The sequence below is a fragment of the Oncorhynchus clarkii genome, chromosome 6 (genome assembly GCF_045791955.1).
Source record: "Oncorhynchus clarkii lewisi isolate Uvic-CL-2024 chromosome 6, UVic_Ocla_1.0, whole genome shotgun sequence".
NCBI classification, from domain to species: Eukaryota; Metazoa; Chordata; class Actinopteri; order Salmoniformes; family Salmonidae; genus Oncorhynchus; species Oncorhynchus clarkii.
The window spans coordinates 39,704,029-39,836,050 of record NC_092152.1 but is presented as its reverse complement, the minus strand read 5'-3'; the positions used below and the strand labels follow the sequence as shown (position 1 = coordinate 39,836,050).

At 43.7% G+C, this 132,022-nt stretch overlaps 3 protein-coding genes across 4 annotated transcripts; 2 read left to right on the top strand and 1 right to left on the bottom strand.

Annotated features, from left to right (window-relative positions):
• The first annotated feature begins 10,583 nt into the window (after positions 1-10,583).
• Positions 10,584-49,460, top strand: LOC139411125 (NADH:ubiquinone oxidoreductase complex assembly factor 2). Its single transcript, XM_071156996.1, has 4 exons — positions 10,584-10,810; positions 45,047-45,136; positions 45,951-45,991; positions 47,809-49,460. Exons 1-4 carry the CDS (start codon positions 10,696-10,698, stop codon positions 48,049-48,051), a joined length of 489 nt encoding a protein of 162 aa, XP_071013097.1. The 5' UTR covers positions 10,584-10,695; the 3' UTR covers positions 48,052-49,460.
• Positions 49,461-49,524: 64 nt separating this feature from the next.
• Positions 49,525-53,550, bottom strand: LOC139411126 (small integral membrane protein 15). Of its 2 annotated transcripts, none has more exons than XM_071156998.1 (2): positions 53,470-53,550; positions 49,525-50,595 (listed from the first exon to the last, which is right to left on the bottom strand). In XM_071156998.1, exon 2 carries the CDS (start codon positions 50,568-50,570, stop codon positions 50,346-50,348), a length of 225 nt encoding a protein of 74 aa, XP_071013099.1. In that variant the 5' UTR covers positions 50,571-50,595; positions 53,470-53,550; the 3' UTR covers positions 49,525-50,345. The 2 variants fall into 2 exon arrangements, with proteins under 2 accessions (XP_071013099.1, XP_071013098.1); XM_071156997.1 differs by having other exon boundaries at positions 53,475-53,550.
• Positions 53,551-57,294: 3,744 nt separating this feature from the next.
• LOC139411124 (zinc finger SWIM domain-containing protein 6-like) lies at positions 57,295-105,888 on the top strand. Its single transcript, XM_071156994.1, has 14 exons — positions 57,295-57,884; positions 88,918-89,274; positions 89,629-89,777; positions 90,806-90,956; positions 92,524-92,703; positions 92,941-93,111; positions 93,355-93,501; positions 94,943-95,089; positions 95,474-95,734; positions 96,745-96,880; positions 101,575-101,732; positions 101,848-102,011; positions 102,091-102,172; positions 102,431-105,888. The coding sequence occupies exons 1-14, from the start codon at positions 57,458-57,460 to the stop codon at positions 103,294-103,296; spliced, it is 3,396 nt and encodes a 1,131-aa protein (XP_071013095.1). The 5' UTR covers positions 57,295-57,457; the 3' UTR covers positions 103,297-105,888.
• Positions 105,889-132,022: the final 26,134 nt, after the last annotated feature.

The window sequence follows — 132,022 nt, the reverse complement described above, 5'->3', positions numbered from 1 at the left end:
GGAGATGGGGGACATGTGGTGGCAGTAGACGTTCCCTTCAAACTGGAACACTTCATTGGGCTACAGACACACAGGAAGGAGAAAGAACTATCAGCTTTAGTTCACCCTGAACATAAACCTGATATCTATGTGCTGTAGAGAGACAACAATACTGTTCAGTCAGTCGGTCAGCATGACAGGAAAGAACACTGCCGTGACTGACACAATGGGACCAGGAGACAGAAATTAAGAATGTGGCTGTGAGAGAGATGGAGGGGAGGAATGGAGGAGAGCAGAGAAGGACATGGCAGTGTGGGAGAACTAAGCACGGCAGTGGACTAAGGAGGAAGGCGGCAAGAGCGACAGTTACAATGCAAATCCATCTGCAAACACAAGTGCTCGCTCTGGTGCCTTGGCTGCCACTGTGTGCCAATACTAGCAAGGGCTGACCCAATGGGGACACACAGAGGGGGCTCTGTGTCAACACACTCAGTCACATACAGTTATCTCTTAACCTTTCATGGGCTCTGAAAATGTCAGTTTAATATAAATGAGATACAATGCTGATGCTTATCCAGGACATAGCTAACCAACCCATACATACTGTAGCTAGCTAGACCTTTTCTATTATACACAGCACTTCTTAGCTGCTTAAGTGTGGTGCAGGTACTGGATACTGATTCCTGGATCTGAATTCCTGTGTGTGCGCATGTTTTACTGTCCTTTAGCTGACCCTTTTAGGTAACCATGGAACCAGTGTAACTCTAGCTTAGCATAGAGCGCACCATATGAGGCAGAGAGAGAGAGTGACTGAGTGAGCTAGAGAGCAAGAGAGAATGAGACCGAAAGAAAGTGAGAGACAAAGGACGTATGTGAGAGAAAAACAACGTAAGAGAGATGAGTGAGAAACAAAGAGTGAAAGAGTATGTACAGTGGGGAGAACAAGTATTTAATACACTGCCGATTTTGCAGGTTTTCCTACTTACAAAGCTTGTAGAGGTCTGTAATTTTTATCATAGGTACACTTCAACTGTGAGAGGCGGAATCTAAAACAAAAATCCAGAAAATCACATTGTATGTGATTAAGTAATTAATGTGCATTTTATTGCATAGTGAAGACAAACTATGAACAGCTTTGCACACTCTTAACTAGCTTAATGAGGAACGCTTTTCTAACAGTTGTGAGCGGACCAACTAATTGGGCGTCACTCTAAAGCGGGAAGGTGGAATAAACGAGTCAGGAGTAAGTTTTCTTGATTGAACACAGTTCTCTATTGAGGGCATTGGGTCAACACAAACACTCCAACATAATCAATGAAAATCTTCCAAGGAAAAACATACATCTTCTTCTCCAGATGAAACAAGAACATAATAGGATTATCTTTAAACTACAACAAAAAGTCACGGGATTGTCACCGTCTTAGTGGTTCTTCCTGGATAGCTCCTCTCTCTCGGTGGCCATCTTCCAGAGATAGTTTTCCCCTCTCTCTGCTGGTTCCATTCTCTCTCTTATAGGGGAAGGAGAGTATGTCATTAGTACTGTCAGCTGTGCTTAATTGCCTCTGGTTACCTTGCCTCCCATGCCTTGTTGGGCTACTATCCATGAGCCCAGCCTGCCCTCTGGTGGTCCTTCCACATACCTTCCCCCCCAGAACCGAACCGGAGGGTCGGGCGCCAGACGCACCGTCCTGGTCACGTCGGGACAGCGCGTCTGCATTCCCGTTCCTCGATCCGGCCCTGTGGATGACATGGAAAGAGAACGGTTGTAAAGACAAAAACCATCTGGCTATTCTGTTGTTATTGTTTCTCTTACCAGCCATCCACGTGAGGGGCGCATGGTCGGTAACTAACGCAAACCTCCGACCCAGTAGGTAGTACCGGAGATAATCGAGGGCCCACTTGATGGCTAAGGCCTCTTTCTCTACGGTCGCATACCTCTGTTCCCGATCGCTGAGCTTCCTACTAATGAAGAGAATCGGCTTCTCTTCTTCACCTTTACCCTGAGCTAGTACGGCCCCGAGCCCTGTATCCGAGGCGTCGACCTGCACAATGAACTCTTGTGAGAAGTCCGGAGCCTGTAGAACGGGATCAGAACACAGGCCATCTTTTAGCAATTGAAAGGCCTCTTCCGTCTCGTCTTTCCACTCTACCTGGTTTGGCAGGTTTTTCCTGATGAGGTTTGTGAGGGGGTTGGCAATGGTTGCATATCCCGGGATAAAACGGCGATAATATCCTGTTATCCCTAAGAAGGCCCGAACATCTCGCTTGGTCCGGGGTCGAGGCCAGTCACGAATTGCCCTTGTCTTCTCTGCCTGTGGGCGTATTTTCCCATTCCCCACGGTGTACCCCAGGTATTCCGCTTCGGACAGGCCCAGGCAGCATTTATTTGGATTGGCGGTCAACCCTGTGGCTTCCAAACTCACGAGCACCGCCCGTAATCGCAGGAGGTGACTATCCCAGTCCTCGCTGTGGATGACCACATCGTCTATGTACGCCGCTGCATACTCTTGATGGGGCCGTAGAATGGCATCCATGAGGCGTTGGAAAGTTGCAGCGGCACCGTGCAGTTCGAAGGGCATCCTCACATACTGGAAAAGCCCCTCTGGGGTGGCGAAGGCAGTCTTTGGGCGATCCTCCGGAGCCACCGGCACTTGCCAATATCCCTTCGTCAAATCCAGGGTAGTGATGAACTTGGCCTTTCCTACGCGCTCCAAGAGTTCATCCACGCGGGGCATGGGATACGCATCGAATGTAGAGATGGCATTCACGCCCCTAAAGTCGTTGCAGAGTCTCATACTACCATCGGATTTGGGGACCAGGACTATGGGACTGGACCACTCACTCGTCGAGGGCTCGATCACGCCCATCCTCAACATTTCCCTCACCTCTTTCTTAGCGATGACTCGGCGAGTCTCAGGAATCCTGTAAGGGCGGATATGCACCTTCTTGCCGGGTTCAGTGTGGATATGGTGGAACAGGACATCTGTTTGTCCTGGGAATGGAGAGAATATTCGACCGAAGTTCATAATCAGCTTGTCTAGCTGTCTTGACTGCTCCGGTAGGAGAGTTTGGCCACGGCGCACCTGTGGTAGAGCCTCCTCTTTTCCTTTGCCCTCCAGGGCCATCAAAGCCACCTCCTCCTCTCGTCCATGGTACGTCTTCAGCAGGTTTATGTGATAGAGTTGGACCTTCTTCCTCCTGTCAGGTTGCTTGATGAGGTAATTGACCGGTGAGACCCTTTTCATTACCTCGTAGGGCCCCCTCCACTGCGCCAGCAAGCGATGTTCGGCCGTGGGCACAAGCACCATCACTTTCTCTCCCACGGTGAACTCACGGGGGGTCGCGGACTTATCATAGGCCCGGCCTTGGGTCCTTTGGGCCTTCTCCATATGCTCCTTGACTATGGGCCACACTGCGGACAGGCGGTCTCTCATCAGGGTAACGTGTTCTATTGTGGATCGAAAGGGGCATGGTTGGGTCTCCCAGGTCTCCTTGGCTAAGTCGAGGATTCCTCGACAGGGTCTGCCATAGAGCAATTCAAACGGAGAGAATCCAGTGGATGCCTGGGGTACTTCTTGCAGGGCAAACATTAAGTGTGGGAGAAGCATGTCCCAGTTTTTCCCGTCTCGGGACACCACTCTTCTCAACATGCTTTTAATCGTTTTGTTCAAGCGTTCACACAACCCGTCTGTTTGAGGGTGGAATATGCTTGTACGTATCTGTTGAACCTGATATAACCGACACAAGTCCTTCATCAACCGGGACATGAACGGGGTTCCTTGATCGGTTAAGATAGTCTTGGGGAGGCCCACACGAGAGAACATCAGGAATAACTCCTTGGCAATTCCCTTTGACGACATGTTCCGCAGGGGTATGGCCTCCGGGAACTTGGTAGCGTAATCTATAACCACTAGGATGTACTCGTGTCCTCTGGCGGATTTTGGGAGGGGTCCTACGAGGTCCATAGCTATGCGTTCAAAGGGAGTCTATGATGGGGAGAGGAATCAAAGGGTTACGTAGGTGTGGCCTTGGGGCTGTACGTTGACATTGATCACACGTCCTACAATGCTTGGCCACATCCCGGGTGACCCGGGGCCAATAGAATCTCTGCATGATTCTGTCAATAGTCTTGTCTCGTGCCAGGTGTCCTCCTAGGACGTGGGAATGGGCTAACTGTAGAACTGTATCCCTGTATGGCCTAGGCACCATTAGTAATTCCTGGTTTTCCCCCCTTCGTCGTACGACCCAGTATAAGAGACCCCGCCTGATTGCATAGTAAGGAAGAGGGGGCTCACCTGATCCGTCGACGTTCCTCCCGTCGATCACCTTCACCTTCCTCATGCCCTCCCTTAGGTCTGGGTCTCTATGCTGCGAGGTGCCGAACTGTCCCTTTAATTCCTGAGGCAGGTCGACCTCGGTAGAGGGATGTGGAGGATGTTCCACATCCCCATCAGGGGTGACCGAGGAGAATCCCTTCCAGGTTCCCTCCTCGGATGGAGCTTCAAATATATCCCTTAGCGCCTGGTTGCTCCTTCCTTCCTGCGTTGTGGATAACCCTTCACATGTGTCTTCATCAGTGGTTTCCTGGAATATCTGTCGTAAACGTTGGGTCGCTATTTCTTCCTCTGCTGCAGAGGACGAGGACGCGGCTACGTCTCCTTGTAGGACTACTACCTCGGGCTTGGATTTTCTCTTCTTTCCTGTCCCCCTTCTTCCCGTACATAACGTCATCTGCCGAAGCTCCTTATATAGGGGACAGTCTCTCCCGATCAATAATGGCACCTTCAGCTGGGGCACTTTCCCTGCCCTGACTGTACACCTTCCTTTTGGAGTGAGAATAGGCAGATTCACAGTGGGGTAATAGTGGGTGTCTCCATGGATACAGGATACGGCTACTTTGTCTGGTAGCAGTGTTGCGGAGGTCACCATCCGCTCCTCTACTAGGAGCCATACTTCCCGAGCCGAGAATAGCTACCACATCTTGTCCTTCGACTCGCACCGGAATCTCTGAGGCTGGGGCTATCTCTGCTAACCAACAGTGTTGATCCTGCCCCCTCAAAACGGGATGTGTGGGGATAGGCAGTGATGACTCCGTGACCATGGGCTCATCCTTGCTAGGACATTGTGGGGCATAATGGTTGGGAGACTGACATTTATAACACAGACCCTGCTGTGTGGTGGCTGACTTCTCCCACCTCTGGGGGGGGTTTGGACGTTTCGGTGGCGGGCGCGCCGGGGTGAGTCGTGGTACGGGATTGGAAGACTCCTTCCGTTCCTCCTTGTCACTTTTTAACAACTCCCCTGTAGACCGACATGTTTCCACCGCCTGGGCTATGTCGTCGGCTGACAACGGGTTGGCTTGCCCCACAACCCTTTTTAAGTCACTGGGTAATTCTCTCAATATCTTGTCCACTACGAGAGTCTCTATCACATGTCCTACTCCCTTTCCAGGTTCTAGCCACTGTTTCGTCAGTCGTATTAATGCGAAGATCTGGGCACGGACGGGTTGATCAGCTGTATAGGTCCATTGATGGAATTTTACAGCCCTATCTCTGGCAGTCAGCTGGTACCGGGACAGGATTTCGGTTTTTAGTCGCCCATAGTCCGCAGCTTCGCGGGAATCCAGGTCAAAATAGGCTTCCTGAGCCACCCCGGTTAAAAGAGGGGCTAATGCGCTCGCCCATTCTGTGGGCGGCCACTCTTCCAAGGTGGCCGTCCTTTCGAAGGTCATGAGGAAGGCCTCAATATCATCCTCCTTGGAGAGACGAGGCAAGATGGCGTGAGCAGCCGCTCTTGACTTAACTCTAGGTTCTTCTCGTCGGCTCAGCTGTTGTTGCAGGAGTTCTATGGTTGTCTGCTGTGCCGTGATCAATTGTTGTAGTAGGGCGTTATCCATCGTTCTTGAATGGTTCCTCCGGGTCTACTGGAAGAATCTTGATTTACTCACTTATCCTTGTGTCACTCGTCCACCTAATACCCGCATTCTCCACCAATGTGAGCGGACCAACTAATTGGGCGTCACTCTAAAGCGGGAAGGTGGAATAAACGAGTCAGGAGTAAGTGTTCTTGATTGAACACAGTTCTCTATTGAGGGCATTGGGTCAACACAAACACTCCAACATAATCAATGAAAATCTTCCAAGGAAAAACATACATCTTCTTCTCCAGATGAAACAAGAACATAATAGGATTATCTTTAAACTACAACAAAAAGTCACGGGATTGTCACCGTCTTAGTGGTTCTTCCTGGATAGCTCCTCTCTCTCGGTGGCCATCTTCCAGAGATAGTTTTCCCCTCTCTCTGCTGGTTCCATTTTCTCTCTTATAGGGGAAGGAGAGTATGTTATTAGTACTGTCAGCTGTGCTTAATTGCCTCTGGTTACCTTGCCTCCCATGCCTTGTTGGGCTACTATCCATGAGCCCAGCCTGCCCTCTGGTGGTCCTTCCACACAGTCTTGAAGGAGTTCCCACATACAGTGGGGCAAAAAAGTATTTTGTCAGCCACCAATTGTGCAAGTTCTCCCACTTAAAAAGATGAGAGGCCTGTAATTTTCATCATAGGTACACTTCAACTATGACAGACAAAATGAGAAAAAAAAAATCCAGAAAATCACATTGTAGGATTTTTTATGAATTTATTTGCAAATTATGGTGGAAAATAAGTATTTGGTCAGCTACAAACAAGCAAAATGTCTGGCTCTCACAGACCTGTAACTTTTCTTTAAGAGGCTCCTCTGTTACCTGTATTAATGGCACCTGTTTGAACTTGTTATCAGTATAAAAGACACCTGTCCACAACCTCAAACAGTCACACTCCAAACTCCACTATGTCCAAGACCAAAGAGCTGTCAAAGGACACCAGAAACAAAATTGTAGACCTGCACCAGGCTGGGAAGACTGAATCTGCAATAGGTAAGCAGCTTGGTTTGAAGAAATCAACTGTGGGAGCAATTATTAGGAAATGGAAGACATACAAGACCACTGATAATCTCCCTCGATCTGGGGCTCCACGCAAGATCTCACCCCGTGGGGTCAAAATGATCACAAGAATGGTGAGCAAAAATCCCAGAACCACACGGGGGGACCTAGTGAATGACCTGCAGAGAGCTGGGACCAAAGTAACAAAGCCTACCATCAGTAACACACTACCCGCCAGGGACTTAAATCCTGCAGTGCCAGACGTGTCCCCCTGCTTAAGCCAGTACATGTCCAGGCCCGTCTGAAGTTTGCTAGAGAGCATGTGGATGATCCAGAAGAAGATTGGGAGAATCTCATCTGGTCAGATGAAACCAAAATAGAGCTTTTTGGTAAAAACTCAACTCGTCGTGTTTGGAGGACAAAGAATGCTGAGTTGCATCCAAAGAACACCATACCTACTGTGAAGCATGGGGGTGGAAACATCATGCTTTGGGGCTGTTTTTCTGCAAAGGGACCAGGACGACTGATCCGTGTAAAGGAAAGAATGAATGGGGCCATGTATCGTGAGATTTTGAGTGAAAACCTCCTTCCATCAGCAAGGGCATTGAAGGTGAAACGTGGCTGGGTCTTTCAGCATGACAATGATCCCAAACACACCGCCCGGGCAACGAAGGAGTGGCTTCGTAAGAAGCATTTCAAGGTGCTGGAGTGGCCTAGCCAGTCTCCAGATCTCAACCACAAAGAAAATCTTTGGAGGGAGTTGAAAGTCTGTGTTGCCCAGCAACAGCCCCAAAGTATTGAGATAAACTTTTGTTATTGACCAAATACTTATTTTCCACTATAATTTGCAAATAAATTCATTCAAAATCCTACAATGTGATTTCCTGGATTTTTTTCAGTCATTTTGTCTGTCATAGTTGAAGTGTACCTATGATGAAAATTACAGGCCTCTCTCATCTTTTTAAGTGGGAGAACTTGCACAATTAGTGGCTGACTAAATACTTTTTTTGCCCCACTGTATGCTGAGCACTTGTTGGCTGCTTTTCCTTCACTCTGTGGTCCAACTCATCCCAAACCATCTCAATTGGGTTGAGGTTGGGTGATTGTGGAGGCCAGGTCATCTGATGCAGCACTCCATCACTCTCCTTCGTCAAATAGCCCTTACACAGCCTGGAGGTGTGCTTTGGGTCATTGTCCTGTTAAAAAACAAATGATAGTTCCACTAAGAACAAACCATATGGGATGGTGTATCGCTGCAGAATACTATGTTAGCCATGCTGGTTAGGTATGCCTTTGAATTCTAAATAAATCACTGACAGTGTCACACAATCACACCTCCTCCTCCATGCTTCATGGTGGGAACCACACATGCGGCGATCATCCATTCACCTACTCTACATCTCACAAAGACACAGTGGTTGGAACCAAAAATCTCAAATTTGGACTCATCAGACCAAAGAACAGATTTCCACCGGTCTAATGTCCATTGCTTGTGTTTCTTGACCCAAGCAAGTCTCTTCTTTTTGGTGTCCTTTGATAGTGGTTTCTTTGCAGCAATTTGACCATTAAGGCCTGATTCACACAGTCTCCTCTGAATAGTTGATTTTGAGATGTCTGTTACTTGAACCATGTGAAGAATTTATTTGGGCTGCAATCTGAGGTACTGAACTTATCATCTGCAGCAGAGGTAACTCTGTGGTGGTCCTGAGGTGGTGGTCATGAGGTCCTGTGGTGGTCATGAGGTCCTGTGGTGGTCATGACGGCCAGATTCATCATAGCGCTTGATGTTTTTTGTGACTGCACTTGAAGAAACTTTCAAAGTTCTTGACATTTTCCGCATTGACTGACCTTCATGTCTTTAAGTAATAATGGACTGTTGTTTCTCTTTGTTTATTTGAGCTGAACTTGTTATTTTAACAAATAGGGCTATCTTCTGTATACCAGCCCTACCATGTCACAACACAACTGATTGGCTCAAACAAATTAACTTTTAACAAGACACACCTGTTAATTGAAATGCATTCCAGGTGACTACCTCATGAAGCTGGTTGAGAGAATTCCAAGAGCGTGCAAAGCTGTCAAGGCAAAGGGTGGCTACTTTGAAGAATCTTAAATATAAAATATATTTTGATTTGTTTGACACTTTTGTAGTTACATGATTCCATATGTGTAATTTCATAGTTTTGATGTCTTCACTATTATTCTACAATGTAGAAAATAGTAAAAAATAAAGAAAAACCCTTGAATGTGTAGGTGTGTCAACTTTTGACTTGTACCCCTCAATCTACACACAATACCCCATAATGACAATACAAAAACAGGTTTTAGAAATTTGTACAAATTGAGAAGTTTGACCGGGTTCAAAATGATGGAGGCCACTGTGTTCTTGGGGACCTTCAATGTTGCATACATTTTCTGGTATCCTTCCCCAGATCTGTGCCTTGACACAATCCTGTCTCAAAGCTCTATGGACAAATCCTTTGACCTCATGGCTTGGTTTTTGCTCTGACATGCACTGTCAAATACACACACTACTGCTTGCACACTCATCATTGGCAGATAAGTGCTTTCGAGGAAGCACAATAGCACATACCCTCTCTCTCACACCACTCCTGTCCACCAATACCTAGTGAAGTACACAGTTATAGTGATGCTGCCATCTAGTGGGTGCCATCAGATATGTGAGCCACACACAACTGTCTGCCGTGCACACTGCTTTACAGGGGTACTGTGGTTTCCTGCTTTTGTTATCCAGGTCAAACACCACAATCACTCCATCTGCCCCTCTAGATAGCATGCTACAGAACAGACAAGAGGAGAGGGTTAGCTTCCAACAGCACCAGGACTCTAAAGATGTGCTACCTAGGCAACACATGTCCATGTTGAGTTGTTGTAGGTTGCTGGCTCATGTATCAAATTATGTTGAATTCAGGTTATGAAGGAAAAATGCATTACGTTATAGGCCTAGGCTATATGGTAATCATAACAAAATAATGTTCTCAATTGTCAGACCTACTACCAATGACAGAGTGAATATTTCATATTTAATGATACAAATAAACTTTGATTTTACTTACTAAATAGGCTACACATCAGGAAACGAGCATATTTTTTTCTTTTTGGGAAACAAGCATCCTTCAAACCTACGTATAAAAGGGAATCCATCAAAGAAACAATGGAATAGTGTTCTGATGGGATGATAATTTGGCCAACTTTCCCCCTCATTGTTGACTCTGCCCGTCTCAGGCAAAGTGTGTCTTCGAGTCCAGCCTGTCTTGCTGTTAGAAACCCCAACAACTTCCCTCAATATATGTATATTTAAATAATTTAGCTAGCTAGCATGACTGTTTGTTATGGTTGTTCTAAAGCTAGCAGAGCATAACTAGCTTGGCTAACCATGTACAAATTCAATATCGTTAGCTACTAAACCAGTTTTGCAAACTTTTTTGTGTACAATAAATCTCTGTGATCTGAATTTTATAAAAGTCAATGAAATCATTTGAATCAGCCAAATTTCACGCTGTCTGTTTTATTTAAACTCATTTAGCAAGCTAGTATAGCTCCAGCCAACAAGGGGTGTGCGCGGCCATGTTGTTACGTCAGGATTTTTGAGACCTCGCTGGCATAACAAGTGCACTGATTGGTTCCTCTGATTCTGCCATCCAATTAAAACATATCTTACTGTTGTCTGTTTTTAGATACGGGAGATTGCATTAACAACAAATCCAATTGAACATGCGTTGATAGGGGAGGTTGTGTGGTGAAAAATACGAGCCCGATAGCTATATCATATTCAATATGAGCAGGATCGGGGGTCTATTACGCCGGAGCTTTGGGGTGATAAAAGAACATGTGGGCACCGACCATTTCGGAAATAAATACTACTGGCAGCCCGAGCAAAAAACTTGGACGGGTAAGTTGCTAACGCTTTAGCTACCTCATCCCTAGAAACTTTGACCTAGACAGCCACCTCTGTAACGTTATTGTTGTCCCAGCTACAAGTAACGTCAGCTATCTTCTGAAACTCTCCAGTTTTATTAGCCATCTACTTTAACTAGAAGCTACACGTTTTAGATGGCTAGCTAACGTTACAGTAAATGGTACAAGCTACAAAGTAAGCAAATGTAACAGTAGCTATGTTAGCTAGCAAATATTCGTTTCAATATGTAAAATGATAGCTAGCTCAAACCGTGACAATCTTCCTACACATTTTAATCGAGATTATTACATTAGTGGTATTGAATTCTGATCTCTTTGCTACATGTTATTGAGATCTTGGCTCTCTTTTTGTTTCATGTAAGATATGACCACTAGATGGAGTACGTGTACCTGTTTTTGATATATCCCAAACAAATCACATCAGTTTCTTCAATAAATTCCATACACTCTTCTTCATTGTATGTTAATTGAAACACATTTGACACGTCAAAGCTCAGTGAAGCCCATCTCTGTTAAAACATCCCATCATCAATGCCCTCAAAATATGGCACTGCAACCCTGTCACATAATTACAATAACTTAATCTGCCTCTACTCTTCAGACACTTTCCATTCAACCATTGTTTGAGGATGTAGAACGAGGTCAGATTTCTCAGCTGAGAAAGATAGTGTGTATGTAGCTTAATATATAAGCCAAGCCTCAGATGTGAGTCAGCAGACAAAGCCGTGGTGACTAGGTACTGTTGTCCCTCAGGTAGCAAGGTTCTTAGTAGGCAAGGTCGAGGACATTCAGGCTATTCTGTAGACTGAAATAGCTTCCTTACCTCGTCTCCTTTCCTTCACCAATGACTTGACAAGGCTTGACATTGTAGCAGAGATACGTCCTTCTTCAATTTATAACGTAAGGAGTGTGTGTTGTCTCGGCATCTAGTTTGAAAAATGCAAAACAATGTGATTGAAATTCACCCAGTCCTTTCACGTGTCAGTACTATCTAGGAGAGAAGAGATTTAGGGTCAGTTTTGCCTTTTAGATCATAATGAATCTGGTTAGTATGGATTGAGGGGACCTGATCTTTGCTGAGAAATCTCAATGTACAAGGGAGTTGAGCGTTGACTAGTGTGGGTGGATTGGAGCTCCGACTACATTGAGACGCTGTCAGTTGATACCTGTAAAATCTTAAACGCGTACAGTGTACGTATGTTTGTCCTATGTATAGTCGGGCCTGTCATTGTTTGCTGAAATCCATACTTTTGAATAAAACTTTTGTCAAATACAACCACCAACCTTTTCTTAGTTTCAATTGCTCTAAAACGTAGATTACCCTACGTGATCTGAGATTCAATTGGGGCATTCGCGCTGAGTTGCCATTTTAGAGCAATAGAAACTAGGAAACTGTCGGTGTGGATTTCAGCAAACAAAGACAGGCCCGATTTTACACAGGACAAACATAGGTACATGGTAAAGGTTTAACATTTTACAGTATCGACTGACAGCGACTCGATGTAGTGAGAGCTCCAGTCCGCCCACACTCGTCCTATTGAAATGGTTTGACTAGGTCTGCATTTTCAATCCGTAAACCCATGTTATCTTAATTAATTTACCAAGATGATCTCCCTCTTCGTGGTGTAGGATTTAGCGAGGAGATATTGGCCTGGTACCCATTCACTCACTAACTGCGTCATTTGTGGGGGACGACATGTTTACTGTTGCCTTGTTGTTGTCGTCGTGTTTGTTTGCTAGACCTCTGCCCACCTCGTCTTATTTATTAATGTGAAGTAATCCGTAAGTTATTTCAAAGCATGTAGGTGGCTGGGTATTCAAACATCGTAGAGGCCTGTGTTCAGCACAGTCTAGGTCTAGGCTACTGCACAGGGAAGACCTCCTTTTGTTATTCAGTCATTAGGCCTACGGTGATTTCCCAATGGGACCTCTTGTGCATGAATAGCCTAGGCCTCAAGTACATGCACACTTATGTCATCACGTATTGGCTGTGTAATGACACGGTCATAATGGTTGATTCTCCACTCACTCTTCCTCACCACAGGGAGGCCAGAGCTTTGCACTGTCTTCAGCTACTACCACACACACACACCATTGGCGTAGCACCCAACCCGTAGCCCCGACAAGCTTTACACCCTCCCACCCATGTCCTCATTGCATGTAGTGCCACAAGAACACTCATGGTCTGTAAAGTTCTCTACTTTTGATCGATTTAAACTAACAATATTGGAATCACCATAGTCTCAACTATAAACTGTCAACTCTGATAGATTAAAATATAATATTATTTTTGGTTCAAATATGTGATATTTAACTAGGTTTTAAAGTCATAAAGCAACTGGGGAAAACTAAATTGCTACTATGTGAATGAACAAGAAGAAAGAAAAAAAAAGATCTATCAAATTTTTGTCTAATGTCAACTCAACTCCGTAAGAGTGGGACAAATCTGACAGAATGGTTGTTTTATTGGGGATATTCAAATGAATCATTTTCCATATTTTGCAAATGTTTGTATTGAACTTTTTATTTTTAAAGACACAAATGTCTGTTTTGAGTATCTGTTGTCAACTCAGTCAGTGGCTTGTCAACTCTGTCACTTATGGCTAACGCCCTTAAACTTTTTTTTTCTCTCAATATTCTGCAAAAATATTTTCATCACTGTTCCGCAACACATGCTTAAGCAATGGAAGCGTTTGCCGTGCAAGACCTAAGAGATAATGTTTGCTTTCAAAGTGTTGTTTTATGTTCTAAATCTAGGAAAACAGGTCATAATGCTAACGAAATTAGAGCATTTAGTAGTGCTAAAAAACAAAACAAAAAGGTTTGGAGATGTGTATTACATATTGCCTTGCTCGGACCTTGCGCGGGGCCCTTGCGAAACTGCGCTACGCCACTGACGCACGCGATCTCTCCTCTTTCTTTTGCTCACTCCAACCTTGTAGAAATATACGTCTTGCTCTTTTTGAAAAAATCTTAAACTGCACAGACAGACTGCAGGCTCTATACAACAGCAACGCAGGTGGAGGAGGAAACTATTTCTCTCTCCCTCCCCCTCTCTTTAGTAAATTCATAGGTAACTCTCTTTCTCTCAACTATCTGCTCAATCTATTCACCTGTCCCTATTCGTCTGTCCTCCTTTCATTTATTTATTTATTTGTACTTTAGTGCTCCTATTGTCTATCCCTCTCAATCTGTTGGGCTGTATGAAACTGGGGCGTAAGTAATATAATGCTGTGTTCGGTTCGGTTGCCCAGGACAGAATTGGAAAAACATTCCAGTGTTATTTTGTTCAAGCTATCTCTATCCTCTCCCTTCCATCTTTTCCCCTCTTATCACTTTATTTTTTCTCTCACTCCCTCCCCCTCTCTCTCTGTACTCCAGCTCTTTTTGATGCCTGTCCAGAGCTGTGTAGAATATCAGAGTGGTTGTGTTATGTGAAAGGCTGGGCCCAGCAACATACTACACTACCCTTGTAAATGTACACCGAGCCTCTTTTAGCCTGGTTGCCAGTCCATTCTAGCTTTAGCTAACTCCTTTTGGCTTAGCAACGCTAAAAGAGAAACAGACTGGCTATCGGTTAAATGGAATGTGTACACAGAACAGACTAGCTATGCCTCTGCCATAGTAATGAAAAGTAGGCCTAACTCCATGTCCCTAGCCTGGGCCACCTGGTGGTTATTGGTTAGCCAGATCTGTTTCCAAACATGACGACAACAAAGGAGTTGGCTGAAGGCAAACTCGGCCTAGATCTGGCTACCAGGCTACGATGCCTATGTCCGTATGAACACAGAGCATAAGCCTATCCCTTTCTGTGCTCCTCTGTCTTTCTGTGTCGCTATACTGTATGTACCCAGACTGGCTCAACCTCACTGCAGGGACGCCCTATCACACTGACTGGAAGAAAGCAAAGCATTCTGGAGATTGGCCCATTTGTCTTAATGGCAGCCGGGCTGCAGCACTGATGCCCATCCCCTCTTATTTAGGGAGAGCGGAGAGGAGAGCTGACATTATCGCCCGCTGCAGGCGGATTGGAAAATAATTGCCTGAATGATTGCTATTTTTTTTCCCCTTGCCTCTTTGAGGAGGTGTAGCCTTTGTCTTGGAATCAGTGGCTGCTCAATAGTGGACAGGGGAAAGGCAGCCCCTTTCATGTGGCAGTGAAAAGGATGTATTTTTAGTGCTATTCACTTAGCTCTGTATGCTATGCAGTTTTAATCTATTGGTCCGTGCGCTGTGTGAGGAGGAATCTGAGGGCTTCAGAGGTGCACCACACTGTGAGAGAAAAGAGGCATTGACTTGTCCTCCTGTTACTATCCTCTCCCTTTGCCTATTATTTAATTCATTCTGAGGCTCTGTTCCATGAAGTGAAAACTGAAAGGCTTTTGGTTGGTTCTGCCTTTTCGGGTTTCTAGTGTGGGAGGGGAGATTGTGTGCGCGTGCACGTTTGCGGACCTTAAAGAGAACGAGCTAGTGAATTCTCAACACTTCATGCCTTCGCACACTTAACACAACAACAGATGGCTGTGTGTCATCAGAGCGTTAATTCAGGCTGCATATATTCCATGGAAGAAGTCACAGCCGAGAGCGACTGGGGTCCAAATGGCTGTTTACTCAGCCACAAGCTGTCCCCAGGGGGAGATGAAGGAAGCTGTAGACCTCTCTTCAACGCCAGCACTGGGTTTGTCATGGAGGCCTATGACCAAAGCTTCATTGAATGGCAGCGTTGCCATGCTTGGGCTTTCAATGAAGGTTGTTTACCCATCATCATGCCAAGTTCATCTAGCAGCTAGCAATGTTGTCCTCTTATGGACACACATTAGCCAGGCCTTAAGTGTTATTTTATTGGAACAGGTTTAGATTTAATAACGTGTCATTCCACCTCAAAAAGCACAAGAAGTTTTCAACACCCACCATCTCTAGTTTGTTCTCCACTGTACGGGAAACTGTTGAGCGTGAAGAACCCAGCAGCTTTGGTGCGCCTAGCAACTACTACCATACCCTGTTCAAAGGCACTTAAATCTTTTGTCTTGCCCAGTCACCCTCTGAATGGCACCCATACATAATAAATGTCTCAAGGCTTACAAATCCTTCTTTAACCTGTCTCCTCACCTTCATCTACACTGATTTTTCTTGAAGTGGGTTTAAAAAGTAACATCAATAAAGGATCATGGCCCGGTTGCATAAAACACCTGAAGTAAATTTTATTTTTCCTTCATTTCCTTTTCCTTCATTTTAAGGTCAATTTCCCCCTTAAATTAAAGGACCTCATGGGCACCCTTAAGTGCTTCATTCAGCATGGATATCAATGTCAACAGCATTTGTGGAGGTGACTGTTCCTTTTAATCTGCACTGGTGACAAAAGGAAAACATCAACCAGCCAGCTACTTAGCTAAACAATGGAAGGTGCACAATCCATGGCTACAAAACTAGCTGGCTATATATACTCTGTAAGATAGCTTGACGTACTAGAAAGAAATATAAACAAGTTGGGAAAAATCACATTTATTGCGGTTAATTTTATCTTCTGAAGCAATTTGGTTAGCCAGTCTTGTTTGTCGCAAAATAGCTTTCATTTTGTGAGCGAGAAATTCTCTCTTTTAAGGAGGTTTAGTTAGTGAATCAGGCCGTCTCCATGGTAACCAGATACTCTTTCTGCCATACATGCCTTCAAACTACCGTAAAACTCCTTTAGGGTTAAGTGTGCCCTTACCTAAGGAAATATTTTAGGGCTCTATGCAACGTTCTTAAACAATTCTCTTGGGCAAGGGGAAATTATTCCTTAAGGTAAGAACCTAAGATGTTTTATGCAACCGGGGGGGGCCTTTCATGCCAAATAATGGCCCCCAGCCCAAAACATTACCCCCTAAATTACATTATTTCCATCCCTGCTATGCAAACAAGGCTGATTTCCATGACAATTTTGCTGTTTAAACAACCTTTGTTTAGCTAATAAGATGACAACATTACTTCAAACTACTTTTGGGTACCATGTTAACATTCCAACATGAAATCCATGTCTTAAACATTGCTACATTTCGGAAATAGCAAAGAACAGGTGTAATCTGCTTGACACAAAGTTACTTACCTTACAGATCAAAGTCAGCTAATTTCTACTCCATATGCAAATCCGTTTGAGTCATACACTGGCTTGTCTGGCTGCCATGTTTTTATTTTAAGCTGACCTTCCTTTATCTACACTGAAATAATATTATTTCATTTGTCCTCTTCTGATTGAATTGTTTTCTCTCTCGCATAGCTCATCAGTACACCTTTTGTGGTTGAATTATATATATATATATATATATATATATATATATTGTAGGTCCTAGGATACAACAATGAATAATGTGGAACTAACAAATACCATCAAGGGATACCGTACAATTTACAACCATGAAAAACACCTTGTGAAACAGCTGTGAAAACATTTACGACATTTACGATTTAAATATGTAAACGTTTTGATTTTTGGTACAGTTGTGTCATTTTAATTCATTTTCACAGATTCTTTGTACACTCACATGGTAATGATAGACTTGTTCTCAACAGGCAGCCAGTCTCGGAAAGGGAGATTTGAACAGGGAGACTGCAAAGTCCAGGCACTGCTGCTCTCTTTGTTCTGGCCGTTTGCAGTGCTAGTGTTTTTAGTTCACCTGTGTGTATCTCACATATTATGTGCCCAGTATGATAGAGCAAAACAACTTTCTTAGCAGATAATGACAACATGACAATAACAGTAGATGTAATGAAAAGTTGGAGGGTGGTTGGTAATGGAGGACATTAGGTGGATCCACGTCTGGGTGTTTGGCAGAACCCCTAGTTCATGATTGGTCTGGTTGGTCCAATCAAAAAAGGAAGAGGGGTAGGAAACACAGTTGAAATCAGAAGTTTACATACACCTTAGCCAAATGTATTTAAACCCGTTTTTAAAAAATTCCTGACATTTAATCCTAGTAAAAATTCCCTGTCTGCGCAGTGGTCTAGGGCACTGCATCGCAGCACTAGCTGTGCCACCAGAGACTCTGGGTTCGCGCCCAGGCTCTGTCGCAGCCGGTTGCGACCGGGAGGTCCGTGGGGCGACGCACATTTGGCCTAGCGTCGTCTGGGTTAGGGAGGGTTTGGCCGGTAGGGATATCCTTGTCTCATCGCGCACCAGCGACTCCTGTGGCGGGCCGGGCGCAGTGTGCACTAACCAAGGTACCCAGGTGCACAGTGTTTCCTCCGACACATTGGTGCGGCTGGCTTCCGGGTTGGAGGCGCGCTGTGTTAAGAAGCAGTGCAGCTTGGTTGGGTTGTGTTTCCAAGGACGCATGGCTTTCGACCTTTGTCTCTCCCGAGCCCGTACGGGAGTTGTAGCAATGAGACAAGATAGTAATTACTAACAATTGGATACCATGAAATTGGGGAGAAAGGGGGGTAAAAATGTAAAAAAAATCCCTGTCTTAGGTCAGTTAGGATCACCACTTTATTTTAAGAATGTGAAATGTCAGAATAATAGTAGAGAATGATTTATTTCAGCTTTTATTTCTTTCATAACATTCCCAGTGGGTCAGAAGTTTACATACACTCAATTAGTATTTGGTAGCATTGCCTTTAAATTGTTTAACTTGGGTTAAATGTTCCGTGTAGCCTTCCACAAGCTTCCCACAATAAGTTGGGTGAATTTTGGCCCATTCCTCCTGACAGAGCTGATGTAACTGAGTCAGGTTTGTAGGCCTCCTTGCTCGCACGTGCTTTTTCAGTTCTGCCCACAATTTATTTTATGGGATTGAGGTTTTGTGATGGCCACTCCAATACTTTGACTTTGTTGTCCTTAAGCCATTTTGTCACGACTTTGGAAGTATGTTTGGGGTCATTGTCCATTTGGAAGACCCATTTGCGACCAAGCTTTAACTTCCTGGCTATTGTCTTGATGTTGCATATATATATTCAAATACTTTTCCTCCCTCATGAAGCTATCTATTCTGTGAAGTGCACCAGTCCCTCCTGCAGCAAAGCACCCCCACAACATGATGCTGCCACCCCGTGCTTCACGGTTGGGATGGTGTTCTTCAGCTTGAAAGCATCCCCCTTTTTCCTCCAAACATAATAATGGTCATTATGGCCAAACTGTTCTATTTTTGTTTCATCAGACCAGAGGGCATTTCTCCAAAAAGTAAGATATTTTTCCCCATGTGCATTTGCAAACCGTAGTCTGGCTTTTTTTATGGCGGTTTTGGAGCAGTGGCGTCTTCCTTGTTGAGCGGCCTTTCAGGTTATGTTGATATAGGACTTGTTTTACTGTGGGTATAGATACTGGAGGAAACAGGTACAAAAGTATCCTCACAAGGTCATTTGCTGTTGTTCTGGGATTGATTTGCACTTTTCGCACCAAAGTACGTTCATCTCTAGGAGACAATGCGTCTCCTTCCTGAGCAGTATGACGGCTATGTGGTCCCACGGTGTTTATACTTCCGTACTATTGTTTGTACAGATGCACGTGGTGCCTTCGGACGTTTGGAAATTGCTCCCAAGGATGAACCAGACTTGTGGAGGTCCACAATTTTTTTTTCTGGGATCTTGGCTGATTTCTTTAGATTTTCCCATGATGTCAAGCAAAGAGGCACTGAGTTTGAAGGTAGGTAACCATTGCTGACAGGTGTAAAAAAAAAATCGAGAACACATCCATGCAATCTCCATAGACAAACATTGACAGTAGAATAGCCTTACTGAAGGGCTCAGTGACATTCAACGTGGCATTGTCATAGGATGCCTCCTTTCCAACAAGTCAGTGTGTCAGATTTCTGCCCTGCTAGAGCTACCCTGGTCAACGTTAAGTGTTATTGTGAAGTGGCAACGTCTAGGAGCAACAACAGCTCAGCCGCAAAGTGGTAGGCCATACTAGCTCACAGAACGGGAACGCCAAGTGCTGAAGCGCGTAAATTTGTCTGTCTTCAGTTGCAACACTCACTACCAAGTTCCAAACTGCCTCTGGAAGCAATGTCAGGACAAGAACTGTTCATTTGGAGCTTCATAAATGGGTTTCCATGGCCGAGCAGATGCACACAAGCCTTAGATCACCATGCGCAATGCCAAGCATCGACTGGAGTGGTGCAAAGCTCTCAACAAGTGTACTCTGGAGCAGTGTTGTCTGGCGTGATGAATCAGGCTTCACCATCTGGCAGGCCAACGGAAGAATTTGGGTTTGGCAGATGCCAGGAAAACGCTACCTGACACAATTTATAGTGCCAACTGTAAAGTTTGGTGGAGGAGGATTAATGGTCTGGGGCTGTTTTTCATGGTTTGGGCTAGGCCCCTTAGATCCAGTAAAGGGACATTTTAACTCTACAGCATACAATGACATTCTAGACGATTCTGTGCTTCCAACTTTGTGGCAACAGTTTGGGGAAGGCCCTTTTCTTCTTTCAGCATGACAATGCCCCTGTGCACAAAGTGAGATCCATACAGAAATGGTTTGTTGATCGATGTGGAAGAACTTGACTGGCCCGCACAGAGCCCTGAACTCCTTTGGGATTAATTGGAATGCAGACTGCGAGCCAGGCCTAATCATCCAATATCAGTGCCGACCTCTTGTGGCTGAATGGAAGTCCCCACAGCAATGTTCCAACATCTGGTGGAAAGCCTTCCTTGAAGAGTGGAGGTTGTTAAAGCAGCAAAGGGGGGACCAACTACATATCAATGTAAATGATTTTGGAATGAGATATTTGATGAGCAGTTGTCCACATACTTTTGGTCATGTAGTGTATGTCTGATCATGTACGACGGAAAAACAAAAACAAAATTGTAAAACATAAGCAAAACAATCCATTGGTGACAGAATATAACCTACAACATCCATACCTTGTTTCAGAGTTCACGACCGTGGTCAGTCAAGATGACCTCAGGAGAACCGTGGGTGTTAAAGATGTCCATCATCGCCGTGGTGGCCTCGCCAGTCTCGTCCTTGATGGGTATCATACTAAATGAAAATCACATTTTGGTTTCAAGCACCCTTTTTAATGGGTTACAGAAGGACATTTTAGACTTAAGCACGTTCCTCTTCCTTTACTGGCCTTAATGGGTATTGCCTCCATCCACTTGGTAAACTGTTCGGTTGCCGTCAGACACCAGCTGTTGCCATTCCTGGATTTCGTGAAGGGTCGGATGAGGTTAACCCATAACATTTTAAAGTGTTAGAGAGAAGATGACTTTATTCCTACCTGTATTTGTGTCGTACAATATGCAGATGTTTGTAAGGATACTGACACATACACATTCTACAATATTGAACTCTGCTGTGAACAAATAAAGCAACGATTACAAAACAACTTATCAGGGCAAAATGTGAATTGTGACACTTACCGTCCATGTGCCATGGTGAAACAACTAATGGGCTTCAACTCCGGCGCCACAGTCTTCACCCTCTCAAACTTCTGGCAGGCTAGACAGGTACTTACCTTCAAGCACAACGTGACAAATTGAAACATTGTGTGCTCTCTGATATGACATTCAATAAAAACATAATAATTTAATGTATAATAGAATGTGATTGATAAACAAAAGGTTATTTCACATGCCCAGCTAACCACATCCTTTACAATCTCACGCCAGAAGAAGTGTAGGTTGATTTTTAGCAACCATGCACTTCACTCTGAAATGGCTAGCATGCATCTCGGTCAGCATAGCCTCCTTCTCTTCCTTAGTGAAAATCACCCTCCTGTGTGGCTCGCCATCCTTCCCCTGTAGGTACATGTGATTGCCTAACAAGTTGGAAGAGAAGAGTTGTTGAAATACTCAAGTCTTAAGTAAATTTGCACTGCTGTCTTCCGCTCTCTTTAATCCTCCATCCCCCCTCCCCCTATCTGTGTCTATTTAAGGGCAGTTGGAATTACCATAGTTGCTTACACCTATCCATTTGATTGGTCAGGTTTAATTTATGGCTAGATACCTCAACATGATAGACATATGTATCGATGGCAACATGTAGATTACCAACTAGCTAGATGGAAAATGGTTGTACATAGCTAAATCCTTCCAGTTATCTATTAGAATCTACACACAAAACCTCATAATGACAATGCGAAAACAGGTTTTTTGAAATGTTTGCAAATGTATTAAAAAATAAACTGCTTATTTACATAGGGATTCAGACCCTTTGCTGTGCGACTCAAAATTGAGCTCAGGTGCATCCTGTTTCCATTGATAATCCTTGATTACAATTTGATTGGTGTCCACCTGTGGTAAATTCATTTGATTGGACATGATTTGGAAAGACACACACCTGTATATATAAGTTTCCACAGCTGACAAGAAAACAGTGGCTTCCATCATTCTTAAATTACTCTTCCTAGAGCTGGCCGTCTGGCCAAACTGAGCTATCGGGGGAGAAGGCCTTGGTCAGGGAGGTGTACAAGAACCCGATGGTCACTCTGACAGAGCTCCAATGTTCCTCTGTGGAGGTGGGAGAACCTTCCAGAAGGACAACCATCTCTGCAGCACTCTACCAATCAGGCCTTTATGGTAGAGTGGCCAGACGAAGCCACTCCTCAGTAAAAGGCACATGACAGCCCGCTTGGAGTTTGCCAAAATATACCTAAAGGACTGTCAGACCATGAGAAACAAGATGCTCTGGTCTGATGAAACTAAGATTGAACTCTTTGACCTGAATGCCAAGCGTCGCGTTTGGAGGAAACCTGGCACCATCCTTACGGTGAAGCATGATCTTCCAGGAAGTCATCAAACGAAGTCTCTCGGACATTCGGTTTCCGTTTGATAAAGTTGTCAAATTTTGGTCATTTTTCCGCTGTCCTGGTAAATCCCACAAGAGGGCGAATGGAATCATATTGCAAATGTACAAAACATCACCAATCACGACGTGGCCTTTTCTCCTAAACGGGAAAGACTTTGAAGACAACTTGGTGAGCATCGGTTTGGCATAATGGGCAGTTGGCCCCGAACAAGATGGCGTCGAGGCCTCAACGGTTTTTGAGTTATGGCCATTTTTCTGGGATTCTGGGTCAAAAATGAAAATAGAGCGCACATTTTTCTGCTTCACGTCAAAGTAAATGAACCTACGGTGTCAATAAAAAAAAGAAGCAGCCATTTATCTATCGTAATTTAAGAGAAATCGTACAATGTACAATTGGTGATGTTTTTTTTTTTAAGTTACAGATCCAGTTGAAGCATGTTCAGACTAATCTTTTTGAAGTGTGTTTCCGAGCTCTGCGAGATTTCTGATTTTTTTTTTTCCCGTGATTTTCTGAAATAACACACACTCATTCAACCCTCTGTAAATAAGTCAGTTCTTAACATAGACTTAAAACTCAATATTCTATAAGTGCCTACCCAAAGGAGGATATGTGTTCCCTTTCAGCTTCCTGTGTAAACCGGAAGTACCTTAAATGGTGTCATAGGTGCTGTTTCGAAGGGTTTAAAAGGTCAGATTTTTTCAAAACTTCATGTGTTATTAGGGGCGGCAGGGTAGCCTAGTGGTTAGAGCATTCGACTAGTAACTGGAAGGTTGCAAGTTCAAACCCCCGAGCTGACAAGGGACAAATCTGTCGTTCTGCCCCTGAACAGGCAGTTAACCCACTGTTCCTAGGCCGTCATTGAAAATAAAAACAAATTCTTAACTGACTTGCCTAGTTAAATAAAGGTAAAATAAATAAATTAGGCAACCCTCATGAACTGTAAATCAGTCATTTCTCCCAAGATGTCGAAAAGAAGAAAAAAAAGCTCTCACATACACACACACACACACACAGCAAGGATGGAGTGACAAAGTGCGGTTCTTAAAGACACTCAGAGCCTGCAATGGCATTACCATAATCTCTAGGCTGTGCCGAGTTCAAAGAGATGCCCCGCTAGACCGTAGCTTGCTCAGTCTGAGCTCATAATGAAGCCTGGCCCTAAATTGCAGGTGCTTTTGGGTGACAGCAGGAGAACAGTTAACCCTAACTGTTCTCCTGCTGTCACCCAAAAGCACCTGCAATTCGACCTCAGGAACATTCCTGAGGTCCTCCCGATCTGTGCAAGCCTGACCTTGACCGTGCATTAACTCTTAACAGTTAAAAGGTGTTTACATCAAACAGTTTTCACTGACTTCTCTCCCCATAGGAATACATTGCCTGCACTCCTAAATTCAACCTGAAGCTTATGTGTGTTATGAATGACTTATGAACCTGTCTTCGATGACAATCCATCAGGCCACTATGTGGTCTACCTGTGTTGATTCTAAGCTTCCTGGAGCAGCCGGAAGTGGTTAAATTCACCCAAAAGGTGTTTTGATGTACATAACCTGCAAATGTGAAAAGGACTGCATTCAACCCTGTGTAGATCGGTCAATTCTTAACATAAACACTTAAAACTCAGGATTCTGTAAAAGCATACCCCAATGAGGATATGTGTTCACTTTTAGCTTCCTGTGCCAACCGGAAGTGCCATAATTTGTGTCATATGGGCTGTTTTGAAGGGTTAAAAAAAGTCAGATCTTTCCAAAACGTAATATGTGCGATCAGGCAACCCTCATGAACTGTAAATCAGTCTTGTCTCCCATAAAATGTCCAAGAAAAACACACACACACACACACACACACACACACAGCTTGGACGGAGGGACACAGTGTGGTGCGTAGAGACAGACAGAGCCTGCAATAGTTACTTTTGTTCGAACTATTAAAGAACCGTCAGACCTAGAGTTCTGAAACTTTTGAAACCTGTTCTAGAGCTCACGTCGATAGTGCGTGGTGAGTTGTGGCTCTAGAACACATATGTCAGAGTCAAGGCCCGCGGGCCACATCCGGCCCGCAAGAAGGTTTTTTACGGCCCCTGGGATGATCTTGATTTATTATTAGAACCGGCCCGCAGCAAGCCGGCAGCCCGCAGATCTTTTACACGCACCAATACTACATTTCCCACAATGCAAAGGTGACGCACCGAGCAGTAGGCTGCTTCATTTCAATATTTATTGGCACAGCAGTCGTCAGCATCACAGTAAAATTAACTTTCAGATACCCATCAAAAATGGCAAAACGGAAGGTGGATACTGAGAACCGGGGGTTTCAAACAAGGTGGGAGTCGGAGTATATGTTCACGAAGGTAGCTGGAAAACCTGTGTGTCTTCTGTGTGGAGAAAGTGTGGCGGTACTGAAAGAGTATAATCTGAGACGACATTATGAAACGAAACACGCGGACAAAAACAAGAATATGGACATGGAACAAAGGCTACAAAAGGCAGAGGAATTAAAACGAGGCCTCAAATCTCGACAGGCTCTGTTCAAAAAAGCCAAATCACAAGGCCAGGCTGCTGTCAAGGCCAGTTTTATTTTGGCAGAAGAGATCGCTAAATCAGCCCGGCCATTTACGGAGGGGGATTTCATCAAAAACTGCATGATTAAAGTTTGTGACGAAGTTTGCCCAGAAAAAAGGCAACTCTTTTTAAATGTGAGTCTGAGCAGAAACACCATTGCCGAGAGAGTAGACCAGTTGTCCATCAATCTAAAAGAGCAGCTTGTGAAAAAGGGAAAAGATTTTATTGCATATTCCTTGGCTGTGGATGAGAGCACCGACATTTCTGACATTGCCCAGTTGTCAATTTTCATCCGCGGAGTGGACTCCAGCCTAAGCGTGACAGAGGAGTTTTTGGCTTTACGTCCTATGCATGGCACAACTACGGGGCATGATTTGTATGAAGAGGTGTCAAGATGTGTAAATGAGATGGAGCTGCCTTGGGAAAAACTCGTGGGTTTGACAACCGACGGAGCACCTGCGATGTGTGGACACAGGAGCGGACTGGTGGCGAAGATACGGGAAAAGATGCAAGAGGAAAACGCGACAGGTGAGCTGACAGCTTATCATTGTATCATACACCAGGAAGCGTTGTGCGGTAAAGCCTTGAAAATGGAGCATGTAATGAGCATCATCACGCGCACAGTTAACTTTATCAGAGCCAAAGGTTTGAATCACCGCCAGTTCAAGGCATTTCTGACGGAGTTAGAAACGGAGCATGGTGATTTGCCTTATCACACAGAGGTGCGATGGCTAAGCCAGGGAAAGGTGCTTCAAAGATGTTTCGAGCTTCGTGAGGAGATTTGTCTATTCTTGGACAGCAAAGGGAAAGACACAACACAACTCCGAGACGAAATGTTTCTGTGTGAAATGGCTTTTCTGTGTGACATTACGAGTCATCTGAATGCAATAAACTTGCAGCTGCAGGGTCGGGATCGTGTCATCTCTGATATGTACAGTACAGTGAAGGCATTTAAAACCAAACTGACTCTGTGGGAGACGCAGATGCGGAAAGAAAATTTGAGCCACTTTCCCAGCTGCCAGACCATGAAAGAGAAGCTCTCTACCAGTGCGTTCCCGAGCACACAGTTGGCTGATAAAATAGGTATGCTTGCCGCTGACTTTCGACGCCGATTTGCTGACTTTGAAGCACAAAAAAGCAGGTTGGAACTGCTCGGTAACCCATTTGCTGTTGACGTGGAAAGCTCACCACCAAACCTCCAAATGGAGTTGATTGACCTCCAATGCAATGATGCACTGAGGGCAAAATATGCGGCAGTGGGTGCTGCGGAGTTCGCCCGTTTCCTCCCCGGCACAATGCCCCAGCTGCGCATCCAGGCTGCTCAAACGTTGTCTATGTTTGGCAGCACATACCTGTGTGAACAACTGTTTTCTTTGATGAACCTGAACAAAACATCACACAGAAGTCGACTTACTGCTGAACACCTCCACTCAATTCTGAGGATTTCTTCAGCTCAGAGCCTTACCCCGAACATTGATGAACTTGTGGAAAAGATGGGACACCACCAAGTATCACCCTCAACCTCAAACAAGTGAACATTACTGTGCAATCACATATTTAGAGTTTTTACTCAGTTCAAGTTTAAAAGTTAAAATTTAATATTTGTTTTCACTGCATGTTACTTCTCCTTAAACAAAGTGTTGTTTTTGATTAATAGATTTTTGCACTTTATTTTTTTGTATTTCAATCCAATTATATTTTAAAAATATTTCAGTTGAGTGGATGATAGAAAATTGCTATTATTGTTTTTTCTTTGAAGTAAATTTAGCCCACTTTTGCTAAAATAGAAAATATAGTCTACTGATGGTGCCTTGAATACCGGTTTCTTTCATTTAATGTTCATGTTATGGGGATATTTATATAAAGGAAATTTGTCTTTTGTGTCTGTTGAAAATTAAAGATTACTGACAGAGCCATAAGAAAATATTGCTTTATTTATCTGATCATATTGTAATATATTTGTTAGGTTTTCAGTAGGTTCAATTAGGTTCACTAGACTATATGCGTCATTTAAAAATTTTTCAATGAACATTCGAACAGTCCGGCCCTCGTCTTGTAGCTGATTTTTTTATTTGGCCCTCCGTCCATTTGACTTTGACACCCCTGCTCTAGAAGGTTCTCGGACCGAGAAACAGCCTCGTACATTTGCAATAACTTCAATTCATTTTGACATCACGAAAATGACAACATTTAGAAATGTCCCAGAGTCGCAAGACTAGGTGCATTGCAACCGCCTCGGCCCATAGAGACGGACCCTAACGTTTCTAGAATGTAACTACGTGTTTTATGTTTTTATTATGGTTTGAACAGAAGGAGCTGTGAATTTTGGGCCAGCTCTGAATATGTGATAGTTGGCTTCTAAACGAGTTGGAAAAAGTGGGTGTGGGGTCAGTTTGTATCAGTTTGGTGTCAGAATTATATCTAATTGACTGATGGACGGTGGGTGACTTGCTGGCTGACTTTTGTCCATTTGCAATATGTTTAAACAATGAGGTACCATCACCAAAATGACATTCTGAAATCAACACCAACGAGCGATGGAGAGGAACCAGAATCACTGCCCAGCCATCCCGAGTTCATCGGGCCAGTCAATTTTGCATTTCCGCAGTATTTTTTAGCATGCCAAATTCGTGATGATAAATGCCCATTGAAACATATTGCTAATGCACAGTGCATTCACAGCCAAGACAATGCATTAGTGGCTTCGGGACTAGTCACTGAATGTTCTTGAGTGGCCCAGCTAGAGCCCAGACTTGAACCCGATCAAACATTTCTGGAGAGACCTGAAAATAGCTGTGCAGCGACGCTCCACATCCAACCTGACAGAGCTTCAGAGGATCTGCAGAGAATGGGAGAAACTCCCCAAATACAGGTGTGCAAAGCTTGTAGCTTACCCAAGAAGACTTGAGGCTGTAATCACTGCCAAAGGTGCTTCAACAAAGTACTGAGTAAAGGATCTGAATACTTAGGTAAATTTGATATTTCAGTTTATTTTTTTATACATTTGCAAAAAATTCTAAAAACCTGGGTTATGGTGTGTAGATTGCTGCGATTTAAAATATATATATATATTATAGTAAGGCTGTAATGTAACGAAGTGGAAAGTCAAGGGGTCTGAATATTTTCTGAATGAACTGTATAAAGACAAATATATGGTAAACAAAGTGTTCTCTTTTCGGTCCTCTGAAGCAGTAGGTAGTCAGCAGGTAGTCGCCATCAAAAACACCGTCCTTGGTGAGGAATTCTGAGGTAATAATGTTGCGCGGACTGAGCGAGTACTTATGAGGTGAAATAGAACCAGTTCTGCCCGAGGCCTCCGTCCTTTGCGACCGCTACGAAGTAAAATGGAGCCAATAAACCAGCATGGCAACGGACGTTTTGGTTAATTACTTAGGCCGGTCAAAATTTTGCAAGTTCTAACAACAACCCTAGCAACAGAAGCTAGAACTCATCGAATCCCATTGTGATGCAGGGGGAGACACTTTTTGGCATGACAGGCCCATAGCTTTCTCCTGCTCAGTCTGTCATGGGAGGAGCAGGTGTTCTTAATGTTTTGTGTACTATTTCCACAATGAGGTTGGAATAATATTGTGTACATTTATTATAATGCCCTTTTACTGTAAGAGCTGTTTGAAAAGACCGCCTGAAATTTCAGCCTGTTTTGGTGGAAGGGAGTTTTGGCCTTCCATGGTGACATCATCATGCGGTAAATTTACTTAAATAGACCCATAAGAAAGAGTTCCAAACCCCTCTGCCAATAACAGCACATTTTCAGTTTTCCCTCCCCACTCAAACCATTCCCAGACAGCCCTAGCAAAGTTATTACTTGAGAAATTGCTTTTTTCTTTAAATTAAAATGGTTTCTTAGCAATCACAGTAAGGTACTTAATTGTTACCGGGAAATGATTTGATATTGAGATAAAAAATGGCTGCATTGGACTTTTAAAAAAAAAAAAAAATTTTTAAGACTTTTTCTTCTAGATGTTTTCTAAGACTACTTTTCCAGGAAACAAAGCCTTTGCTTAGGCCTGTTCCCAAATATGTTGGGTGGGAAAATGGTGGAAAAATGTAGACCCTTCGCTTTCATTTGACACCAAATTTGATGTGCTCCTATGAACTTCTGTGTTAGTGATCATCGGGGGTTTATCCACGGAAATGTCCATAGGCTACAGTATACGATGTAGGCCTAATGGTTATTTCTACACCACAAGGCATAACCTCCTAGGCTACCTCAGGAGTCCATTTTCTGCCGAGGCTTGTTTTTCTCCCCTCTTTCAACAGGAGATCGAAGATGGAGAGACGTTGGGCCTATGTGTGAAGAGAGGAGAAAACAAATAAGGCTATTTTGAGTCTGTTTTCCAGTTGAGCTACTTGCTGCAGGGAGCTGGCTGGCATCAATCTGAGTCAGTTGGGTTCGTTCTGGACTGAGATGGCTTGACACTTCTGTCTGTCAGAAAGCCAACAGGTCAGACGGAAAAGACAGACGGCCTCCTCCGCTCCTCAAATCTGCTCCTCTGCTTATTGAATTCACATTATTCTCATAAAACTAACAGGCTGAGAGATACAGGGAAGGAGGGAGATAGAAACAGTGGGGTATTCTGACCAAGGGGGAAATAAGACCGTAGGGGGAGAGAGGTGGGGGATTACTTACAGAAATGAGGATTTTGGGGGAGAGAGGGAGGGAGAGAGAGAAAGGGAAGGATACTGACAGAAAGAGGGAGACATGAGAAGGTGGAGGGAACAGATGAGTACAGAGGGAGAGAAGGTGGAGGTGTCAGGAAGACAAAGAGAGGGGTTTGTTGAATGGCGTGATGGATGGAGGAGAATAGAAAGGGGTGGACAGCTCTCTTCATGGACGTCATGTGCTGGGCGGGCGAAGCAACATACAGCTCAGAGCGAGAAACAGGTCAGCATCCATACAAAGACTAGCTTCACTACCTGTTTTTTTTATAGCCCATGTTCCACAACGTAACGGTAAGATGCAGTGGTTTGTGAGGTGAATGATTCCGACAGCCCTTTAGAGAGTGTTAATAGGTGGTGGCCAAGCTTGAAATGAACGTCTAGAACAATGACATCACTACAGGCTGCTTCTGAGTGGAGCCCACCACTACAGATTACATGTGAAGGTTGCATAATAGTCTAGTCTACTTATCTGACTGAAGTGTGTGTGTGCGGGGTGGGGGCTCTCTACATTATGAATGTAGCCGCTAGAGAGAGCTGATGTGTGGCGAATTAAGTACACATTAGCTGTTGTAAAGGATGAGGGGAAGGATATTGAGGGGAAGATGTGAGTGGGGTAGGGTGGACTATACTAGCTGGGCGGGTGAGGTGGCTGCACCTGATCACTCTCTTCATAAAACTGTCCATTGCCATGCAGAGGTTTAGGACAGGACTACTCTACAGCCAGCTCACAGCAAAGGCAGGATAAAGGCTCTGTTCAAAGCTTCAGGACTAAATCATCAATCAAAAATTAAACTAATTCAAGATTCGGAGTGCTGGCTGGAGGGATGGATAGATGTAAGGTACTGTCCCAGTTCTGTGTCATGGATGACATTGCAGAGGGTAAAAAAACATGTCAGGTCCTCTTCAGTAGAACTTCTTTGGACTGTGTGTGTCTGTGTGTGCGGAGGCATAGGGGTGTGTTGGGTGTTGAAGCAGATGATGGGAGTTTAACAGGGTCTGTTCAGGTTTCAAAGAGCCCACTCACAGCACATCATCCCTCAGAAACAGAGGAGAAACACACTGATTGGCTGCCGCTCTCACTGCCCAGGCAACCCCTCATCCGTCCGTTTCCCTCCGCTCCTCCCTCAACCTGGTCTCATCGCAGCCTCGCAGATGAATCGCGCTCAGACCGGTGAGATGGCTCATTAATATTCATGAGCAGGGATTTAATCTGATTGTGCGTGGCCTCCTTTGATGCACTGCATTCGTCCTTCATGGTGAGCAACACTGTCCTCCCTCCCATCCTGCAGGTTAATCTGGGCCTGTTTGTTTGTGTGTGCGCACGCACGTGACTGGGGACTATGTGCCCCCCTGGTGAGTGAGGGGGAGGCAAGCCTAAATGATGTAACTGGAACATTCTCAAAAAGGAGATTCAAGGTTTCATTTTAGTATTTATTTAATTCAGGGGTAAGTAGATAAACGCAGGGGCGCAGCTAGGGATTTTGGGCCCCATGAAAAGATATCACATTGGGCCCCAACACCACATGCCACACCAACCCTGTGCAATTGCTGTAACCACACACCTCCAGAACCCAATCGACCCATTCAAAACTTTAAATAACTCTTACCTTTGCAGGCTTGCACTCTCTTGTAGTCCAATATTTACTGACAGTGAGCTGTGAAAATATAACACTGTGCAGACAATGGAATTCACTATTTGATGCAAGACTGATACCCTCTATAAGAAATGTGCTAAAGGCCATCTTTTACAGTCTAAATGTAATTTTAATGGTAAAATTCTTGAATCGAAAATTCTCTTAACATGAATGAATAACTTAAAATAAATACAACTTAAATATACATTAAACTCTTCAATTAAAATAAATGATCATCTATAGAATATAACAAACAGAATAATAAAATCTGCAGTAGATTTTTGAACTAAGTATACATACCAGCTAGAAAATCAGCAGCTGTGAAAGTGGAAATGGAAATGAAAATGCCTGATGGTGGCGCTAGAGGAAAGGTCAATAGGTTTCTTCCACTTGGGGTCTTGATTGTGCACAACAAATTTTATGGCAATCCAGCCATTACTTTGAGATATATCTTGTCCTCAGTCTTGTTCTTCTCAGCTTACGGATGTTAACTTTTTGCCAAAAACAAGAAAAGGAAAAAGAAACCGTTTAGTTTTATTAGTACATTGTAAAATTAATATTATATTAATGATGAAAGGTTAATAATTTAATATTGAAGAAAAAAATGTACCTAATCTTCTAATAATTTTGGGCCCCTTTAGAACCCCCCCCCCCCCCCCCCCCCCCCCACACACACACACATACGGCACCCCTGGATAAACATTTCGGCCTAAGCCTTCCCCTGAGGACGCAAGCCTGTCATAGGGTCAGACTGAGAGAAGGAGCCCTTCACACACTCTCTCCTCACACACACACTTTCCTCACCCCTCCCCCTTCCCCCAGGTCTGGGAGAGGAGACCGAAGGTGAGGGAGTGTGGGGTAAGACAGGGTGGGAGGGTTCAGCTCTAAACTGGGAAGCAGAAAACACCCCCACACTGACTGGCTCAAAACTCCTAATAATCCCTTTTAGACTAGGAGTATGTAGGCTATTCACTGAAGGTAGGCATACTCTGTGTAGCCTGCATATACTGAGAGCTCTGCTCTGAGGTGGTTGTGATGAAACCCACTGACAGAAATACAGTGCGGGATTTCCACCTATTGTCCTGTCTGAGAATGATCCAAATGGTCCATTAAGACTGGCCTAGGTCCATTTGTCATGTGATGATGGTTTCCCTCTAAATCTGGTGAAGCACAGCTAAATTTAACAATGTGTGACTAGCCTATACCTCCTCTGTGGGCCTGTTTTTCTAATATTGAGTTGCACCCCCTTTTTGCCCTCAGAACAGCCTGAATTCTTTGGGGCATGGACTCTACAAGGTGTCAAAAGCATTCCACAGGGATGCTGGCCCATGTTGACTCCAATGCGTCCCACAGTTGTATCAAGTTGGCTAGATGTGCTTTGGGTGATGGACCATTCTTTATATACATGGGAAACTGTTGCGCGTGAAAAACCCAGCAGCGTTGCAGTTGTTGACACTCTCAAACCGGTGCACCTGCTACAATATCCCAGTCAAAGACACTTAAATATTTTGTCTTGCCCATTCACGCTCTGAATGGCACACAATCCCTGTCTCAAGGCTTATAAAGTCTTCTTTAACCGGTCTCCTCCCCTTCATTTACACTGATTTTGAAGTGGATTTAACAGGTGACATCAGTAAGGGATCATAGTTTTCACCTGGTCAGTCTGTCATAAGAAGAGCAGGTGTTCCTAATGTTTTGTACACTCTGTGTACATCATATTATAACCTGTATTGGTATAATATTTTCCTGGCAACAAAGTCAATGTTGAGGTAGCTGACCTTATTCAATCTAACCAAACCACTGTCTCATTACTTCCAACCTAGAAGAAACCTTAGTTGTTGTTGTAGATTTGGTTGTAGTATTTAGGATGATCTGTTTTGATTGTGGGTTCTGTTGCAGCTGTAATTGGACGACGTGTATAATGAAATATTGATATTGCCCTGAAAAAGACAGTAGAGCAGAGAGAGGTTTACCTCGGACAGATGGACAGACAGACAGGCCTCCCTCGTATGTGTGGTTGTGAGTCATTCTCACAAACTTGGTATTACTCTTGGTAAATAAAAAAATAACATCTATTTTGTAATGGATAAAATACCATCTCAAATGGTCTGTTAAATTAATAATCTTAACTGTTCAGACTGAATGATTATTTTGTTTATGTACACGTTTTCCAAGACCTTGCACAGAACAAAAAAATCTCATTACCGTAACACTTGTAAAGTTAGAAAAAACATGGCACGGTGAACATTTTTGCACTTTAATTATTATTTTTTTGCCTAAGATTCAGGAGAGTTATTACAATAATAATATTAGTAAATGAGCAAATGGTACTTCATCAAGAGCAAAACATATAATTCAGAACCACATGTGAAGCATTAAGAACAACATTGATCATTAACTCCCCACCACTACCCAGCTCCACCACATCCCATCCCCCTCCCAGTACCATGTTGTTGTGTTCTTTAGAAGTCAAGTCTGTCACTGAGTCCATTTCTCTTTTGTATTTAGTACCTGTGAAAAATATGGAAAATAATCCAATTACATTTCATTATCAACAGTCCCTCCCAATCCCAACAGTTACAATTCCATTAGTATGCAATTATAATGCAATAACATGGTTACTAGTGAAGGTTGACTACAGTGTTGCAACAAGTGCCTAAAATAATGCTAATCGCTAACTAACTAGCTGGCTTGCTAAATGCCATTTAGCTAAATGCACTAGCTAAGCGAAGCAAACGTTACCTCCAATACAGGTTGCTCCCAGCGGTGGTGTAGATGAGCATGTTTGTGCAACAGCATGTTCTGAATCAAATGTGATTAGGATCACCCTGGGAAACACTTTGGGTCCTACCCTGTCATCACTCCGTCCTGGCTTTTTCATTTGTTGTCATTGTCAAACAACAATTAGATTATAAAATGATTCAATTTCTGATTCCGACAGTTCACCCAAGTGTTTTGATCTATATCGCAAGTCAAATTGCAATCTTTGGTTGAAAAATCATAATTCCATTTTTTTTTTTTGCACATATCGTGCAGCCCTACTAACAACCTGGTAACTTTACCTATGCAAACACAGAAATAAATGAAAAATGGATGTATTCTTCAGGGAGATGCAATGTAGACTAAATCTTAATCAATAACAAACAAACAACTTTTCTACCTCTGAAAAATGTTGATTTAGAGCTCTGGCTACAACACTGGTATAAAAGTAATGAATGTCATGTGCATTGTTACCAAACCTTTTTGTAAGGTCAAGTATGTCATCAATAACACTCTTGTCTACAACTTTACTCTCTATATACAGTGCCTAAGGGAAAGTATTCAGACCCCTTGTCTTTTTCCACATTTTGTAACATTACAGCCTTATTCTAAAATTGATTTAAATCATTTGTTTTCCTCAATCTACACACAATACCGCATAATGACAAGGCGAAAACAGGTTTTTAGAAATGTGTGTAAATTTATAAAAAATCAAATAAAAACAGACCTTATTTACATAAGTATTCAGTGCCTCTGCTTTGAGACTCGAAATTGAGCTCAGGTGCATCCTGTTTCCATTCATCATCATTTCATTATTTCTACAAATTGATTGGAGTCCACCGATGATAAATTCAAATGATTGGACATGATTTGGAAAGGCACACACTGTCTATATAAGGTCCCACAGTTGACAGTGCATGTCATAGAAAAAACCAACCCTTGAGGTTGAAGGAATTGTCTGTAGAGCTTGGAGACAGGATTGTGTCGTGGCACAGATCTGGAGAAGGGTGGCAAAATAATTCTGCAGCATTGAAGATCAACAAGAACACAGTGGCCTCCATCATTCTTAAATGGAAGAAGTTTGGAACCACCAAGACTCTTCCTAAAGCTGGCCGCTCGGCCAAACTGAGCAATCGGGGGAGAAGAGCCTTGGTCAGGGAGGTAACCAAGAACCCGATGGTAACTCTGACAGCGCTCCAGAGTTCCTCTGTGGAGATGGGCGAACCTTCCAGAAGGACAACCATCTCTGCAGCACTCTACCAATCAGGTCTTTATGGTAGAGTGGCCAGATGGATGCCACTCCTCAGTAAAAGGCACATGACAGCCCTCTTGGAGTTTGCCAAAAGGCACCTAAAGGACTCTAATCATGAGAAACAAGATTCTCTGTTCTGATGAAACCAAGATGGAACTCTTTTGCCTGAATGCCAAGCGTCACGTCTGGAGGAAACCTGGCACCATCCCTACGGTGAAGCATGGTGGTGGCAGCATCATGCTGTGGGGATGTTTTTCAGCAGCGGGGACTGGGAGACTAGTCACGACCGAGGGAAAGATGAACAGCACAGTGCAGAGATCCTTGATGAAAACCTGCTCCAGAGCGCTCAGGACCTCCGATTGGGACGAAGGTTCACCTTCCATCAGGACAATGACCCTAAGCCCACAGCCAAGACAACAGAGGAGTGGCTTCGGGAGAAGTCTCTGAATGTCCATGAGTGGCCCAGCCAGAGCCCAGACTTGAACCCGATTGAGCATCTCTGAGACCTGAAAATAGCTGTGCAGCAATTCTCCCCATCCAACCTTGACAGAGCTTGCAGAGAAGAATGGGAGAAACTCCCCAAATACAGGTGTGCCAAGCTTGTAGCGTCATACCCAAGAAGAGTCTAGGCTGTAATCGCGGCCACAAAGTACAGAGTAAAGGGTCTGAATACTTATGTAAATGTGATATGTATTTATTATTTTTTAGATTTGCACAAAAAAAAAACGTTTTGCTTTGTCATTATAGGCTTTTGTGTGTAGATTGAGGAAAAAATAACAATTTAATCAATTTTAGAATAAGGCTGTAATGTAACAAAATGTGGAAAAAGTCAAGAGGTCTGAATACTTTCCGAATGCACTATACCTCTTTCCTTATGTTCTCCTCAAGCAGCTCTGGATTTCTATTACAGTTGCTCTTTATGCTTCTCCACCGTAGCTTTTGATGCAGCCCTCTTTCTTTCTTTAGTAACAAGATGTTTGATTAATCCGATTGTTCTGTTTTGTTAGACTACTACATTATTACAGTACACAACCCCTAAAGGGGCATCACACAAGCAAATGTTAAGTTGTTTTCCTACCTCAAAAGTAGTCTTATGGGGATAGTTCACCCAAATTACATTAGTACATTGGTTTCCTTAACGAATAAGCAGTCGATGAACAATGAATTGCTGTGAGGCAGCAATCCATGCTTTGTTTTTGTTTAGCTTTTATAACACAAAACCATGTCCAAATCATCCCAAAGTGTGACGATTGTACAGCTCAAAGTTACCTTAAGATGATTTGGAAATTAAATGTGAAAAAATGCTAATATCAGGGATATTCACTTACATTGGTTTTGTGCTATTAATGCTAAAAGGTTGGAGACAGTGGCGAAGTAAACACAACCCAAGCATGGATTGCTGTCTTGTCTCATTCATAGACTGCTTACGGGTAAGGAAACCAATATGTGAGTAAAGCTGTAGGCTATAAAAATAAAGAGAATCACACACTATACGTACAGTGCCTTCTGAAAGTATTCATACCCTCTGACTTATTACACATTTTGTTACAGCCTGAATTCAAAATTGATTCAATATTTTTTTCCACCCATCTACACACAATATCCATTAATGACAAAGTGAAAACAGGTTTTCAGAATTTTTGCAAATGTATTGAAAATGAAATACAGAAGTATTCACACCTCTGTTAGAATCACCTTTGGCTTTGATTTACAGTTTGAGTCTTTATGGGTAAGTCTCCAAGAGCTTTGCACACCTGAATTGTTCAATATTTGCAATATTTCAAATTTATTCAAGCTCTCAAGTTGGATGTTGTTTATTGCTAGACAGACATTTCCAAGTCTTACCACAGATTTTCAAGCCAATTTGAGTCAAAACTGTAACTAGGCCACTCAGGAACATTCAATGCTGTTTTGGTTAGCAACTCAAGTGTATATTTGGAGGTGTGTTTTAGATTATTGTCCTGCTGAAAGGTACATTTGTCTCCCAGTGTCTGTTGGAAAGCAGACTGAACCAGGGTTTCCTCCAGGATTTTGCCTGTGCTTAGCTCTGTTTATTTTTATCCTTAAAAAAAACTCCCTAGTCCTTGCCGATGACAAGCATACCCATAACATGATGCAGCCACCACCATGCTTGAAAATATGAAGAGTGGTACTCCGTGATGTGTTGTTGGATATACCCCAAAAATAACACTTTATATTCAGGACATTAAGTTAATTTATTTGCCACATTTTATGCAGTTTTACTTTAGTGCCTTATTGCAAACAAGATGCATGTTTAGATTTTTTTATTTTTTATTTAAGTATGGGCTTCCTTCTTTTCACTCTGTCATTTAGGTTAGTATTGCAGTGTAACTACAATGTTGTTGATCCATCCTGTTTTCTCCTATCGCAGCCATTAAACTCTGTAGCTGTTTTAAAGTCACCATTGGCCCCATGGTGAAAGCGGTTTCCTTCCTGTCCGGCAACTGCGCTAACTGTTTCTTTGTAGTGACTTGGTGTATTGATAAACCATCCAAAGTGTAGTTAATAACTTCACCATGCTTAAATGTAATATCTGCTTCTTTTTTATTTTTTTTACCCATCTTACCAATAGGTGCCCTTTGCGAGGCATTGGAAAACCTCCCTGGTCTTTGGTTGAATCGGTGTTAAAAATTCACTGCTCGACTGAGGGACCTACATGTATGTTTGGGGTACAGATATGAGGTAGTCATTCAAAAATCATGTTCAACATTATTATTGGACATATAGTGAGTCCATGCAATTTATTCTGACTTTTTAAGAACTTTAAAAAAAAATGTATTTAGGCTTGACATAACAAAGAGTAATACTTACTGACCCAATACATTAAAGATTTTAATTTTTAACTGATTTGTAAAAAATATCTAAAATCATAATTTGACTTTGACATTATGGGGTATTGGGTGTAGGCCAGTGGCACAAAATCCCATCTTAAATTCAGGCTGTACAGAATGTGGAAAAAGTCTAGGAGTGTGAATACTTTCTGAAGGCACTGTACGCTCCCAGTAATGTATTGGGTATAAACCACCAATGTTTCGGCATCATCTTGTATTCATCTTTTGAATTTGAAAAAATGTAATAATATTCGGATCCCAGTGTCGTTGAAGAAGCAGATGCTATTATTCCTGGGGTCCACACAGAACATGACAAAATACAGACTCTAATGGACAGGAACAGCAACACAAATGGAAACTAGGAACACTACGACTAAAGAGAACACTATGACGATTTCAAAAGTATTAAGAAGAAAGAGAAAAAGAAAACAAATGTAATACTAAGAATAATGTTTGCGTCTCTTCACAGCCCGCAATGTTCTTTGAGGTTGCCTTATTCGTTTTTTTAAACAGATTTTATTGCTTGCCTGAGTTACCTGAGGCGGAAGAGAATTCCATGTAGTCATTGCTCTATACAGTACTGTGCGTCTCCCAGCCTCTGTGCTGGACAAGGGGACTGTGAAGAGACTCTTGATTGTGTGTCTTGTGGCCATAAGCCGGCTTATGGCTCCCCCCAAAAATGAAAAGACGATTTAAAAATAAATAAATAAACTGCTGCCAGCCAAAATGACAGGGAGAAAAAAATCCCATTGATTTTTATTCATTGATATAAATACATTTGTCACAACTTCCGCCGAAGTCAGTCCCTCTCCTTGTTCGGGCGGCGTTCGGCGGTCGACGTCACCGATCTTCTAGCCATCGCTGATCCACCTGTCATTTTCCATTTGTTTTGTCTTTGTTTTCTACACACCTGGTTTCATTCCCCAATTACATGTTCATGTATTTAACCCTCTGTTTCCCCCATGTTTTTGTGCGTGATTGTTTCTATGTTCATTCGGTACGTTATGGCTGGTTTTCGACGGGTGCTGTTTTCACCCGTGCCTAATTGATTACCGTTTATTGTTGGTCAAGTGTATTGTTACCTTGTGCCTTTTATTTTGAGTAAAGTACGTTGCTCACTCATTCTGCTCTCCTGCGCCTGAGTTCATGCACCAGCTACACCCACCTTCTGACAACATTTGACATCTTGTTTAACGGTCTATAGGTTCATTTGCATCATTTAGTGGAAGTACATTGGCCTGTGTGTATTTTTGTTAGCCGTCATGTATCTTATTTATCCAACACACAGATCACACGCGGACATTTAGAGCGGAATTTCTCATGCTTTCTCATGCTTTTATAAGCCCTTTCATTGCGCAACAATTATAAATGCAATCGCGTGTTAAAAACAGTTTTGGTGCACTATTAAAAATCATTACTATTTTTATTTCTCAACTGGTAATTGTAGCTCACCTCCCATTCACTGTTCAAGTGCAGGCAACAGGCTGTCAACGTGTCACCCACCACTTTACAATGTGAGCATGTGAGCATACTTGTTGAAATCTGACTGTTTTATTTAATATTATTAGGCATGTCTTACCTTGCTTCAAAGTAGCCTATAGGCAAAATTCGACCATGGAAACATGGAGGTCATTATTTTATAAAGACTTCATAGGCGGTGAGTTTCAAGTTTGGGAAAGCTTACAATTTATCCTACCATTTCTATCATTCTGCGTGGCAGTTATAATTTTTTTCATTTCAATAATGTTTTAATTTTTCAATCATTAACCTATGGTTAATCATAAAAATCTGAATTAAAATGTTTCAAATCTAAAAATTAAACGTCAACTAATGTGAGATCACCAGCCTCTGCCAAATGGACACATTGATACACCGTGATCCATTGGTGGTTAAAAGAAAATCCGCGCATGGAACTCCATCTATAGGCCAATAACTTTTTATTTAACTAGGCAAGTCAGTTAAGAACAATCTTATTTGCAATGACTGCCTACACTGGCCAAACCCGGACGACGCTGGACCAATTGTGGCCGCCCTATGGGACTCCCAATCACGGCCGGATATGATACAGCCTGAATTCAAACCAGGGTGTCTGTAATGACGCCTCTAGCACTGAGATGCAGTGCCTTAGACCGCTGCGCCACTCGGGAGCCATTGCTTTTTCACATCGAAGGGGGAGACTGTTGGAATTTTTTTCAAATAGCTTACTGTGATATATTATCATTCGCAATCGATGTAAAAAAAAAAAACACAAAAAAAACAAACATTTTCCTACATTTCTACGCAGCAGCCCAGGTACTTCTATGCGTGCTTAGGTGCGTGCGCTCCCTCAAAATGATCAAGACAGAGAAACCATACACATGCTCATTGCTAACATGGAGCACTCCAAACGAAAGACAATGAAAAAATTGACAATGTCTGAAAATGATGGTTATGAATTTTTTTTAACTTGTTTCTCACAAGTGGGGGGGATCAAAGGGCAAACAATTGACACAATGAATGTGCAAGAACTGTCAGGAGCCATTCTGCAGAGAGACTCGCCTATATCTTCGCTAACACACCCCTCCCCTTCTTGTCTCAACATTTTAAATTATACTCGAGACACATTATCTTCAAACATATTTTAGATGCTTTTCAATGACAGCCGCAACTCAACAATCAGCCAGGCCTTTTGCCACGCACTGCCCAAATTGTGGGCTTTCCAAATAGGCATAGGCCTACAAGCGTGTGATTTGAAACAATTTTTTTAAAGAAGCTAATGATCATCGATTCCTCTGTGGCTAAATCATGCTTTCTGGTGAACTATTTTCAATGTATTTTTATTTTTTATGTATAGACAGGAGTAATTATATAATTTGAGCAATTTTTTTCCATTTACTTCCCTAATTGGCCTCACCGCTATACCATTTCTCCCCTGTTCCATTGGCTATCATTGGCTGTCAACTTTTTTTCATTGTCCAGAAGCCAAGGGCATAATCCTAGTCATATTAGCAACCCATCCTAGTTGTTCCATCTTTAGATTCCACCTCTTTCTAAGTATGGAAGAGTTATCAGGTGCGCTGTTTAGAATGATTTCCCAGGATACCATTTTTTGGGGGTCTGGGAAAAATCTAAGAAAATAGTTTTTGAGTGTAGTTAACCTTTCATTCAAGTGTGCATGCACATAGCACTGTTTGGTTAGCAGTGTATCTGTTGCACACACAGTGTGATGGGAGTTACACTGTACATGAATCATAAACAGTTTTTACCATTACCTTAACTGAACGTCTAATTACCATAACAGACAACCATATGGTAATGAGAAATTGGCATTAATGAGAAGCTCTTAGGAAATTTAGTTAACAATGGCAGAAGCCATTATTGACACAGATTCATGCTCTTTCTAATCTGTTATACTGTAAATTATGAAATCAATTTTGCTCAAACATTACACATTTATGGTAATGATAATCTAAAATGGATAAAGTGGGTAAATTATCATATTTAAACATGAGAAAAGACCAGCTTATCTTGTAGACATCTTTGAGCTTCTCTTCGTAGTAATGAATTATGGGTCGAAAAAACGGAATACAAAAAAAACACTACTTTGTGCAGAAATGCTACGGTAATGAGAACCGTGCTCAGACACCTTTTTTTTGTTGAATTATTTTTTTGAATGACCAGTTTGTAATGTGAATACCCAGAACTGATAACTCTCTTTGAATATGTACCGCTTTAAACCATATTTAATTGGTTTTAATGAAATATGTTATTTTTTACAAATGTAATGTATTTATAAAGTCCTACAAAATTGACCCGGATGCATTACGGTAATGACATTGAGTAAACATTTTCTTTAAAAAACTTAAGCTGGCTCTGCTGTTTAAGCTCAAAACAACTTAACGAGCCAGAAACCAAGCAAAGTGAGCCTTAGTGTGATAGTAAATTATTTTAAAAAATTTGGACGATATATAGCTGAATTCTCCAGACTTGGTTTCATGAGAATTGCCAGTGTGCGCGAAAGCTTGCGTGGGTGTGGTGGGAGGAATGGGCTTGTTTCATAAATATATGTACATATTTTTTATTCAAATCCAAGGATAAAAGCCATGGTAGAAGGATTTAGTCATGCCAGCAATTCAAAAGTGGCAAGACGAGGGAAGCGGAGAGAGAGAGAGAGGGCGTTGGAGAAAGCAAGAGGGGGAGGTAAATGTGTGTGAGAGAAGTGGGGGGGGGGGGGGGGGGGTGATTGCTTCTCTCTATGCTTAAGCGCTAGCTAGGCTATAGTTAAGCAGAACGCTTGTATAATTTGTATAATTTTAACCATTATATTTATCCTCCACCACCCACACCCAATGCAAATGTGGATAACACCTGTTTTATAATTAGCTTATTACCTGTTTTAAATGTATTTGTTGGTATTACCTAGGATGCCAGTCTTTTTGCTTGGATTTGATGTCCTCTGGGTTTTCCTACGAAGCTGCTCTCAGCTGAATGATAAAGGCCTGTATGTGAACAAATAGAACGATATATATGATCTCTTTCCTCATAGTCTGAACCAACTGATAGGCCTAGCTACTGTGCAGTGGGCTTATGTAACTTAGTAAATACTGTAGCATAGCTGCCTGTACACTAGTCATTAGTCTAGAGCATAGCTAAGAACTAAAGAGCAGTAGGCCTGATTTACTATGGGTGTAGCTCAACAGCCTAAAGGGCCTTCCTTTCCTTGTCTCCTTTCCTTCACCTGCATTGATCAAATAAAATGTATTTATATAGCCCTTCGTACATCAGCTGATATCTCAAAGTGCTGTACAGAAACCCAGCCTAAAACCCCAAACAGCAAGCAATGCAGGTGTAGAAGCACGGTGGCTAGGAAGAACTCCCTAGAAAGGCCTAAACCTAGAGAGGAACCAGGCTATGTGGGGTGGCCAGTCCTCTTCTGGCTGTGCCGGGTGGAGATTATAACAGAACATGGCCAAGATGTTCAAATGTTCATAAATGACCAGCATGGTCAAATAATAATAATCACAGGCAGAACAGTTGAAACTGGAGCAGCAGCACGGCCAGGTGGACTGGGGACAGCAAGGAGTCATCATGTCAGGTAGTCCTGAGGCATGGTCCTAGGGCTCAGGTCCTCCAAGAGAGAGAAAGAAAGAGATAATTAGAGAGAGCATACTTAAATTCACACAGGACACCGGATAGGACAGGAGAAGTACTCCAGATATAACAAACTGACCCTAGCCCCCCGACACAAACTACTGCAGCATAAATACTGGAGGCTGAGACAGGAGGGGTCAAGAGACACTGTGGCCCCATCCGATGACACCCCCGGACAGGGCCAAACAGGAAGGATATAACCCCACCCACTTTGCCAAAGCACAGCCACCACACCACTAGAGGGATATCTTCAACCACCAACTTACCATCCTGAGACAAGGCCGAGTATAGCCCACAAAGATCTCCGCCACGGCACAACCCAAGGGGGGGCGCCAACCCAGACAGGAAGATCACATCAGTGACTCAACCCACTCATGTGACGCACCCCTCCTAGGGACGGTATGAAAGAGCCCTAGTAAGCCAGTGACTCAGCCCCTGTAATAGGGTTAGAGGCAGAGTGTGATGTGATGGGGAAATGAAAATGGTGAAGCAGATAGGCCTACCTGGCATATATCTTATTGCTTTCACCTGTCCTCTGTCTTAATAAAGGAGAGGAGGCTACATGTTGGATATGGTCCGTGGTAGACTAGCTTTCCTACTACTCCAGCCTTATCTATCCATCTACATGTCATATCTATCTGTTATCATTGGAACAACAATCAGGCTCATCAATCTGGTGTGTGTTTGGAGATGGTGGTGCCATTTGTCCACTGGTCTTTAGCTCTGTGAAGATTAATGGAGTTGAGTGGAATGGTGATGGAATGTTGACATATTGGTCTGTGTTTGAAAGTTGATGGCATGTTGACAGATTGATCTGTGTGTGGAATGTTGTCCGTCCATTCATCCTTCACAACAGCTGATGTGCAATACATGCACCACGCATCATCTCTCTCTCTAGAGAGCCCCCATCCCCTATCTCTCTCTCTCACTCCCTCTCTCCCTCACACACTCCCACTTCTGGGAATGTGATGTGATATGTCAGTGTGGCAGGAAGGCAGACATCATTCATTAGTGAAAGTTGTGAGAACCTCTACAGCTGCGTCCTAAGGATCATGGCCTAAAATAATTTGCCTCTCTCTTACCCTCTCTCCATCCTTCCATCCCTTCAACCCTCCCTCCACCTAAATGTGACTGGGCCTGCTCGACTTGTTTAATCAGCATCCCCCCCCCCCCCCCCAATTAATTGGTGGTGTTTCTACTAGCGCTGTAGGATACAGAGTGTGAGAGAGTGTTTTTAGTATTCCTCTCAGCTCATCTCTCTTGTGTTGCCTGTGATATCTGACCTCTTTTGTCTCCTATACGGCTTGATGTTGATTTGGAGGGCATTGTTGGATGGAGGGTGTCAGTGGGGGGAGGGGAGGGGAGGGGAGGGGAGGGGGGGGGGTTAGAGAGGTTGATTTACATAAGGCTTAGCCCAGATTTCGACACACTTGGAGAGATCTGAGAAGCAGGCCTGAGGGCCACGAGCTAATCATCCATGTCCTGTCGTGTGCGTGCGATATCTAAAATGTTTGTCTGGTTTTTTTTGTTATAATTTTTTTATGCGCTTGATCATGTGCATTTTCATGCATTAATGTTTTTCAAAAATCTCTATCTCTCATTGTTTACTTAGGGAGGATTGTTCGGGCCAAGCGGATGGTGGTGGCTGTTAACCCTACAGAGTTTGAGTACCTGGAAGGCAACATACCCTCAGAGTGGGATGGTAATGCTGAAACACTGACACTTTAGCTGTTTGTCTGCTAGTCTCCATGATATGGTGTCATGGATACTGTGAATCTGGAGCTCGGGAATACACTGTAGTACAGAATAGTGCTAGGCAACAACAACAACTGTACTAGAACTAACATTAATCGCTTAGGCTATTTATTCAGAAATGTATTCATGAATGTATCAGTCACCCTATCTGCCAATGTCAGAAACTGTTTCCATTTCCCATACAACTAGATACAAAATGTTCTGTCTCTGACTTGCTTTATCCACATTAAACCCTCATCGTCCCGCTCTCATGCATTTTCATCAGGATGCAAATAAGAGGGGGATAAGAAGCCCAGAGTCCCGGCATGCTGAAGGAAAAGCTGGGAAATCTCTCTCTTTCTCCAGAGCCTGCCCTTCCAAAATACACCTAAAAAAGAACAGAGGCAGGAGAGCTAGATAGATGTAGAGAGGTTTCTCTAAGGATCAGAGGGGGAGAAATCTGCAGTCTCTACTCTTATGCTGTACAGTAGTTGAAATGCAGTAGCAGTACTTACAGTCCCCTTTCTGCTTAGACTGGCAAATCAGAGTGACGCCATATTCTGGCTGTTGTCAAGCTGGAATTGTAATGCATGAAAAACAGGCCAAAATCTGTTTGAGATCACTTACTAGTTAGATACTGTTTTAATGTACCTATAGAGTAATTACACAAGTGTGATGCCATGCAACTGGCGTTACATTGGCTGTCCGGTGTAACTGTTCATTTTGCTGGCGTGGTATGTGTGCAGTGTGGGTGCTCTAACTCTGTCTGTTCTCTCATCCAGCTTGGATCCGAGGCAGACGGAAGCAGCCCCCCTCCATTGAGGTGCGTATCCCTGCTGTGTTTTTGGGGAACGCTGTGGGGCGGGGTAACCGGGGGGGGGAGGAAGACGCTCAAGAGAAACACTTTGATTTGCTTTCTCTCAGTTTCCAACAGAGCCAAGGAACTTTGGGGGACAGGTGTTAAAAATAAACTGGAGCTGGCGTGTGAAGGTGCTAGTGAGTGGAGACAGTCACAGCAATATGCCTGACATTTCCACGTCAATCTGACGTCTTCCTCCGAGGAAGCGTCAGTCATCTTTTCGCATCCTGTACAAAGGATTAAAGTGAGAATAAAAAAATAAATCTCTGCCTCTTTTTTTTGTCGGGGGCTCCAACTCCTTTTTACCTCTAATTAGCCCTTTTGGAAATGTTTCTTGGTAAGCCATTCTCGTGATTTTTATCATTGTTGAGCACTCCTTTCCTTTTGTTTGCTGAAGCGCGAAGGCCAACCTGAACTCGGACATCTTAATGTTTCCTTGTTCATAGAGGACGATTGACTTGAAATTATACACTGAGTGTACGAACATGCTCTTTCCGTGACATGGACTGACCAGGGTGAAGCTATGATCCTTTATTGATGTCACTTGTTAATCCACTTCAATCAGTGTAGATGATTATTTTATTTTTTTGCCTCGAGACAATTGAGAAATGGATTGTGTGTGTGTGTGTATGCCATTCAGCGGGTGAATGGCCAACACAAAAGACTTAAGTGCCTTTGAACGGGGTATGGTAGTAGGTGCCAAGCGCACCGGTTTTTGTCAAGAACTGCAACGCTGCTAGGTTTTTCCATGCTCAACCGTTTCCTGTGTGTATCCGGCCAACTTGACACAACTATGGGAAGCGTTAGAGTCAACATGGGCCAGCATCTCTGTGGAACGCTTTCGACACCTTGTAGAGTCCTTGCCCTGACGAATTGAGGCTGTTCTGAGGGCAAAAGGGGGTGCAACTCAATATTAGGAAAGTTCCACAGGAGGTTGGTGGCACCTTAATTGGGGAGGACGGGCTTGTGGGAATGGTTGGAGTGGAATGATATCAATTACATCAAACACGTGGTTTCCAGGTGTCTTGATGCCATTTCATTTGCGCCCTTCTGGCCATTATTATGAGCTGTTCTCCCCTCCGCAGCCTGCACTGGAGGGTTCATAATGTTTGTACACTAGTCTCAATAAGTCATTCAGTTTTTGCTTTGTTGGTATACAAGGTTCATCTAATCGACTATAATAATTATTATTATTATTTGTCCATTGAAATGGAGGCTATGGGAAAGCCTTTAGAAAGCAAATACCCAGGCACCCTCTTCTGTATATTCCATGCCAATGGCCAATGTCATCCCACCTCGGTGTTGCCAGAACATTCTATTCCAATTTTCTGCTTACTGTCAGCCCATTCGCAGTCGTCCACAGCTGGACAGTGGTGTAGCCAAAACCACTCCCCCGGCACTTTGTCCCCTTCTTAACGTTTCCTCTCGTTCCTGTCCAAGTCAACAGAAATGGATTGGATTAAATCCTGTCATTAACAAGCTGGAGAAGCAGCTCAATATGCTCCCCCTGCTCCCCAAAGCAGGGCTGTATTGCCCTGGTCTCCCTTCGCCGTTCCCAGCCCACTAGTTCTGCTGCCAACACACAACATCAACACATCCAGGCTTCCCTCGCTCTCTGACTCTGCCAAGGCAAGACTAACACCACAGACTGGACACTAGTTTATGGATGACTTGAGAGGACTTCACTGTCACCAGTAGCTATCCCTTCAAAGGACTGAGTCTCTGTTGAAAAGCCTTGGTTAATATTGTGTGTGTGTGTGTATGTTCCCTACTCCCCACAGGAGCTGGTGAAAAACCAGCACTACAGGGAGCACATCAAAGGAAAGGCGAGGGAGGTGGATGAGAGAGAGCTGGCTCTGCAGGCTAAGGAGTACGAGGAGGGCCTGGTGGCTCGGCCTGCTCAGACCATAGCCAAGGGCCACGCCGCCGCCACTAGCTTCGGCCAGCCAGAGACCAGTGAGGAGCCTGTCAGTACAGCCAACACATTCCAGCCTGGTTCCTGGATACCCGCAGCCAAGAAATAGCCACACACACACGCTCACTGGGTCATGATACTAGTACTGCGATACTGGATTTTCCATGGTAAAAAAATAAAAACATGAAGCAAACTGAACTCCTGCAGTTGTGTGATTATAGCTTGGAAAATAAACAATTACTCTGGGTAACAACAGAAGGCTGTGTGTTTACAAGATGAGAACTGTTTTTCTGCTTCATGTTTTGTTCCCTTGCCATGGTACTTCTGAGTATCGCGATACTGGTACCTAACACACAATGACACGATGCTACACACAAGAAATACACACAGGCTATATGCAGTGCTATTCATAGTTTGCCCACACACACACACACACACACACACACAACTAAGACATAGACACACACATGCATACTGTGCATATGCACTCTCTTCATACCTACATCCAAAAAACTAGACATCTGTAAACAAGTATAGGCCCTCCCTATGTGAGTATTCACAGGCTTCCTTCCATCATTACCACCATGGATCGGCGACCTGAAAAGACTGAACAATTTAAATCGGCAAGATCGAGATAGGATGCGGGGAAGGAAGCATGATCTGGGCAGCTTCAATGACCTTTTCTCATTTGCGCATAAATTCATCCTCCACTCTCTCTTCTGTCCTCTCCTCTGTGACCCAGAAACCGAAGTGGTTGAGGAGATGCCAATTCGTTAGCAGGTGAACAAAAGTGTCTTCCCCTCCTCGATAGCCACCTTTCATCAGGGAAAGTCATGTCTATCCTACCAGAGATCTTTGCGGAAGAGTTTTGAAATCTTAAACCCCTTTTGAATCAGCTTTTGTTTGTCGAAGGAGAAAAGCATGCACACATTAAAAACAATATGCTACTTATTGTTTTATCTATAAAATGTCTTGCACAACTAACTCATTTGTTTTTATCACTGGACTGGGTTGTATTCATTAGTGCACACCATAAAACGTTTGGCAACGGAAACCGGTCACTATGCTCTTAAATGTGATGTAAGCAGTTTAATGAATATGACCCTGGTTATGATGTAAACTAATAATGGAAGCTCTGCTCTTCATATGCATTGAATCAAGGAGTACTGGACAGTGAATGGCATTCATGGGATGTGGAAGACAATTTTATCTGATCTCCCTGACCCTACTGTAAACTCTTTGTATATAAAGTTCAGTTGTAGGTAGTCAATATATCTTGTTTGATTTGTTGTGGATTATAAATTAAACTGCAAGGCTTGAGAGAACTGGGATGTGATGTAAGTACTGGAAAGTAGGTGGTCCTGTGTTTCTCAATTGGTAGATCATGATGTAGGGTTTGATTATCCACAGTTCGTGCACTCATGTTAAGGTAGCAAGGTATGTATGCACTAGTGTAAGTTGATTTTGATCAATTGTCTGCTAAATGGCATACATATTAAATATTTTTCTGCATGACAAGGTGTAATTTATTTAATGGCTTTGTATTTTATATATACACCCCCAACACATGACAATACAAACCTTTTAAACAATTCTTTATTTTTATTAAATGACGGAAAGAATATCGCACAGCTCACAAAATGGTTGCAGGTCTCAGGAGTAGATGTCCCTTTGCAAGAAGTGTGTGTGTTATATTGTCTAGATGTTAAAAACACTGAATAAAACCCATGTATGAAAATTGCCTGGCTCACTTCTTGGTCGAGTTCCTGCCAGACTACAGTACACTCCTGCCAGATGTCAAAACACTTGGATTGGTGTTTAACTATAAGCAAAACGTGTGATATAGCTATCCATCTATGCCGACTGAACAGTTGACATGGCATGCAACCATTGGTTGATGCACAGGTGTTGCACTGCATCTAGTTGGGCAGGAACTCAAACTTTTCGGTTAAGCATCATTCAGGGAGGGTTATGATTTGCAAGGAGAAAACAGCCATATTTTTTAAATTCAGAACTTCATTAAAAACAAGAAAATAATTCAGATATTTCATTAGTAACTTCAAATGGAGAACTTAGTTTTTTTTACAAGTTAATGAAATCATTGGAGTGAAGATGTTACAAATGGAATGCAAGGTACTGCAACACCACCAAGCTCAGACGGTAGATCTCCACATTGTGATGATAGTCCCATCGAATGAGCCTCCCCGGTCTGTACCGTTCCCTCAGCGCTGTAAGGCCTCCATGTAGGGCCTACATCCCTCCTACACTGGACAAGAGTAATAGGTTGGGGACCTGCGCTGGGCTGGGTTGAAGAGACGAGGGGTGGGGGTGTGGCAAGTAAAGAGAGCGTTGAGCATAGCTGTGTACTGTAGCTACTCTTCTCTCCTGATCCCGCTCTCCGGCTCAGTCTTTCTTGGTCCTCTTGGCTTTGGCGATGTTCTCCTGGCGTTTCTGCTTTTTTTTCTGCTCGCGGTCGCGCGCCTCAATCATTTTGGCCAGTTTCCACGACAACAGGGCGCTTGCGATGAAGAGGGGTGTGAGCGCCAGGATAACCGTCGTCAGAAAGCCGTACGGGTCCTTAGCCGCCCACTCCACCACGTACTCCGCCCACGCCCGCACGTCAATCATCCTGATCGCCAAAAGCAACTCCAATCTGAAATATAGGAATAACGAAAATGTAATTATTAACAAATTAGAAGCTTGGGGAGACAGGTTAAATTAAGATTTTTAAGCCTTGAGACATTTTTTTATTTGACCTTTATTTAACCAGGTAGGCTAGTTGAGAACAAGTTCTCATTTACAACTGCGACCTGGCCAAGATAAAGCAAAGCAGTGTGAACAGACAACACAGAGTTACACATGGAGTAAACAATTAACAAGTCAATAACACAGTAGAAAAAAAAGAGAGTCTATATACATTGTGTGCAAAAGGCTGGATTGTGTATGTGTGCCATTCAGAAGGTGAATTGGCAAGACAAAAGATTTAAGTGCCTTTGAATGGGATATAGTTGTAGGTGACAGGCGCACCGGTTATGTCAAGAACTGCAACACTGCTGGGTTTTTCCCTTGTTTATCAAGAATGGTCCACCACCCAAAGGACATCCAGCTAACTTGACACAACTGTGGGACGCATTGGAGTAAACATGGGCCAGCCTCCCTGTGGAACGCTTTCAACCTTGTAGAGTCCATGACCTGACAAATTGAGGCTAAACTGATTGGCAAAAGGGGGCTGCAACTCAATATTACGACGGTGTTCATTTTTTTGTATACTGAGTATATTTTCCAAAGGCACTATGCCAAAAGGTACCACTGTCCCACACACTGTTGTCCTGCTGAACATTTAACAGCTAACTAACATTTCTACTCACCAACAGGTGCTGCTACTCTAACATAGAAGTAGCCCAGTCTCCATCGATACAGCCACACACAGCTTCAGATTTCAAATCTAACCAATTCGCATTGGATATATTGTATGCGGGACTTCATACCTACCGGTATACAAGAGGAAAATCAAATGTGCACTACAGTCAAGCTGCCCCTGTAATTTTACAGTCTCAACCACAGACACTACATGACCAAAAGTATGTGGACATTTGCTCGTCAAACACCTCATTCCAAAATCATGGGCATTAATATGGAGTTGGTCCCCCCTTTGCTGCTATAACGGTCTCCACTCTTCTGGGAAGGCTTTCCACTAGATGCTGGAACATTCCTGCGGGAACTTGCTTCCATTCAACCGCAGGAGAATTAGTGAGGATGGGCACTGATGTTGGGGGATTAGGCTTAGTTTGCAGTCGGTGATCCAATTAATCCCAAAGGTGTTCGGTAGGGTTGAGGTCAGGGCTCTGTGCAGGCAAGTCAAGATCTTCCACACCGATCTAGACAAACCATTTCTGCATGGACCTCGCTTTGTGCACGGGAATTGTCATGCTGAAACAGGAAAGAGCCTTCCCCAAACTGTTGCCACAAAGTTGGAAGCACAGAATTGTCTATGTCATTGTAGCGTTAAGATTTCCCTTCACTGGAACTAGCCCGAACCGTGAAAAACAGCCCCAGACCATTATTCCTCCTCCACCAAACTTTACAGTTCCACGATGCAGTCGGGCAGGTAGTGTTCTCCTGGCATTCGCCAAACCCATATTTGTCGGTCAGACTGCCAGACTGAAGCACAATTCATCACTCCAGAGAACGCATTTCCACTGCACCAGAGTCCAATGGCGGCGAGCTTTACACAACTCCAGCCGAAGCTTGGCATCGCGCGTGGTGATCTTAGGCTTGTGTGCGGCTGCTCGGCCATGGAAACCCATTTCATGACGCTCCCAACTAACAATTATTGTGGTGACGTTGCTTCCAGAAGCAGTTTGGAACTCGGTAATGAGTGTTGAGATTTTTACGCACTTCAGCACTCGGCAGTCCCATTCTGTGAGCTTGTGTGGCCTAACACTTCGCGGTTGAGCCGTTATTGCTCCTAGATATTTCCACTTAACAATAACAACACTTACAGTTGACCGGGGTAACTCTAACAGGGTAGACATTTGACAAACTGACTTGTTGGAAAGGTGGCATGCTATGACGGTGCCACATTGAAAGTCACTGAGCTCTTCAGTAAGGTCATTCTACTGTCAATGTTTGTCTATATGGAGATTGCATGGCTGTGTGCTCGATTTTATACACCTGTCAGCAACGTGTGGCTGAAATGGTCGAATCCACTAATTTGAAGGGGTGTCCACATATACTTTTGTATATATATTGTGTTACTCCACTAGCTAATTTATGTCACAGTCCAGGTAGCTAGTAGCCAATTCAGACGCTAAATAGGGTTAGGGTTCCCACACGGCCATATTTCCATGTTACTGCGCATGTTTATGGAACACAGATGGATTACAGCATTGACTAACGTTACCTGTGCTGAATAGCGTCTCCGTACACCTGTGTGTAAACGGAAGGCACAGACGTGTTGTCACTGAAAAATACCGTCTGCAACTGTGTTAAACAATACGTGTATATCTTGCATTTGTGAACTTATTTTGATGTGATATGAAAGTAGATAGCTTTATGTTTCTAGAACCGTACCACAATTGAGAATCCATTCCGGTTAAGATTGTGTATTTGACTGTCAGAGCCAATTCGTCTCTTAACATAAAATAAGGTCCTAACGTTAGGCAATAGGTAGCCCAATAATGGATTAAATGCGCCTATTTAGCATATCAAACAGTCAACTATATACTCTAAAAGTTGGTGACGTGTAGTTAGCTAACGCTAGCTAGTATTCTTTACCATGACAATGATGTTTAAAGGGAGTTTTTAGTACTCGAGTAGCAAAAGACAGATTGCCTCTTACAACCAACATTAGCTAATTTAGCAAGCTACATAACACTGTTAGCTTCATTACGTTAGCTTCTGTAAACAATTAAGATAGCTCCTTTATTTACATTGTAAAACCACTTAATTGCCCCAGCAACTTTGATCTAGTTTAGCAGTAAGCACAGAGATAACAGTTCACATCGTATAATTAAGTTAAACATACTCAACTAAGAGAAGTTTTTATTTTTATCCCACGCTGATCTGGCACCAGGAAGTGGGTTCTCACAATTGGTTATGACGTGACACCCTAGCATATAGGGAACTGTAGTTTTATCGTGATAGAACATGTACTTTTTCAGGCACACTAGGGGTGCGTTTGTAAATTCAAGTTGAAGTGCCAGAGTGTACTTTGGGCGTTCGTAAAATCAGAGTGTTTCGCTGTTGGAACGTTCAGAGCGCTCTAGCCGAGGAGTAGGGTTGAGCTGAGCCTTCTAGCTTCACAAGCAGTTAAACACCCAGCTAACGTTGGCTAGCTTGCTAGCTAATTCCAGACTCACACGAGAAAACACCTCACTCTGACCATGTTCCTCGCCCTAGGCTGGTTTAATGTTATCCAGAGCGTTGGTGACTGTAACTGTTCTGATGGCAACAATTTAATAACGTTTTTTTTGCCGACGTTTACTGGCACCAGTCATATTCAACGGGTGTCGCCCATTTGTAAATTACACAGTTATTCTGCTTTACTGTACACTCAAACGAAAGCTCTGAAATCGGAGTAGATAGCCAAAGTGAATTTACGAACGCACCCGTAAACACCGTAATGGGCGTTCTCTGCATTCTAGCGGTGTGTTTGAACTGCGCATGTGCTAGGACCAGCCGAGCGAGATTCTCTTTTTAGTGTGAGTGAAGTGAGTTCGGGAAAATTGATTGGAACGTTTTTTTATAAGTAGTTTTCATATACAAGATTTATGTCCTAACTCAGATTCAAATATGCTTCCCAAAAATAACATGTTCGCTGTGGTAGAACATTTATTTTGACTGGCGATTTTCTGCATTTATCAGGTAGCCTGTTTTCAGATGTGTCCATGTAAACAGCATTATCAGGGAAATCGTTCTTCCTGCAAAGCATGTAAACGTTTTAATCGAACTCTTATTTAATCTGACTATCAACAATAATCGCATTATTGTGTGCATGTAGTGAGTCGAGAGCCATCCATAAAAAAACGGTAAATTCAAGAACATTCTTTGCCAGTGTGACAGGATATGATCTACCCATTTTGGACCATGTTTAACAAAGGACCCTAATACATTGTGAACAGGTAGACATGTATAAAATCACCCCTAGACCTTTTCAGGTGAGCGCTTTGTGGCTTCATTCTGAATGTCTTGTGCTGTGTCACAAGTGTGTTTCTTCGGAGGAAACCATTTTGGGACCATGCTGTTTTGACAATTGTTATGTTCAAAGTGCTCAAAGGGTAGGCCCATGTTACTTCATCTGCATCAATGTTTGTTTATTTGAGTTAAAACTGAAGAAGGCAGTGTTAAATGTCCTTTGATGGTCAAAATAAGCAACCAGTTTTCTGACCCTGAGTGACAAGAAAAACAAGAATAATTTGACAAAGGAGCTGCAGGCTGTTTGAACTTCCTGTGAGGAAGTATTGAAACCAAATCGGGTTTGGTCACATCTGCTCCATTCATATGGCACAGATCACTTTCAGAGCAGTTCAAAGGCCCCTGCACACAGGGGAAGGAGAGGGGTCAGACTGAAACACATGCAGGACATCCAGACAGGCAAATGCACATACCAAGCAGAGGGCTTGCAGTTGGGATTTTGTATGCTCATTTAAACTGGGCAAGGTTTTTCTTTCCTGTCCAGTGAATGAGTCCATGACTTTCCATCTGTTCTTGTTAAGGCAAATATGTTTTTTTTTTAAATCACAGCATTCAACAGACCATATAGGCTTACAGTATACTACAGTATATCAAATTATTATTTGCCTACTTGGAAGGTGCACCTTTCTGGACCTAAACTTAATTTCCATTACAAATGATGTAATGGGCTTGTAATAGGTTTACAGAATATGCCCTATTTTAAACAGTTTTGTTTATTCCATAATTTTGGTGCTTGTAATAGAGCTTTGCTGAAATGGTTGCTATGAACTGAATATACTGGATAAAAAAAGCTAGCAGATTGTAACGGGCTAATGTGATGCTCCATTAACCGTTACAAGTTAGTTATTGTTTGGCGTAGCACAGAATTTTCAACCAACTTTAACTTGGCAATACATCCTCAATTCCCAACTTGGAAGACAACCAATGTCTAAATATCAATGTCTAGTTGCACGGGGGTTTGTTTGAATCTAGAAAATGCTCTGCGGTTAAGTGTTTTTTTTGCTCCATGAATTAATCTAACAATGTGTACGCTGCCATCTTGTCTTTCAAATCTACTCTCATTGATCGAGACAGGTGAGTGTCATCATGACATGCTGCACTTTGGGGTGGACTCTCCATCAATGAGAGAAGATTTGAAATAGACAAGATGGTGGCAAACACATTGTTGGATTACTTAATGGATATTTTTAAATTTTCTTTTAATAATGGAGCATTTTTCTAAATAAAATGAACCCCCTGCAACTTGACATAGATGTTTAGAACACATTGGTTGCCTTCCAAGTCGGATATTGAGAAAGTATTGACAAATTAAAGTTGGTCAAAAATGTGCTGTGCTACGCCAAACAGTGCCTAATAACACCTATCAGCCAGCTGGAACAGATTAATGGTCTGTCTAGGTAATATTTTTAATAGCTATATATAAATATTTATCATTCCATTTCTACATAGTCTAGGCATATAGGCTAGTTATAAAGTAATGTAGGGAACAGCAGGACAGGGAAGTGAACTTGGGTCTCAGGTGTGAAAGGCAAATACCTTACACATCGTGCCAATAGCGTTAACTCAATTAGTAGGAATTGTAATACGGTCCATATAGGAGCTCCGGAGTGGCGCAACAGTGCATCTCAGTGCTAGAGGCGTCACTACAGACCCTGGTTCGAATCCAGGCTGTATCAGCATTGCTTGCTCTTCGGGGTTTTAGACTGGGTTTCTGTATAGCACTTTGTGACATCGGGGGATGTAAAAAGGGCTTTATGAATACATTTGATTGATTGATATTTCAACCGTGATTGGGAGTCCCATAGGGCGGTGCACCATTGGCCGTGTTAGGGTTTGGCTGGGGTAGGCCGTCATTGTAAATAAGAATTTGTTCTTAACTGAATATAAATATAGTGAGGATCGCTACATTGCCCACTCCAAACGGGAAAGCACATCCCCGTGCTTTGACTACTCAGCCCCCTTACATGTCCGGTGGCCACATCCCACTTCTGACACCAACGTAGTGAACGGTGGAGCAGAGAAGCGAACCCTGTTCACATCGCGCCAATAGGGTTAACCCTCTTGGTGGGAACTGTAACTTGGCTCATATAGCGAGGATCATATTCAAACCCTTTAATAAACATGGGCATTCATAAAAAGTGTTGAATTTAAGGCACTTTTTCGAGCATGCAAGTGGACTGTGTGTGTGTGTGTGTAAGCTTGATGAGGTCAAGAGAGAGGCTATTGATAATAGAATAAGACCTGTATTTATAAAATTACTAGAGAATTCACTCATCCATATCCTCAGGTTCCTTTCAAGCCCTCTCCCCTCGCCTACGGCTGAGAGCCCTCTGAATTTAGAAAACAACCCAGTCACTCGTGATGCTATTGAAACGAGAGAGCCTGCGGTTGGTTGAAGTCTTCAATTCGGACCCAGTTTAAAATTCGGTTTTATTTCAACTCTTGTTTAAGACCACACATGGATTAGACCCCGCCTTTAAACTCAAACGCAAACAAACTTCAAAGTCTCTTCGGCTGCAAAGGCCCCGCCCTCTCGCTCCGGAATGGCTTCACAAAGGATTTGCCGACGTTCGGGAATTCCGCCTTCAGTTCCTTTTTTAGCGCCACTCGTGCGCTGGAATCTGTCCAGGATCACACCCATCTCTGTTAATTTGACAACACAAAGGACTTCACTGAACCCGAAGACACCGCCTACTATTCCAAATAAGGGTCGTCTCTCCATGTACGGAAAACAATCGGCTGGAGAGCGTCTTTTTCTCTTCCTTATCCCGTTTATATGATCCGAGAGGAACTGCGCTACAAGTTACAGCGGTGCGATCATGGCGGAGCGAGTCCAGCAGCCCCCGGCCAAGCGGCCCTGCTGCCGGCCCGGCTACAACCCGGCATGCAGGCAGGGGCAGCGGGCTGGAGGAGTACTTTGTGGCGGTCCGGGGTCCGCTCCAGGGGGATTGGGAAAAACACACAACCCCGAATCGCTGCTCGACATCGCGGCTCGGAGAGTCGCAGAGAAGTGGCCATTCCAAAGGGTGGAAGAACGGTTCGAACGGATTCCAGAACCCGTCCAAAGAAGGATCGTGTACTGGTCGTTTCCGAGGAGCGAAAAGGAGATCTGCATGTATTCTTCGTTCAACGCAGGGGGAGATGAGAGTGGAACTAGCGGGGAAAACAATGACGAGACCCAGCTGCCTTTCCTACGGGGTGTCACTCTGCTGGAGGGCGGTTGGGTGGACAACGTACTGCAAGTCGGTGAGTAGCTTTCGCTAGGCTACTGGGAAATATGATGCTGGCCGGGGAGTAGCTAACACAGTTCCAAGATAACCCACATTGATTGGAATTTCAAGGGAACCCTGTTTAGTCAAAAGGCTAGTGTTATTTAAATTCTCACAGACTAAGTCATTTGCCATTTTCTACCCACACTCATCCCATGCGATTCTATATTTTCCAGTAAGGGGGTAGGGTAACCTACAGAAAACAACCCAGCTACCCTACCCCCTTGTTTTTGCCCAGTGCGCATATAAAATTGCTCTGAGCCATTCCCAATTGAAAGCTTAGCACTTTGTTCCTATTTTCGTGATCGTTTGTGTCTTTTCAGCTTGCTGTCCCCCTCCAATGGGTAACCAGACAAAAGCCCCCCTTTTCACCACTGGCTAAATAGAAGATATTTAGAAAGGTTGGGAGGGACGGGGATTTAAAGCCACAGCCCTTCTATTTTGTTTGCTAAACACCATGTAAGCTTTTGCTCTGCTACGTTTTCAGCATTCGTGAGAGAATATTTTTTTTCAAACACGAGAAAGGCTATGATATGGTACGCGTTAATGTATGCCAACAACGCACAATCATGCGCCCTGTTCAATAATGCATTATTATTTGTGGGATATCCAAGTATAAATAAATACAGACATTTAGACTGCTATTGGCTCAACTGCTTCCCTTTGCCAGAGCCATAAGATTTCCCTGCATTCGTCAGTGCAATAAACTCAGCTGTCACTCTTTGCCTCCCCACCCTTGGAAACACTTCAGCATTTTAATCCCATTACCCTCCCCAGTTCATCTGAATTTATAATGCAATCTGCAAACATGATTTTATGCATGATCTTTCCTCAGCCTCCTCCCCTTGTTCTTTCTTTCCCTTCAGAAGGATCTGTGTTACTATTGTGAGCAGCCCCAAAGAGCATCACTCCACCAGCTCCTATCTGTTTACCAGATTCCTCAGCATTAGGGCTTGTTTATGTTCTGCTGTTTGGCTTCTCTGGGAGACATAGATTGTCAGTTCTTGCAAATGAGTGTTAGCTCGGATTTGGTGAGCTGTGTGTGTGTGAGTAGAATAGAATGAAAAAAGGGAGAGTGTGTGTGTGAGAGGAATAGAAAGAGGGGGAGTGTGTGTTGTCGGTCTCATTCTGCATGCTAACAGGAAGAGTGAGGATGACCGGTGAGCCCACAGCAGGAGTGCCTGTTGTGCTGATTGACATTTTCACCCCAGATTTTTTTTTTTTGCTGTGAAAATAAAGCCAAGGCAAGAATATGATAAATAAATGATGCCATCTTCTCCAGGGGACAGGCTGTCACTGGAGGAACGGCTTAAAAGCAGGGTGACGTGGGGTGGAGCGGGCTGTCAACCGCATCACAAACCACAGCATGTAGGGACACATCAAACACAGGGGAATTTGTCCTTAAGTGTGTGTGTGTGTGTGTGTACTGTTGGGTGATGAGGATGAAAGACAGTACAGGAACAGAGAGAGAGAAGGCAGAGGTTATTGTGTGTATAGGGAAAAGCTAATATACTTGAATGAATCTGCGTCTGTACTTCCCTCTTCCCCTCTCCCTGGTGAACAGCTATAAAACTCTCCATATTTACTACCCTAAGGCCAACTAGCAGCCCCCCTGGTCTCCTGTGATTATTTATCTGTTTCTCAAAGACATTAATCACACATTATTTTATATACCCCCCCCCCCCCACATCGATGCTGGGTTTGAGGAATTGAACAGAGGGGGGTGCTGTAGAAGGAGGAGGGGTAGGAGAGATTGTGGAAAAAGATGAAAAGATGCAAAGATGGGGAGAGAGAGAGGCGGGGAAGGATAAACAGTAGATCCAGTATGTAGCATAATGAAATGCTCCCCCTCTCCCTGACATTCCCCACTCTGGGAACACTGATGCTCCAGAGGAATATTCTGCAACATTACATACATGGGCATTATACCGAGGTAATTTCTACAGGAATAACGTATGTAATTAGCGTAATAACAATGTACAGGCTAGAACATCGCCTAGTTAGGGCTATTGCTCTTTGTTAATACTGTTTCCCAAGAAAATACGAAAGCACTAACATAATTGGTAAGGATACTAGTTTCTCAACAGCCCCAGGATTCTAGGGTAGTGATGTATTCTATCATTGTGATGTGTACCTGTGGACTTATTACCAGTCACTGTGTGGTCTGCTTGGTCAATACCTACAGGCTTGACAATGCCAAACGAGCACGCTGAATTCACCTGAACAATTGAACTGAATTCCACACAATGTGCTCATTCTGATCAGTGCCATAGGGAACAACACATGGCACCTTGTGTGGACTATGGCTAGCTATTGTTCTGTGTCTGATTTGAGCTGAGAATGCAGTTTAGGGAGGGCCAACATAGCATGACAAAAGCATGTCGGGACGCTGCTTTTCCATTACTCTCATCCAGGTCATATTTTGCTCTGCCTGAAATATCACTGAGGGAAATATCACGCCTGCATGAGTGTCAATGTCATCCTTTCTTGGTCCGCTTATGATTTTGTGTGTGTGTGTGTGTGAGAGAGAGAGAGAAAAGGGTTAACCTCTTTACGTCCTGGTGAGTCTTGATTAGGGCTATGCACTGGCCCTTCCATTACCTGCTGGCATGTTAGCCAGAAAAAGGTGTTTTGTACTGCTTTATAACTGGGTACACATTATGAGCTATGGAGATGATTGTCATCATGTTGCAATTATCTTGGCATCAAGCTGTTTACTCCATGCTTTCTCTCTGTGTGTGTGTGTCCTAGTAAACCATGTCTTAAGCACTTATATGCCAATGATGAGTGTGCAAGCAGTACTGTCATCATTACATATTTCCTCCTATCTTTTAGGCCTTCATATCGCTCATATCGTCCCCAGGTGGTAAGGGCCCAAGCCAACAATGCATCCTCAAAACAGGGGCCCCACAGGGGTGTGTGCTTAGTCCCCTCCTGTACTCCCTGTTCACCCACGACTGTGTGGCCGCGCACGACTCCAACACCATTAAGTTTGCTGACAACATGGCGGTGGTAGGCCTGTTCACCGACAACGATGAGACCGCCTATAGGGAAGAGGTCAGTGTGACGCCAAGACGACAACCTTTTCCTCAACGTCAGAAAGACAAATGAGCTGATCGTGGCGTAGAGGAAACGGAGGGCCGAGCACGCCCCCATCCATATTGACAGGGCTGTAGTGAAGCGGATCAAGAGCTTCAAGTTCCTTGGTGTCCACATCGCTAAGGACCTATCATAGTTCAAACACAATTTTGAAGAAGGCACAAACATTTCCCCCCGCCCCCTGAAGGCTGAAAAGATTTGGCTTGGGCCCTCAAAAAGCTCTACAGCTGCACCATTGAGAGAATCTTGACTGGCTGCATCACCGCTTGGTATGGCAACTGCTTGGCATCCGACCGCAAAGGGGCTTAGTACGGCCCGGTACATCACTGGGGCCGAGCTCCCTGCCATCCAGGATCTTTATACCAGGCGGTGTCAGAGGAAGCCCCTAAAGATTGTCAAAGACTCCAGCCACTCCAGCTACCGCGTGGCAAGTCTGGACCCCCACCTGCCCCCTTTGCACTAACTCTTGAATCACCTTGGGGTAAATGAGGGAGAGGACTAGCCTCCTTAGCAGGGGATCAAACAACGTGTGTGTGTGCATACTCGCTTGCACTTGAGAGGACAGGTTGGTGTACGTGTTTGTAAGATATTTTAAATGTCTATGACTTAGAGACGGTGTCATTGAGCATGTGTGTATTGAACAAATGCACATCACCCACACACACACCTGTTGTTTACAAAGCATGTGACATAACATTTTATTAGATTTTCTCTGCTTCAGTGCTTCAGCAAAAGCCACTTAAAGAATTTACCAGGGCTATCCGGGGCCTTTTCAGGGGCCTGCTTTGACATTTTAAGCATTTTGTTCACAGAAGTGCAGAATTTAATATCGGGAACTTAAATCTTGCATGAGCATGTTGTCTTTGAGTCTCGCTGTGGCTCCATTTGCGCATTAAGCAACCAGAAAGCTCTAGGCCTCTACTTGCCAGTTATAAAGAAGCCTTTTTTAAAATGTATATTTGTATTTATGCTGAGTTAAATAAAAAAAAATGTAATAAAAAAAAAAAAATGGGGGGGGGGGGGGGTTAGAGGAGCCTTTATTTACTTATAGTTTGCTCCTTTATTTTTACCAGGTTAGTTATCTGAGCACACATATTTTATTTTAAAACAATAGCGACATGGCCAAGGGGTAGTTTACATTTATCTCCTTTTCCAACTCTTAAAGCACACTCAGAAGGCTTTTAGACATTGTTTCTCTAATTTATTTTACTGTGTGAAATAGAAAAGAAACTCAAGCACGTAATCTTTCAGACTTAAGGCCTACTCTGGTGTTATTTTTACCCTAACCCAGTAACCAGGTTAGCTTGTTGTTATTGAATTGGGCCCTGAGACTCCCTTCTCCCCCTTGCCATGTGACTGACCCTGGGATCCTATCGTCATGGAAACATGGCTGGGCCTGGGGTAGTGTAAACAGCTGACTTTCCAAAGGGAACAGTAGCACCATCCAAGGGTAAGGAGTGTTTGGTGGGATATACAGTGTTCCCTCTCCTCTATTCTCTCTTTCTTCATAATTAATTCCTCTTTGCAGCAATGGGCTGCTGCAGAAATAAGCATTAATCTCTCCAAGCCACTGCTGACTGTGGGAGGAAAGTGATTCTGCGTGTGCGCCTCTATACCCTGTGTGTGTACTAACCATGTTATACACGTTATCATTATGACCATGGAACAGTGCTTCTCTGTGGTGTGTGTGTGGTCAACAGCTGTTTGTTCCTTCACACCTTCAGTCGCTAAAGAGCTTTGAATCAGCCCAGAGGCAAAAACTGAAAGGTGCGTGTATGTGTGTCTGAAAGAGTTCTCTGTATTTTCAGCTCCACCACAGCACCTGATGAACAGGCTCCCCGCCCCCATAGCACCTGGATCCCGGTTTGTGTGTACATGTCCTCCCCTGTCCAGGTCCTCAGTCATTTAAGCCTGGAGCAGAGAGGTGGATGGTTAGCCTACCTGCTGTCGTTACTGATTGAGAACAAACATCTCTATCTGCCCAAAACAAACATGGTGAGCGACCAGTCACCACTGGGGGGAATGGGCGGTTTGACTGTTGCTTCCTGTCCCTAACTGAACCAAGACTGGTTTGTGTTGTTTACGGCTCAACGGTTACTGTTGTGTTTGGATAAGGAAATTCTAATCTGAAATACGTTTCTAAAGATAAATTGTAGATACAGTATAGCCTACTCTAGTCATTTGTGTGTGTGTCAACTTGGATATAGTTCAGGCACTGTAATGATAAGAGGGTGGATGGCATTCCCGTCAATCAGCATTCTCACCCTATCTTGTTTCCATTCTCTCATACACACACTTGTCTCATAGCCTTGGGGCGCCAGGCAAGTTTATATATATATATATATATATATATATATATATATATATATATATATATATGTTTTCTTTCTCTCTGGTGCCCACACAATAAGCAATACCAGACGAGGATGAGGGTTTTACCTGGCTATGAGGCAACGCACGCACTCGCACTTCGGGTGAAGGTGTTCACTCAACGGCTCCGCCCTCCTCACTGACAACGAGGTTCAGAATAGTCAGAGAGTCGCATGATTATTTTCCAATAAACACAACTTCACTAGCAGAAAGAGCTTGTATGTGGATATCGAGGAAGCTGTTTCTAACAGTTCGCGTTGGAGAGATGTCAACGCTGTCTGTCACTCACGCTGATTGGAGAGAGAAGGGGCGTGGTCGTCATTTTCCAGATACACATTACACGCATCAGAAGACGTGTTTTTAAATAGTGTAGCAAAACCCTCTACAGGTATCTGTAACGCCCCCAGAGTAACACAAAGCACAATATGACACTGAGTAAAAAAAGCACAAGTTTATATGACACCACTGAGTATGTAGGCAGGTCTACTGTATATCGCAGTAGCATATATGATATAACTGCTGTATGCTTAAACTTGGTATTACGATGATGAATATCTGAATTTGATCCCGTATGAGTGGTTAATTAAGTCTATTGATGGGCCCGTGTGTCAAGCCTAAGTAACATAATTTTAAAAAATCTGCATCAAAATCCACCAGTTTACGCTAGATATTTTTTGTTGTTGTATGGGCTGAGCTTCAATCCACCGCACCTGCCTATGTCTGCCTTCTGCATCTGCGGTGGAAGGTGGCCCGGGCTACAGCGGTGTTTGTCAGATCGTCCCGAAAAAAAATCGGTCTTCTCACATAAATGTATTTTTCGTCCAAACAGTTTGGTCTACAAAACTATTATGACCACTCCGTTTTGCTCTACGACCCCCACAAGTGTCACGGGACTCATATGAAGGTCAACAATACAAACTAATGGAAGTATGGAGGTAGTTTTATGCTAACAAAAATAAGGGGTTTAAATGTGTTTCCAAAAAGGGGGGGAAAAGACACTTTAAAACCTTATTTCTTGTGATTTCATTTTTTTTAAAATATTTTTTTTGACCAATGTATGAATGTTATTCAATGTGTTTTCTATGAGCTAAAGAAGTAAAGGCCAAATTCAATATTTTATCAATTTATTTTTATACCTAATGAGGTCCTAAAATTCCAAACCAAATGGCTAAATGATCCATGGTATGACCATCCTTAAAACAATTCCATATGTTATCTTAGTAACAACCGCTTTTAGAGGTTAAGCTCAACTTGTATCTGGAACCTTTGTGTATGTCCCCAAATGCCACCCTATTCCACTAGGACTCTGGTCAAAAGTGGTGTACTATATGGGAATAGAGTGCCATTTGAGACAGTCTTTGTGTCTGTGTGAGGAGCCTGTGGCTATTCAGAGGCTACTGCTGTAGTTGAGTTGGGTGGTATGTCAGGTATGCATGCACTGCTATGTGGAAGTGGAAGTGAATGGCTCTTCAGGCATGAGGGGGATGAGAGCTGTTTTTAAAGGACCAATGGAATTTAGTTTGGCCCTCAAGTTTCTTTCCATCTTAGATTCTCTTTCACTCTCACCATTTATCTCTCTCTTTGTCTGTTCTCAAGCTCTTCCCTACTATCATATCCTTCTACATTTTTTAAGGTCCAATGCAGCCATTTTTTTTAATCTCAATATCAAATAATTTCTGGGTAACCATTAAGTACCTTACTGTGATTGTTTTCAATTAAATGTGTGAAAAATAAACTGAAATAGCTTCTTAGCAAATACCAATTTCTTAATATTAATGCGTTTTTAGTTTTATCATAATTTCACAGTATTATTCCAATGTGGAAATACACACATTTTTTTTTTTACTGCACTGGGCCTTTAAATTCGTCCCATTTTCAACTAATTGAACACCTGATTTACTTAACAAAAGGTACCTCACAATAGGTGGTCCAGGTATCCTCATGACATGACACAAGTGAGGTGGTGGCCTTTCCTCTCTAGTGCGCCTCTATTGTTTCTCAGTCAAGTAGGAGACCAATGACATAAAGTGGCCTTCAGACCAACTCCCTGAGTACTCCTTGAAGTTTGCAGTTGTCAAAAAAAAAAACTATTTGGCTCAAAACATTGTATTTTTTTACCCTTTAGTGTGTGTGCTTTACTGTATTTATACTCAATAGGAGAAGTAGAAAAAACACTGGAGGACATCCTTTTTAAGCATGGTAATAGAAGCTCATATCTTATTTACACTCGTCCATCTAGATAGGCCCACAGTGTTTCTATACTACTTCCTGTGTCCGTAAGGCTCCCACAGGAAACTCTACTCCCTGCTCTAGTACCATGAGCCAGACATGACCTGAGGCTCTATGCTCTCTGAACCACCCCACTCCTATCCGAAGCAGCATTCAGCGGTGGGGAGTGCGAACACCAGTGGCCATATTTGGTGTACGCTACCATTTGGAATGCTGGCTTAGCAGAATTGATGCAGTGTTCTAGATTTGTGCCTGTGTCTGTCTGACGTGGCCCATTCTGTCCTGCCTGTTTCCCCGGGCAGCCCAACCCACTCAGGCCCTCCCAGCCCAACCCACCGAGGCTCATAGAAATAGAATGGTCAGAAAGTCATTATATTTCTATGCTCAGGCCCTCCTTGCAGTCTCAGCAGGGCCCTTGGAGACATGGGTATTCCAGGGAGAGATGGGTAATGGCCCACTCTCTGACATAGTCAGTCTATTGGACTGGATGGCAGACACACCTATAAAAACAAAATAAAGCAAAGAGAGAGTGGGGGAGAGAGAGGGGGGCGGTCGGATCGATAGAGCAGGGACACGTCTTCTAATAAAGATGTATTCCTTTTTTCCCTCCCTCCATCCGCCAGGAAGGGAAGGAGAGAATGTGATTAGCAGCCTGGTTTTCCCAGGGTGCCCGTGCGTGTGTGTGTGTGTGTGTGTGTACTATGCAGTTCACATGTCTCTGTGTATTATGTGGACCTGTGTGTGCGTGTGCATGCGCGCACATCTCTTTCTTTCTCTCTCAATTCACAGGACTTTATTGGCATGGGAAACATGTTTACATTGAAATAAACACTTTTCCTGAGGCAATCAGAAATTAACAGTAAACATACTCAAAGTTTCAATAGAATAGAGACATTTCAAATGTTATATTATGGCTATGTTCAGTAATGTAGCAATGTGCAAATATAAACTCAACATGTTTCATGAACTGAAATAAAAGATCCCTGAAATGTTCCATATGCACAATGCTTATTTCTCTAAAAATGTTGTTCACAAATTTCTTTACATCCCTGTTAGTTAGCATTTCTCCTTTGCCAAGATAATCCATCCCCCTTACAGATGTGGCATATCAAGAAGATGATTAAACAGCATGATCATTACACAGGTGCACCTTGTGCAGGGGGACAATAAAAGGCCACTCTAAAATGTGCAGTTTGGTGACTCAACACAATGCCACAGATGTCTCAAGGTTTAAGGGAGCGTGCAATTGGCATGCTGATTGCAGGAATGTCCACCAGAGCTGTTACCAGAGAATTGAATGTTAATTTATCTGCCATAAGCTGCGTCCAACGTTGTTTTAGAGAATTTGGCAGTACGTCCAACCAGCCTCACAACTGCAGACCATGTGTAACCACGCCAGTCCATGACTGTGGGTTCGCACAACCGAAGAGTTTCTGCACTAACTGTCAGAAACCGTCTCCGGGCAGCTCATCTGTGTGTCCACCAGGGTCTTGACCTGACCACAGTTCAGCTTCGTAACCGTCTTCAGTGGGCAAGTGCTCGCCTTTGATGTTAGCTGGCATGCTGGACAAGTGTGCTTTTCACAGATGAATCCTGGTTTCAACTGTACTGGGCAGATGGCAGACAGCGTGTATGGCGTTCTGTGAGCGGGAGGTTTACTGATGTCAACGTTGTGAACAGAGTGCCCCATGGCGACAGCGGGGTTATGGTATGGGCAGGCATAAGCTACAGACAACTGAACACAATTGCATTTTATTGACGGCAATTTGAATGCACAGAGATACCTTGATGAGATCCTGAGGCCCATTTGTCGTGCCATTCATTTTCAGCATGATAATACACAGCCCCATTTTTCAAAGATATGTACCCTATTCCTGGAAGCTGACAATCTCCCAGTTCTTCCATGGCCTGCATACTCACCAGATGTCACCCATTGAGCATGTTTGGGATGCTTTGGATCTATGTGTACGACAGCGTGTTCCAGTTCCCACCAGACAGCTCTGTGCATTGAACATGTCAATACTTCGCACAAATACAAGTAGTGATGAAGTCGATCTCTCCTCTATTTTGAGCCAGGAGAGATTGACATGCATATTATTAATGTTAGCTCTCTTTTTGATGCCTTTTTCTGGGCCAATTGTAATTTACGTAAGTCCTTCTTTGTGGCACCAGTGACCACACGACTTGAAAGTAGTCCAGGTGCGTCAACTAAGGCATGTGCCTTGTTGATAGCCTTTTTAAGAAGGCAGAGATACTCTTTGTTATCGACAGACCTCTCCCCATCTTATAGCTACTGTTGCATCAATATATTTTGACCATTAGAATTTGCAATCCAGAGTTATCCCAAGCATTTTAGTCTCCTCAACTTTCTCAATTTCCAAATGTTTCATTACAAGATTTAGAGGTTGAGTGAATGATTTGTCCCAATTACAATGCTTTTAGTTTTAGTCCTAAATATTTCTAATTTATCTCTTCCCACCCATTCTAAAGCTGACATCAGCTCGTTAAAGTGTTGCAGTGATTTCACTTGCTGTAGTAGCACCTGGACTACTTACCAGGAGTGTTGAGCCATTAGCATACATACATAGGCTTTACTCAGAGCCAGGTCATTCGTAAAGATTTTTTTTTTTAAAGTAATGGGCCTGGATAGTTGCCCTGGGGAATGCCTGACTCTACCAGGATTATGTTGTAGAGGCTTCAATTAAAGAACACCCTGTTCTGTTACAGGTAACTCTCGATCCACAATGTAGCAGGGGATGTAAAGCCATTACACAAGTTTGTCCAGCAGCAGATTATGATCGATAATGTCAAAAGATGCACTGAAGTCTAACAAAGCAGCTCCCACATTCTTAAAAAAAAAAATAGTTTCTCTCAGCTATTCGTCAGTCATTTGTGCCGTACATGTTGAATGCCCTTTCCTATAAGCATTCTGAAAATCTGTTTTAATTTGTTTACTGTGAAATAATATTGTATCTAGTCAAACAATTTTTTCTCTCCAAACGTTTACTAAGGGTTGGTAACATCCTGGGCTATTGGAGCCAGTAAAGGGTGCTTTGCTATTCTTGGGTAGCGGAATGATGTTTGCTACCTTCCAGGTCTGAGGGCACACACTCATGTAGGCTTAGATTGAAGAGATGGCGATATCGTCAACGATCATCCTCAGTCATTTTCCATCCAAGTTGACAAGTAGACTGTAATTTTGCTGTTATCTGATAGGGGTGTCAGTGGGATGACTGTGAACGCTCTGAGTACCTCTGGGTTGAGGTCAGTGATAAAGTAATCTGCAGCGCTACTGCCAAGAGATGAGCTGTCCCTTTTTTTAAATATTGTTTCGTTGTAGGGCGCATATTGGGGAGGGAATGCTGTCACCTCTAGGTAGGTGTTTTCCCCCCTTTGTACTGAGAGTGTCAAGTTCTTGTCCAGTTCTGACGTTCAGGTCGCCACAGACTAGTGCATGTCCCTGAGCCTGCAAGTGGTTGATCTCCCTGTCTATGATAGGGAAGCTGTCATCGTTAAAGTATGGGGATTCTCTCTCGCTCTCTCTCTCTCTCGCTCTCCCTCTCTCGCTGTTCCTCTCAAACTCTCATTCCGTCCCGTGACATGGGTCTTCAGCAGGGATGGGTTTTCAGCGCTGTGAGTATTGGGGCGTGTGTTTTGGGTCATGACTACAGGCCATGGGTGATGAATAGCTTGACTGTTGCAGAGCCACAACTGGAAGGGAGGTAGTGAGAGAATACAGCATGGATGGAGAAGAGAGGGGAGGGTTCGATGGATAGAGAGAGAGAGACTCTTCAGTGACTATAGAGGATAAAAGCAGTCTCCATTGTCCTGGAGGCAGGCAGCAGCAGCAGCTGTGTCTCTCCCCTGTGTTTGTGTCAGCTAATATTTAGTTAATCTCTGGTCTGGGACCTACGGGACCGACCGGAGCTCCTGGTCCTCCATCCATCTTCCACTGATCTATATTCCACATTGTATCCCTCTGCCGTTAACCCGCAGAGAGGCGACAGCTAGTCTTACTGGTGTCTGACGCATCACGAAAAATACATTACAGACCAAAGTCCCCCTCTCTGTTCCCCTCAACACTCATTCCGTCCCGTCACATGGGTCTTCAGCAGGGATGCTTTTTCAGCTCTGTGTGAGTATTAGGGTGTGTGATTGGGGTCATGACTACAGGCCATGGGTGATGAATAGCTTGACTGTTGCAGAGCCACAACTGGTAGGGAGGGAGTGAATACAGAAGGGAGGGAGGGTTGGATGGATGGAGAGACGTAGGAGTGGTGAAAGAGGAAGGGAAGAGCTGTTGTAAACCCAGTGAGTCTTTAAACCTCTTTGGGATCGGTGTCCCGCTAGCGTTCCACTACGACAACATCCGGTGAAATTGTAATATTAAACATTCATGAAAATGCAAGTGTCTTACATCGTTTAAAAGCTTAACTTCTTGTTAATCTAACTGTGTTGTCAGATTGCTTTACGACCAAAGCATACCATGCGATTATCTGAGGACAGCGCCCCATATCAAAAGATTTTGTCAAACCAGCACAGGCGTCACAAAATCCCAAATAGCAATAAAATAAATGACTTACCTTTTGAAGATCTTCCTCCTGTTTGCAATCCCAAGGGTCCCAGCTACACAATGAATGGTTGTTTTGTTCGATAAAGTCCCTCGTTATATCCAAAAAGGTCTGTTTAGTTGGCGCCATTGATTTCATTAATCCACCCGTTCAACATGCATACAAACAAATCCAAAAAGTTATCGGTAAAGTTCATCCAAACAAGTCAAACGATGTTTCTCATTCATTCTCAGGTACTCTAATATATAAATAAACTATAAAATGTAAGACTGAGAATAGTATGTTCAATAGGGAAGATGAATAACGAAGACCGCGTACCTCATTCAGCGCGTAACAAGACTACCTTTCTAATTTGGGACACCTTGGAAAAACTACAACTACTTGTTCATTTTTCAAAAAACAAGCCTGAAACCCTTTCTAAAGACTGTTCACATCTAGTGGAATCCATAGGAACTGCTATCTGGGTACTATCTATTTGTTTTTCCCATAGGCTATCATTGAAATGGCCTGTGACCTCAAAAAAAGAAATTTTGGGCCTCCCGGGTGGTGCAGTGGTTAAGGGCGCTGTACTGCAGCGCCAGCTGTACCACCAGAGACTTTGGGTTCGCACCCAGGCTCTGTCGTAACCGGCCGCGACCGGGAGGTTCCTGGGGCGACGCACAATTGGTCTAGCGTTGTCCGGGTTAGGGAAGGGTTGGCTGGTAGGGATAGCGCGCTAACCAAGGTTGCCAGGTGCATGGTGTTTCCTCCGACACATTGGTGCGGCTGGCTTCCTGGTTGGATGCGCGCTTCGCTAAGAAGCAGTGTGGCTTGGTTGGGTTGTGTATCGGAGGACGCATGACTTTCAACCTTCGTCTCTCCCGAGCCCGTACGGGAGTTGTAGTGATGAGACAAGATAGTAGCTACTAAAACAATTGGATACCATGAAATTGGGGAGAAAAAGGGCTAAAAATATGTTTTAAATAAAAAATTCCGGATGGAATTTCCTCGGTTCTTTGCCTACCATATCCATTCTGTTTTACTCACATACATTATGTTAACAGTTTTAGAAACTTCAGAGTGTTTTCTATCCAATGCCACCAATTATGTGCATACCCTAGCTCCTGGGCCTAAGTAACAGGCAGTTTACTTTGCGCGTCATTCATCCGAACTTCCAAACACTCCCCCGAGCCTTAAGAGGTTCCCACCCTCTGTCTGTCTGTGCTGAGTGCTGTGTTTTTCTTTTTCTCTCTCTCTCTCTCTCTCTCATATGCTTCTAATGGGTTTTCCACTGTCCTGCTTCCAAACCTCAATTACTTCTCTCTACCCTATCCCTTCTCTCCATCTTCTCTGTTCCCTCTCCTTTCTCTCTCTATCCTGCCTCTCCCTCCAGCAGTGGACAGGAGAACAGCTGACTATATCTGGAGCTTGTGGCCCTGGTTCAGACTCAGCCTCCTCCCCTGGCCCCTAGCCCTGGCCCCTAGCCCTGGCTCCAGCCCCAGCTCTGGTCCTGCCCCAGCTGAGCTCTGGATCTAGCGCTGGCTCTCTCTGGCCCCCACTTTTAGCCCTGGCCTTCAACCACACTCTAGCTTCCACAGACACATGCACCCTGCACGTACACATGCGTATATACATGCACACTCGTATGAACAGACACACCACCTCACCACAGCCTTTGCTCTGTCCCAGCCCTGGCTCTTTCTCTCTGGCTGGCTGCTATCTCTATCCCTGGCCCTGCCTCAGCTACAACCTCCCTTTGTCTGGCTCCCAGCCCATGTTCCTGCTCCAGCCCTAGCCCTACCCTATGGAGGCCCCTACAGAGGCCTTTTTGGGGGGTTTTCATCTCCAGTTAGTTCTGGTCCTAGCTCCATATTTGTGTACTATATAGTTCTGAAACAACAAACCCTCTCTGGGCTGTTTAGTCTAAACCTCTGACTGAGCTCATATGGGATGGTTTGATTTGGCGTTGCTGATGGATAGTTAGTTTCATCCAAACCCACTCCCCACTGGGCACAAACTTGTTGAATCAACATTGTTTCAACGTATTATGACATGGAATCTACGCGGGAAATACATTGGATTTGAAAAGAGTGAAGGTGAAAATGTATCTGCAGGTTTATGTCATCATGGTAAACAATGTTCAATGCAGACAAACCTTTTTTAAATAAAATATGTTGAATTTGTCATTTGAAACAAAGTCAGATCTTAAAAAAAACTATAGGCTGGGCAGCACCTCCTACTGGAGAGTTCGATCTACAGCTACCCATTTGGTCTCCCATTCAGGGTTTTAACCAAGCCCAGCCCTGCTTAGCTTTGATATAACCGAGCAAATGAAATGTAACCATGCTTAAGTCATATCATTCATGATACTATTTAGTTGAGCTAGGCCAATAAACCTAAAATGACTGATCTCACATTGCCTTCCTCTTACCAAAGCATTTTGCATATGTAGGTCATTTTTGCTGATTTTGCTACACTTTGTTCTAAAACCAATTATTTGGTCAACAGTAATGGCTAATGCATTGTGGATTCCTTCTATAAAAGTATCTCCCTGTCTGTTTCGCTGTTGGCTGCTGTTTGAGTGAGCCACTCTCACTCCCTATCCCCACTGTGCACACGTAGGAGGGAGAGATGCATTCTGAGAAGCACAAGCATGACCGTTGCTCAAATGTAATTGTGGTAAAAAAAAAATAAAGGTTTTCAAAGCAACTACTGTTGTTCTAGATACAGAGGAAGAGTCGCAGCTTTCTGTAAGTATATACTTGATTTCAAACCTCTTTAATATTGAGTTCATTGCCCACTTTAAAACCGGAGTAGGCTATAGTATAGTTTTGATGCGCCCGCGGAGTGTAGCGCGAACAAGTCTACATCAAGTAGCCTAGGCCTAGTGCTGGAAACTTTTTGTAGGACATTATCCTACATTTACTGTTCGATTAGGCAATTAACCTACATTGCTATAGAGCAACAATATCACATTTAGAGGTAGCAATCTCTCTTACTGTTTAGGTCAATATGCACAAAGATGTCGGCAAATTCTCTAAAGAGCCAAATAGAAATCTGATCATTCTGGATCCCATTTTGACAGGTTGCACATCAAAATATAAATTCTGCATTCCCTGGATATGTTAGATGAAATAGGCTACCGTCTCAGTTGTCTAATTTGGCACTTATTTGGCACGTCACGTGTGCAAGCGTTGCAAAATAAATTTAGAAATCTATATTATGAAATTATTGCACCCACACTGCTTCCGTGCGCCAACGACCGTCTGCGTTGCCAAGGGCTAAAATAGAATTCAGTTCTATTTCTGATGCAGATTGCGCTGCAAGTCCTGCCTTTCCCATCTCCTCATTGGTTTATAGAAGCTTGTACCCACGTGCCATCTCCTCATTGGTTATACCCACGTGGGTGACTGACGACGAACGAGGTCAGTGGTGGTAATGCACCTAATTTATGGAAGTTGCCTATCGCAATATAAAGTCAAGAGAAGAAAAGGCCTGGAAGGATGAGAGATGATGACTAGAAATTATTCGGTTGACCGTTTTATGTGTGGATTAATTGGTGGAGTAGAGGACCTTGTGCATTTCAGGTAAAATAACAACTCAATGTTTATATCCCAGGACAATTTAGCTAGCAAGTGCTAGCTAGCTAAATTGCCATAAATGTTTATTGCTTTTCAACCTGTCCCCAAATTAATAGAATTGTTTCAGAGTTTGTTTTGATATTTGAATCTGTGTGTCGTGATCGTGTTTGGTGTGGGGGGACAGAATACATTTATGCACGATGGCGCACATGCGCAGCCGGTTTGGGTTCCGTGTAACTGTCCATTAAACATTTTTCTAGCATTATATTTATTTTTATTGAGAAAAATGGTTACATTTATCACAATATGACTTTTTGGCCATATCGCTTAGCTCAAGCACCTCCCCAAAAATGTATTCATAGAGACATGAATACAACATATTCATTATAGGAATTAGCCAGGTAAATTCGGTCAACTCTTGAGTTCGACTCGGGATAACCAGTACCACGAAAGTGGCTCGCCTTTTTAGCCAGGTACAATTCTACGCTACATCGCTGGGGCCGAACTCTCTGCCATCCAGGATGTCTATACCAGGCGGTGTCAGAGGAAGGCCCCTTATGTGCTAACTCTATTTGACTCTGTGCATACACACTGGACTCTACTCACACATACTTACACTCCAACACACACACACACACACTCACACAACACGTACGCCCACATAACATGTAGATACGGGCACATTCGCCACACACACACTTACACACTGTATCACATGCGCTGCTGCTACAGTCTTATCTATTCTGTTGCATAGTCACTTTACCCCTGACTATACTGTATGTACATTATCTACCTCAATTTCCTCTTACTCCTGCACATCGACTCAGTACCGGTACCCCATGTGTGTATGTATGTGTATATATATATATATATATATGCCAAGCTATCATTGCTCATTGTGTATTTATTCCTTGTGCTACTACACCTGTTGTTTATGAAGCAGGTGACAATTAAAATTTGATTTGATTTCGTCCTTCACAACTAACCTGCACCGGGGCAGGCCAACTCGGGGCTAACTAGATTTATTCAGAATGAAGTGGCTGAGCCACGAGTTGAGGACCAATGAAATCAGATATCCTTCCTCTCGCAAATGTTGTCATCATCCCCTTCATTTGAGGAAGAGGAATGATTTTAAATATTTTATTAATCAAATGTTTTTTTTGGTGTGTGAAAAAAATTATGTTAATACCTATCACATTACACATTTTTCTGATGTTGAAATTTGCGAGAGGCAAACTGACAGCTGCAAACAACCATAGACATATAATCCATAGATGGCAGTTACCATTCAAGTCAAGACTTGCAGCCATTGCTTGCGTACCCATGATTTTAACAGTCAAATTGCCAGGTTTAGAAGTTTAAAACCCTTCTATGGGTTATTTGTCTATGGCCACAACGCAACAAGAGGTTCCACATATAGAAGGATCGATAGAATGCGAAAAAGGTGGTCGTACATTGATAAGCAAACCAAAGACGGCATTGATAATGAGTAGTAAAATAAAGATGGAAATTCTTAAAGCCTATTTCACATCACAGCTTGCTGAATTTACAAGAACTTTTCTTTCATTTTGATTTCGGCATAAATTAAAATGTGGCGCTAACTCGCCATGGATTGATGTTTCGGGAATTGTCTCTATGAGTTCAGCTTTCAACTAGCCATGTGAGACATGCATGCTCAGTTACAAGCCTGCTAGAGTTAGCGACAGGCGGACGACGTGCAATATCCACCGTCATAGTACAGATTAAGCCTGGCCTGGAATGTGAAGCTAACTGAAGCAGGCTAGCTTTATAAAAGCCTGAGTAGATCTAGCTTGCTTCGTAGTATACCACTTAGGATGTGTACTTGTACATCACGCCAGCCTACATAAACAGGAAATAGGCTCCAGCCTTATGGGCCGTTCTGGCTGGTACAAGACTTGTTTCCAGAGAAGCAGGGTTGAAACCAGATTTGTTGCTTTCTGTAATTGTCACTCAGCTGTATGGTAAATCATGCTTTATGGGCTCAGCTCTGCCTGTCTCTTCACCATAACCAATATAGACAGCAGTCCCCCAAACCCCCGCCCGACCCTACACACAGCCTGGGCACACACTAACACAGAGAGAGAATAAAACATGTGACATATGATTGATGGGGGGGGTTCAGAATCAGGCACACACACACACACGCTCTCTGAAAAATAAAACGTGACATATGATTGGCGTTGGGGGAGGTAGGGAAACACAATGGGCAGGAGAAGTGGGCCTGCTCGCGTCCCGAGGCAAGCCAGACCAGTTTGATGGTTGCCCAGGGGGGAGTGCCTTTTGTCCCCCATCCCTGTCTGTCAGACTGGAGGAGCTGGAGGATGCTGTGATGAGGCCGAGCCAGGCCTCTGGTGCGTCACATAACAGTGGGAGACGTGAACCACGTCAGACACCTGTCAGTGTTTCTCTGTGTGTTTGACAGACGACTGTAAGTCTAGTCTAGGGCAGGGGGACACATCAGACAGTACTGACACGAGAAAGTTGAGAGAGACACATAGCTGTAGCATGCTGTGGGGCACTCGCACACATGCAATCACATGCACTGTGACACTCGCACACAAATACTACTACCCTTTGTGTAAAATAGGCAGAGACAACCCATTGAGAATCCGCAGTGACGTGACAGAGGATGGTTCCAGTACAGCAACATTGATAATTAGGCCAACCACGGCTTGGTTCTCAATACAATCTTTGCTGTCGTGGTCGTTTTTGGAGAACTTTCAAAGTTTCCTTTGGAGCCCCACTTTTCTTTGAGCTGTTTAAACCAGGCGCTGACAGCGCTGTTGATGAAAGTGAATCAAACCTGTTGGGGACTTCAAAGTCTTCTCTGCGTTGCCATTTATTAACTAGAACAGAACAACCTCGCATACCATATATGGATTCTTCAAAATGCCTGCCTCTGGGGGAAACAGAAGGATGATGAAGAAGAAAACAGCCAAACAGCAAGGGGGGGGGGGGTTATACCTAAAAGTGTTGTAACTGAAACTGACTGCTTTTCAAGAGCGTTTCCAATCAAAACAAATCTGTGATGCATGCAGAGTGTTTGATCAGATATATTTGTGGAGAAGAAATTGTTTTGGCTGAAGATTGATGTGAAGAAGATGCCTTTTGTGTGTTTGTGTGTGTGTGTGCGCACGCTAGTGTGTTTCTGCATTGTATTGGCCTGTAGCAGTAATTAGCTATCTAACCAATATGATGAACTCAGCTCAAGTCAGCTGTTTGGTTCTGCTCCCATAACCACATTAGTCCAGAGACTCCTCTCACCTGTCCCCTCTTCCCACTCTGGCTGTCTGTCCAGAACAGCACGGCATTTAGACAAAATATCGTTGACCTAATTCAAGGATGGATGCCGTCTTGATCAGCAGAGGGGTCTCTGAACCCCCATTATCATTGCGACGGTCATTGGTTGTACCCCCCCATTCACCACCCAACCCCTCCCCTGCTTAACCAGTGTACCATCTCAAATTGAGCTAATGACGATCTCCGACCACAGGCACGTAACAAAAGATGAAACATTGCATTAATATGATTAGTCAGAGTTAGCATTTTTACAGATGATATTGTAATAGGCCTGATTCAAGCAGTTAATAACAGCCTTGAATACTGTGTTGTCTACTAATGGAATAGAATTCACATTTGAATAGAATAGATACCAGTTAGGTGTGTGAATCATTGGTATTTAGTTTACTTTGGATCCCTATTAGCTACTGCACATGCATCAGCTACTCTTCCTGGGTTCTACATAAAACATACAAATACATGACAAAGTACAGAACAGTAATAGACAAGGATGTTTAAAAGCTGTATATTGGAAAGAAATAAAGAGACAACAAAAATACTGTTTACACACTTCATACAGTATAGACACCTGAGTTGCCTAACCCATTCACAGGATTGGTTAACTCTTGAGGCTCCTAGGGTTTCCACTGAGCTAGGTAAATTTACCATTTAGTTTTAATGCACCGTATTGCTGGAACAAAATTCAAAATACATTTCATCTTGATGTTCTGGTGCTGTTAGGTCAATTTAAAGTATTGATTGGAGACCTGTGTGTGCGTGCGTGATGCATTCGGGAAGTATTCAGATCCCTTGACCGTTTCCACATTTTTGTTACGTTATAGCCTTATTCTAAAATGGATGAAATAGTTTTTTCCCCTCATCAATCGACGCACAATACCCCATAATGAAAAAGCAAAAACAGGTTTTTAGAATTTTTGCAAATTTATACAAATAAAAAAAACGGAAATATCACATTTACATAAGTATTCAGACCCTTTACTCAGTACTTTGTTGAAGCACCTTTGGCAACGATTACAGCCTACATTCTTCTTGGGTATGATGCTACAAGCTTGGTACACCTGTATTTGGGGAATTTTTCCCATTCCTCTCTGCAGATCCTCTCAGGTTGGATGGGGAGCGTCGCTGCTCAGCTATTTTCAGGTCTCTCCAGAGATGTTCAATAGGGTTCAAGTTAGAGGTCGACCTACTATGATTTTTCAACACCAATACCGATTTATTGGACGATTTTTATTTATTTATTTGTAATAATGACAATTACAACAATACTGAATGAACACTTATTTTAACTTAATATAATACATCAATAAAATCAATTTAGCCTCAAGTAAATAATGAAACCTGTTCAATTTGGTTTAAATAATGCAAAAACGAAGTGTTGGAGAAGGTAGAAGTGCAATATGTGCCATGTTAAAAAGCTAACGTTTAAGTTCCTTGCTCAGAACATGAGAACATATGAAAGCTGGTTCCTTTTAACATGAGTCTTCAATATTCCCAGGTAAGAAGTATTAGATTGTAGTTATTATAGGACTATTTCTCTCTACATCATTTGTATTTCATATACCTTTGACTATTGGAAGTTCTTATAGCCACTATAGTATTGCCAGCCTAATCTTGGGAGTTGATAGGCTTGAAGTCATAAACAGTGCAATACTTGAAGCACAGCGAAGAGCTGCTGGAAAATGCAGGAAAATGCTGTTCGAATGAATGCTTACGAGCCTGCTGCTGCCTACCACGCTCAGTCAGACTGCTCTATAAAATATCCAATCATAGACTTAATTATAATATAATAACACACAGAAATATGAGCCGTATGTCATTAATATGGTCAAATCCGGAAACTATCATTTCGAAAACAAAACATTTATTATTTCAGTGAAATACGGAACCGTTCCGTATTTTATCTAACGGGTGGCATCCCTAAGTCTAAATATTCCTGTTACATTGCACAACCTTCAATGTTGTGTCATAATTGTGTACAATTCTGGCAAATTAATTACGGTCTTTGTTAGGAAGAAATGGTCTTCACACAGTTCGCAACGAGCCAGGCAGCCAAAACTGCTGCACATACCCTGCTCTGCTTGCACAGAACGCAAGAGAAGTGACACAATTTCCATAGTTAAAGGAAATTCATGTTAGCAGGCAATATAACTAAATATGCAGGTTTAAAAATATATACTTGTGTATTGATTTTAAAGAAAAATATCAATGCCTATGGTTAGGTACATTGGTGCAACGACAGTGCTTTTTTCGCGAATGCGCTTGTTAAATCATCACCCGTTTGGTGAAGTAGGCTGTGATTTGATGATAAATTAACAGGCACTGCATCGATTATATGCAACACAGGACAAGCTAGATAAACTAGTAATATCATCAACCATGTGTAGTTAACTAGTGATTTATGTTAAGATTGATTGTTTTTTTTTCTAAGTTTAATGCTAGCTAGCAACTTACCGTGGCTCCTTGCTGCACTTGTGTAACAGGAAGTCAGCCTGCCACGCAGTCTCCTCGTGGAATGCAATGTAATCGGCCATAATCGATGTCCAAAAATGCAGATTACCGATTGTTACGGAAACTTGAAATCGGCCCTAATTAATCGGCCATTCCGATGAATCGGTCGACCTTTGGGGTACACACACACTACCATTCAAAAGTTTTGAGTCACTTAGAAATGTCCTTGTTTTTGAAAGAAAGGCACATTTTGTGTCCCTTTTAAAATAACATCAGATTGATCAGAAATACAGTGTAGACATTAATGTTGTAAATGACTATTGTAGCTGGAAACACGCAACTTTCTTCAGAAACTCGTCAGTCTATTCTTGTTCTGAGAAATGAAGGCTATTCCAACTCTGTGTTGACAGTGCATGTCAGAGTAGAAGCTATTCCATGAAGTCCAAGGAACTGTCTGTAGATCTCTGAGATATAACTGTGATGAGTCATATATCTGGGGAAGGGTAAAACAGTGGTCTCCATAAATAAAATATGGAACTACCCAGACTTTGCCTAGAGCTGGCTGTCAGATCAAACTGAGCAACTGGGTAAGAAGGACTTTGTTCAGGGAGGTGACCATGACAAAACGACAGAGTTCCATGGCTGAGATGGAAGAACCGTCCAGGAGGACAACAGTCTCGACAGCACCACCAATCTGAGCTTTTATGGTAGAGTGGCCAGACGGAAGCAACTCCTGAGAAAAAGACACATGACAGCACGCCTGGAGTTTCCAAAAGGCACGTGAAAGACTCTTGAGAGCATAAGGCAAAAGATTATGTGGTCTGATGAGACACAAATGAAACTCTTTGGGCCGGAATGCAAAGCGCTATGTTTGGAGAAAACCAGGCACAGCTCATCACCCGTCTAACACCATCCATACCGTGAAGCATGTGTTGTGGCTGCCTACCTGGTGATGTCAGATACCACTCACTGTGTGTGGGGGTCACTTACACACAGTTACATAGGTCTGCTAGCCATGCTGAACACACACACACACACACAACAGACAGCGTTGTCATGGCACCTCGCATGTCAACAAAGAGCTGTGGGGGGATATTCCTTTCTGTCTAGTAGCGGGCAATTCTTCTCAATCATCCGTCAGTAAAGGGTAGCTATTTACAAGTAATGAGAGCCATTTCAGGGAAATAGGATTCTGAAAGGGTTTTGATAATATCAGCTGTCTGCGTTTTTTAGCTGGAGAGACCGAAACCAAAAGTGGCTGCAGACCCATTCAGAGTGCTCGGTTCCCTATTCTAGTAACCGCTCTTAGGCAAGTTGTTGACGCGTTCAGTAGGCCCACTCTTTGCCTTCTCCATGTGTGTGTTTGTTTGAGGAAAGAAAAGTGCCCCTGCATATAATGTCGGATGCTTACAGCGTTAAGAGACAATGTTAGCTATGCATTTTATAGCCTATCCATTTAGGGAATATCCTTAACCTCAACGTCAATATTTACAGGAATTGCCTACAGGCAGGAGAATCGACCACCTCTTAAGAACAGTATTATCTCCTCTCTCGCTCTCTCATCCTCTTCATCTCTCTATTCCCTCTCTCCTCCTCAGTATCTGTCGATAACAGCACTGGGCTGGTGAGATGTTTGACTTTTTCCTTTTCTTTGTTTTGATATTTGTGTGTGACGGCTGAGGCTTTGACACAGACTCAGCGGAGGGCTGAGAGATGCTAGATGACGTGTGTCAAGTGATATTAAACGTGAGAGCCCTCCATTCCTCCCCTCTCGTTCCTGGCTTTGTCCACTGTGGTTAGTGTGAAGAATGACACGTCTCGTCTCTGTTTGGGGGTAAAAAAAAAAAAAATGGCATGTCTGATGTATTACCCCTCCAATCGTGCTGGGCAGCATGACCCGGGCTCACTCTGTCCTACATAGACAAAGGCAGCTTCAGGAAGGACAAAGTCAAGCTCAAATAACACCCTATCCCCAACATATTCCCTATATAGTGGTGTTGGTCGAAAGTAGTGCACTTTATATGGAATTTGGTGTCAATTGATAGACAAGGCCCAGTGTATGTCTATGTGAAGTAGCCTAAGTGCAAAGGTAAGACGGCGTAGTGATATGTGTCTTGTACCATATGTGCAGTAACATGCTTTGCGATTTCATATGGGAGCTAATCAGGGCCTGCGGCAGTGAGGAAGTATTAGGACACGTTAGCTAATCTAATTGCTAATGAATTCGTCTGTAAGCTGTTGTGGTTCTGTTCCCTCTCTGCAACCTTTGTCCTTTCAATGAGGAATTTAATAATAATAATATAATAGTTTGGTGGGTGTAAATATTTGTCCTGATTCACACATGTACAAGTGTGTATTATACACAGGTGTGAAACGGCCATTATCAATTAGGGTTAAAGGGATAGTTCACCCAAATTACAAAATTACACATTGGTTTCCTTACCCTGTTAATCAGTTTATGGACAAGCTATGACCGCAATCCATGCTTTGGTTTAGTTTCCCTGGCACTGTTTCCACGTGGTAATGTTTTACCATTTGTGGCACAAATCTCATTCAAGTCATTGGACCTGAAAAGTATCTCAAATGGATTGTAAAGCTGAACAAAAGCCACTTAAAGATGTTTTGAACAAATCTAATATATATGACTTGATGGGATTTGTGCCATGAATGCTAAAATGTTATCATGTGGAAACCGTGCTAGGGAAACTACACCAAGGCATGGATTGCTGTCATACTTTGGCCATAGACTGCTTCTAGGGTAACGAAACAATGTAATTTTGGTGAACTATCCCTTTAAGTGCCTTGCTCAAAGGCACATCGACAGATTTTTCACCTTGTCGGCTCAGGGATTCGAGCTAGTGACCTTTCAGTTACTGGCCCAACGCTCTAACCGCTAGGCTACCTGCCTACGGGCTACATGCCCCTCAACGGCTACCTGCCTATGGGCTACCTGTCTATGGGCTACTACTTGAAACCAGGCCATTCACGAATGGATAGTAAATGTGGACTATATCCTAAATGACACTGTTGCAAAAAATATTTGAGTAGTGTAGAAGTGCGAGAGCTAGGCTTATTGATCTGGGCTCTCAGGATAGTAGGCAGTACACTGTGAATGCAAAATGCCAAACAATGAAATATTGGTGTATGGGGGTTAGCTCTTCCAAGCTGTCGTTTTCCTAGGTGTTTAATTTTTCTCTCTGTGTGATAGGACCAGGGAGGTGTGTGTGTTTGTTCCACAGCACCCCCACTACTTCTCTCACCCATACATTCAGGATTGCTAGTTGTTAAATTGGCATGTATGGGTGTGTAGGCTTTTAGTCATCGTTATCTTGGACTGTGGGCAGTGTGTGTGGTTAGGGTGGGGGCTGAGGTGTTAGTAAATCTGGATGTCAATAGTTGATGGTAAACGACCCAAGTGACTCCAGGAAGGAAGGGGTTAAGTCCGAGCCGGCAGGGCTGCGTTACGCTAACGGCAGCTGGCTGAAGCAGAAAGGCGAAGTGCTGCGCTCAGAGGAACCCAGACGGTGAAACCTTTCTCTCCCTCGCTACAGCTGAGCGCTCCCAATGCTTCCCACCCATGTGTGTGTTTTTGTTCTGCGTTTGTGTGTGTGCGTGCGCAGTGCTGGAATGCAGCTTCCCCCCTCTGGGTGTGTGTGTCTGGTGTGTGACGTCAGCACACACACAGCAGGTCAGTTTAAGGTCACTACAATCGTCACTCCGTTGATCTACATCCGTGGGTTGTGGGATTTTTTGTGTGTGTCGTGAACACCATTCGGTAACACGATATCCTCGCCAGTCCCACTCCCATAGCAACGTTTACATTTAATTTTAATTTTGTGAAAGCAAAGAGTTGCCTTCCCTTGCTAGTAGTAGCTAGCTGGCAGCCTGGCTAAAAATATATTAAGCTAGCTAGCCAGCCTTTCCAGCTTCCTACATCTCCATGTGAAATATTCAGATTTATAATGGAAAAAAAAGACTTGTATTACAACACTCCAAATCTTGCGTCTGTGTAGAGCTTGTAGTACGCTTTAGGGCTAGGCATCACTGAGGGAGGGAGGAGTCACATATTCGAGAGAGGAAGAAGGAAAGAGGACGGGTGTGTTTGTGGGAGTAGGAGATATACTTTAGGAGTCAGGAGTGTCTTGGGTGACTTTCCAAGTGGAATGTTTTTAAAGTGTGCTTTTTTTCCAGCGTGGATTTGTACCATTCTCGTGATTTTTTTGGCCATCGTGGCTTTTTTAATGTAGGTCTAGCCTCATTTGCCCTCTGCCACTGTCTGTAATCCCCTTCCTAATGTAGAGGGTTGTCCTTACAAACACACTCTGCCTTAAAGAGCTGACATTGGCTTTTTAATGGATCCCTAGTACATTAATCTTCACACACACTCACACCAACCCGTTACATTCATCTTCAGCCAAGAGACCGTTGAGGGACTTCTCTTGGTAATTACGCATGCTCATTTCCATGCATATATAATTTCTCTCCCATTTTAATGAACTCCACACATGGTTGGGGTATGTATAGACCAAAGCCTAGTTTGAGGCATGTGGTTTCATACATAGGCTAGCCAAAGCCCTGCTGTCCAGATAGTTCAGTTGAATGTCCCACGGATAGTCAAGACAGCCATCCTCTTGCCAAGCTACAGAATCACTCAACAGACCAGTAAACTGTCTGGGCCTGAAAAGTCCAATTCAATCAAATTAGACTCCATTTTGTAAGGGATAGTTTGGAAATTATTCCTGACGGATCGTGTGACAACTAAGTGGCGGCTTCACCCGACGAGACCAGAGTAGACTGTCATTTCAGCAGCCGTAGGATGACACCTCCAATCATACACAGACGTGAACACACACACACAAACCATCCAGATATTAATATGCAGATTTGCAGTAACATTTGCATGTCGAAGTAATGGAATTGAAATTCACCGAATGTTTGAATGTTTAAAAAAATATATATATCTATAATTTTATACCCTTAGCTGTGTGTGTCTGTGTGTCAGCACCTGTGGAGTGCTTTGCTCTGTTAGAGGGGTCACGGCACAAACAGGGCCGCCCTTGGTGCTCAGCTGTGTTATTCCAGCCTGTCCCTAACCTAGAGCGCACACAGTTTAACACCCCTAAAGCAGCGTCCCTTGCTTAATGCATTGATCTGTGTTTATGATCTCTGTATGGGGTCTTCCTTATAGGACCACACACACTCTTCTCTCTCTAACACACACATGGGAATACACATAAGCACCTCTTATGTCCCCCCCCCTCTCCCAATAAGACTGCACACATGTGAGGTGTACACCCTGAAACCTCTCTGATTCTTTATTTTCTTCTTATATGAACGTATAAACTAAGCCATTTGAGGTCATTTCAGATGGATGACATCACTCACTTTTCGAAGGGTTCCTAGTTCCACCCAGAACTCCAAGTGTCCATCCCAAATGGCACCCTGTTCCCTATTTAGTGCACTTCCTTTGACCAGGACCCATACGGATATGCATCCCAACTCTGGTTCTACAGTAGATTTTCTTTCAGGCCCGATGAAATTCCAGACTACCAACATGCTCTTTAGGTACCATAGAATCCCTCTGGCTACCATAGGATCCCTCTGGCTACCATAGGATCCCTCTGGCTACCATAGGATCCCCTTCTGTTGCGTTCCTCTGCTAAGCTCAAATTGGGGTAGTTTGATTAGATCTCAAAGCTAAAGTGGCGAATGAGCCTTACTTCTCTTCTCTCTATCCCCCCCCCCCACACACACACACACACACACACGCACACACAGGACTGTGTCATATTATATCTAAGTGACAGTTACTCATAAACCAATTCAGAAAATACATTTCATGAACCACCCGCCGCTGTGGCTGAATTGTCTGCATTGACTTGGAAATATATGTATGATGCTCAGTCTAATTCACCCCAGTGGTTGCAAACTGAGAGCTTTTGTGCTTAGGCAAGCAGCCTCTCAGCCTCAACTAGGTCTTTTAATGTGGGAATGCTCAAATCCTATATAAAGCCTACATTCTTCCTCCTGTGGGTCGGAGTGGGTTAATTCTGGAGGGGCTTTGGCCTCTCCTTCTCCCTGAAATAAGATCAGGGTTTTGGTATTTTGGGGGCCCCATGTCGTTGAATGAGAGGAAGGAGGGCTTGTAGCTGGTCGAGAGAGCTTGCTGGCTTATCACCACTCATACGGTTTCAAAACCCGGGTTGAGAGAGAGAGAGAGAGTATCTAGGCTAGTGCTTTGATGTGGGGCCCCAAGTGTATGGGTGGTCCGGAGGCCCTGTGGGTTTACACTCACTCTCTACTGCTTGCATACACTCCTCCCGCTTTCACTCTTCACTCACTCGCTCTCTCACACTCACACACACACACACTCAGGGTGTGCTTGAAGCCAAGTGTGATTTCACCAGACCGGTCATGAGGGGTTTCTAGGGCAACCTCACAGAGGCCTTGTTCTAAAAATGTCCGCCACGGTTCCTTTGAAAGTCCGCCCTGGCCTTTCCAACACACAGCAACAGCCCTAAGCTGCACTCTGCAGCTGCAGGTGACGGGAACACACAGTCTAATAGCTAGCACATGAGATACTGAAGGCCTCATACCAACCAGCAGTCGGGGGAAGAAGAGGGAGAGAAAGGTGTGTGTGTGTGTGTGTGTGTGTTTTTTTTTTGTGCGTTTTCGTGTTTGTATGTGTGTAAGAGAGGGAGGGAGCACCCAATAAAGAGCCATGGCAGCAGTCTTAAAATGTGATCGGCTTTGGTGTTTATTGTGTTATGGAATCTATCTGGACTCTGCTTTTAAGAGTTTGCCATAGGTTTTATCAAACTTTTGTTTGACTTTTCCATTTGATTCCTTTTATCACTATTCGTCATTGTATGGTGTATGTTTCTGTTCTGCTAAAACAATAAGTGATAGGTAGGTGTTAGTTTTTCTACAGGCGTGTATCAGAGCTGCCCGAGTTCTCTTTTTGAACCGCACGTGTTTCTGATGTCCTTGTTATTCCGCTCTTTGGACTGGGACTTGCTTGTGAAAGGTTGGAGAGCACACGCTGAACCGGTTTTCTGAGACGCGCGCGCACACACACTGTTTTTAAGAGTAGCATTATTGCTCTGAGATGCGGCTTAGGCCCGAATCCTTCCATCCAAAGGCCGTGGGGATCAAACAAACAGTACGGAGTCTCACCGGTTCAAATCAAATCCAATTTTATTTGTCACATACACATGGTTAGCAGATGTTAATGCGAGTGTATCGAAATGCTTGTGCTTCTAGTTCCGACAATGCAGAAATAACCAACGAGTAATCTAACCTAACAATTTCACAATAACTACCTTATACACACAAGTGTGAAGGAATGAAGAATATGTACATAAAAATATATGAATGAATGATGGAACGGCATAGGCAAGATGCAGTAGATGGTATCGAGTACAGTATATACATATGAGATGTGTAATGTAGGGTATGTAAACATTATATGAAGTGTCATTGTTTAAAGTGGCTAGTGATACATTTTTCATACATTTTTACATTATTAAAGTGGCTGGAGTTGAGTCAGTATGTTAGCAGCAGCCACTCCATGTTAGTGGTGGCTGTTTAACAGTCTGATGGCCTTGAGATAGAAGCTGTTTTTCAGTCTCTCAGTCCCTGCTTTGATGCACCTGTATTGACCTCGCCTTCTGGATGATAGTGGGGTGAACGGGCAGTGGCTCGGGTGGTTGTTGTCCTTGACTATCTTTATGGCCTTCCTGTGACATCGGGTGGTGTAGGTGTCCTGGGGGCAGGTAGTTTGCCCCCCGGTGATGCATTGTGCAGACCTCACTACCCTCTGGAGAGCCTTACGGTTGTGGGCGGAGCAGTTGCTGTACCAGGCGGTGATACAGCCCGACAGGATGCTCTCGATTGTACATCTGTAAAAGTTTGAGTGCTTTTGGTGACAAGCTGAATTTCTTCAGCCTCCTGAGGTTGAAGAGGCGCTGCTGCGCCTTCTTCACAATGCTGTCTGTGTGGGTGGACCAATTCAGTTTGTCTGTGATGTGTACGCAGAGGAACATAAAACTTACTACCCTCTCCACTACTGTCCCATCGATGTAGATAGGGGGGTGCTCCCTCTACTGTTTCCTGAAGTCCACGATCATATCCTTTGTTTTGTTGACGTTGAGTGTGAGGTTATTTTCCTGACACCACACTCCGAGGGCCCTCACCTCCTCCCTGTAGGCCGTCTCGTCGTTGTTGGTAATCAAGCCTACCACTGTAGTGTCGTCTGAACTTGATGATTGAGTTGGAGGCGTGCATGGCCACGCAGTCGTGGGTGAACAGGGAGTACAGGAGAGGGCTCAGAACACACCCTTGTGGGGCCCCAGTGTTGAGGATTAGCAGGGTTGTTAGATGTACCTCTACCTGCTCCCCCATTTTTGCCGTTCAATCTTCATAAAGGGTTTATTTTAGCAGGGGGTAGGCTTCGGGCTGCGACCACTTTCGTTGCGGTCTCATCTTGTATGGGATGCCGTATTCAAGCCTCCCTCTGGTAATGCACGGCCCCATGTCAAGTAGCGGCAGCAGCTTTGATATCCCTGTTATTACACTGCTGATATCACAGCAAGCCACATCCCTTTTGATAAGCGTATTTATGCATGTATGTCTCCACTTGGCCCCAATATGTTTTTATCTCACTCGCGCTCTCTATGAAGCACATAAATTAAATCATACCACTCTTGTCCCCCTGGCCCCTCCCCAATATTAATAAATGCATGATCTCACGCTGGCCGCATCTCTTTCATATGCTCATCAGTGTGTGTTTTAATACCAGCGCTAGCAGCCCTGCCCTCCTCATGCATATTCATAGTGGAATAATGACCCCCTCCCCCCGCCTCTGGAAACGCAGCGCTCAGGAGGAGATCAAACACTATTCAAATGAGCGGGCTCCATTATTGATACACACACATACTTTGCATCTCTCACTCTCTCTATCTGTGCTGCTATCGTTGTTGACCCAACCTTCCACAGGACGTCTATCTGTACTCAATGTGACCATGCTTTTATGTTCGGAGAATATGGAATATCTTTGCACCCCTTTTCATAAGGTTTAGGAAGGTTTACGTGATCCTTACCCATGACATGCCTTTTATTGAGAGGACATGGCTTAATCATTTTTAATTCAATAAAATGTCAATTGCTTGATTTAGTTAACATCCCTGATGTTTTTGTGTTGTTTTAGACAGGTTTGGGCTTCAATCATAATGGGCTTGAAGTTCATAGCCCTGTATTTTTTTCCCCCTCTCCTCTTTTATATCCTCCTCTTTTATATCCTATCGCTCGCCCCCCTTTCTTTCACCTCTCCTCTTTTTGTTTTATAGTGGATGCACAATAAAGGCTTGTTGAAATGCATTGTTTTTACTTCTTCTCTCTTCCTCCTTCCCAGGGTTCCATCTGAGTGGTACGGTAACAGACCCGGCCACGTCCTCTCAGCCTGAGATGGTCTGCAGCGTGAGCGTCAGCTTCGACCGCTGTAAGATCACCGCGGTGACCTGTAGCTGCGGCAACAAGGACATATTCTACTGCGCCCACGTGGTAGCGCTGGCCCTGTACCGCGTACGGAAGCCCGAGCAGGTCAAACTGCACCTGCCCATCTCAGAGACGCTGTTCCAGATGAGCAGAGATCAGCTGCAGAAGTTTGTCCAGTACCTGATATCAGTGCATCATACAGAGGTGTTGCCCACCGCACAGAAACTGGCAGATGAGATCCTGTCAACCAACTCTGAGATCAACCAGGTCCACGGTGAGTGTGTAGGCCCCACTGAGGACATTGACTCGGTGCTAAAGTTAAAGGCTGGGCAGATCAATGCTGCTCATTAGTCTGATCCTGCCTGTAAACTAAAGCTCTGTCCACCTCTAAACAACACTAAAGACCTGGCCTTTATTTACCTTAGAAATATGGTTAGGTTAAAGGGTGAAAGGTTTCTACAGCTCCACAAGTTACCTTAAATTAGATTAGAGTTCTTTATTAAACAAATCAAATGTAGAATGTCTCATTGTGTGTTTGTGTGCCTGCATATGTAGGGGCCTCGGATCCCAGGGGCCTGTGTGGATGATGAGAAATGTGTGGGTAACTAAACTGTCTCTGTGTGTGTAGGGGCCCCGGACCCCACTGCAGGGGCCAGTGTGGATGATGAGAACTGTTGGCACTTGGATGAGGAGCAGGTCCAGGAGCAGGTGAAACTCTTCCTGTCACAGGGAGGATACCATGGCTCTGGGAAACAACTAAACCTCCTGTTTAGCAAGGTAACACACCACACACACATGCCCATCAGACACACACCTGAGCATCAGACACACACACACACACACACTCCCCTCCTCTAGACACTCACCGCGTCTCTGTGTAAAACTTTGCAATGACTATTATTACCAGTGGAAGAGGCTGAAACGTTGCATTATATCTCCTTTCATATAATAAACGCATTAACATCAACATTGCATTTCTCCCAGTGTATTTCCACAGCCAAGTTGTTTCTGTTCAGTTCAAAGCCACTGTTAGTGGCTCTGTTAGTCTAAAGAGCCATTAGCATGGCAGTTGGGTTGGCACATACATTAAACAGTACAATTGTTGAGGTTTGATGTTGCTTTTAGCCCTTGATGTATACCTGTCTCTACATCAGATGAGTGTTAGTCTGGCTGGTGTGCCAACCTCAGCAATATCATATGCTCTTCTAGTGTAGATTTAGCCTAATTTAAAATATATACTTTGTGTCCCAAATGACACCCTGTCACCTATGTTGTGCACTATTTGATAATGGCCCACCTGGAGACTGGTCAAAAGTAGTTCTTATAGAATAGGGCATGGACGTCAGAAGTAGTGCACTACATAGGGAAAAGTGTGCCGTTAGGGACACAACCTAAAGCCTAGCGCTAATGTGAAATATTTAGCCTAGCGCTAATGTGAAATATTTAGCCTAGCACTAAAGTGAAATATGTAGCCTGGCGCTAATGTGAAATATTTAGCCTAGCGCTAATGTGAAATATGTAGCCTAGCGCTAATGTGAAATATGTAGCCTAGTGCTAATGTGAAATATGTAGCCTAGTGCTAATGTGAAATATGTAGCCTAGCGCTAATGTGAAATATGTAGCCTAGCGCTAAAGTGAAATATGTAGTCTAGCGCTAATGTGAAATATGTAGCCTAGCCCTAATGTGAAGTATTTAGCCTAGAACCTCCGCCCCTAGTTTTAACATCTGCCTGCATTAAGCTCTACACACACACACACACACACATACACACACACACACTGATACTTTCCTCCCTGTCCCATAGGTGAGGGAGATGCTGCGTATGCGTGACTCCAACGGAGCACGGATGTTAACACTGATCACAGAACAGTTTATGGCCGACCCTCGCCTGGCACTGTGGAGACAGCAGGGCACCACCATGAACGACAAGTACAGACAGCTCTGGGACGAACTAGGTGAGCATATATATATGTATATACACACACACACACACACTAATGAACTGCAGGATAGATTAACATTTGCGAACAAAAATGCATGCTCACACACATACAGTAGGCTTCTTTATGTACTGTACATATTTACTGATACAGACAACACAAATGGCAACCTTACATACTGTTGTATTTATCATTCAACTCTGCTGCCATCTTCTACACATGCAATCACCATACCATACTCCCTTTATCTCTGCTTAATTATTTATTTATCGACTTTAAGATAGGAAGCACTCACATGTCCACTGTGGCCTTCAGTACAGATTACTTGTACACACACACACACACACACACACACACACACACACACACACACACACACACTGATTGAGGTTTTTGGGTTATGCAGCCTTCGTTATGTTAGTTGTGCTCGCCTGCTAATGTGCAAATGGGGACAAAAACGTCTCTGGATGTCAACCTCCTATTTTCATTTCTGTATTCTCACATTTATTATTTCCCAGACAGACAGTTTTCTGCTTTTATTTGTATTTTTAGAAGTGTAACAATGCGTTGACGTCCAGACTCTCGGAGTCCTTTTCTGACTGCTTGATATGTGGCAAATGCTGCTTCTCGCCTCGGCTGCTTTCCACTTTTGTCTTTTAGTCCTCCTCAGGGCCGCTACTTCTCTCCTCTCATCCAGACACAGCCATCCTTCCTTCATTTCTCCTCTACTTCATCTCTGTTGGCGAACCACCCCTTTTTTTATTTTTTCTGACCATCTGTCCTTGTTGCTCTCTCTCTCTCTGCCTTTCTGAACATTTTCACCCCCCTTTATGGTCACATCATAGTTGTAATAGCAGACTGTGTGTGTGTGTGTTGTGTGTGTGTGTGTGTGTGTGTGTGTGTGTGTGTGTGTGTGTGTGTGTGTGTGTGTGTGTGTGTGTGTGTGTGTGTGTGTGTGTGTGTGTGTGTGTGTGTGTGTGTGTGTGTGTGTGTGTGTGTGTGTGTGTGTGTGCGTGTGTGTTAGCTGATGTGTTTTTGGATTGTCTTTGTGACACTATCGTCCTACATCTTCCTGAATGTGTTATGATATCCATGGAGACTTCTTTACTTTTAGTCTTTTAGTTTGTTTCTGTTTACCTGGTATTGATGCATGCAGTGTGTGTCTGTGACAGTGCGTGAAGGACAAATACAGTTCCCGCTTTTCAAAGAGTTTGTCGACAAGGAAAGTTTGTGCGTCAGCGCAAGACTATATCTACAACTACAAAGTATGCAACTCCCTTATGTTTTTGCGGGGGGGGGGGGGGTTTACGGAACATCTAAACTTTAGATTTCTTTGAAAAGTTGGATAAACTTTAAATCCCATCTCTAAATAACAACACAACAATAGACCAAAAAATATGTGTCCAAAACAAAAGATTGACGAGATCTCTTTTACCTGCAGTTTAGTTTGGTTCTGTGGGTTTACCACCTTCAGACTACTCTCCTGATTTTAGTCTGAAGTCAAACATGACCTTGGGTAGGATAAGACCTAACCTGTGTGTGCGTGCGCGTTCGCGTGTGCACGTGTGGTTTGTGTGTGCAGGTGCCCTGTGGATGTGTATCGTGTTGAACCCCCACTGTAAGACGGAGCAGAAGTGCTCGTGGCTCAGAGAGCTGAGGAGGTGGAACAGCGTGGACGTGTGCCCCTGGGAGGATGGTAACCATGGCAACGATCTGCCCAACCTCACCCACTCCCTGCCTCAGGGTGCCCATGGCAACCAAGGTGAGAGACGGGACTCTTTCTTTCTCCACATCAACCCTCCATCTTTCTTTCTCTCTGTGTATATCTGTCTTTCTTGTCTTCTCGGTCTCCCACGCTCCATCTCTCTCTTTTGTTAGCCTGCAGCTAACGTTTGAACTCTCCCTCCCTCCAGTACCCTCTCCCACTTCATCCCTCTATCCCTCCTCCCTTCTCTCTTCTCTGTCTAATGCGAGTCTCTCTCCCCCTCCATCCTGTCAGAGTCGCGTCCCCACAGGACGGTGTTCACACGGGCAATCGAGGCGTGTGACCTCCACTGGCAGGATCGTCACCTGCAGCACATCATTGCCAGCGACCTCTATGCCAACTACTGTTACCACGACAACCAGGACGGCTCGCTCTTCGACACACGTGGATGGCCCATGTGGCACGGTGAGTGTGTGTGTGTTTGAGAGTGTGTTTTATCTTTAGTGTGTATCGTGATGATTGGTGTGTGTGTGTAAACTGGAAACAGAGAACTGTGAGTGTTTATTTTTTGTGTGTATCGTGATGCTTGGTGTATGCAAAGGGGAAACGGAGGACTGTGTGTCGTCTTATGTCAAGTGGTCACATTTTGCCAAAAGCCTTATAGAAAGGGATAAAGGCAACATCAGTTCATCTCCCTGTGTCTCTCAGAACACGTCCCGACGGCTTGTGCTCGGGTGGACGCCCTGCGTTCCCATGGTTACCCCCGCGAAGCACTTCGATTGGCCATTGCCGTGGTAAACACACTACGACGGCAGCAGCAGAGACAACTGGAGCACTTCCGCCGACATAAGAAAGGTCAGACTGCACTTACTAGATGACATAGGACTGCTGTAAAGCCTCAATGGACTCTTATAAAGCCTCATAGTGCAGATATAGAGCTCTGTTACATACTAAAGTAGTAGTGTCAATAGGGTTGACACTATGTTACTACAGTGAGGGAAAAAAGTATTTGATCCCCTGCTGATTTTCTACGTTTGCCCACTGACAAAGAAATGTTCAGTCTAATTTTACTGGTAGGTTTATTTGAACAGTGAGAGACAGAATAACAACAACAAAAATCCAGAAAAACGCATGTCAAAAATGTTATAAATTGATTTGCATTTTAATGAGGGAAATCCGTATTTGACCCCTCTTCAAAACATGACTTAGTACTTGGTGGCAATCAGAGGTCAGACGTTTCTTGTAGTTGGCCACCAGGTTTGCACACATCTCAAGAGGGATTTTGTCCCACTCCTCTTTGCAGAACTTCTCCAAGTCATTAAGGTTTCGAGGCTGACGTTTGGCAACTCAAACCTTCAGCTCCCTCCACAGATTGTCTATGGGGTTAAGGTCTGGAGACTGGCTAGGCCACATGTGCTTCTTCTTGAGCCACTCCTTTGTTGCCTTGGCAGTATGTTTTGGGTCATTGTCATGCTGGAATACCCATCCACGACCTATTTTCAATACCCTGGCTGAGGGGAGCAGGTTCGCTCGCCTTGCGGGCGCTGCAGGATTTCAGTCCTTCACGGCGTAGTGCCTTACCAATTGTTTTCTTGGTGACTATGGTCCCAGCTGCCTTGAGATCATTGACAAGATCCTCCCCCTCGATTCCTCACTGTTCTCATGATCATTCCAACTCCACGAGGTGAGATCTTGCATGGAGCCCCAGGCCGAGGGAGATTGACAGTTCTTTTGTGTTTCTTCCATTTGCAAATAATCGCACCAACTGTTGTCACCTTCTCACCAAGCTGCTTGGCGATGGTCTTGTAGCCCATTCCAGCCTTGTGTAGGTCTACAATCTTGTCCCTGACATCCCTGGAGAGCTCTTTGGTCTTGGGCATGGTGGAGAGTTTGAAATCAGATTGATTGATTGATTGCTTCTGTGGACAGGTGTCTTTTATACAGGTAACAAACTGAGATTAGGAGCAGTCCCTTTAAGAGTGTTCTCCTAATCTCAGCTCGTTACCTGCATAAAAGACACCTGGGAGCCAGAAATCTTTCTGATTGAGAGGGGGTCAAATACTTATTTCCCTCATTAAAATGCAAATCAATTTCTAACATTTTTGGCATGTGTTTTTCTGGATTTTGTTGTTGTTATTCTGTCTCTCACTGTTCAAATAAACCTACCATTAAAATTACAGACGGATCATTTCTTTGTCAGTTGGCAAACGTACAAAATCAGCAGGGGATCAAATACCTTTTCCCCCTCACTGTATGTGCCCTGTAGTTGACATGTGTTGCATCCTGTCTGTGACAGAGCTGCTCCATAAAGCCATCACCTCCATAACCAACATGGAAGGCTGGGTGGGTCACCCACTGGATCCCATCGGAACCCTGTTCAGCACCCTCACTGAGACGGGACGGGGGGCAGAGGAGGGGGCCAACACCTGCCTTGACCTCTCAGGTACTAAAAATAATAATCAATCTAGTCTTCTTTGTCTCCATCTTTGTTTCTACTCTTCTCCTTTTTTTTCCTCACTAGATGGTCCCTCTCTCAACCCTTCCCTCACATTCCCCTTTTCTTATCCCTCTGTCTTTCCTCTCCTAGTAAAAAAATTGTCACGGCACACACTAAGCTGGCCCGGTGATATGGAAAAGTACTAGCTGGAGGTCTTGGGCCCGTCCCAAATACTTTGACCTGGGACGTGGTCAAATGTGCAGTCTGTAGGGTGCTGTTTGGGACAGACTGACCCTCGGTGTTGTGGACTAGGAGGGAGGCTCCAAACCTCAGAACACTGAAAAACTGACTACTAGGTACTGACCATTTGTGTCTCTCTCTCTCGCTTAGATTGTTCCAGTGTGGTGAGTCGTGCGGAGCTGCAGCGGTTGCCAGTGCAGAGGTTGCTAGGCGAGGGCGAATCATACGGGGCGCTGGCTGTAGAGACTGCTCTGATTGGCTTAGGCCAGCAGAGGGTCATGCCTGATGGGCTGTATGCCCAGGAGAAGGTGTGTCGCAACGAAGAGCAGCTATTGGCCAAGCTGCAGGAAGTGGAGCTGGATGACACGCTGGTCAAGATCTTCCGCAAACAAGCCGTCTTCCTGTTAGAGAGTGAGGACACACACACAGTGTCCTTTATTTTGGTTATCGGATAAAGTGTCAAATAATCTTCCATACGGTGGTTATGAATGTGTGGAGTGTGTGTTTCCATGGCTGAGCTGTAGCTGTGTGAGGTAAAACGAGAGCGGGCTTTTGGTCTCTCCTTCCCGCTCTCCTTCCCTCTCTCCTTCTCTCCAAGCATTGAGGCTCTATGCTGAAGCACATTTCACTCCTCCATCTCAATATTTATTATCTTATTATCTTTCATTCAGTGGGGTAAATATAACTAGAACCGCCTTAAGCCAGACCAAAATAAGCCTCACAGTAAAACTAGCGATGTGTCGGCAGCCACACACACACACACACACACACACACACACACACACACTGTACTGACATCTTGTACTGGGACAGAATGTGACTGCTGTGGTTTGGTTATGGGAGTGGGAGAAATGGTAGACCCAGCCCTCAAACTTCCAGTCCCACCCTAACCCCTGCCTCTGCCCAGGATGACCACCCACCTCTGGGCTGGTTGGTAATTGAGTCCCAGGCTCTAAGGCCTAAGACTGCTGGAGACTGTAATGGGGCTCGTGGTCTGTGGTTGGGGGGGTGTAATGGGGCTTGTGGTCGGGGGGTGGGGAGGGGCTGTTCAGTCTAGAATAACCCAGTGGAGATGAGGGGAGGGAAGCCTAGTCTGCACATCTGGCCATATGGCATTCACCACGTCATGGTGACCACTTTGTGCTGCGTGGCCTTTTCTCCTCTGGACTGAGACTGGGAGGAGGAAACTATGATAGCCACTGTCTAGCCACGCAATAGTACACACACACACACTTATAAGTATGCTGTACTCACACATTCTCCTTTTATACGGCACCACAGACCGAAATATAATTAAATGTATTTTCTATTTTTGCATCTGATATTTCAATGTTCTTTTAATTTGTTCCAAACTGTTTCACCCCCTCTCTTCGCACTGGTCTGTGGGTTAACATGTTCTTCCTCCCTCCGTGTGTCTCCAGGTGGGCCGTACAGTGGCCTGGGAGAGATTGTCCACAGAGAGAGTGTTCCCATGCATACCTTCACCCGCTATCTCTTCACCTCTCTCCTACCTCATGACGCTGAACTGGCGTACAAGATTGCACTGAGAGCCATGCGGTGAGTCTCTCACCTTATCATTATTTGTGTTGCGTTTGTGTTTTGCGTGCGCGTGTGTTATGCAGATGGGGCGGCTCTGTTTTGATGTTCGCAGGGGGACCTGGATCAGTGAATATTAACAATGTTAATGAGAGTTTAATTAGTGTGTGTAATGAGCAGGCTAGCACACGCCTGGCCTACAGGGACAGGACAGCTACGTGGCTAACGCTAACATCTCTCTACCATTTCACAATGCTAACAATGTGGTGATGCTAAATGACTGTGAACGAGTAGGAGAGATTGTACGGAAAGATGCAAGCCGGAGTGTAATGAAAATGCACCCACAGCATTTCCACAGGGCTCCAGGCCTCCCCAGTCCACTTCTCTCCCCACCCAGCCCTGTGGAAGGGGGTGAGGTAGAATAATGTGGCCACTACTTCTAGCTGCTCCGGGGTCCTGGTTGTCTGTCTGCTCAGCACGTAATGAATGTGTGCAATGTAGCGTGGTGCCGGCGTAATATGATAGCAGTGTATGCTTTCCCACCCTCATGGGAAAGGTGCTGCTGGTTAAATATAGTGCCAGGTAAAAAGACTGGCTTTTAATGGCCCATTACAGCACTATCATAGACTCAGACAGCCTCTCCTTATTCACACCTCTGCCTAACGCTAAGGAGGAATTGATCTTCAGCTCAAGGATTGTACAAAAGTCACACCCGGCTGATTTCACTAGCGCAGGGCGGATGGAATATTATGACATGATAATACCCTCGTATTGTTAACGCTTCCGGAGTTTAAGATTGATGAAGACGCATGTCCATCAAAATGTTCTAATGTCGGGGCCTCCCGGGTGGCGCAGTGGTTAAGGGCGCTGTACTGCAGCGCCAGCTGTGCCATCAGAGTCCTGGGTTCGCGCCCAGGCTCTGTCGTAACCGGCCGCGACCGGGAGGTCCGTGGGGCGACGCACAATTGGCCTAGCGTCGCCCGGGTTAGGGAGGGCTTGGTCGGTAGGGGTGTCCTTGTCTCATCGCGCACCAGCGACTCCTGTGGCGGGCTGGGCGCAGTGTACGCTAGCCAAGGTGGCCAGGTGCACGGTGTTTCCTCCGGCGCATTGGTGCGGCTGGCTTCCGGGTTGGATGTGCGCTGTGTTAAAGAAGCAGCGGCTTGGTTGGTTGTGTATCGGAGGACGCATGACTTTCAACCTTCGTCTCTCCCGAGCCCGTACGATGAGACAAGATAGTAGCTACTACAACAATTGGATACTACGAAATTGGGGAGAAAAAGGGGTAAAATTAAAAAAAAAAAAAAATGTTCTAATGTCTCTACCGTGGAGCCCCGACTCGTCTTCGCGGGGCCCTCGGGAGCGTTTTGTATGAAGAAGAGCCGGGATTTGATAGGTTGGGGAAGTGAATAGACGTTTGTGAAGTGTTTACTTTACCTCCTGGTCTTCACCCTCAGACAGAGAGTTCAGTAGTCTCACTGATGTTCACCAGAAACCAGGACCAGACTGTGAAGGAACTGGATAGTTGCTCTCTTTCACATCCATCTATGGGTCGTTCCACCAATTTATAGGTGCCTTTTTTGAGTAGTGTGAGTAAGTAGGGTAACTTGTTTAGCAAATGTTAACATTCTGTCATAAAGAGCGCCCATTCAACTTAATAAAAAAAAATACACGTTTTCCCATTTCAAGAGGTTAAATAAAAACAAATGACTATAGGAAGTGCCTGCAACTTATCCGGAACGTAGCAGCCCGCCCGGTTTTCAACCTCCCCGAGTTCTGTCATTTATCTTAACCAATACTTGCACTTGACCCCACCACCACAAAACACAAAGTGTCATAAATAGTAGAACCAGCTCACCTACTTTTTAAACTATTATTTGACTATTATTTGACTATTTAGATACAGTGTTTTACAGTGTCATTGATATGGTAAGATCATAATGTTTATGATTGATGTATAGCCTAGCTTGTGCAGCGCACATATATACAGTGGGGTAAAAAAGTATTTAGTCAGCCACCAATTGTGCAAGTTTTCCCACTTAAAAAGATGAGAGAGGCCTGTAATTTTCATCATAGGTAAACTTCAACTATGACAGACAAAATGAGAAAAAAAATCCAGAAAATCACATTGTAGGATTTTTTATGAATTTATTTGCAAATTAAATTAACAAAAGTTGATCTCAATACTGTTGGCAATGACAGAGGTCAAACGTTTTCTGTAAGTCTTCACAAGGTTTTCACACACTGTTGCTGGTATTTTGGCCCATTCCTCCATGCAGATCTCCTCTAGAGCAGTGATGTTTTGGGAATGTTGCTGGGCAACACGGACTTTCAACTCCCTCCAAAGATTTTCTATGGGGTTGAGATCTGGAGACTGGCTAGGCCACTCCAGGACCTTGAAATGCTTCTTACGAAGCCACTCCTTTGTTGCCCGGGCGGTGTGTTTGGGATCATTGTCATGCTGAAAGACCCAGCCATGTTTCATCTTCAATGCCCTTGCTGATGGAAGGAGGTTTTCACTCAAAATCTCACGATACATGGCCCCATTCATTCTTTCCTTTACACGGATCAGTCGTCCTGGTCCCTTTGCAGAAAAACAGCCCCAAAGCATGATGTTTCCACCCCCATGCTTCACAGTAGGTATGGTGTTCTTTGGATGCAACTCAGCATTCTTTGTCCTCCAAACACGACGAGTTGAGTTTTTACCAAAAAGTTATATTTTGGTTTCATCTGACCATATGACATTCTCCCAATCTTCTTCTGGATCATCCAAATGCTCTCTAGCAAACTTCAGACGGGCCTGGACATGTACTGGCTTAAGCAGGGGGACACTTCTGGCAGTGCAGGATTTGAGTCCCTGGCGGCGTAGTGTGTTACTGATAGTAGGCTTTGTTACTTTGGTCCCAGCTCTCAGCAGGTCATTCACTAGGTCCCCCCGTGTGGTTCTGGGATTTTTGCTCACCGTTCTTGTGATCATTTTGACCCCACGGGGTGAGATCTTGCGTGGAGCCCCAGATCGAGGGAGATTATCAGTGGAACTTGTATGTCTTCCATTTCCTAATAATTGCTCCCACAGTTGATTTCTTCAAACCAAGCTGCTTACCTATTGCAGATTCAGTCTTCCCAGCCTGGTGCAGGTCTACAATTTTGTTTCTGGTGTCCTTTGACAGCTCTTTGGTCTTGGCCATTGTGGAGTTTGGAGTGTGGAGTTCGAGGTTGTGGACAGGTGTCTTTTATACTGACAACAAGTTCAAACAGGTGCCATTAATACAGGTAACGAGTGGAGGACAGAGGAGCCTCTTAAAGAAGAAGTTACAGGTCTGTGAGAGCCAGAAATCTTGCTTGTTTGTAGGTGACCAAATACTTATTTTCCACCATAATTTGCAAACAAATTCATAAAAAATCCTACAATGTGATTTTTCTGGATTTTTTTCCCTCATTTTGTCTGTCATAGTGTACCTATGATGAAAATTACAGGCCTCTCTCATCTTTTTAAGTGGGAGAACTTGCACAATTGGTGGCTGACTAAATACTTGTTTGCCCCATTGTGTATATATATATACCTACCTGTAGTAGGCTGTTTGAGTAGGAGAGAAGGAGAACGAGCAGGAGAATACTAGCCCTAGCAATGGATTTGTTTTTGAGGTGGAATAGAAGATGCAGCGTCAGAATAAAATGTACGATTTTCACAAAAAAATGGAGTATTTTCCACGCTTTGGCTTATCGAAGCTCCGCAACCAACCCCGACCAGTGGTTTTCAGGTAAGTCACACAAAGACAGGAATGTTGACGAAGGCTCCATATTTAGGGAATACTTTTTTGTGGTTGATGCTTCGTTCCACCCCATGAATGGTCCAGAAGCCCCCCTCCCCCGGTGTGGTGGAGCTTTTAGCAGCTCTTTAGATGTGTTTGGAATGAACCCCTTGTTGCTATGGCATCAGCACGTCTTCCGTTTCACACCGAGTCTGTGTTCACACTCACACAGCTCTCACCTTGCTTTTTTCCCACCTTTTATCTAGCAAGACTGTTGGCCAGACCGGCCCCTATTACCTTGTCTAGGCCCGACAGGCTTCAGATCAAGATGTTTAAATACAGATTTTGTTGGTGCTCACGTGGCAATGGTATCTCTGGCCCTTTTCTCTGAAGTGCGTGCGTGTGTGAGTGGCCGTGCACCCACGTGCGTGTGTACATGCGCTGATGTGTGTACGGATGTGTTTGATGTGTGTCCAGCCATAGAGGCCTGGAAGGTGAATCCCCTAATTTCCCCACGGACTCAATTAGCTTTGTGATTGGTTGATCTGCCCAGGTTCTCTTCTCTTTCAAAGGCAGCGAGACCTTTGAAACTGGGCTGGAAGAAGAGGGTTGAATTAGAGATGAGCTGCCCACAGTAGCAGATATGAAGACAACCGTGTGTTTCTGTGTGCTGTCATTCTGTCCTATAGGGCCTGTTTATACATTAGCAGGTGTTCCAAGCCCATGTTTTCATTAACAGCAAGAAAATAGTCATTCTGCTGCAGTTGATTCAGTTCTGTAATTAAGGACTAGTTTGGAAGTACATTTCAGTAATAAGCCAACAACCATAATGCACTCCAGAACACTGTCAAAACCTTGCTGGAGGTGCGTCGCTGATTGCACTTTGTGCACGCGCCTGTGTGTGTTCGTGTGCGTCTGCGTGATCTTAATCTGTGTGTGATCCTATGGTTTTTCTTTGCTCCTCAGGTTGCCTGTGTTGGAGTCCACAGCCTCGTCAGGTGACCTGTCGCGACCCCATCACATGGTGTCTGTGGTCCCCAACCGCTACCCTCGCTGGTTCACACTCTCCCACATAGAGTCCCAGCAGTGTGAACTGGCTTCCACCATGCTGACCGCAGCCAAAGGTAAACACACACACACACGTATGTAAACACACTTACGTAACCACACACACGTGCGTAAACACACACACACACATTTGGGTTCCTTTGTCATTGTACTGTATGTGTGTTGTCCCAGGTGATAGTTGTAAGCTGGAGACGGTGCTAGAGTCCATCCAGAAGAACATCCACTCCTCGTCTCACATCTTTAAACTGGCCCAGGATGCCTTCAAGATCGCAACATTGATGGACAGCCTGCCAGACATTACACTGCTCAAAGTTTCACTGGAGCTTGGGCTACAGGTACACAAACACAGGCATACAGTTACACACACACACACACACACCTCTTTGCCATCCCTAACCGTCTCTCGTTCATCAGGTGATGAGGATAACCCTGTCTACGCTGAACTGGAGGAGGAGGGAAATGGTACGGTGGTTAGTTACCTGTGCAACCGAAGTAGGTACGTGTACAACGTTTTCCCTTTTGACTTTCTATAATATAGTACATATTTAGTTAGTGGACAGGATGAGGGCTTGAAAATGGATTGTCTTGTTATTCAAATTACTCTGCTAATCCCCTGACTTCTCCCTCTTTTTTGTGTGTGTGTGTGTGTGTGTGTGTGTGTGTGTGTGTGTGTGTGTGTGTGTGTGTGTGTGTGTGTGTGTGTGTGTGTGTGTGTGTGTGTGTGTGTGTGTGTGTGTGTGTGTGTGTCTCCCAGGTGTGTATGCGTTGGACAGCATCATGCAGAGTTGGTTCACCCTCTTCACCCCGACTGAGGCCACCAGCATCGTGGCCACCACCGTCATGTCCAACACCACCATTGTCCGCCTGCGCCTGGACTGTCACCAGCAGGAGAACCTAGCCTCCTCCGCCCGGACCCTGGCCCTGCAGTGTGCCATGAAGGATCCCCAGAACTGTGCCCTCTCCGCTCTCACCCTCTGCGAGAAGGACCACATCGCCTTCGAGACGGCCTACCAGATCGTCCTGGACGCGGCCGTCGCGGGGATGAGCTACACGCAGCTGTTTACGATAGCTAGGTACATGGAGCATAGAGGGTATCCTATGAGGGCTTACAAGCTAGCCACGTTAGCCATGGCTCATCTTAACCTCAGCTACAACCAGGATACCCACCCGGCTATCAACGACGTACTGTGGGCCTGCGCTCTGAGTCACTCGCTGGGCAAGAACGAGCTAGCTGCCGTCATCCCCCTGGTGGTGAAGAGCGTGAAGTGCGCCACAGTGCTTTCCGACATTTTGCGGCGGTGCACCCTGACCACGCCGGGGATGGTGTCGGCGCTGCACAGCCGCAGGAACTCTGGGAAGCTGATGTCGCTGGACAAGGCTCCGCTCAGGCAGCTGCTGGACGCCACAATCGGGGCCTATATCAACACCACGCACTCTCGCCTCACGCACATCAGCCCGCGGCACTACAGCGAGTTCATCGAGTTCCTGGGGAAGTCCCGGGAGACGTTCCTCATGGCCCACGACGGACACATCCAGTTCACCCAGTTCATAGACAACCTCAAACAGATCTATAAGGGCAAGAAGAAACTCATGATGCTGGTGAGGGAGCGGTTTGGCTGACCAGGGTCGGTCCCTAGTACTTTTCTATTAACTCGAGTCTGCCTTTTTGAACTTCTTTTGGGCTTGAACATGGACAAGTAAAGCGGGAGACGAAGCGAAGGAAGGAGAGAAAAAATACTCAACAGAGCCACACGGTATTATCGTGATTTGCTGTTATTGTTATGAACGTTGTTACTGTCATTGCTATGTGTACAGACGTGTTCTATTTTCAGAAGAAGAAATGTGTCAGGTTGTGAATGTTGTGAGTGTTTCTCTGTGTGTGCGAGAGGAAAAACAGGATAATGAAAATGGCTTTGTCTGTTCGTTTTTTTATTTTTATTATTAGCATTTTTTTATTGTGTTTTTCATTTTGGTTTTATACTGAGTATATGTTGTCAAGTGGCTAAAGGCCCTTGTGCAAAAGCGCTTGTGTAAAAAAGCATTGGCAGCCTCAAAGAGACACTATGGCTTTAAAACCACACAGCACCTCTTGGCTATTGGCTACCGGACGTAGGATGCACTGCACAGCTTGGCTCCTTGAGAAAACCACCATTAGCATTTCTGTTGACTCGGCACTTGCGTTTTCTCTCGGTCATTAGGCATGCGAGAGGTTGTAGAATAATGCTCTTAACAGACTCGTTGTTTCAGATGTGGTAATAATGAATATCTGTTAGGTTGAGGATGGCAGTACAGGACTACGGTAATGCCACATGCACCGTGAGATGAGGATATAGTATTGTCAAAGTGATTTACTAGCATTTGCTGTATTATGGCAGATGTATCTGAAAATGTACTTAGAACCATCAAACTTGTAATTGTGGCTTCGTTTTTTTTTGGTTGAAGTCTTAAGAGAAACTGTTGCTGGAGACATTGTCTCACACCTTCTTCCTTTTAACCCAGTCTTTGCTAAATGTACGCTATTGGTGTTTCAGAAAGTGAAGAAATCCATTAGAGATCAGGTGGATCATAATACTAGCCTGGTTACCTGACTGTTTCTGTACTCGGAAGACTAGCCTGGTTACCTGGATGTTTCTGTATTCAATGCTACAGTACATCGCTGCCGTGGCAAGACAACCAGACACAGGTTGGCTAAAAAAAGAAAGACCGGCACCGACTAGTGACCCAGGCTACTGGAAGATGTGTCGGACTGGGTAACTAACTACAGATCATGGTTATAGTTGTGTGTAGCTCCAGAACGGGCCAGGGTCAATGCTTTCTGTGCGTGTGGAACCATAGAATAATTGGAATACCATTTAGAATTCGGGTTCTAATAGGCCTCTTCTATGTGTAGAACCTTCAGCAACTGTCAACAGACGTTCTCAGGGATTTCTCTAAAACGAAAAGGAAAAAGGAAGAGCGAACGAGTACAGGAAAACGAAAAACGGGACACGACACAAGCGAGCATTTATTGTACTGTGTGTGTATATATATACAATAGTATAAGTCTGAATATGGAGGATTCAAAAGTATATGTTAACTAAATTATACAGAGTATTCTATGTAATGTGAAATACTTGAAGCCGCTGTAGCTCGCTCTTTTTCTGTTAGTCTTTCTGTACTTTTATTTACCACAGAACATGTCAGAAAGACTGAATTGGCTAATGGAGGGTTGCTGTAGGCTCACAAGAGTAGTGTCAGTACTAAAACATTGGTTGAGATTATTGTGCCGGTATCGACAGTTCGATTGGTATCTATTCAATTTATTTGAGTACCGTGAAACTATGTTATTGTTTCACAATTAACAAATGTATGAATTTGACTGATGTGCAATATTCCAATGACACTGTACATGGCATAAGGCAACCCGAGCATAGATTTTTCATAACATTGCTCAGCTGTTGAGAAATGACTTTAGAGTTCTAACTTTGGCTAACCAGTAGTGTGAAATCTCTGGTCAATCAATGACACTGATTGATCCATTAAAACCAGAAGGACTGTGACCCTCGAGGACAGGGATTGTGCTCCACTGCAATGTACTACAGTTCTCCTCCTGTCTGCTTGCATCTGAACACGGCACAGACCAAGTGCGTCTCTCTCTCTCTGTATAAGGTCGGCAATTGTACTCATAACTTGCCTTGTTTCTTTATTTTATTTTTAATTTTTTTGTTTTTTTAAAGCGCTTTCTCTTGTTCTTTTGAAAGAAGAAACAGACTTTTCTCTTGCCTTGTCTTAACACTTTTTTAAAGTAACCAAACAGGAGTTCTAACAACCAAACAAATGCGTTCCAAGAAGTGAAAGCCAAGCCGCCTTGGTCCCAGCTTTAGTGTCCTTAATTAGTAACTGAACGGGCTCTGTAAACTCTGTGCTTTTAACCAAGCATTTCCTTGTGTGTTTGGTGGAAAAACGTCGTCCTGTGTCTCATCCTCTAATGAAAGGATTTCCTCTTTCTTTCTAGCTGTTTTATTATTTTTGTTCTGTTCGTGTAGGAAATAGTCTTCTGTTTTTCCATTTTATTTATTACAATGATCCATGTATACATGCTTATGAAATTAAGATTTGATACACCAATATCAATTTATTTATGTAACTAAAATCACTGTTTTATAATCTTGTTAATTAATGAGTCAATTGATTTGTGTTTTGTTTTAATTAAAGTTTTTTTTTTTTAAGGTACATTTTGGCCTCCTTGGTTTTGTGAATGGTTACAGTACATCTCTTTCTGAGACACAAGACTGTTCGACAAGATGTGTTGGTCGACATAGAAACAGACCAGCGAGTTGAGCTCAATCAGGAGAGTTTGGATCAGCAGCAACATCAACCACACCAGAAGAAGAAGAACAAATACGCAGAGTTAAACTATCACCTCTGGGTGAATTAATACAGCAGTATTAATTCACATCCATAGTTTGTGAATCAAGATTTAGGGGAGCCTAGGCCAATCCCACAAACCTGTACAGTGTGTTCAGAAAGTATTCATACCCTTTGACATTTTGTTGTGTTACAGCCTGAATTCAAAATTGATGAAATATATTATTTCTCTCACCCATCTACACACAATACCCCATAATGACAAACTAAATCAATACATATTAGAATCACCTTTTGGCAGCGATTACAGCTGTGAGTCATTCTGGGTAAGTTTCTAAGCTCTTTCCACAACATTTGTCCATTTGACTTTTTACGTTTTTTTCAACCTCTGTCAACAATGTCATTGCTAGACAGCCATTGTTTTAGGTTGTCTGGCTGAATGGTGAATTTTTTTCATCCCAGTGTCTGTTGGAAAGCAGACTGAACCAGGTTTTCCTCTAAGATTTTGCCTGTGCTTTGCCCTATTCTGTTTATTTTTATCCTTAACTCCCTAGTCCTTGCTGATGACAAGCATACCCATAACATGATGCAGCCACCACCATGCTTGAAAATATGAAGAGTGGTACTGTTGTTGGATTTGCCCCAAACATAACGCTTTGTGTTCAGGACCTGTTTGCCTTGTTGCAAACAGGATGCATGTTTTGGAATATTTGTATTTTGTACAGGCTTTCTTCTTTTCACTCTGTCATTTAGGTTAGTATTGTGGAGTAACTACAATGTTGTCGATCCATCCTCAGTTTTCTCCTATCACAGCAATTAAACTCTGTGACTGTTTCAAAGTCATCATTGGCCTCATGGTTAGCGGTTTCCTTCCTCTCTGGCAACTGAGTTAGGAAGGACGCCTGTATCTTTGTAGTGACTGTATGTATTGATATACCATCCATTGTATAATTAATAACTTCACCATGCTCAAAGGGATATGCAATGTCTGCTTTTTAATTGGTACCCATCTTACCAATAGGTGCCCTTCTTTGCGAGGCATTGGAAAACCTCCCTCGTCTTTGTGATTGAATCTGTTTGAAATGCACTGCTCGACTGAGGGACCTTACAGAGATGAGGTAGTCATTCAAAAATCATGTTAACCACTATTATTGAGTCCATGCAATTTATTGTGACTTGTTAAGCAAATTTTGAATCCCAAACTTATTTAAGGTCGCCATAACAAAGGGGTTAAATACTTACTGACTCAAGACATTTTCAGCGTTTCATTTTTTATTCATTTGTATTTTAAAAAAAATTGAAGAACACAATTCCACTTTGACATTATGTGGTATTGTGTGTAGACCGGTGACACATTATCCAAATTGATACCTTTTTTAAATTCAGGCTGTAACACAACAAAATGTGGAAAAAGTCAAAGGGTGTGAATAGTTTCTGAATCCACTGTATGTAACAAACATGTATGCTACATTCCCCACAGTGTTGAGAGAACATGGTTTATCAGTTATCGTGTGTGTGTGTGTGTGTGTGTGTGTGTGTGTGTGTGTGTGTGTGTGTGTGTGTGTGTGTGTGTGTGTGTGTGTGTGTTTGTGACGTTAGGGGAGGGAGTGGGAACAGGTGGTACCTCAAGACTACAGGCAGTCCTGACAGCCGTAGGGTCCCTAGACTCCCATCCCTCATTAAATATTGACACAGAAACACTGGAACTGTCTGTGTGTGAACAGTAATGAAGCACAGACACACAGAGGTGGGCACAGCAACGCAGCAGCACAAGCTGTGTGTACGTGTTGGTACAGTAATAAGGTACGTTTGTCCACAGAGATATACACACAGATACTTCACAATTAATCACAATTACATCAGTCAGAGGAAAGTTAGAGCTGTCCATTTGTTGTGATGTGATGGATACCTTCTTGTGACAAACAGTTGGTGCTTGTGAGTCTGTAATCCTGTTGACAATGTTGCCACACCATCTCAATTCCCCAAAGTGTTGAGAGAACAAGGTGTGTGTGTGTGTGTGGTAGGGAATGGCCATAGCATAGAAAACCGGTGCAGTGCTGGTGTTAATGACGTCCCTTGGGTCCCTACTGTACAGCTGCTTGTACAGACCTGTCTCACTGTATACCTCTAATGAAATCATGATCACACACGGTCCCCTTGTGCCAAAAGCCCTTTTCCTCTCCATCAACATCAATCTCTCACACATACACACACACACACACACACGCATCTTCCTATATGTCTCTAACACACATACACGCAAACTCTCTAAAACATCTGTCAAATCACTTTCAGATATCACCCTAATACTTGATGTCTATACAGCAAATTGGCCAGTGTTACCTAGTGTTGATTTTTGAGTGTAACATTTCTAGTGTTGATTCAAGTGTTAAATTAAAACTCATTGGTGCAAAAGAACCCCAGTGTTGGTGTTAATAACCAGTTAAACCAAAACCATGCAGATCATATTTCCCAGCATGCTCTATTGCAGGTAGCTTTTTAGAATTGTTTGTTTTCAATATCTATGTTTTTGCATTTACATTGATTCATTAACGTTATGCTACTCAAACTAAATAGGATACATTTTTCTAAACTAATCCAACCTGTTACTTGGATTTATTGCACCCATTACTGAAATGGTTGTTCCATGATTAGATGGCAGTTTCATATCTTAGTCTTCCCGACTTGACATTCATTATGAATGCAAATGTTGGATTTCCCCACTCTGGCTAGATTACAATAGGAATTACACATCACTTTGCAAGCCATCATAATGTGATTTGCAGGCCTGAAAACCACGAGTTTCAGGCCACTATATTATGGTAAAACTAGGCCCTCAAAATAAACTCTAATTTAAACCCCCTAGAGTCAATGTCCATGTCCCACAGAACTGTAATTTCCATCATAAAGAAATTCCCATAAAAATCCTGTCAGTTCAGGGCTGAAAAGTAATGAATGCAACAAACATGTCTCTGTCACTAACAAATACAGTCATGGGTGGTAACTACAATTCACTCGACGGGCAAGGCACTCTGGGAAATATGCAAATAAGGCTTTACACTAAACGGTGTGTTGATTTAACACTGAAAATGTATAGCCACTGGACCAGTGTTAAATTTAACACAGTCAGTGTTGAATTAATACTGGAGAATTTGCTGTGTAGTTGAGAGAAAACCGTTAGTACTATACTGTAAACATTTTGCGGATACATACAGTACCTAATGCATGTTTAATTGCATCTTATCACAAGTGTCGGTGGAAAATCAGTGATCCTACGGAAAGAGGTTGTATATGTAGTATGGAGAGTCTTGATGCATGTCTTTTGTCAGTGTATCCTCCCTGGAAACGAGTGGCACCTTGCAGCCGAAAGAAGTGCCAGCGTTTGCAAGGTGACCCTTTTTTCTTTTTTTTTTTTTACATGGTCCTTCGAGACCAGATTTGAACCAACAACCTACCGAAGGATACCATATAACACCCTCTGAAAAGATAGTGTGCATGCTCACTAAACCACCATCGAAAAAGGTTTTGGATAGTGTTTTGGTCATCAGTGGGACCTCCTCCTGTTCTCTGGCTGTTTTAATTTGATTCCCCCTGAAAAAAGTTCCAGACCTTTTATGGCACAAGAGAGTTTTTCTAGCCTTTGTGCCATAAACCACCGTACAAGAGGAGAGATCATAGGCCTACTCGTGATACGCTAGCGAGCAGTGCTCCCAGCGGTTTGGTCACCCGTGGGACTGTACTTCTTTCTCTTCTGAGAGAGCTGTTACAGTTTGATCTTCTTCTCTCCCCTCCACCAGCCCCGGGGCGTCTGATTAAATGCTAATTAAAGCCGTTAGCCATGCTATCGCTGGCGCTAACTCCTCTCTCTGTCACCGAGATTAATGCCCCTCGTTTATCATTCCACCTCACCGGCCCGGGATACCTGCCCACAGAACCTGATCAAGACATCCGTTCCCCACTCCCCTCCCGCTACCTGCCTCATGGAGATCGAGGAGGTTTTTAACATTTTAATTTGAAAATTGCCCTCAATTACATCGACAGTGAGCGACCACTTGCTGGAGCGCTCTCTCTGGTTGAGTGGGAAGAGGATGGCGAAGCGGGTCAGTGAGCGCGATGAGCGATACGGGGACATTAATAAAAAGAGAGAAGTTCATTTCAAGCCGAGGGGACTTCAGTGCGGGAGCAGCTCTCATTATTTAACTCCAGTTTTATTTAAAGGACTTTATTTAAGGGTACCAAGTTAATATGTCCTCCAGGACAGAGAGTTAAAGCGCCTGACACAGTGAGAAAGTTAGGGGCCATAAGTTATACCCTGTGGAAACACCGTAGACTTGTCTATTTATTCCTTTTGACAAGTAGACCTTTTTCAAGCATTAAAACCAGGATAACTTTTAGAGGCATATAAACTTGATAGAACCGTGTTAGACGGTACATTGACTTTTATACTTTCACAATCATTGGCTCACAAAGGTAGAATATGTTCCAATAGAACTCATCAGAATGGGTAGATGTTATGCATGGTAACAGGGCAGCCAAGTGCAGCTTAAACAGTCCCAGGATGATCGTTTCATTAAACACGAGAACCTTGTCCTTCAGAATCTCCATTTTGTGTTTCTCATGTTCGTTCTGAAATGGCAGAGGGGACGAGACTTTGAACCGAATACTATGCGGTGATTGACAGGGATTGGCTGGAGCCATGCTTGCTCCAACGACCCTGCGTTGAAAGCTGTGAGCTACAATCATTCGCCTTTTCAATCGCTACATAAAACTATTAAAAAAAATAATAAAAAATAAGCTCAGAGTTCATGAACAGAACAATCAACTGCTAATATAATATGTATAATCAGGATAAGTGCCGTGAAGGTCATCAGTTCCAATGCAAGTAGCCATTCTTTCTACTTGCTCTTCATATCCGTGCTCCAGTATAGTACAGCTTTAAAAAATCCAATGCCATAGTGCACACCAAGAGTCAACTGTGGCAGTAAGACACTCCCATCTCTCTGCTCCACAAATGGCCTACCCTTCTGGCTCAGAAATGAGCTGGGCCCGAGAGTGTTGCTATGAAATGGTTTCCAAGGACAATTAACAAATATAAGGACATTTTATGTGGCAGTGACCAGTTGGCAAAAACACTTTCTCACTTCATCTCACACTGTCAGTGCCAGGACATTGCCGGATCTGCGTCCAAGCCTCCTAAATCTCTCTCCCGGTGTTTAGAATCCTGTTATATGAACAGGGAGAAATGAAGGAAAAACCCACTGCGCTGCCCAGTCATCCTCTTAATGCCTTAATATAACTCTCCTATTGTTCACTGTAATGCTTTCTACATTTTATTGTCTCACAGTAAAGGACCCCAATAAAGAATATTTCCAATTATTCAATAGAAGCTACGGTATGGGAGTCGGTCAAAGGCATGATCAATAGCATGACAATGGTTAATGTTCTGAGCTGGAGATATACCCCACATGAAAAAATACGACAGTATACTATGGTATAATACTTTGCTGTAGTATTCAATTTAGTGTATACTGTAGTATTTACAGTTAACCATAGTATAAATACTGTAGTTAAATAAAACTGTACTATACTGTATACTATAGCAATGAATGTATTGCTTTTCTGGATTGTAGTATACTGTAGTGTTTTTGTCAGATGATGTAATAGTACTATGATGTACTATTTCCTGTAGTGTTTTTGTGGACTGTAATATACTGTAGTATTTACTGTAGTGTTTTTGTGGGCATTACTGTAGTATTTACTATAGATGTTTTCGTTTTATCTTTGACATAGAAGTAGAGGCTTTCTCCTTCAGGAAACCTACCAGAGAAATAGTCAAATAGAAATGTTTCACAACTTGTAGGACAGGGGTCTGAATGGAGAGTTCAGAGCTTCTGCTCTTTTCTATAACCTGTAGGGAAAACAATATATGGTCTATACATGGCATGTACTGTAGTTTTCTCACTTACAGGTGGCACAAATTGCGATACGGGGGAGGGGAATGGACAGGGTATATGCAAATGAAATACTGTAGTTTTTTTTACTATAGTTTGTGTAGTGTTTTTGCGGATAATACTTTAGTATTTAATCGTGAAAAGTGTTGTGTTTTTGCAGACTAGAGTTTTTGCTGACTTTACTGTGGTATTTACTACAATTTTTTGTGTGGATAATACTATAGTATTCTACAGTACTACAACATTCTATAGTAAGTACTACACATGATCGTGTGTAGTGTCGTATTCAACAGTATACTACAGTTTACTATATAATTCCAGTAAGTACTGTGGTATTCTATAGCAAATACTACTACTTCTCTCCTCTGCAGCAGGCATCCTGTGCCCAATGAGCAGAGACAAAGGAAGGAAAGAGAGGGATAGGGTGAGAAATAAACAAGGGCATTCATGTTCAGTCAGTGAGACTCACCAACAACGCATGGAGAGCAGACCTGAAGGCTACAGAACATCTAACCATGATCATTTACATTATTTCCCAGTGCTATATCACCTGGGGACAGAACATTTTTCCATTTCTGGGTGACGCCCACACTACCTGTGTGAGGTGGTAGGGACACTACCACCAGTACAACATAACTGTTGCCGGTAGCTGGCTCTTTTGAGGGTGCTGGCCTAGGCTGCTAATTTTTTACTTAAGTTGTGAAAAGTATTAGCTATGTAAATAAAATATGATTTGTTGATTGAATACTGGTTGTTTTTGTATGAAATGCATGAGTCGGTTGCTGTTCTATAGACATGACACATAGTGTGAAAAGGTTCTACATTCGTTACTATCGTTCCAGCCGAGTTTGATTATCCTATCCTGTGTTCTCGACCTCTGCAGTCACCAGTCTCATTTTGCTCTGCTGTGAAGAGATAGGGAGTCAAAGGGATGCACATTTCATCACTACCCCATTCCCCTCCCCCGCATGCAAATGCAGATGGCCCCAGGCTAGTCCCATGCTTCTCTACATGCAGAACCAGTGACAGGCGTTACACACCCTTCTCCCGACTGTTACAAACTGTTTCCCTTAACAACCTGCCACTGTGTCCCTCTCTGGAAGTCCATCACTCAGTATGGATGGCTGTGATTGGACCAGGCACTCCGATGAAGGCTTTAATGATGAAACATGTTGTTTTGTAATGGTGGCTGAATATCTCTGTCATTCAATTAACAGACATTTATTGGACTGCGAGGTAACAATAGTATAATTTGTCATTATACCTTAAAATTCACTGTATCACAATTCCAGTGGGTCAGAAGTTTACATAAACTAAGTTGACTGTGCCTTTAAACAGCTTGGAAAATTCCAGAAAATGGTTTCATGGCTTTAAAAGCTTCTGAACGGCTAATTGACATTATTTGAGTCAATTGGAGGTGTACCTGTGGATGTATTTCAAGGTCTACCTTCCAACTCAGTGCCTCTTTGCTTGACATCATGGGAAAATCTAAAGAAATCAGCCAAGACCTCAGAAAAACAATTGTAGACCTCCACAAGTCTGGTTCATCCTTGAGAGCAATTTCCAAAAGCCTGAAGGTACCACGTTCATCTGTACAAACAATGGTACGCAAGTATAAACACCATGAGACCACGCAGCCGTCATACCGCTCAGGAAGGAGACACATTCTGTCTCCTAGAGATGAACGTACTTTGGTGCGAAAAGTGCAAATCAATCCCAGAACAACAGCAAAGGACCTTGTGAAGATGTTGGAGGAAACAGGTACAAAAGTATCTATATCCACAGTAAAACGAGTCCTATATCGACATAACTTGAAAGGTCACTCAGCAAGGAAGAAGCCACTGCTCCAAAACCGCCATAAAAAAGACAGTCTATGGTTTGCAACTGCACATGGGGAGAAAGATCGTACTTTTTGGAGAAATTTCCTCTGGTCTGATGAAACAAAAATAGAACTGTTTGGCCATAATGACCATCGTTATGTTTGGAGGAAATAGGGGGAGGCTTGCAGGCCAAAGAACACCATCCCAACCTTGAAGCATGGGGGTGGCAGCATCATGTTGTGGGGTGCTTTGCTGCAGGAGGGACTGGTGCTCTTCACAAAATAGATGGCATCATGAGGGAGGAAAATTGTGGATATATTTAAGCAACATCTCAAGACATCGGTCAGGATGTTAAAGCTTGGTCGCAAATGGGTCTTCCAAGTGGACAACGAACCCAAGTATACTTCCAAAGTTGTGGCAAAATCGCTGAAGGACAACAAAGTCAAGGTATTGGAGTGGCCATCACAAAGCCCTGACCTCAATCCTATAGAAAATGTGTGGGCAGAACTGAAAAAGCGTGTGCGAGCTAGGAGGCCTACAAACCTGACTTAGGCCTACAAACCTGTCAGGAGGAATGGGCCAAAATTCACCCAACTTATTGTGGGAAGCTTGTGGAAGGCTACCCGGAACGTTTGACCCAAGTTAAACAACTTAAAGGCAATGATACCAAATGCTAATTGAGTGTATGTTAACTTCTGACCCACTGGGAATGTGATGAAAAAAATAAAAGCTGAAATAAATTATTCTCTCTACTATTATTCTGACTTTTCACATTGTTAAAATAAAGTGGTGATCCTAACTGATCTAAGACAGGGAATATTTACTAGGACTAAATGTCAGGAATTGTGAAAAACTGGCTAAAGTGTATGTAAACTTCCGACTTCAACTGTATCTACTCCTCCTTTTTCTCTACCTCAATTTCCTCTTTTCTACTTCTTCCATTTTCACTGAGAGATGTGACAGTGTTAATGAGTTTGTGTTAGCTTGTGCAAGTATGTGTGTGTGTGTGTGTGCTGCCAGTTCCACATTTTTACTTTAAGTTGTCGCTGAACCGGGTGATAATCCATGTCTTCTACAGGGAGGGAAAACAATAACAAAAGGATATAGGTACTAATGAAATCCTAGGGGGAGAGAGATGGAAAGGAAGAAAAAAAGAGGACATCGAGAGAAGGAAGATAGAGGTGGAGGGAGAGAAAGAAGGTGGATGAAGTGGGGGATTGAATAAAGGGAAAGAAAAGGAAAGAGAGAACTACAGAGAAAGAGAAAATAAAATGGGACACTGAATAGACGAGAGAGAGAGGGAGAGTAAACAGAGCAAGGCTGCTGAGAGTTCAATATCAGTTGAGACAGCGTCACTCTCTCCAGTGTCTGTGCATCCACTTGCTCTCTGACACATTAGTCTTGACTTGAATAGGACTCAGGCCCAGAGCCATTCTCCATCAGGCCCCCACTCGCCACTGGGATTGGATTAGGGCAATTCATTATACTGTTGCCATGGTGACCTGGACACCTCCGCTGATGAAGTGAGAGTTTGAGAGCAATAGCCAGACTGAGATGCAGAGGTGTGTGTGTGTTTGTTTGTTCATTTATTTCAATTATTCAAACTTAAAGAGATACTTTGGGATTTTGTCACTGAGGCCCTTTATCAACCTCCCAAGTCAGATGAACTTGTGGATACCATTTTTAAGTCTGCGTGCAGTTTGAAAGAAGTTATAGGTAGTTTCGAGAGCCAATGCTAATTAGCGTTAGCACAAATCAAAATCAAATCAACTCAAACGTTTTGTCACATGCGCCAAATACAACAAGTGTAGACCTTACCTTGAAATGCTTACTTACAAGCCCTTAACCAACAGCGCAGTTCAAATGACTGGAAGTCTAGTTACCCATAGACTTCCAGTCATTGTGCTAGCACTAGTTAGCAACTTCCTTCAAACCGCACGCAGAGACATAAAAATGGTATCCACGAGTTCATCTGACTCTGGGGAAGTAGATAAAAGGTCTCACCGACAAAATCATGAGGTATCCCTTTAAACATTTGAATTGATGGTATTACATTTCATATTATTTTGATTTCATTCCCTTCAATAACCTTTCTTTGATTATTGAAATGTCAGTGCTGGCTGCCCTGCATGTTTTAAATACATCTAACAGGCATAATTCACATACAGAAATAACATTTATTTCAATAAAAGACTGAGCAAACTTTTATTAAAATTAAATTGCAAAACAAAAATAAATACACAGGGAGGTCTATTCAGGAATCAAATGACAGAGGTCATTATAAAGCTCGAGCTTGTTTGGATTTAACCAATTTCAACTAATGTTTATGTAACTTATTCTGGTTTACCTGCATGTTGATGTATATGGGTTCTATTGTGCCCGCTTCAGATGCAAAATCCAAAGGAAACGTAGTAAAACCATTAACAGCAGAACAATCCCACGTCTAGTTTTGATTTACATTTGGTTGAGTTGTCAACAAACGTGAATAAAATAAAAAACTTAAAAAATCACCAAGTCACCATCCACCTTTGGGTTAAATGTTAAATAAAAAATACACAATTCCCTAACATTCGAATCCAACTAGTTTTCCACGTTGATTCAACGTCATCACATTGAATTTTTATTGTTGAAATGATGTGGAAACAACGTTGAATTAACCCGTTTTTGTCCAGTGGAATGTTCTTCAATCATGCCCAGTCCTTGGGAATTCAGCTCGTCAAGGGCTTGACGATTCGTTGCCTAGTTGAATCTGGTTTGTTATAGCTGGGCTAGAACAAAAGCCTGCACAGCCCAGTCTCCATGACCAGGATTAAAGCGGGGTGGCTGGTTGCACAAGACTAGACTGTATGTCACAAACACTGTCTTAATGGATGGCCGGAAAAGAGATGCCATCCAACGCACCATCTGGCTAATGCCCTGTCCTCCGGTTATGAATGACACTAAATTGTGCCCAGGAGAGAACAGCCACATGTTCCTGATGAAGGCTGCTAGGGTATTAGGGATCCCTAGATCCCCGCCAAGCGGGCCGTTTGTCATACGACGGCGTGACACACAACAGGATGTGGCTAATGAATAAAAATATACGTTTTTAATGGATGGTATTTATCCAGCACCTTTCTTTTAGCTTTGACATACAGTACATGGCCATAAGTAGGTGGACACCCCTTCAAATGAGTGGATTTGGCTATTTCAGCCACACTCGTTGCTGACAGCTGTATAAAATCGAGCACACAGCCATGCAAATCTCCATAAACAAACATTGGCAGTAGAATGGCCTATACTGAAAAGCTCAGTAACTTTCAATGTGGCACCGTCATAGGATGCCACCTTTCCAACAAGTCAATTCATCAAATTTCTACCCTGCTAGAGCTGCTCTGGTTAACTGCAAGTGCTGTTATTGTGAAGTGGAAACTTCTAGGAGCAACAACGGCTTAGCCATGAAGTGGTATGCCACACAAGCTCACAGAATGGGACCGCTGAAGCGCAGAGCGCGTAAAAATCGCCTGTCCTTGGTTGAAACACTCACTACCGAGTTCCAAACTGCCTCTAGAAGCAACTTCAGCACAAGAACTGTTCTTCAGGAGCATCATGATATAGGTTTCCATGGCCGAGCAGTCGCACACAAGCCTAAGATCACCATGTGCTTTGCCAAGCGTCAGTTGGAGTGGTTTAAAGCTCGCCGCCATCGGACTCTAGAGCAGTGGAAAGGCGTTCTCTGGAGTGATGAATCACGCTTCACCATCTGGCAGTCCGACGGACGAATCTGGATTTGGAGGATGCCTGGAGAACGCTACCTGCTCCAATGCATAGTGCCCACTGTAAAGTTTGGTTGAGGAGGAATAATGGTCTGGGACTGTTTGTCATGGTTAGGGCTAGGCCCCTTATTTCTAGTAAAGGGAAATCTTAACGCTACAGCATTCAATGACATTCTAGACAATTCTGTGCTTCCAACTTTGTGGCAACAGTTTGGGGAAGGCCCTTTTCTGTTTCAGCATGACAATACCCCCGTGCACAAAACATGGCCCATACAAAAATGAGGTCCATACAGAAATGTTTTGTCCAGATCAGTGCGGAAGAACGTGACTGGCCTGCACAGAGCAATGACCTCAACCCCATCGAACACCTTTGGGATGAATTGGAACGCCGACTGCGAGCCAGGCCTAATCGCCCAACATCAGTGCCCAACCTCACTAATGCTCTTATCGCTGAATGGAAGCAAGTCCCCACACAATTTTCCAACATCTAGTGGAAAGCCTCCCCAAAAGAGTGGAGGCTGTTATAGCAGCAAACGGGGGACCGACTCCATATTAATGACCATGATTTTGGAATGAGATGTTAGAAGAGCAGGTGTCCACATACTTTTGGTAATGTAGTGTAGCTTTTAATCAGTGGTATCCACCGTTGATGTGGTAGAGAATGCATCTTGGTCTGTTGAAGTTCCACATAGCTGTTTACATTGCGAGAGGAGTAACTCACCTCTCCTCACGGACCAGTGATGTGTAGCACCCACCTTGAGGATGCACGGCAGCCATTTTGTGCCAGAGTGTTCCCCACATCGTGTGTGAATGTGCCATCGTCTGTCCATTTCTCCATACATCCCAGTATTACTAAATAAAAGACTGGGATGGGCCAACTCAGTGAGGGGCTGAGGGTTAGAGAAGCCCAATAGGGAGAGATGTGGAGAGGAGAACTCGTCTGTTTTTGAATTCACCACAGTGTGCCGTGGCCAGGCAGATGGGGGAGGTGGAGGTAGAAATAAAACATGCATGAGTCGCCTGCAGCCCAGGAAAATAATTACTGTCATTTAGCAGACATGTAGAGGGAGCAGCGCAGCCCAGCCTGCCCCCACCTCCCTCCCTGCTACAGCCAGACCCTGCCTGCATACCGATGAACAGAGAGGGAGGGGGAGAAGAAAGAGAGAGAGGGGGGAAGAGAGAGAGAGAGAGAGGGGGGGGGAAGAGAGAGAGAGAATGGTCACTCGAGGAGAACCATGCGTGTGTGTGTGTGTGTGCGTGTGTGTGTGTGTGTGTGTGTGTGTCTTACCCTGTAGAGGACTATACATTCCAGGAGGGCTAGCGAGTTGAAAGTGTACCGTTTTTCCCCCTGCTGGAAATACTAATAATACCAAACTAAATGCAGGAGATAATTTAATTTAATCCTAACTCTTGGTCTAACATTTACCTCTAATTCGATGACTGTATGCACACATCACATGAGCAAAGATGCACATTTGCAGCTCTATTCTCCTCAGTTCATAGTGCCGTAGCATGCAATATCTGGTCCACTGGCTTAATGAAGAGAAGCTATTTATTTCCCTTACTGGAAGATCAGAGAGAGTTTTGACCTGTCTCTCTCTCTCTGTGTTTATCTCTATTGCTGCTGCTCTGCCCCTCTCTCTTTTCCGTCTCTCTCTCTCTCTCTAAGCAGCCTGAACTCAAGCAACTATAGATTTATACTACATGGAGTGCTGCCAGCGTAGGCCAAATGCATGAGGTGCTCCCCTGGTGACTCCCTATCATTCTTTATGGCTGATCCACTGGTCCTGCGTTCATTAACGTGAGTTATACGGTGTGATTATTACCTTCCCCAACCTCAGCCATCCTTTCAGCCCCAGAGGAATGCAATGCTGCAACTCTATACCACTCCTCACGTACTGTACTGTACACTGCAACATCTGCCTCCAACATGTTCTGAATCAAGGTCTGCATCCATGGGCCCAAAAGTAGTGCACTATAGAGGGAACATGGTGCCATTTGGGAAGCAATGGGGAAGCAATCCAGGTACACGCTTAGAAAAAAAGGTGCTATCTAGAACCTAAAATGGTTCTTCGGCTGTCCCCATATGACAACCCTTTGAAGAACCGTTTTGGGTTTCATGCAGAACCCTTTCCACAGAGGGTTCTAATTCACATGGAATCCAAAATAGTTTTTACCTGGAACCAAAAAGGTCTCTCCTATGGGGACAGTTGAAGAACCCTTTTTTCGAAGAGTGTGTGAACATTCCTTGTAGTGGTCCATTACAAAGTCATGAATAATAATTAGCATTTTCTTTCTTCATGTAAATACATTAAGATATAAAGGGGTAACATATACAGTATACATAAATGTTGAGTTGAATCAATTGTTTAAACCTTTTCTCATGCTTGGAGTCTTCACAGTTTTAGCAAAAATCCTGTGACATAAAACGCCACCTTTCTTTCATTATATTTATGCTGTTGTTTGTTGTTATATCATATACCAAGGGCTCTATTCAATCCGATCCGCTTTAACCGGCATCCGCATAGCAGTTGTTTTGGCGGTGTCGGAGGTGGAACTGCGTTAGAGCTGTCAAATCCAAAAGCTGCTCCTGGCGTTATACCTAAAGTGGGCATTGGCATAGGCTGCACAGAGTCACATGAAAAACAAAAAATGAAGTCGATGTCCATGCCTCCGTAGAAATCTACTTAGCATAATACAAAAATTCCCATAAAAATGTGTCTGTTTAAGCTAGAGATATGTTTTTTTGTTGTTGCATGGGCTGCGTCTCAATCCGCCGTGTTTGTCAGACCAGGAGATGAAAATCGGTCTTCTCACGAAAACCTCTGTAGCGTCCAAGTGGGGTTGGCCTACTCATCTGACGGAAGTACTGCCGATCTGTAAACTTCTGTCTGTAGCGACTGAACCGTTTGGGCTACACACTAATATGACCCCTCTATGGAAAGGTGAGACTCTCATGAACAAGTACATGTCGCTGTTCTCCGTTTTGCTCTAGGACGCTCACGAGCCTCACAAGACAAGTCTGAAAGTAGCCTGGTACCAGTTTTACAAAATGAATGGAAGTACAGTATACAGGGCATTCGGAAAGTATTCAGACTCCTTGACTTTACGTTTCGTTACAGCCTTATTCTAAAATGGAATAAATAAATGTTTTCCCTCATCAATCTACACACAATACACCATAATGACAAGTGAAAACAGGTTTTTTAGAAATGTTTGCAAATGTATTAAAAATAAATAAAAACAGAAATAAATCAAATGTTATTTGTCACATGCGCCGTATACAACAGGTGTAGACAGCGAAATGCTTACTTACAAGCCCTTAACCAACAATGCAGTTCTAAGAAAGGTGTTCCTTTTGTCCAGGTGGGAAAGGGCAATGTGGAGTGCGATAGAGATTGCATCATCTGTGGATCTGTTGGGGTGGTATGCAAATTGGAGTTGGTCTAGGGTTTCTGGGATAATGGGATAATGGTGTTGATGTGAGCCATGACCAGTCTTTCAAAGCACTTCATGGCTACAGATGTGAGTGCTATGGGTCATTAGTAATTTAGGCAGGTTACCTTCTTGGGCACAGGGAGTATGGTGGAATGCTTGAAACATGTTGGCATTACAGACTCAGACAGGGAGAAGTTGAAAATGTCAGTGAAGACACTTACCAGTTGGTCAGCGGCCTTGTGAATGTTGACCTGTTTAAAGGTCTTACTGACATCGGCTGCGGAGAGCATGATCACACTGTTATCCGGAACAGCTGGTGCTCTCATGCATGTTTCAGGGATACTTGCCTCGAAGCGAGCATAAAATTAATTTAGCTCATCTGGTAGGCTTGTGTCAGTGGGCAGCTCTCGGCTGTGCTTCCCTTTGTAGTCTGTAATAGTTTGCAAGCCCTGCCACATACGACGAGCGTTGGAGCCTGTGTAGTACGATTTGATCTTAGTCCTGTATTGACGCTTTGCCGGTTTGATGGTGTATCAGTGGGCATAGCGGGAGTTCTTATAAGCTTGCGGGTTAGAGTCCCGCTCCTTGAAAGTGGCAGCTCTAGCCTTTAGCTCAGTGCGGATGTTGCCTGTAATCCATGGCTTCTGGTTGGGGTACACAAATAGCACAGTTGGTTCAGAGACTATAAAACAGCAGCCCTCCCCTCCAGCCCCATCTTCTCCCTTATTTACATAAGTATTCAGTAACTTTGCTATGAGACTCAAAATTGAGCACAGGTGCATCCTGTTTCCATTGATCATCCTGGAGATGTTTATACAACTTGATTGAAGTCCACCTGTGGTATATTCAGTCAATTGACAGTGCATGTCAGAGCAAAAACCAAGCCATGAGTTCGAAGGAATTGTCTGTAGAGCTCCGAGACAGGATTGTGTCGAGGCACAGATCTGGGGAAGGGTACCAAAACATTTTTTTTAAATAATGTTTTGTCACATGCGCCGAATACAACAGGTGAAGACTTTACAGTGAAATGCTTACTTAAAAGCCCTTAACCAACAATGCAGTTCAAGAAATAGAGTTAAGAAAATATTTACTAAATTAACCAAAGTAATAATAAAATAAAATAAAAAAGTAACATAAGAAAATAACATAACAATAATGAGGCTATATACAGGGGGTACCGGTACAGGGTCAATGTGCAGGGGTACAGGTTAGTTGAGGTAATTTGAAAAGTCACTATGCATAGATAATAAACAGCAAGTAGCAGCAATGTAAATAGTCCGGGTGGCCATTTGATTAATTGTTCAGCAGTCTTATGGCTTGGGGGTAGAAGCTGTTCAGGAGCCTTTTGTTCCTAGACTTGGCGCTCCAGTACCGATTGTTCTCTCTGCTACCGCACGGCAGTCTATGACTTGGGTGACTGGAGTCTTTGACAATTTTTGGGGCCTTCCTCTGACACCGCCTAGTATATAGGTCCTGGATGGAAGGAAGCTTGGCCCCAGTGATGTACTGGGTCGTACGTAGTACCCTCTGTAGCGCCTTAAGGTCAGATTCCGACAGTTTCCATACCAGGCGGTGATGCAACCGGTCAGGATGCCCTTGATGGTGCAATTGTAGAACTTATTGAGGATCTGAGGGTGAAAAGGTGTTGTCATGTCCTTTTTGCAACTGTCTTGGGGTGTCTGGACCATGATAGTTCATTGGTGATGTGGACAACAAGGAACTTGAAACTCTCAACCCGCTCCACTTCAGCCCCGGCGATGTTAATGGGGGCCTGTTCTGCAGCATTGAAGGCCCTCAAGAACACAGTAGCCTCCATCATTCTTAAATGGAAGAAGTTTGGAACCACCAAGACTCTTCCTAGAGCTGGCCGCCCGGCCAAACTGAACAATTGAGGAAGAAAGGCCATGGTCAGGGAGGTGACCAAGAACCCAATGTTCACTCTGACAGAGCTCCAGAGTTCCTCTGTGGAGATGGGAGAATATTCCAGAAAGACAACCATCTCTGCAGCACTCCACCAATCAGGCCTTTATGGTAGAGTGACCAGAGAGAAGCCACTCCTCAGTAAAAGGCACATGACAGCCCACTTGGAGTTTGCCAAAAGGCACCTAAAGACTCTCAGACCATGAGAAACAAGATTCTCTGGTCTGATGAAACCAAGATTTAACTATTTTGCCTGAATGCCAAACTTCACATCTGGAGGAAACCTGGCACCATCTCTACGGTGAAGCATGGTGGTGGCAGCATCATGCTGTGGGGATGATTTTCAGCGGCAGGGACTGGTAGACTAGTCAGGGTCGAGGGAAGATGAACGGAGCAAAGTACAGAGAGATCCTGGATGAAAACCTGCTCCAGAGCACTGAGGACCTCAGACGGGGGCGAAGGTTCACCTTCAACAGGCTGTAATCGCTGCCCAAGGTGCTTCAGCAAAGTACAAGGTAATAGGGTCTGAATCCTTATGCAAATGTAATATTTCATTTAAAAAAATGATATATATATTTTACAATCTGGGCCACTTACATCTGAGCAAATCTGTGTGTGTGTATCAATGGAATGAAACATCCAACCAATGCCTCAAGTGTCGTGCTGTAGGTTCACCACACACCCAAAGGGTTGTGGGGCAGTGTCCAGAAGCAACCCCTAGCCCCAACCCCTAGACACTTGTGGAGATGTAGTACTGCAAGAATTCCACCAAACATACTGGAAGGTAAGGTGGCACTCTCATCATCTCAAAAGCCATCAATCCCTCTCTGATCTCCACAAGTGTCTAGACTCTGGGCAGTAGGGGCTAAGGGTTGTTTCTGGACAGGCCATGGGTATTATGGTAGCTCAGTCTGTCAGTCTATCACTGTCTAAAAATGTTAATGCTTCCTCTGTCCTTGGGAGAATCTCTATTGCATTTCTTTGATTCTTCACATCCTCTCTCCTCGTCCCCTTAAAACCCATTGGATGAGAAGGTCAGAGGTCCCTCCCCTCTTATTTTCTTATCCAATGGGTTTGAGAGGAGAGAGGATGTGAGGAATGAAAGAAATGCAATTGAGATTCTCTCCTTGTTTCCTCAAATCCCTGTCAAAGCACATTGGGGAGAGGAGGGAAGGTTTCTCCCCTCGGGCTCCAATGCACTTTCAAGGAGAGGCAAGGAGTGGAGGAAAAAAGGACAAAGCAATAATTTGATGTTTACTAGGCAATGCAAAGACATTTTGAATGACATGTAGATGTTTTGTTGTTGCTAGGTGGAGTTATGGTCTCATTGTGCCTATCTAGACGATTTTCCCTGCAACTACACATGTGAAGCTGCAATAAAATAATATTTAAATGTGAATCATTTTTAAACGTTGACCCCGATGTCACACATTGGCCCCTTTCTGATATGTCTGATTTGAGAATATCATAGTCTTATTTTTAGAGATCCAGAGTAAGGAACCACAGACACTCAAAGCATAGGTGTCCAAAGAGAAAACCACAAAAATGATGTTACCTCTGGAGGGAGACATCAATTGCCACACTGCCTTGTGACAATCTATTCAAAACATTTTTTTTTCAATACCCTATCCTTAGAAACTCATGTCTTCATGCGAACCATAGTGGTATAGACTGTTGCAGTGTATTTTGTAGAAAAGTGTAAATAAATGTGTGTGTGTGACATCCATACCCCCTGTCTGCTGAGCCTCCCTCTCTCCGTGTGTGCGTGTGTATGGTTCAGCCGTGGAGCAGCAACAGGCCTATTAAAACTCCCCGGGACTCCATCGATCTCCACATCGATCCTCTACTGCTCCAGCCTCCACCTAACAGGGGTAGTCTAGACGACGGACTAACTACCTGGATATCGTCCACTACTACAAGGGGAAGCAACGTGTTCCACTACAGCCCGGTCCCAATTCAACACCATAAACACGGATCGGAGTTGGGGACTTTAATGGTTAGTATTACCCTGGAGGTAAGTCTACACACATGGCTGTAATGGAATTATATGAGCATCGTCATGTTTTGGGGTTGAATGACATATTCCTAAATGTTACAGCAAGACAAACACCCTTCGCATTTTGCGTTGTGGTGTCTCTCCCTGTGACAAAGCCCAAGAGGGTAAGACAGTATGTATGGTGTGAAGAGGTCAATGGGTGAATGAGGTGAGAGACATGTCTTTGTTGAAACATGACAGAATTTTAAAAAAGCAAGCTAGTGCATGGAGCTGCAAGTACAACACACTACACACTACACACACACACACACTACACACACACACATCTGGCATGCACATCTGGCATGCACATCCTCTCCACAGTCACATGAGGGGTAGCCTAATAAAAAAAAGAGCATTGCATGGGCACAGCACCAGAGTGTTCTGAGAGTACGACACGAGTGTGATAATGTTCCAAGCTGCTTGGTGATGCAAAAAGTGGTGACGCAAAAATATATGTTATTGTTGAATGAATAGTCACTAGTACTACTGCTTCTCAAATATGCGAAACAAAAAGTAAGCTTGCATGGTAACATCCTCTGTTCGCTTGCCTCCCATGTTCATAGTTGAGTGATAAGACATTTCTCCATAACAATAAAGATTGATGTGATTGTTAAACAAGTGCATAGTTTCAGACAGACGTTATTTGCTGCCTGGAAACCAGAAGAGCTGTTAGATGGGACAATGTGTGGGAAATCTCAACCACAATTCCCCTTGCTAGACTTTGGTTATCAAAACCAGACTGACAGCATCTGTCATATGCTCCCAAATTGTTTTGATTAGTCCTATAGAACTGCAAGAGTCATTACATTACAAGATCATGTTTCAAATGATACCCTATCCCACTGGGCAAAAACTGGTTGAATTAACGTTGTTTCCACGTCATTTCAACAAAACAAGTCAACGTGATGACGTTGAATCAACGTGGGGAAACTGATTGAATTTGCAAAAAGTCATCAAGGTAAGGGACATTTTTTTTTTTCCACACCCAACTTTGAACCTAAATCCTATGACAATATGACATTTTAGTTTTTTGTTTCACGTCGGATTCATGTTAGTTGACAACTCAACCAAATGTAACTAAAAACTAGGCGTTGAAATGACGTCTGTGCCCAGTAGGATGTTACTCGGGTATTGATGCAACACTATCTTGTCACTGCTTCCAGCAGACCATGAAAGTACAGTTGTTGTTTGTTTTCCACTTATGTTTGGTTCTGGTTTATGTAATTGTTGCCAATAGTACTAGTACACAATGTTTAAAGTTGTTTACATGTATATAGTCTGTTATATATTGCATGCCCCTTGACCTAATCCCAACCAAATGGGCCTCGTCATAGAAGTTTGTTTAAGACCACCCAAAAAACAGTCCAATAGCGCCCCCTCTGGATTTCTGAAGTTTTCCGATGTAGGCTCCTCTGCGTTCACTGCAGTCAATAAATAGTATGTGTGTTTGTGTGTGTGTGTGTGTGTGTGTGTACCGCAAATCCCCAAAAGTCCCCATAACGATAGTAAAACAAGGAAAATTCTCCCTCCTGGAGACATTTTCCTCATCCCCACGAGGGGTTAGATTTAGGGTTAGGGGTTAGGTTAACCCTGTTAGGAGTTAGGGTTAGGGCTTAAGGTTTAGAGTTAGGGTTAGGGTTAGTGGTTAATGTTAGGCTTAGGGTTGAGGTTAAGGTTAGTGTTAGGTTTACAGTTAGGGGTTATGGAAAATATGGCTCACCAACAGCACACATACACAAACATTCTCTTATCAGAAGAGGCTGGTTCGATGTTCATGATAACATGTTTTCTTGTATGCCGAATAAACCAGATATTGTTGTTGTGGAGGGAAGTGGGCTGCTCATTTGATAGTTACAAGGAGCAGGCCTAATCGGACAAGCCCCTCATATCACACCTAGTCGGCCTGGGATACAGATGCAAGTTGGTGGCATTGATATTTGTCAGTCTGGGACACGTACATAGGCTTACGGTACATGGCCTTCAGATTGCAGGCCTGCTTAAGAGTAGAGCAAAACAACTCTGTTTCAGCCGTTATGGGTAACCTAGCTGTGTGGAGGAGAAGCTGCTGCTCTCTTTCAGCCGTTATGGCCGGCCTAGCTGTGAAGAGGAGAATGTGCTTTTGTTTCCTTAAGTGTCCTAGCATCAATGACCTTTGAAATGTTTGAATCCTTTACGATGTAACGTGATTTGCGGATTCAAATAAGGTATTTAAAATGTGTGTGTGTGTGCGTGCGGGTGCGCGTGTGTATATTTTGCAAGCTTGTGTTTGTGCACATGTGTATTGTATGTGACTGCCTCTACGTGACATCCATGTACACTTTCATCAATATAGTGTGTGCTCTGTGCTTGCGTTGTCCTGCCGTGGCATGATGTGTGTATGACACTATAACAGATGAGGAGTGTAATGTTCCATATTGCGGTGAGTGTGTGATGTGTATTAATGACGTTAGGAGGAAGGAAGGGCAGGTCTTCATCAGGGTCCAGTTGATTAACGAGCAGTCCTTCAGTTCTGTCCATGTCCCCAACACTAATGGGACTGGCTTGCCTGATGGATCTTCATACATCTATAATTATAACTCAGTTATAAGCCCTACATCAACCCCCAAAGACTGTCTCTGAGCTCACACCAAAGTTGTTTAGTGATTGTGTGTCCTTGGATGTTTGATTAGCTTCTTGTTTTCATTTTCACGCTGGTTCGATTGAGGATTCATAGGGAAGGGAGTTCTGTTTAGAGGGGTTAGGGATAGGGTGATGGCTGGGGTTAGGGTTGAGCCAGGGTTGAACATAAGGGTTAAAGTTGTGGTTTAGGGTTAGGAATGAGTCGGAGTGTAGACATAAAGTTAGGGTTAGGATTAGGGCTATGGCTAGGGTTATGACTAGGGTTAGAGTTGAACTATGGCTTGGACATGAAGCTAGGGTTAAAGTTAGGGTTATGACTAGGGTTAGAGTTGAACTATGGCTTGGACATGAAGCTAGGGTTAAAGTTAGGGTTATGGCTAGGGTTAGAGTTGAACTATGGCTTGGACATGAAGCTAGGGTTAAAGTTAGGGTTATGACTAGGGTTAGAGTTGAACTATGGCTTGGACATGAAGCTAGGGTTAAAGTTAGGGTTATGACTAGGGTTAGAGTTGAACTATGGCTTGGACATGAAGCTAGGGTTAAAGTTAGGGTTATGACTAGGGTTAGAGTTGAACTATGGCTTGGACATGAAGCTAGGGTTAAAGTTAGTAAATGTGATATATAAAAAAAAAAGCTTAATGTTCTAAGATTTTAAAACCCTGTTTTTGCTTTGTCATTATGGGGTATTGTGTGTTTAAAAAAATATATATATATTTTTATTTCACCTTTATTTAACCAGGTAGGCTAGTTGAGAACAAGTTCTCATTTACAAATGCGACCTGGCCAAGATAAAACAAAGCAGTGCGACACAAACAACAACACAGAGTTACACATGGAATAAACAAACATACAGTCAATAATACAATAGAAAACATCTATATACAGTGTGTGCAAATGAGGTAGGATAGGGGGTAAGGCAATACATTTTTTGCCATAGTGGCTAAATAATTACAATATAACAATTAAACACTGGAGTGATAGATGTGCAGAAGATGAGTGTGAAAGTAGAGATACTGGGGTGCAAAGAAGCAAAATAACAGTATGGGGATGAGGTAGTTGGATGGGCTATTTACAGACAGGCTATGTACAGGTGCAGTGATCTGCTTAGCTGCTCTGACAGCTGGTGCTCAAAGTTAGTGAGGGAGATAGGAGTCTCCAGCTTCAGTGATTTTTGCAGTTTGTTCAAGTCATTGGCAGCAGAGAACTGGAAGGAAAGGCGGCCAAAGTAGGAATTGGCTTTGGGGGTGACCAGTGAAATATACCTGCTGGAGCGCGTGCTACAGGTGGGTGCTGCTATGGTGACCAGTGAGCTGAGATAAGGCAGGGCTTTACCTAAAAAAGACTTATAGATGACCTGGAGCCAGTAAGTTTGGCAAAGAATATGAAGCGAGGGCCAGCCAACGAGAGCATGCAGGTCACAGTGGTGGGTAGTATAATGGGGCTTTGGTGACAAAACAGATGGCACTGTGATAGACTGCATCCAATTTGCTGAGTAGAGTGTTGGAGGCTATTTTGTAAATGACATCGCCGAAGTCGAGGATCAGTAGGATAGTCAGTTTTACGAGGGTATGTTTGGGAGCATGAGTGAAGGATGCTTTGTTGCGAAATTGGAAGCCGATTCTAGATTTAATTTTGGATTGGAGATGCTTAATGTGAGTCTGGAAGGAGAGTTTACAGTCTAACCAGACACCTAGGTATTTGTAGTTGTCCACATATATAAGTCAGAACCATCCATAAACGGGCGGGCAGGTGTAGGCAGCGATCGGTTGAAGAGCATGCATTTAGTTTTACTTGCATTCAAGAGCAGTTGGAGGCCATGGAAGGAGAGTTGTATGGCATTGAAGCTCGACTGGAGGTTAGTTGACACAGTGTCCAAAGAAGGGCCAGAAGTATACAGAATGGTGTCGTCTGCGTAGAGGTGGTTTAGAGAATCACCAGCAGCAAGAGCGACATCATTGATGTATACAGAGAGAAGAATTGAACCCTGTGGCACCCCCATAGAGACTGCCAGAGGTCCGGACAAGAGGCCCTCCGATTTGACACACTGAACTCTGTCCGAGAAGTAGTTGGTGAACCAGGCGTGGTAGTCATTTGAGAAACCAAGACTCCGATAAGAATGTGGTGATTGACAGAGTCAAAAGCCTTGGCCAGGTCGATGAATAAAGCTGCACAGTATTGTCTCTTATCGATGGCGGTTATGATATTGTTTAGGACCTTGAGCGTGGCTGAGGTGCACCCATGACCAGCTCGGAAACCAGATTGCATAGCGGAGAAGGTACGGTGAGATTCAAAATGGTCGGTGATCTGTTTGTTAACTTGGCAGTATGGTAGGATGTGAATACAGTGGAGGTAAACCTATGCATTGAGTGACGAGGAGGGAGATATTGTCTCTAGTAACATCACTTAAACCAGGTGAGGTCACTGCATGTGTGGGAGGTGGAAATAAAGGGTTAGTTAAGGCGTATTGAGCAGGGCCAGAGGCTCTACAGTGAAATGAGGCAATAATCACTAACCAAAACAGCAATGGACAAGGCATATTGACATTAGGGGGAGGCATGCGTAGCCGAGTGATCATAGGGGTCCAGTGAGTATCCCGGCGGGCTGGAGTCACGGCGATTCAGACAGCTAGCGGGCCGGGGCTAGCAAGCCTTAGATGGACGTCTATGACAGAAGAAGTCTATTGTAGCCCCCTCGTGCTGTTACGTCGGCAGACCAGTCGTGATGGATCAGCAGGGCTCCGTGTGGTAAAAGGGTCCAGGCCTATTGGCAAAATAGGTATAGTGGCCAAAGAATTTGTCCGATGGGCCTCTTCAGCTAACAGTCCGATATGCTCTAGACAGCTAGCGGGCTGCGGCTAGCAGGCTAGCAGATGGGCATTCAGGGGATGTCGCAACGGAGGAGCCAGTTGAAAAAACCCCTCGGGGAGATTACGTCAGTAGTCCAGTCATGATGGATTGGCGGGGCTCCTTGTCGGCAGTAAAAGGGGTCCAGGCCAATTGGCAAAATAGGTATTGTAGCCCAAAGAGTGGCTAGATGGGAGATGGGCCTAGCAAAGGCTAGCTCCAGGCTAATTGGTTCTTGCTTCGGGACAGAGACGTTAGCCAGGAGTGGCCACTCGGATAGCAGCTAGCTAGCTGCGATGATCCAGGTGAAAAGGTTCAGAGATTGCGGTAGGAATCCGGAGATTTGGAGAAAAATAAGACCAATTTGCTCTGGTTTGAATCCCGCTGTGCAGACTGGCAAGAGTTGTCCGGGCTAAAGGTTAGCTGATGAGCGCTAGCAGTGGCTAGCTGACTACTAGCTAGTAGCTAGTTAGCTGGCTAGCTTCTATTGGGGGTTCTGGTTCAAAAGTAAAGAAAATAGCAGATCCATTACCACATTGGGTGAGGCGGATTGCAGGAGAGTATGTTGAAGTTGAGGTTAAGAAAATATAAAAAACGATATGCGAAGAAAAAATATATAAAAAGATACGCCATCTTGGAAATTATGTTTAGATTGAATAGGAAAAAAACAATTTAATCAATTTAGAATAAGGCTTTTACGTAAGAAAATGTGGAAAAAGTAAAGTAAAGTAAAGGAGTCTGAATACTTTCCCGAATGCACTGTATTACTTCATCACATTGGACACAAGTCACATGATTGAATTGGTTTGGTTATTATTCCCAACTGCTTGTGTAAACTAAACTGAACCAATCAGGGTTGAGTAAAACCTTGGGGATACAGTATTGATGCATTGGAAATATACATTGAGTTAATATCGCCATAGAGGATGGAGAGGTATTCTGCGATACCTTAGCATTGGTTAGCTCCACTCGCCCTAAGCATGAGCTCAGCAAGGTAAGGCCATGTAGAAGATGAACGTGTCACTGATAAGAGCAGGTACTACAAAAGCCTGTATCTCTACCTGAGCGTCACTACAACCACTGATAAAAGGGCCTTGTCATCAGTGTGTTCAGGAAAGCAGCCATTCACAATATCACACGAGGAAATGCTAGCCATTCATAATCTTTCACCTGCATGTGTTGATTCACAAACAGTGAAAGACTAAGGGGTTAGAGCAGGACGGACTGGGGCTCGTTAGCACTTCAGGGAAAGGTGAGATAAGAGGCACAGGAAAACCTAGCGACTACTCATGCATGCAATGTGCTGAAATGCACATTGATGTTTTATAAGTATTCACAAGAGCTCATAGCTGCTTTATAGTCTGTGTAAACCCCTATTAATGCATTAATATAATGCAGTGTTTCTTAATCCTGGTCCTGGGGATCCAAGGGGTGCACATTTGTGTTTTTGTCCCTAGCACTACACACCTGATTCCAATAATAAACTCATCAAACCTTTGATTAGTGTAATCATGTGTGTGTATGCCTTTTGGTCCTCAGGGCGAGGATTAAGAAACACTGATGTAATGCAAAACACCCCCGTCTTTGAGTTTGTGATGAAGCCCTTTATAACCAA

Bases quoted from the DNA above. Each gene is read 5' to 3' on its own strand.
- LOC139411126 (XM_071156998.1), bottom strand. From the start codon at position 50,570: ATGATTGACGTGCGGGCGTGGGCGGAGTACGTGGTGGAGTGGGCGGCT.
- LOC139411124 (XM_071156994.1), top strand. From the start codon at position 57,458: ATGGCGGAGCGAGTCCAGCAGCCCCCGGCCAAGCGGCCCTGCTGCCGG. The intron at 92,704-92,940 runs GTGAGAGACGGG...CCATCCTGTCAG, and splicing joins GGGTGCCCATGGCAACCAAG to AGTCGCGTCCCCACAGGACG. The intron at 102,012-102,090 runs GTACACAAACAC...CTCGTTCATCAG, and splicing joins CACTGGAGCTTGGGCTACAG to GTGATGAGGATAACCCTGTC.
- LOC139411125 (XM_071156996.1), top strand. From the start codon at position 10,696: ATGAGCAGGATCGGGGGTCTATTACGCCGGAGCTTTGGGGTGATAAAA. The intron at 10,811-45,046 runs GTAAGTTGCTAA...TTGTTTACTTAG, and splicing joins CGAGCAAAAAACTTGGACGG to GGAGGATTGTTCGGGCCAAG. The intron at 45,137-45,950 runs GTAATGCTGAAA...TCTCTCATCCAG, and splicing joins CATACCCTCAGAGTGGGATG to CTTGGATCCGAGGCAGACGG.